Below are 106,869 nucleotides of genomic sequence, written 5' to 3'. Positions count from 1 at the left end.
CAGGCTGGGGCCCTGTCGGGAAGGCCTAGGGATGAGAGGCCACTGCAGCGCAGGCCCGGGGATTTGTCACATTTTTCCCCGGGTTCATTACCACCGCAGGGAATCCCAGCTGCGCCCGTCTGGGCACAACAAGCCTCTTTGCTGTTGCCGGGTGGGGAATCTCAGTCTTTCTCAGGTGACAGCTGCTGGCCCAGGACAGAACTGTCCTTATTCTGGGGGCGCCACCTCCCCAGAGGACCCCAGCTGTCCAGTCGTGGGCGGAGCCTCACTGGTGGGGGCCGGGGATTGGACAGTCAGGGTGTGAGGGGCCCATGGGTAGGGCGTGGGCCACGCTGAGGCCGCAGGGGTCCAGGCCAGACAGGCGTCCTCCTGGGCCAGCCCACCCCACTCAGCCCCACACGCTGCACTTGCCCTTTGCATCTACAAGGGGCAGATAGGTGACCTTTCCATTTTTGCACCGGCTTAAATAGTCTCGGTGTGTCGATCACAGCCCTGGACACTCAGCAGGCACCCGACACCCGCTGTGGATGGCAAGTCCACCAGCGCATCTGTCTCCTGGGGGAGTCGTGTTCCCAGCTCGCTGGCAACCCCCGGCCCCCCTCCCCCCGCACAGTGAGGACACGTCACATGTGCTGTCGGTGAAAACTCAAGCATCCAGATGGATGCATTTTTCACTTGTAAAGATAAGCTAGAACAGAATGAAGATTATTCCTGATGAAATGTATCACATACTCACTCCCTTGAGCTCTGAGGTGCTACCCTGAGCGGGAGAGAAGAGGGAGGTATACGTGGGGGACCCTTGACTGTCCCTTCCCTGGTAAAGGCCTCCGATTTCAGTCTGGGGGCTGACCTTGGGCTGACCTTTCTTGTCAAGGGGCAGATGTGAGACCTGGCTAGTCCAGGGGACTGAGTCCCTCCCTGGACTTTGAGTACCGAGTTGTGGTCCAAGGATGAGAGGAAACCCGTCTGCTGCCGGTTTACCCCTGTGGGTGCCACTGGGGTGCTGTAGCTTTTGTCCTCTCCACACCTTGCCTTTCAGCCATTTCTGAGGTTATATGGATTTCCCACTTCTTTCCAACAAACCCCCTTCTCCCTTTGGTTAGCAATCGGCTTCTGTTGCTTACAACCAAACACCCTGACTGCCCAAGTCACAGCCAGTGATTGGGGACATGCGTCACTCGTCATCTGGGCTCCCTTGGGAAGCAGCTCAGTGAATTTGTCTGGTGTTGAAGAATCCTTAATCCAACCTCAGTTTTATAGACGCAGAGCTGAGGTTCCAAGAAGTCCAAGGTCACACAGTCAGACTCACAGGCTCTCAGAGTTAAAAGGGAACTTAAAGTCATTCATCCAACTTTTCATCAGACTCCTAAACTCCCCCCGAATTAGCCTCAGCAAGTGACTGTCGAAAGATGTGCGAACACCTCAGTGACAGCAAAACCGTCTCTCCAGGCAGCTCCTTCCATCTCCAGATGCCCTCGTTAGACACCTGCTGTGATGCTCCCCTGAGAGTTTTCTCTGTTGTGTCCACCCTTGGGGTCCTGCACTACAAATTCCATTCCTCTCCCCACAACAGCCCTCAGATGGCTGCAGACAGACACCTGCCCCAAGATCTCTCTGTTCCAGGACGGTGTCCCATTTCCTACAGCTCTTCCTCGTGCGGCAGGGTTTCGAGGCCTTCCCCACCTGGCCACCGTGCCCTCCATGTATTCCTGTCCTCACGGCAAGTCTGTAAAGTGGAACAGAACACCCAGCCGTGGGCCTGTGGTGCAGCATGGACCCCGTCACCACCTCCCTCGGTCTGGACCAAATGACCTCTTGGGTCCTAACTCCTGCCGAATCAGCCTGTCTGTCCCGATTCGCTGTGTTATCCACCAGCGTAGCCTCAGTTTCTTACTCAGGTCTCTGAGCCTGTATTTGTATAAGTGCGAAGCTTAGGTTCAGCCTTCATTTCAGTGGCACAAGGTCACGTGGATGCTGGCTCCATCCTCCAAAATAGCCCTTGTCCTGCATTCACCTCTCCCGCCCACCTCTGCCCTTGCACACAGCTTTGCGGTCTGCTGGGCATATGCTCTCCCTCCAAGTTCTATAGCCAAATGTGTTCCCCCCACTAAAACTCTCCCTTAGAATTATGTTTACCGGGACGCTGAAAAGCCCCCTTTTAGTCAGAAAGTCCCTACAAGAATCTGAAAAAGGTTTTGATCGTCTCTATTCCTCTCCTGGCAGGTGCACCTCCATATTTTCATGCAAGGTTATGTGACAGCAGGGGGCAGGGGTGCGGGTCACCTGGAAGTCTCGTGCCCTGATGGAGTGGAAATCGGCACATCCGGTTTGGCAAGCTGGTAGTAGTTACGGGAGATAAATGTGTGAGGACTCCGTGGCCCAGCAATTCCCCTCCCAGGGGTGTGCCCAGGAGAGATAAGAGCACAGGTCCTCCAAAGACACTGCAGTCACCGTAGCTCTGCTCCCAGCAGCCTCAAACTGGAAACAACCCCGATGTCCACCTGCAGCAGAATGGGCAATTGTGGTATAGTCATACGATGGAATGCTATTTGGCAATGCAAATGCGTGAACTACTGCTCCGTGCAACAACATAGGTAATTCTCCCAAACAGACGATGGGCGCAAACAGCCAGACATAGATGAAGAGTAGATCCGCTATGGTTTCATTACAGGGTGTTCAAAAGCGGGCAGGAACAGGTGGTGTTGACAGAGCTCAGAACACTGGGTTCCTTGGGAGGGAGGGGATGCCTGCTGACCGGGACGGGGACGCAGCTTTCTAGGGACCTGGAGATGGTTTATACCTGTAGTTACACAAGTATACACCTGCATCAACTAAGATTTGTACACTTTAGGGACTTCCCTGGCAGTCCAGTGGTTAAGACTCCATGCTTCCACTGCAGGGGGCCGAGGGTTCCATCCTTGGTCGGGGAACTAAGATCCTGCATGCCACACAGCGCAGCCTAAATAAATAAACCATTAAAAAAAAAAAGATGTGTACACTTTATTGTAGGTGAATTACAACTCATGTGAAAGTTTAAAAAATAAAAAACTACATATTTATCCAAGTAAAAAAATGTTCTCCCATCCACATGCACGCAGAAGCATCTCATTTCACACACACGCACCACACTTGGTGAAATAACAATCTAGTTTAGTGCTCTTGCCTTATGTTTGGGGAAAGTGAAATTCAGACGGGAGACACACCCTGCTCAAGGTCACACAGAGACCTGAGTTTTACAAACGTAAAAATGCCCCGAGCTAGACACTTGGGGTTTATACACTTTATTATAGATTTGTTATACCTCCATAAAAAAAAAGTTAAAGAAAAAACAGTATGTGGCAGAACTGGGTTTCTTCTCTCCCTTTTGGCTGCTGGTGGAAAGAGGGTCCTTAGTATGTCCGAGTCATTATGCAGACAATAACCTAAAAGTTATCATTCTTCTGACAACACAAATTGTACTTTACAAGTCATGTTATTATCGTACAGATGTCTAAACAGCCAAGTAAGCCCCTGGTATGCTGGTGGTAAGTAAGAAATCAATCACGCCTCGGGAGTAGACCTCTGTTGGACTATTTCACAAGATTTCCTTGCAGCAGCTCCATTAGGGGTCACAGCAACTAGCACCCCAAGGCGAAGCTCAAAAACATAAAGTTAGCTGACTTGAATCCAGTCAGGAAAAATGCTGAGTATTAGATGGACACAGAGAAACTGGTGAAGCTCAGACATGTGATTTGGGGGAGACTGGCCAAGAGAAACCTGCTATGACCACTGAACCCACCCTGGGCTGCCATCCTAGCCAATCGAGGCCCCCCCCGCCCGCCACCGCGAAGTGAAAAGAATTCCCTTTGGCAGAAATTACAGACATAAAATGCTGTCTGAAGGCTTGCTCTCTCTTTCTGTGTCCGCCCTGAGCATTACACACTTGGCCCCGGGCAGCAGGCCTACCCCTTCCTCCATCTCTAAGGTACAAATTTAACTTTATGAGAGAGGCCTGTTGAGTATTCTGAGAATTGTTGGGAGGCCTCAGCTCAACTAGGACTTTCCTGAATATTACCCTGGTAGTAATGAATATATATATATTTTCTCTCAAAAAAGTGATAAAATGTGACCCATGCTCATTAAAGAAAAAATTCTAAACAAGAAAATTTACTTTTGAAGTAAAATAAGTTGTTCACTGTTCTTCCCTTACCCACCCCTATGAAAAACAAGCAAACAATGAACAGAAACATTTGTATGAATGCTATTTCTTTTTCTATCTTAGATCTACCTACCTACCTATCATCTATCTATCATCTACCATCCATCCATCCAACCATCATTTAGATAGGAGAACAGACATCTGCCATTTTGATTGCTCTGCATCCTATTGGTCCTGATAGGAGTTAATCACAGGGTCTCACCCTCCCCAGGGAGGTTGGCACACAAACCAGGCTGGCCAATCAGAGTTATTCACCATGCTGGCCACAGTGATTGGCTGATGGATCGACTTGTGACCCAAGCAAAGCCAGTTAGGGTCTTCCCTGAGATTTGCCACATCTATGCTCTGATAGATCACTTTTTCTTTGGTGTCCACAAGCCATGATGCTGTAGGCCTGAGGTTATTAGCAACATCTTTCCAACTGTGTGAAATGATCCAGGTCACAGAGGAAAGCATAACCAGAGATGGACAAAGGGACAGAGCCCTGAGGATACCAGTTGATCTACTGGATCCAACCATGCCTGAAGCCTGTTCTACATGTAAACTTCCCAGGTATGTGAGCTAATACAGTCCTCTTGTTTTAGGTTGAACCATATGAAATTGTCATTTTTGTATGCCAAAACCAGTCGAATATTGGCAACTTTATATGGTGTAGTTTAATAATTTAAATATATTTGAGTTAGATTTCTAGTACAGTTACCATCTTGACTAATTCAAGTAGGCTTTTAAAAAATTAAGCTTTCTATTTTGAGATAAATATAGATTCCTGTGTCCCGTGTCATTATAAGAAATAATACACAAAGATCACCTACACTCATTACCCAGTTTCCCGCATTGCTAGCATCTTACAAAACAGTAGTACAATATCGCAAGCAAGATGTTGACCGTGATACTGTCAAGACACGGGACATTCTCATCACTGCAAGGACCTCTCATATGGCCTTTTACAGGCATGCCCGCCAACACACCCTCCTTAATCCCTGGAAATCGCCAAGCCATTCTCTATTTCTATAATTCTGCCATTTCAAGAATGTTATGTAAATATAAATGTTATATAAATGGAACCGTACAGTGTGAAAGCCTTTGGGAGTGGCTTGTTAAATGCAAGATAATCTTTGGAGCTCCATCCAGGCTGCGGCATGTCTCCAGAGTTCTTTCCGGTTTATTGCTGAGTAGTCTTCCGTGCTATGGAGGTACTGCCGTTTGCTTAACCATTCACGCACTGATGGACATCTGGGTTGTTTCCAGCTTTTGACTATTTCTACAGGTGCCAAGCCTGAGAGTGCCTTTCCTAGCCCTAGAGTCTAATAGTTTTCTCTTATGACATTTTTTTCCTAAAAATATTATAGTTTTGTGCACCTCGGACTAACACAGCATTGTAGACCAACTGTACTTCAATAAAAAAGGGGAAAATTATAGGTTTAGGTTTTACATTTGTCTGTGATACATTTTGAGTTAATTTTCTTTTATAAGATGTGAGACTTCAGCCCAGGTTCTTCGTTTCGCCTCTGGATGTCCAATTGCTCCAGCACTGTTTGTTGAAAAGTCTATCTTTCCCCCCATTGAATTGCTTTTGTACTTTTGTCAAAAATGGGTCATGCACATTTGTGTGAGTATATTCCTGGCTCTTCTATTCTGTTCCACTCATCTATGTGTCTATCCCTCTACCAATAACACACAGTCTAGATTGCTGTGTTTTTTAAAAAGGTTCCTGGTGTGTAGCAGATGTCAAGAAATGGTAATTATTATTCATTCATTCATCAAATATATATAAACATCACTGCTAATATAACTGCTAATATTCTTTCTATTTAATTTGCAGGAAAATGCAACGTATCTAGAGGCCAAAATTTTAGGAATCCGAGGTTCTCTGAGTCCTAGAAATGACTACCAAAAAGTCTCTACATTTAAAGAACCAAAAAGTGTGCATGTAGAATTTAATTTACAGAAAAATGGATTCCGTATAGTAGAATCCGACCTGCTAATACTCAGGAAAAGTATCCGGGAGTTACTGGAGCAGCGTTTCCCAAAGTATATCCCTCGGTACATGAGTCTTTCAAGATGCTTCTCAAAAAAAGAGTTTATTGTCAAAATGATGGAGAAATATTATACACAATTGTATTGTTTTAAGGGATTCACAATGTGTATTACCACACTGAAGCATCTAAAAAGTCCTGCAGTAAAATACATCTATGTAATTTGCTTTAAGCTAAGGCTTCCCAAACTAATTTATTCGTAGAAACCACATTTCTCCCCAACACAGTAGCAACCCATGAATTATTCCCAGAAGCGTATTTTGAAAAACACTATCATAGAGTATTGTCAGCAAGTCCACAGAATGTTAGGAGACAGGGTTTTGTAAACCAGCGGTGGTCAAAGTGTGGCCTGAGGACCCAGTGGATTTGTAAGGCTCTTTCGGGGAGATCAAGAGATCAGACTATTTTCCTAGCAATTGTAAGATGTGATTTGCCTTTTTCACTCTCATTCCACTGCAAGCATACAGTGGCATTTCCCAGAGGGTAGGTGACATGTGATACCACAAGGGGCTGAGTGGAGAAGCAGATGTGAGAACCCAGCTGTCTCTTATTAAACTAGATGTTAAGGAGATTTACCAAAAAATGTAAAACAATGTCACTCTTCTCATTCAATGTTTTCTTTTGGAAAATGTAGTTTTTTGTTTTTTTTTTCCATCAAAAGATGTGTATGTCTGCCATGGGTTTATTATTGTTATTTTAAAACAAGTAAATGAATGTGAAATTTGTTTTAATTTTCATGCTGTAAATATCGATAGACATGAGGACATAAACAAAGCTCTTTGGGGGTCCTCAATAATTTCTAAGAGTGTAAAGGGGTTGTGAAAATGGGGAAAACACTCTTGTTTCCCTTACTGTTACTCAGAAGTGTGCAGCAACACTTCTGACACCAGATGTGAGGGTTTTCCACAAACCAAGCAATTCTTCGATGCCCGCTGGCTGTCTGACACTAACTGCAATTAGCGCAGACTCATGGGTTCAGGACTCTTTCCCATAAGGCTGACCCCTCCCCCCCACTTCAGGTCCCGTGACAAGTCCCGCTTGTCACCTGTGCTTCTGACTGATGGGTGTAGATCAGGGTCCCTGCACCCTGTCCTTGGGCTCAGTGATGTGCTAGTATTGCTCACAGAGCTCAGGGAACTGCTTTCCTTACTAGATCACCAGCTCATTATGCAGAGAAACAACTCGGGAACAGCCGTGGAAGAGACAGTAGGACAGTCCCCGGGGGAGGCGCCGGGGACTCCAAGCCCCTCCAGGTGCGTCGTGCTCACAGCACCTCCACGTGTCAGGAACTCAGAAGCTCTCTGGAGCCCGTGCTTCGGGGGTTTTTACGGAGGCTTCATCACGTAGGCACGATCGATTATTAACTCTCCGGAGAACAGACGGTGGGGCTGAAAGTTCCAAGCTTCTAACCATGGCTTGGTCTTCCTAGGGAGCAGCCCGCATCCAGGAGGCCACCAGGAGCTGCCTCGTTAGAACAAAAGATGCTCCCATCACCCTGGAAATTCCACGGGTTTGGGAGCTCGATGTCAGACCATCCGATCATTCAGGAAATTAAAGATTTTAGGAGACCTGTGTCAGGAACTGGGGCAGAGACCTATATATATATACAAAATTTTTTTTTCTTATTATTTCATAGGATATGAGATCCAAAAGTTTTAAAACTGCTATTCTAAATAAATCCCTTCCGGGAAAAATGAAGCCCCAAGGGGCTGGTGCTTGGACGGGAGTGCATCGTTCAAACTGAACCCAGATCTTATGATTTCTGGTCCAGAGTCTTACTATAACCCCACCCTGCCTAACACACCACTGCGAGTGGAACAACCAACGAGCCAAACCCAAGATACTTGATGTGGAGAAGAAAATGGAAACCCAAGAGAGAACTGTTATCCTACACTCCATGCTTGAGCCCAGAAAGCATCACAGGGGTGCGGGCTGAGCCCAGACAGGGCAACAGAGGGAGGGGGGCGCAGGGCAAGGCCGTGCACATGACGAGCCTGGAGAATAATCGCAGGTAGAACGTCCGGCAGCAAGTGGGTCCACAGTTTACATTTACATATGTGTGAGCGTGTGTGCATTATTACACATGTACATGTGTGTATGTATATATATTAGACTGGACAGAATCAATGTCCCATATTAAACTTTAGATAGAATAACACTTTGATTCAAACTTTTGCTCAATTATCAATAAATATAGTTATTCTTTGATCAAGCATTGCCTTAGTTAGTGTTGGGAGAGCTGCCCATCTGTGAGGAGGTGAGTTTGGAGGGCCGGGTCCAGGCCAGCGCCCAGCTGGGGGCGTGTGTTTGTCAGCAGGGCCCCCTCTGCCCCTCTTGCCCTGATGGTGGGGAGTCCGGCTGTGGGCAGAGGGGGGACATCCTCAGGGAACCTCACGCCCTCGCAGGGCCTCCAGGGACCCCGACCTGCCGTCTGCGAGGGGTGGGTCAGGGCTCCTCTGTGATCCAGAACGCACACAGTGCCTGAATTCTACCCTTGAGCTTTGTTCCCTGTTCCGGTCGTCGGATGACCCCTTGGGGCGCTGTCCCCTGGGAAGGCTGAGCCGTGGCTGCTAATGGAACAATCAGGAACTTAGTCATCTCATAGGAGCTTGAGGCCACGAGACACGGGACAGACAGGCCTTGCGGGGTGCTAGAGGGAGACCAGGGCCGTGCCATGGATGCCAGGAGGGTGGGCACAGTCTGGGGATGATGACGGCGGCCCAGTCTCTGTCCAGGAGTGCCCAGGATGGGTACAGAGAGTGGGGAGGAAACTAGACCCTCAGCTCTGGCTCCGACGCCTTTAAGGCCAAACTGACACAGAGCTGTTCGGGTAAAAGCAGGTACGGGAGAGGGAAACCAGGGCCTGCGTTTTGCCCTGAGCCCTAGGGCTCCAAACTCGGGGCAGGACGAAGACTAACAGTCCCACAAGGAAGCAGCAGGATTGGCCTCCTCTGCTGCACAGAACCTGTTCCTGAGGTTGCCTCGTCTCAATCCAGTCCCAGAACCCGAGCTGCAGCCTCGCTCATCCCCCAGCTCCCCCAGGCTCTGCTGGCACGAAGGTCCGGCCCCAGCTCATCTCTCTGCCCTCCCTTCCCATCACATGCCCTGGGCTTGAGCCACATGGAAGCCCACGCTCCTCCGCTACGTGCCTTCTCCCAGCCCGTCTCTGCTCCTCCTACCCCCTCTCCACTCGGGACGCCATCCCCTCACCACCCTGCTCCTGTGTTCTGTGCCAAACCTGGCCCACCCCTCCTGGTTGGATTAGTTTTCTAAATTTGTTAATTACCGTGAATTTAGTGGCTTAAAACAGCACGTACTTGGGACTTCCCTGGCGGTCCGGTGGTTAAGACTCTGCACTTCCACCACAGGGGGCACAGGTTCAATCCCTCGTCGGGGAACTAAGATCCTGCATGCCGCGTGGCACGGCTAAAAAAACCCCGGAAAACACGCTTATGATGTCCCATTTCTGTAGGTCAGAAGTCTGACCCAGGTGTCACTGAGCTCAAGTCAAGGTGTCAGCAGGGCTGGTTCCTTCTGCAGCCTCCAGAGGAAACTCTGCTTCCTGGCCTTTTCCAGCTTCTAGAGGACACCACATTCCTTGACTTGTGGCCCCTTCCTCCACCTTCAATGTCTCTGACCCCGCTGCTGTCCTCACATCTTTCTCTGACCACAACCAGAAAAGCTTCTCCTCTTTTAAAGACTCACCTGATTAGACTGGGCGCACCTAGATAATCCAGGGTCCTCTCGCCATCCCGAGGGCTTTCACCTAATCATATCTGCAAAGTGCTTTTTGCCACGTAAGGTGACATATTCACAGGATCCAGAATTAGGATATGAACATCTGGGGGGGGGGGCATCATTCTGCCCCACACTGGCCCAGCTCCGGTAGCCCCCGTGACCTTCAAAGAATCCTCTCCACCTTCCGGACTGACTTGGCCCATGGGCCTCTGTAGGTCTTCCTCTCCACAGCTTCCAGCACCCTGGATTGTAACGGCTTGTTGATTTGTCATTTTCCTGCAATAAATGTCAAGTACCATGACAGCAGGGACAGGGTCTCTCTTGTCCACCGATACATCCTAGCAACTAGCACAGTGCCGGGCGCGTAGTGTTCCAAAAACATTTTAGTGCAGAAACTCTTCTATAGAATTTAACTATATTAAATTACATTCTGGCTACATGCCTTCTCTACAAGACACGTCTTGAAAGCAGGGTTCACATGTGGCTTGTCTCTTGTGTCCCCTGCGGCATCTGGACAGTATTCGGCACACGCTTGTGGAATTGGATTGAATAAAGAGGTTCAGACTCCTCTCAATGGCCTGGCTCTTAAACGCAGGGCCCACGGTGGATGTGTGGGAACGAGGTGCACTGGGTCAGGTAGGGCTACCTGGGAAAAGTTTCTGGAGGAGAAGCGCTTGGGGCAGAGGTCTGAAAGAGATGCAGGCTGAGGGGGCGATGTCATCCTGCCAAGAGGACTGGTATGAGCAAAGCCAAATGTGGGAGACAGCTGGCGGTGGGTAACCAGAGCTGAGATGGGAGGGCCAGGGCTCGGACACCAGGTGGAGGGGTCTCGAGTTGATGCGATAGGGTGCTCGCAGGGATTACAGAGCAGTGAGCGAGGTGCTGAAAACAGGATTGGATGGAAGACAGGATGGAAGCAGGAGGACAGAGTGCAGTATGCCAGTGGGGCAATGATGGCTGTCCCTTAGGGTCGCTGGCATAGACTCGAGGTACAGACAGGAGAGAACAGAGTCAAAGATCATTTGATACACACATCCTTGCATTCCTGAGAAGTGCAGGATGCTGGTGCACAGAGGAAGCTGGGAGGCCTCGCTTCCATTTTGTGGTGAACATGGTGAGACCAGCACTGGGTACCTTTAGTGTCGGGTGTCAGAGGACCATGCGCTGGAGGTGACCGAGACTCGGCCCTCTGCTTTTGTCCCCAAGAAGGTCTCCACCGCCACATAGGAGGTGTATGGGGGGGAGGGAGGGTGTTTTTCCAGTGCCTGAACTGTCCCTTCTGCCCCCACGTGACAGGTATCCTCTCTCTGTCCCAGCCTGCTCCCCAAAGCAGCCACTCTGACCTCCAGAATGAGCTACGGTCTCCATTGACAGAGCCCCCACTGTTCCAGATGCTTTGCACATATAGACTCGTTATATCCTGAAAGTAGGTCATATTATCCCCATTTTATGGATGTGGAAACCGAGGCTCTCTAAAGGATAAGCCAACCACCCCAGTTCTCACAACTAGTAGGAGAGGAACCAGGATTGGTGCCCTGGTTGGCCTAGGGCCAAAGCCCACGAGCTCTGTGTACCACTGTGGTGCCTCCTGCCGGTCCTCCGGCTGGCGGATTTTAAATCTACCCAATTCAGCAAACAGGGACCCTGCAGGTGGAGGGGATACAGGGAGGGACACATATCAGTAGGAGGGACCAACACAAACCCAGAGATGCCCACAGGAAGTGCCCACCACAATCCACAGTACCTGCATGGGGGGGGCGGGCCACATCAAGCCCCCCCGCCCCGGAATCCCAAAATATCGACTGAAAGGGTCTTTGCATCCAACCAACTCCTTTCAGGCAAGGAAGCAGAGGCGGGAGAGGGGAGGTGTCTTCCAGGCAACACCACTGCTTAGTGGCAGAGCGGGACCAAAGCCCAGGTGTCTTCACCAGGGTCGGTGCCCTAGACTCGGACGACTCCTCTCTCTTTCCTTTGCAGCTGGACCGAGTTCACCCCTGCCCCTCAGCGGCCCGGACCTCCCCCGCCCCCCGCACATCCTGCCCCCATCTGCCGGGTCCAGAACCAGCACCAGGGGACCAGGCTGGCAGCTGCGGGGCGCACCCTTCATGGGCCCAGCCCGCCCCTCGCCGCCCCAGTTCTTCCTCCTGACGGGGAGGGGGAGGAGAGGTGGGGCCGCCCTCTGCAGCAAAGATGCGACTCAGATAACATCTCCAAATTGTGGATGAGGACAGAGCCCTTGAACCTGCTTTTATCGTTATTGTTGTTACCAGCTTATTGTTTATCAAGTGCTTTCTCTATAAAACGGCAAGACTGAACAGCTTAGGCCCCCTCCGAAACCCTGGGTTTTGAACACGGGGAGGAGCGAGCTCGGCGGTGGAATTCTGCGGCTGCAAGGAGGCCACACCTTCCCAGCTTCTCGTTCGCTTGCAGACGCTCCCTTTTCCTGTTTGGTCGGGTTGAGAAATGCCTCCCTCTCCCTTGCGCGGAGCCTCGGCGCCCAGGCGGAGGCGGGCCTTGTTGCCTCGGCGACATCCCCCGCAGCCAATAGAAGCTGGAGGGGCGGGGCCGGGCGCGTCCCGTGTTGCCGAGGCGGGGTTCGCAGGTTAGCAGACGTGCGTTGGGGGAGGGTGCGGGGGTCGCGGGGGTCGCGAGGGCCCTGGGGTCCGGATTCCGCGGCGGCCGTGGGGTTGGGGCTCCCAGACTCCGCGCCCCAGGTTCTTCTCGGCCCAAGCGGGAGGAGCTGCGGGCGGTGATGAGGGAGGGCGGAGGAACGCGAGATGGGGGTCGCTGGCCGGCCTTATCCGGCGGACCCGAGGCCCGTGGCCCCGCCCAGGAGGCCCCGCGGCCCGGCGCGCCAGTTTGGCTGTGGAAGTCGAGGCCTGGGGGAGAGGGAAGCGCCTTCGCGGACCAGGCTTGGAAGACCCAGGACCCCGGGCCCAGCTCCCACCCACTTCCCGTGCCCGAGCAGGGCGGTTCGCTCCGGGGCCGAGGGTGCTGCGTGGCCGCGCGCCCCTTCTCCGCCTCAGTATTTCTCTTCCAGGTGGGCGGTCTTGCCGGCCCCGAAAGTCTGAGAAGCATGAAGCTCCTGTGTTTGGTGGCCGTGGTCGGAAGTCTGCTGGTGCCCCCAGCCCAAGCCAACAAGGTGCAGCTCCCGTGCACGACCACCCTGCCTGCGCCCCGGCATCCCGGGGGGGGGGGCTTCTGCTCCAGCCCGGCCCCTCACTCCCCTTCGGGCCGTGCCGGGGCATGTTCTCTCGGCCCTAGGCTGCAGGCCTCCAGGAGAGGGGGGGGGGGGGTCTGCGGGGCACGCGTCTGGATCTGGCATGCCGGAGGTGGAATTCCAGTCAGGGTTCTGTGTTTGGGGAAGTTGTCTAAGTTCTCAGTACCTTCTTCCTTTGCTCCTGGGTGCCTTCTGCCCTAGTCGGAGCTTCCAGTAGCCTAAGGAGTGGGCGTAATGTGAGGAGTGTGAAGTCTGCACAGATGCAGGTTGCTGGGTGGAGGGGACCCACCCCCGAGCTGGAACTCGAGCTGGGACTCGAGGTGACTTCCATTCCTTAGGGGTAATGGCCTGGAGCTGGGTTTGGGAATTCGAGATTATGAAGATCACTGAGGCTTTGAATCAGACTGAGTCTCAGGGTTTGTTTCCACTTCCTCCCAGGAATGCTAATTCGAATGAAAATTTTGTGTTGTCTCTGACCCATTCCAGGGAGGGAGAACTTGCAGAGGGGTTGCTTGAGTGTTTCCATGGAAACGTCCACTTTTTCTGGTTCACCCCAGCCTTTTCCTTCCCTGATCCTAACCTAGGAAGTTGGAGGTGGGGTTGGGGGAAGAGGCCAGCCGCCAAGACTGCTGGACCCGGGTACACACACAGGTGTGAGGCCCAGAGCAGAGGACTGCCACCTTGCTTGCCCCTCCCCCAAGCCCCTTACCTGGGAGTGGCAGCCCTGGGCAGCCTTCCGTGGGTATCATTCGCGCCCCCAGACAGTTTCTTGAGGACCTTGTGATGTAGCATCCTTCCTGCAGAAGTCGTTCCTTCTGAACTTGGGCCTGGGGGAAGGTCGAGAGCATTCATATGGTCACCTTATGGAACAAGGAACTGAAAGTTAAGAGTCTTGCTAGAATTTGAACCCAGGGGCCCTGCCCACCTGATTTGTGCTTTCTCTTGCAGAGTTCTGAAGATATCCGGTGCAAATGCATCTGTCCACCATATAGAAACATCAGTGGACACATTTACAACCAGAATGTGTCACAGAAGGACTGGTAAGGCATTGCCCAGGCTGGCCCTTGAGGTTGTGGGTGTTGACTGGGGTTCATGGACCCCTGGAGGGTAAGCTTGCTCTCCCATTTCTATGGAGAACCTTACAAAGGAATATTTTGTCCCTGGTCACACAACCGATTAGAAATAGGGTCCACATGTCTTTAATTCCAGCTGAGGGGTTCCTGGTCAGAGGAGTGGATTTTGTTATTTTGATTTGGGTGTTTGTTCATACCTGCAAAATGGTAACAGAGAAGCTGGGAGAGATAAGTATTAGAGCCACATACCGTGGGATCTTTCGCCTACTAGCGTGCTCTTGGCGAAGCTCTGTTACACGCGTCATTTGATGCCAGTGTCTAACCACCTTGGAAGGCAGTGGGATGGGTTGTGTTCCCATTTTATAGTTGCAGAGATTGAGGCCCAGAGAGAATTTACATTATACTCCTGGAGTCTTGAATTCATTTCTGGATGCCTCACTTCAAAAAAGAGAGAAATAATCAAAAAATCATTCAGAGAAAGGACATCAGCTTGTTGAAGGCAAGTTTCAGCATGCTGTCCTGGAAAGAGCGGTTTAAGGAATTATAGTCTGAGAAGGAGAGGACTTGGGGACACACGCAGCTGAGAGGGCAGGAGAGGGGCTGGCGTGCTCTGAGGTGCACCGTGTGGCTTGGGTGTAGGGCTGGGGCCCGCGAGGAGAGCTCCAGGGAGCCAGGTTGAAGTGTGAGTTGAGGCGTTTCTTGTGCAGGCCGTTTCAGGAGCAGGGGCTCCTCGTCCCGGAGAGCTCTTGAGCGCAGGTGCGGTGATGCCTGCATCAGGTCCCCGTGGAGCGGTTACGCCACACGGGGGAGCCCAGGTCAGCGTGGCCTCTACTTGGTCAGGTATCAGGATCACCAGGTGGGCTTTGAGAAGATACAGAGTCCCAGCACCCCCTCCGCCATGACTTTTGGGTTTTTTGTTTTTTTTTTTTTAAAAAGAAATTCACGTTCTTTTATTTATTTATTTATTTATTTATGACTGTGTTGAGTCTTCGTTTCTGTGTGAGGGCTTTCTCTAGTTGTGGCAAGTGGGGACCACTCTTCATCGCGGTGCGCGGGCCTCTCACCATCGCGGCCTCTCTTGTTGCGGAGCACAGGCTCCAGACGCGCAGGCTCAGTAATTGTGGCTCACGGGCTCACTTGCTCCGCGGCATGTGGGATCCTCCCAGACCAGGGCTCGAACCCGTGTCCCCTGCATTGGCAGGCAGACGCTCAACCACTGCGCCACCAGGGAAGCCCTTTGGGTTCTTTTTTGTTGTTGTTTTTCTCAGCTTTATTGAGATGAATCAGACATGTGACGTTGTATAAGGTTTCGTGATTTGATACATGTATCTATTGTGGAATAAGATTAGACAACACCTCCATCGCCTCACAGGGTAACTGTGCAGGTGTGGGTGTGGTGGAACATTTAAGATCTACTCTCTTAGCAACTTCAAGTGTATATAATACAGTGTTGTTAATGATAGTTACCACGCTGTACGTTAGATACCACCCCCCCACCCCCAAGATTTTGATTCAGTGAATATGGGGGGTGGGGCACGGCAGAAACTTTTTCTTAAATAAGTGATCGTGATGCGGTTGGTCCAGAGCAGCATTTGGGGATTTTGAACCTGTGCAGCTCTGAGTGTATGATTTTCTGAGAACCAGTCTGGTTAGATGCAGACTCTGGATCGACCCTGCCTGCCTTCCAATCTAGCTTTGCTCCTTGTTCATTGTGAAACAAGTTGCTTAATCCCCAGTGTATTCAGTTTCCTCATCTGTAAAGTGGTGGCAGTATTTTGAGTATTAAATAAGAGTGTGTGTGTGTGCGCGTGCGTGCACGTGTGCAACACATGTACAAGTAAGTATAGCACTTAGAACAATTCCCAGCACATGGTAAGGCCGTATAAATGTCGGCTGGTAGTATTAGTAATGTATATTGTTATGCCTTCCTAGAGGCCACGAAGGTGACCGTCATCCGACTTACGCCACAGCCCAAGAGGGAAGCCCAAGTTTCCTTCTGTCTTTGCCCGTCCTGATGGAGTTACACAGCCCCAGGACCTGGAGTCCTGGGGAAGCCCCTGTGACCTCTTTGTATCTCGTGATTACAGTTCAAATAGCGTCAGGAATAAACGGCTAGACTGTCTCAGGCCGACACCAGGCAATAAGGCTACATCCCTCAGGCACCACCACATTGTACCAGCACTGTCTCTGCGCTGGGGCCAGCGTAAGGCCCCAGGCCAAGCGTGGATGCCACGGAGGACGGAGTCCTACCTGGACCTCTCAGGCTGTGGTTTATCTCCTTCCCCTGGGCAGTCAGCATTAGGGGGCTGCCTGAGGAACAGTTCCACCAAGGGTGGTGGGTGGAACCTGAGGCTGGGATGCAAGACCCCAGGGTTCTGGGACCCAGCGACCCTGGCCTGTCAGGGAGGGGAGGCATCGCAGGCCGCCTGGAGCCCCTTAGGGGAGGGGTGGGGCCTGACGCTGTGATCCTAGACCTCAGGCCAGGGCCAGAGGAGACCAGGTGTGTCCTCCGGCCCCTTCCGCATGGTCCCTCCACTGCGAGGAGGACACCTGGGCCTCCCCCTGGTTGAGGCGGCTGAAGCCAGGCTGGCTGAGCCGCACAGGCCGCGTTCCCGTGTGGCAGGCGCTCTGCCATCTCGTGCTGGGGGTCCTCGTGCCTGTGAGGGGCAGAAACCCCGACACCTTCGCCCTGATGGTGGAGCTCCCCGAGGAGTATACTATAGAGACAGTCCCAGAGCTGGCTAGTGCAGTGTCTCTCACACTGCTAAAAATACAGGCTTCAAACAAATCTGTTTTGGAAACACATTGTGTAAAACAAAGTCAGGACTGCCCCGGCTGAGCGGCCCCTCCCTCCCACCCTCCGGCACAGAGGGTCCTGGCGTGCCCCAGGGAGCACATTTTGAAGGACGCTGATCAAGTTCAGCCTCTTGTGTCCATGAGGACACCGAGGCCCAGAGAAGTGACACACGTCACCTGCAGACGGCAGAGACTTAAACCAGCTTGCCCTTCCGTAACCCTTGCCTGAGGCGCTATCACTGATCCCCAAAAAGGGACGTGTCACGGTTTCACTGATTCTCTGGGGAGAGAACACATCCCTGTGGGGAACCCACACGTCCCACTGGTGCACAGAGTGACCTTCCAGACCCAGGGAGAAATCTGGGCCGCGGAGGCTGGTAGAGGCCCCGGGAGAGGGGAGGTCCCAGGAGGGATGACCCAGTGCTGGGTGTGGACCTGGCCCTGTCCGGCGGCCCCTCCCCGGGCAGGGGCTGAGCTAGAGCAGGGAGCCACGTGCCCAGCGCTGGAAGTGGGGTCATCAGAGGTTCAGGTGAAATCACACCCTCCACATACGGACTTCTAGGGGGAACGGAGGCTTGTGGAGGACATGCCAGCCACACTGCTGGCGCCTCTGCCAGAATCCCCGCCTGAGCCTGAGGGCCCCTGGGACAGCCCGGGCCAGAGCTGGAAGGGCCTGGAGGGTCCTCCGGCGCCACCCCTGCAGCTCCCAGAGGCGCAGCTCCCAGAGGAGGCTCAGGCCCAGGGCGCCAGGCTCCTGGGGGCAGGGCCCGGCTGAGACACAGCAGTGGGAGGGGATAGGGAAGTGGGGTTCAGAGATGTTGAAGAAGGCAGAGTCACTGGCTTGTGGTGGATTCGTGGGTCAGAGGAGGGCTGGCGGAGGCGCTGCCTGCCACGGGGACAGACCCTGGACCCGAGGGGGTGGGGTGGAGTCTGTGCCGCTGGGACACCCACCCGGTGAGGCACGGAGGGCAAGGGCCTCGTGAGGCTGTGGGCTGGGAAAGGGATCCCGCCAGCCTGACCCTTCAGAGACCCTCCCCTCCCTGGGGAGCCCCCCCGGCTGCCCCCACAGCCCTCTGTCTGTTGCAGCAACTGCCTGCACGTGGTGGAGCCCATGCCGGTGCCCGGCCACGACGTGGAGGCCTACTGCCTGCTGTGCGAGTGCAAGTACGAGGAGCGGAGCACCACCACCATCAAGGTGCCCGGCGGCCCGCCCAGCCCCGCCCCCTGCGTGGCCCCGCCCCCTCTCCCTGGGGGCCCTGCGCGGGCCCGGCCCCGCCCCGCCCTCCGCCTCTGTCCTGTTTCCTTCTGCAGGGTTCCTCGGGGCTGTGGGGCTGGACCCAGGCTGGCCGGGTCACAGCACAGGGACCCCCTTCCCACCCCGCCTTGGAGCCGCTCTCCCCTCTGACGCCATCACACTCGCAGGGGGGACCTGGGACGGGGGCTGGAGACCCCTTCCCCGACGCTTCTTGTCTTCCCCTCCTTTCTCGCCTTCCATTTGTTCAGTAGACATTTCCGGGGCTCCCGCTGTGTCCCGGGCACCGTAAGGGATGCTGGAAAGGAGGTAGCCCGCCCTCCGGAGCCTCCAGTCTGGTTAAGCTTCCAGAGCGACACCAGAGCTGTGGGCCTGGCAGGATGGGCGTCAGATGCCCCCCTTGCGTCCCCTGAACCCCGTTCTCGTGGGCATCAGTGAATTCGGGGGAGGTGGTGGAATGGCCACCAACACACAGTGAGGACATGGAGAGGCCTGGTCCCTGGTCCCCTCCAGGCAGGCTTGATCCCCCAGCACCACCACACCCCAACCAGGGCGAGCCTGGCCATGCTTGCCGATTTCCAACATAAGCCCCTCCTGGTCCAGCTTTTAAGCTTATTTCTGCGTGTCTGGTGAAGGGTCTGGAAATAGCATCAGGAAAGAACCCGCAGGAATTTGGCAGCAGCCCTGAGCCTGCCATCGGGCTTCCCTTTTGAGGCTCTTTTGGAGGGGAGGTGGTCCTCCGCGCTGTCCTCCCTGCCTGGCCCGTGGTGCTCATCCTCTCCCCTCTGAGGTGGAAGCGGTTGCCTGTCCGCCCTCCCTACCATCGCCCCTTCCCCTCTGAGCTTATCCACTGGTCCCACGCTTGGGGGACCAGGTGCCCAAGACCTTAGATTGGAAGGGACCTCCTGACGTGGGGACCTCATCAGATACACTTCCTAATCGCCCAGTTTCCCTCTAGTCCTTGCTAAGAGACCAGAGAGACCCCCCTCCAGCTTCAGCTTGTTAGAGAGTCAGCCCTATCCCGCCCCCCGCTTCCTGGGGTACAGGCAAGAGTTCTGATCCTTTACCCTGTCTAAAGATGCCCCGGTCAGGGAGGGGCGTGGTCCAGCTGGACTTGGCTGTGGGCCAAGCTCGGCTCCCGTCACGGCGTGGACACGGGGCAGGGTCGGCAGCGACGCGTGGCGGTTAGGGAGAGAAAAGGCAAAGGAGTTGCGGTCAGCAATCTGGGTTCAAGGCACTTCCGCCACTTAGCATTCTGGGGACTGCGGGTGGTGGTGTGGCCTTGGGGGTCTGCATCAGGTGCGTGTCAGCCCCTGGGGGACATTTGGAGAGGGACTGTGGCCCAGTAGCTGCGGTGTGTTACTGACCGTGGAGGGCAGCGTCCTGCGGAGTCCTGCCTAAGGTGCCGGGAGTACCCACACTGGGAAACATCTCATTAGCTGCCTTGACTCTGTTTTTTCTGTAAAACAAAAATGACTGCAGCTTGGGAGGCTCTCCAGGCATGTAAGAGATTCTGGAAGTTGTCTTTCTGCCCCAGCCTCACCTCCTGCTGTGACTGACAGGGAGGGGGTGTGGCCGCCTGTCTGTCCCCTCTGTCCCCTGAGGGTGACTCGCCCTCTTGGGTCTGAAGCTCCCACCCCGTCACCCTGTGCTGCCCTCAGCAGGGCTGGGTACTTCCCGCTCTGACGGGCGCTCCCCCCGCCCCCATCTGGCCGGGCAGATTCCCCTCCCCGCTCTCCACTCCTGGGGCCGTCTCATCTGTCATCTTTGTGCTGCCAGAGAACTGGTGGTTCTCGTGGGGTCCCGACCACCGAGGGCACAGTCAGTAAAGGTGGAGTGGGTCGTTCTCCGCGCCCACGGTCTCCTGGCCCGTCTGCAGGCAGCACTTGAGGCCGCGCTGCCCGGTGGAGACAGACTGCAAGGGAGAGGAGCGGCAGGTGGCCGTCCACAGGGCGAGCTGGCTCTCTTCCGCTCGCAGGTCATCATCGTCATCTACCTGTCGGTGGTGGGTGCCCTCCTGCTCTACATGGCCTTCCTGATGCTGGTGGACCCTCTGATCCGAAAGCCGGATGCCTACACCGAGCGGCTGCACAACGAGGAGGAGAGCGAGGTACCGGGCTCTGAGCGCGGCCCCGCCGGTCCCTCCGCCGCACGCAGCGTCCCTGGGGCCTAGGTGGCGGCTGTCTTCCCCTCCCCCAGTGCTCCGGTCGCCTCTTCTCCCGTTCGGTGTCCTGCGCGTCACCCGGACTGCAGTGTTTCCTCAGCGGGGGCAGCCTCGAGTTTTCCCTGCTGTGGCATCAGGCAGCGTCAGTACGCGGGCCGGGGAGCCTCCTTGTCCCGCCGCATTCCTGGCAGGGGGGCAGCGAGCCCGCCAGGCAGCCACGTGTGGGTGCCCGGACCTTGGTGTCGGGCTGACAGTGGACCTGGAGAGCGTACCCGGAGCGTCAGGGGAGCCCCGGGTGGGACTCAGGAGGCGCACACAGCTCTGTGGGAGTGAGAGGTGGTGTGTGCCGCGCACAGCGCTGTGACGGTGTCGGGGGCTCCCGGCCTGTGCCCCTCGAGCTCGCCCCCTCGGGCCTGCACGGCTGCCATGTGTGCCCGAGACAGCAGTGAGGGAGGAGGGGTGCCCCAGAGGGTGGCATCTACAGGCAGGTGGGGCTCAGGACGCTTGCTTCCCTGGGGACCAGCTGCACACAGGTGCGGAGCGCTTGGCCTCACCCTGGTTTACGTAAAGCCGGGGTGGAGGGACCACAGCCGGGAGGCTAACACGTGTAAGAGGGACTCTTCCTGCAGAGACACAGGTGAGCGGGGTGAAGGGGTGAGTGGTCGCCGGAGCACCAGGCTTAGGCTGCACCGCCGGCGGGCCGTCACCCTTGAGAGCATCACACGCAGCGGGTGGAGCTGGGAAGGGCAGGGTCCCCCCAAGAAGAGGGGCTGGGGCTCAGACCTCAGCGCGAAGCTGCCTGGCCGCACGGGGCAGGCCTGCACACGCCAGGGAGGGAGGGGGCCTGGCCCGTCCCTGGACCCCACGGCCCCTCCGGGGTGGGCGCCCCCAGCCTCCTGCTGACACGCGCCCGGCTGGTGGAGCTGGGGCTGGGAGGCCGGGGGCCGGCAGTTGGGTGGTCTTTGTCCAGGAGGAAATCTCGCGCGCCTACCTGGTTATTAATGCGCGGTAATAGCAGCTCTGCTGGGGGCAGAGCGGCGCGGTGAGTACCCCGTGATTAGGGGATGCGTGCGGTAATGGCAGTCCTGGCTGGGGAGCGGCGGAGAGATGGGCCATGATTACACGGCTCCGCGGCGCCCCCGGCATGTGTGCCACCTGGCTGCGGAGCCCCAAGGGAGGGAAGCCGCACGGTTCTTTATGGACCCCGTCCTGGGCCCCCCAGCTCATCCCGTCCCTGTGTCTCTTGTTCCCGCTGTACTCAGGTCCTGCAGGTGCCCCGTGCAGACAGACGCACAGACCTCGGGCCCACCCTCAGGGTCCGAGCCCGGGGCAGAGCCCCCAGCCAGGGGTGCGGGATAGAAGGATGCCAGGAGAGGGGCGGGGGAGGCTGGGGGCTGACTTTTTCTCGGTGTTAGTGTGGGAAGGCTTCCTGGCAGCGGGGCTCTTCCGTGGTGGGGAGGGGCTGCCTAAGTGCTGGGGCCGCTGGAGCTGAGTGGAGCGGAGACCGCGGTGGCGCCCGGGCCTGGGGCCGGCAAGGGGAGGAGGCCCTGCGTGGGTGAGCTGGATCTCTGGAAGTGCTCTGAAGAGCTTAAGAAGGATGGGGTCCCCTCGGGGCGGGGGACTTAGCTTTCACCCCAAGAGGAAGAAAGTCAGGCTCTAGGCCTGTGCAGCTCAGTGACCTTGAGAAGGCTCCTCTCCACACCGCAGGAGTCGGGGGTTCGATCGCACCCCAGGATGGGGGCCCTTTGGCTTCGTCCCCCCATTCCTGTAGCCGGGAGCTCCTGCCCTGGGGCTCGAGGACAGAGAGGAAGGGGCCTGGCCCACAGCACTGAGGAGATGAAAGCCCCGCTCCCTCTGAAGGTGCCGGCCGGCCCGGTGGGCCCCCGGTGCGGGGCGCTGCCTTTCCTGATTCCAGCAGCATCAGGGCTAATCCCCCGGCTCAGACGCCCTTTGAAAGGAGGAAGCCAGCCTTTTTGCTGGGGCAGAAACGGCAAACAGAGCTGTGCTAGATGTGTAGGTTTGGCCCCCTTTGAAGAGAGAGAAGGAAGGGTTTCTGCAAGGCTGTGGGTGTCTCTGGGCCTCGCTGCGTGGGCCTCAGCTCTGCAGGGTCCCCCGAGACCACAGCCCACTGGGCGGGAGCGGGGGAGAGAGAGGGGTGTGCAGGAGTGATGGCAGCCAGGGACCCTGAGCTGCTGCACGGCCCCTCCCTTCCCAGGGCGGCGAGGATCCCAAGAGGGACAGGACCCTCGTCCCCCTGAGCCCAGAGCAGGAAGGGGGACAAGGAAGGGCAGGGCCGGCGGACGTCTCTAGAACGGCCGTCAGGACCTCGTGGCCCAGCCGTTAGGAGCGTGGCATTGGGATTGTGATCCTGGGCTGGAGTCCCAGCTCTGCACTCGCTGTCCTGGTGTGTAACCCTTTGGTTAGTTTTACGAGTCTGAGCTCCTGTCTCAGTGTGGTTGCTGTGATGCCGTGTGTGCGGCTTTACAAGTGTTTGTGCAGCCTTGAGAGCAAGACCTTTCACTGGGGCCCTGACCTGAAGCTGGCAGGAAGGCTGAGGGGTGGCAGGGCAGGGCCTGGCTGCAGGCAGTCACGGGGCAGAGCAAGGCCAGAGGCCGGGGGCAGGGAGGCCAGGCCAGGCGCGCACGGTTCAGCCAGCCCAGAGGGCTTGGATGTGGGGCTCAGGAGACACGGGTCCAAGTCCTTTGTGACCTTGGGCAGCAGAGCCGCAGATGAGAATCACACAGCCCATACGCCAGTCTTGTGAGCCTGGGAATAATCCAGGCGCAGCGCCAAGAGAGCGCCCGGCACCCAGGGACACTCACCCTCAGGCCCGTCCAGCCCCGTCGGCAGCAGGCGCCTTCCTCCTGGTCGGCGGGTTTCCCCCTCCTGCCCTCACTGCCCAGAGGCCCAGCTTGGGGGGTAAGAGGGTTGGGAGTGGTAGCACCTCTCCTATGGCAGAGCCGGTGAGGACCAGGCCCCGCTCTGAGCGTTTCTAGGACAGACGTGGCGTCTCTAATACCCATTAATCAGACTATTAGCGGTGGAAGTGCAGAGCCTCTCAGCTGCAGCTTTCCTCGCTTAGGACCTGTTTGTCAAGACTTTACATGAAGGAAACACTAGTGGCCCTGTGGTGCTGTGGTGGATTTCAGCTGTTCCTTAGTGCGCTGCTCTTGGCCCCCCCTGCTTTCCCGCCAGACGCTCCTGACGGGACAGGAGAGCAGCCGGGGCCACGAAGGGCGCAAGGAGGGGGCTCTCCCGACGGGACAGGAGAGCAGCCGGGGCCACGAAGGGCGCAAGGAGGGGGCTCTCCCGACGGGACAGGAGAGCAGCCGGGGCCAGGAAGGGTGCAAGGAGGGGGCTCTCCTGACGGGACAGGAGAGCAGCCGGGGCCACGAAGGGCGCAAGGAGGGGGCTCTCCCGACGGGACAGGAGAGCAGCCGGGGCCACGAAGGGCGCAAGGAGGGGGCTCTCCCGACGGGACAGGAGAGCAGCCGGGGCCAGGAAGGGCGCAAGGAGGGGGCTCTCCCGACGGGACAGGAGAGCAGCCGGGGCCAGGAAGGGTGCAAGGAGGGGGCTCTCCCGACGGGACAGGAGAGCAGCCGGGGCCACGAAGGGCGCAAGGAGGGGGCAGGCGGCGCTCTTCCGCCCCGCCGGGCCTGCCCCCAGGCTCCCAGGAGGACGAGAGTGTGGGCAGGCCGGCGGGGAGGGAAGTCCCAGTAGCCCCGGAGCCGGGGTAGCTCGGTCCTGGGGGGCCAACAGCCTCCCACGGGGGTCTCCAGTGCCCCTTCACCTAGACGGCCATGCAGAGGCTGGTCCTGAACCGGGAAGGGACGATCTGAAAAGTAGTGACAGCGGTGACCTTTCAAGGGCAGGTCCCCCCTCCTGCCTGGGGGCTCCGGGAGTGGGTCTCACACTGACAGTTGCTGTGAATTGAGCGCTTGTGATCTGCCAGTCACCGCTAAACGCTGTGCGCCCACTGTCCCTGCGAAGACGCTCCTGCAGGCTCCATCCGTGGGTGGGAAGAAGGTTCAGAGGACAGAGTGTCACCCAGGGTCATGCTCCAGGGTCAGAGCCCAGGTGCAAAGCCAGGTTTGATGCCACAGTCGTCTTCCCACCGTGAACTGCTGGGGAGGAAGGAAACTGAACACCGCGTGGGCTCCGACTCTGACAGCAGTGTGCTGAGAACTTTACACGTGCTACTGTATGTAACCTTGCCGTACCCCGCTCCTGGTCATAAACCGTGTGTGTCAGGGTGTGGGGCGTCACCCACGAGGTCCTGAGTCATGACCAGCACTGCAAACAGTGAGATGGAGCAGGGCAGAGGACGTCAGAGGGCGTCATGCTGAGTGTTGTGTGAAGCTGTGTGCGTGTGTTTCCGCACTGGGTCATCAAGTGAATGTAATTCCTGTTGACGGTATAGGCAGAGAAGCCTAAGAAGACCGGCTTTGCTAAGTTGAAGCTTGGGGAAATCAAGTGGCTTGTCAGGGACACACAGCTGCTAAGTGGCCGAGGCCGGGAGAAGGTGGCCCCCCAGGGCCCAGCTGTAGAACCCAGGGTCCTGGCTTCGACTCTGATGCTCCGGCACCTGCCCCTGTGGTGCTGCCGTGGTCCTCACCCAGCCTGGCAGAGCAGGCTTCCTCGGGGTCCCGGGCTGAGGGCTCCCGGGGGGCAGCGTCCGTCTCTAACTCACCCTGGGCAGAGCTCCGGGCGGCAGTGACGACCTGCCAGCCTCACCGCCCGCCGCCGGCGCGCTGCCTCCCCTCCCCTCGCCCCCACCCCCCGCCCCTACCTCCCCAGCCTGGCAGCTGCATGGCAACAGAAGCTGTGCCAGCTCGGGGCATTAGAAGCAGAGTTGCAGTTGCTGGGCGGCCCTGGGCTTAGAGAGGTGTGCTAATCCCTTAAGAGGTGTGTGGCAGCAGATGAGAGGCAGGGAGAGCTGGGGAGGAAATCCCCCGGGCTGTGTGCCTGGCCCTCGGCTCCAGTTCCCCCCAAAGATCAGGTTCGGGTCCTGCAGGAAATGCATGGGCTCTGGAGCTTCAGAGGCAGGGAAGTGGTAATTAGGGGAAGATGCTGCCTTTGACAACAGCGGCAGTTCTGAGGGCGCGGGGAGGGGATGGGGGCAGAGCGGGGAGGGCGGCCGGAGCAGCTCTGGAAGGGGCATGAAGGGTCAGCTCCCAGCTCCATCCTGCCAGACACTGTCCTTCGGGGCGTGAGCTGGGGTCCCAGCCCCTGGCAGAGCAGGTCCTGGGGGTCTCCCTGCTGTCCTGGCCGTGGCCGGCAGGGCCGAGGAGTTCTGCAGCCTGCTACCAGCCGTGGGGGCACGTGGTGCCTCTCCTCGGACGACAGGGTCATCGCGTCCTCTGTGCTGACCCTCCGCGCTCCTCTCGAGGGTCAGGAGCGAGTCTGGGGTGCAGCCGGGCCTGACCAGAGCCCCCGCTTCCCAGGCCCCCGCCCATCCCGCAGCCGTGGGCGCCCTGTGCTGGGTGGGCCCGCGGGGAGGCCTTTGGGGTCACTCTCCTGGCATTGTTTTCCATGTCAGGCGTTTGAGACCCCCCGGCTCTCGGTGCCAAGCCTCTTCTTCTTCCCGCAACAGGACGCTCGCTCCGTGGCGGCTGCCACCTTCTCCGGGCCCCGGGCGAACACGGTCCTGGAGCGCGTGGAGGGAGCGCAGCAGCGGTGGAAGCTGCAAGTGCAGGAGCAGCGGAAGACGGTCTTCGATCGGCACAAGATGCTCAGCTAGGCAGCAGTGCCGCCAGGTCACGGTCAAGGCAGCGCCGGAGGCCGCGCCTGCCAGCCTCCGGGGCTGGACGGAGCTGGCCACTCTCCCCACTCAGTGCCACCCTCCGGGTCTCCCCTTTAAAGCCCGGGGCGTTGTTCCTTCTCCCTCTCTTTTGACATGTGCTCAGCTGCATAATCCAGGAAGAGCGCTGGGTCCATGGTCTGTTGGCCTGCTCAGGCGGTCTTCAGTGGGGGAGGGCTGGGGGCCTCGGGACTGGAGCGACCCTGTCACCTTGCTCCCTCCTCACCACCCTCCCGGCTCCAGATCTTGGGAGCTCGGTCATCAGGAACTGAGTGTGGGAGAGGAAGGCACGGCCGGCTTCCTCCCGACCCGACTCCTCGGCCCTGGCATGGCCTCGCTCCAGCCCTCGGGACGGCTCTGCTGGGAAGGCTGATGCCACAGCCCGACCCTTGTCCTCAGGGCACACCTGGGCGCTGTTCCAGCTTCCCTTCCCCTTCCTCTTCTCCCATCAGTGCAGGCAGAGCCGAGGACCCCGCTTACTCTGCCTCCTGGCCCCCGCTCCCACTTCAGGAAGCCAGGCAATGCCCCTCCCTCCCGCCCCGGTCTGCAATTGCTGAGCCATTGGTGGGACCACAGGACCCCGAGGCCGAGCAGTGGCTCTGAGCGCCTGGGCTCCTGTCCTCAGATTGACACTTGTCCCTGAATTTCATTGTACCAGTGCATGGAGAGGAATGTCATCCTTCTGTTACTTGTAAATCAAGGAAGCATCGTGAAATTGTCTTATTTGTCTCACTTTGTGGGTCTCAAGAGACTTCAAGGACTAAGAGTGTTTCACAGGTGGACCCAGAGAGGGGACAGGAGCATTGTCCTTGAGGGGTCCAGGCACAGAGGCAGGGCGCGGACAGTCCAGGTGGCTGTGGCGGACGGAGCCCACGGGGGGCCTGGGCGGGGTCGCTGCTCCTTTCAGGCTCCATTCCCTGCAGGGGGCAGGGGGTGAACTGGCCCTTGGGAACTGTCCTGAGTGTATTTGTGTTTCACCTTTGTGGGAGAGTCCCCTGAAACTCTGAACAGTGTCTGATGGCGGTATCTTACAGATACAGTACGTGGCGCTCACTGAAAAGCCCGTACGTTTCCCCAGATGAAAACCACCGGGTACTCAGAGAGGGAGGGGGGCAGCCAGGAGAAGAGCGCTGCCAGGAGAAGCGTCCAGGGGCCGCCGGGGCTGAGTCACATCCATCCATCCGTCCCGGAAGTGTGGCGGGGGTGCGTCCGGGACCCAGGCAGAAACAAGGGCCTGGCGGCCCAGCTGGATCTGATTGAATGTCTTCCCGTGGGGTTTGTCCAGGTCAAAGTGTTGAGAAGCCTCCGTGTGGAGCCCTGAGCCAGGGTCTTGGTGGGGTGGGCATTTCAGTTTGCAAAGATGTGCCCAAGTTCAGAGCCATGTGCAGGTACAGAGGGGCACGGGCCGGGTGATGTGTAGACGGGGCTCCGGAGGAGCAGAGACTTGGGGTTGGCATTGGAAGTGAGCGAGGCACACAGTGGAGGGGCCGGGTTGACGGGTCCTGGGCCAGCGTGCCCGGCCAGCGTGAGGCTTGTGGTGGGTTAGCGGGAGGTACGTGGCCTGCAGGTGGCCGCGCAGAGGACCCAGTGCCGGCTGCGTCTCCGCCCTAGTTCGCCCAGCGAACACTTGGTGCCGGCCAGGCCACACGCTGCTTCAGAGGCCTCGGTGGGCCGCGAGTTCTTCCACGATGGGGACGCTTTCCAACAGTGGGTAGACGGGTGTGTCAGCTTATCAAGAACCATCAATCCAGAAATTGGTGTCTCACATTGCCAGATACTCCTGTGAACCACACTGCCCAGGGGAGGCCTCGAGTGCTGTTGTTTCTCTGCATCTTGGTTGAGTCCTGCAGGTGATCTGACCTGTCAGGTAGTCATATGGATTTGGTCTGTAGCAGGCAGCTGTTGTTAAGTATAAATAAGCCCAGTATATGAAAATAAATTAATATAAAAGGTTAGGAATGATTCTTCAGTGTCTTAAGGACTCAGCCGGTAACCAAGCCTCTCAATGTGCTTTGACTTCACACACACACTGGTTTCGGACAACTACTCCCAGGTGTGCCTCGGTGCCTTTCTGTGAGTGACCTTGGAGCAGGGTCCTTGCGGCCAGCTCAGCAGAGGCCAGAAGGAACTGTTCCCCTGCCTCATCTGAGAGATAAGTTCTAGTGTCGTGTTCAGAAGTCCTGTTTGTCTCCAATCAAAGCCACCAGCCACACTGTTCTGCAAAGGTTTGTTCCCACCTGGGGAGAACTTGTTGGGTTTGGCCCTGGGGACCGAGCCTTGGAATTGGTCAAGCGACACATGCGGGGAGCGAGGGGCCATCCCGCTCCTGGGCTCCCGCCTCCACCCCTAACCCGGACCAACTCCAACTCCATTCTCTGGCTTCCTTGCATCATTCTTAACCCTGCGAATCCTCAACCACGGGTCTCCAGCCCAGCCTGCCCCGTTACCAGCACCCGCCCGCTGCCCCCACCCCTGCAGCTCAGTTCTGCAACTCACAAGACTGAGCAGGGCCCCTGCAGGCTCACCGTCTCTGCCGCATCTCCCACCCCTCCAGGGGGCCATTCGCCCTTTGGCATTAACCCTAGGCAAGCTTCCTGTATTTCTGTCCCCTTCTCCCTAACGTGGGAAGTCTTGCCTCACTGCTTGGGGAAAATCAAGGCCGTTAGGTGTGATCTCACAATTTCCTTACCTGCACCTGCAATTTTCCTTCCTCTTTATCTCGACTGCTTTCATCTTGGAGATTGCTTCCTGTTCAAGGCCAACCCACCCGTCCCCTCTCCCTGGGACCGCCATCACCTCCAAGCTCGTCCTGTTGCCCGGTGCCGCCCAGCCTATCCACACACTCAAGTCTCCTGTCCTGAAAGGCCCATCTGTGGGCTCCACGCTCAACTCTGGCTATGGGGGTCCCTTCCCTGTCCCCACTCAGTCCCTCCCCCGAGCCCTCCACAGGTGGAGGTGCTGGTGAGTGTAACTGCTGGACCCAGAGCGCGTCCTCGGCTCGTGCCCTCCCAGCCCTTACCCTGCGCTGACACTGGATCCTTCGCCCCAGATATCGCGGCTTCCCGGCTTCCCGGGCCTCCCTGCTCAGGCCGCTCAGCTCAATCTACAATTTAACATGGACGTTTTCTCCGAGGCTTTTCTCTCTGGTGGTTTCCTGACGTTAATTCTAGAATCTCCAACTCTAGCCCAGACCTGACCCCCAGCTCCAGACCTTCTACCTGGCTCTCAGCCGGACCCTCCCCCCTGGGTCCCACAGAGCCTGTCAAAATCAGCACGTCCGAAAATAAACACGTCCTTGCCTGGAAATCGGCTGCTTTTAGTTCCTGTATCTGCGTCGGTGGCGCCACCGGTCGCCAAGGTGCTCAAGCCGGAAACCAGGGGGTCGTTGGAGACTTGAGTCTCCCTGGGCTGTAGGTGTCACTTCCGGTCACTCACGAAGTCCTGTAGGTGTCACTTCCGGTCACTCACGAAGTCCTGGCAGCTGGGGCATCTGTTTCCTCCCCTCTGCCCGACAACCACCGCCCAGTTCATCATTTCTCTTGGGGTTCTCGTGGGGAGCGCCGGGGAGCTCGCTTTACTCTGATCACATCACTCCTTCAAGACTCTCCAGGGCTCCCCATGTCCTATGGCCTGAGGTTTCTTTTGTTCGTTTTTGGCCACGCCTCGCGGCTTGTGGGATCTCAGTTCGCCAGCCAGGGATTGAACCCGGGCCACGGCAGCGAAAGCCCAGAATCCTAACCACTAGGCCACCAGGGAACGCCCTTAGGGCCTGAGTGCTTTACTGAGGCCATTGTCCACCCGCCCCTCTGATCGTTAACCCCAGACAAATTGGCGGGAGTTACTGGTGGGGACTCTGAGGCCCTTGGAGGGGCGTTGACGGCCCCCCAGACACATGCTCACCCGGGGTGGAGGGGGTGGCAGCCGTAGGTGCCCAGGAGGCTCTGCGTCCCTCGGCTCCGAAGGGTCACTGCCCTGCCCTGGGCGTGCTGAAGCGGGGGCAGAGCTTGAAGAGGTGACTGAGGGCCGGAAGAGGGATGCCCGGGCCTGGCTTCTCTGTCCATCCCTGAGCACCTGCGTGCCGTGCCGCGCAACTCCCGCGGGCCAGAGAGCAGGCCCGGGAGCGGGAGGGACCTGGCTTCCTGACCCCGCTCGGCCCTTCCGCCCCCTCCTGTCCGAGGCAGTCTCCTCTTCCGTAATGATACCGGGGCCCGGGGCCTGGCCTGTGGTAAGTGCTCGTCAGACCAGGGGCAGGGGCCAAAACCCCGGAAGGCTGGGCCTCCATCTAGTACGGCGGGTGGGGCGTTAAGAGCGTGAGCTCTGGGCCAGCAGCCGGGTGCAGACCCCAGCTCTGCCTCTCACTGCAGGGGCGCGGGCACCTCATGGCGGGTGTAAGGACTACACTGTTACTGTGTCTAAAACGCTTAGAACAACCCTGCTGGGTGCTGGGTCTTCTGACTCACATCATCACTGTGACAGCATAACCCCCAGCCAGCCAGGCAGGGTCTGTAGATGCCAGAGGGACTTCCTGCACCGTGACATCAGGGGCCCTAGGACTCCAGAAACCCTGACCCCTCAGCCAAATCCCACCTTGTGGAAGTTCTGCCCCGAACTTCCTGGGGGGCGATGAGTCCTGTGGCCCCCTGTCCCCGGGTGTGGGGCAAGCAGCCGGAGGCAGGCTGACCCGAGGCCCCTGGCCTCCTCGGCCTCCTGCATCAGGGCGGACACAGAGGGTAAGGCTCCACCGGGCGTCCGGAGCCTGGCCCTGCCCCGGCCCTGCTGTCCCTTGCTGTGCGACCGGGTGCAGACGATCCGTCCGAGCCTCGGCTTCTCCAGATGGAGAGTGAGGACCTGAAACCAGCCCGTGGTTCCCCAAGGGCGGCCCACATGTGCAAGGCGACTCCAGGTGGTGCCCGGCAGAGCGCTTTTTCTTCTAGTAGTTATGTGATTATCTTACTGTGCATTAGATCAAAGTGTAACTAGCACATGAGCTGCATGATTTTGTGAATGATAAGGTGAAGGGCAAGTAAAAGGAGGGAAGTGGGTTCACGTAAGGAAGAATATCAGGAAGACACTGAGTACAAACGGTACTCAGACATGGCAGAAATGGCAGAATTCGGGAAGAAATTTTGGAAGGAGCCGCGTGCCAATGATGCTGGTTTGGTGAGGCCAGTTGGTTTCTGGGCCACCGTCAGCTCTGACACCTGTGGACAACTTAAGATTCCAGTGCCCCCCGTTGGCCTAATAGCATGACAGAGTACTGAGAGGGGGTCTTGACAAGGCTCTGCTGGCCCGATGGTGCAGGGCGGCTCAGACCAGGCTCCAAACAGACCCCGGGCTGGAAACCCGGGACCTTACCGGAAAGGATTCATCGTGTACCAGCCAAGCAAGGCGACACTGGCCAGACTGCCCGAGTCCAGGCCCAGCGCTGACCCTTCCAGCTGTGTGGCCTTGGGCAAGTTAATCTGTCTTTGTTTCCTCAGCTGAAAAGCGGGAATAGCAACTCATCTCACGGGGTGAGTGTGTAAGTGCCTGGTGGGTATAGCCTGTGTCTACGAGGCAGGGGTGTCTCCCCACCGCTGCTCAAGGGGTGCTGTGGGCCCCTCAGCCCTCTCCCGACGCTCCTTCTGCCCACGAGGAAGCAGCGCGGACCTCCACACGGGACAGGGTGACAAGGCAGGGGCCAGAACACAGGTCCCCCCTTCCTGCTGACTCCCCCAGCTCAGCAGGCTTTGCCAGACAGAGCTGGGCTGTCGCTCCACAGGCCACACTAGCCGGCTGTGTGTCCTGGGCCACCCCTGCCCGCGCTGGGCGCCAGCTTCGTCCGCTGACCACCGAGGAGGGTGGCCTGGGTGACCTCCAAGGGCCCCTGTGGCTCAGCTGCCCGGGAGTCCTGGAGCCGTGTCCCTGCAGAGGCTGGCGTCCTAGCTCCCGGTTCAGCCCCAGGGGCGCACAGTGATCACCCCGCACCCAAACTGGTGTCACCAAAGCCTGGAGACGGGGCAGGCTCCCCCCAGCCGTTAGGACTTCCTCACTGTGGACCCCGTGCACTGCCCGGGCGCCCATTCAAGCCCTCCTGCTGCACAGACGCCTGTCTTAGAGGCTCTCGAGCTTCCCGCCCCCGGGCCAGGTGTGCCGGCCAGCCCTCCCTTGGCCCTGGGCCGGGCAGCCCTGGAGGACAGCATCTCCACCCGCCCTGGGCTCGGCCGGAGCTTCGTGCGTCTTGCTGGGGGACTCAGGAGCCAATCAGCGGAGGCCAGGGTGGCCCTGTCTCCTCCTCGGAGCGGATCCCAGATCACAGGTGCCCCCACCCCGCCCTTCCCCCTCCCCTTCTGGGTGTGTCACTGTTTGAAGCTTAATCAGGTAAAGTGTACCTGGTTCCTGTGCCGCGGCGGGAAGCCGGCCAGAGGCGGCCGAGGACACCGCGGGCGACGGCGGGACCTTGGCTGGTCCTCCGGGAGGCCCCGGTCACCGGAGTGAAGCCTCGGCGCGGGAGGAGCAGCCCCAGAGGTAACGGGCATCGTGACACCTCCGCCAGCCTGGAGCACAGCTAGGCAGGGCTCGGCCACCTGCCCTGGGAAGGAAAGCAGCCGGCCACCTGCCGGTAGGGGACAGCACCCACCTCTGCGGGGAGCAGGGGACGTTAGCCGAGCTGCCGAGGGCATCGCCACCAGTGGGCCGTCTTTCTGGGTTGGGCTGGATGCCTGCTGCCTGCCAGTATCCAGAGACTAAAGTGTGCATTTTCTGGTTGGGGATCTGCTGGGGGAGGCGTCCCGGAAAAGGAGCTGAATGTGAGGGGTGAGGGCAGGGGAGGGCCTGTCCCGTGTCTGACGTGGGAGCGGGCCTGGGTGCGCAGGGCAGCGGTTGGGGGCACTGCCTCTGGAGCAGGCTGCCAGGGTCAAATCCCAGCCCCGTCCCTTAGCAGCTGTGTGACCACAGGCCGCCGGCTTGTCTGGTCTCTCCCATCACCTGTTACCTGGTACCTGCCTCGTCACACCATTGTGAGGGTCACATGAGCCAAGAGGTCACGCTAGTGCCCAGCACAGAGCAAGGGCTGGAGAAATATTTTTGTTGTTTTTTCAGTCCTGCCATTTATAGAAACATGAGCTCACTTAAACTCTCCAAGCCTTGGTTTCCCCATCTGCAAAATGGGAGATGAAAAGTCACCTCGAGGGGATTAAATAGCTGGCAGGTGCCCTGTGAAGGGTGCTCTCCCTCCTTGTCAAGTCAGCCGAGGTCTGTTCCTGTTAAGACCCCATGTTTCCTCCATTTAGGGCCTGTGCTTTTTACCCCACTCCCAAAGGAAGCATCTGTATAGAAAAGTTACACATTTTCAGGCCCAGAACCTCTGCAGAGCCGCTCCGCGCAGACATTAGACACCAGATGTGGCCCGGGAGAGCACCTGCTTCACGGTGACGCTCTCCGATCAGCTTGGGAGACTCGCAGGTGACCACACGCGTGGGCACCCCCTGGGTGCCGGGAGCAGGGCTCACCCTGCCACAGGCTGGGATGCAGGAGGCACGGGCCTGCCCTTCTTCTGAGGGAGCACGAGACACGCAGGTGCGGGGGGAACAGCAGGCCGGGGGCCCCCGGGAGAGCGTCACCAAACGCACAGCCCTGAGCGTTCGGGGGAGAAAGAGAAAGAACAGAAGAGGAGAGGGCAGGGGGCACTGTGGACAAGAAGAGACCCAGACTGTTCTGGAAGGAGGCGTAGGACGTGGATGGGCAGTGGGAAGCGGGGCTGGCGCCCCAGGAGGGGAGCAGCCCCAGGCGGGGAGGGGAGACGCGAGAGGAAAGGCGGGGGGAGCTGAGGACTGGGCCGGGGGCGCGGAGAGAGGGCAGGAGGCGGCAGAGAGCTGAGGCCCCTCAGCGCCCAGCGAGGGCGAGCAGGTCCAGGGAGCGATGGATTATCCCTGGGAGCAACGCGGTCAGAGCCATGCTTCGGGTGACGCGCGTGGTGATGGGCACGTCCGGCGCGGGCGTGCGGTCAGGGCTGCAGCCGGGAGTCAGGCAGGTGGCGGCGAGGATGCTTTCCGGTGGGGTCTCCCCCGGGCCGGTGCTGCTCGTCCCCGCCCCGCTGAGGAGGGATGGCCTGCCCGCGGTCCTGGCTGGGAAGTGGCCCCAGAGCCCCCGTCGTAAGCCACGTTTTCGACAAGACGCAGAGGGCTCCGATTCTCTCTAAAACGTGGTAACTGCATGAATGAGACAGCCGGGAGGGTCCTGGGCATCCCGCACGCACAGGAGGGACCTGGGGGCCCACCTGGCGCCTGCCCCGGCCCTGCCAGCCCCTTCCTCCCTGTGGCACGGGGCTGAAGACCCCTTCCTTGTAGGACACGCTGACGACCCAGTGAGACCTGTGTGTGAGCAGCGAGAGTCAGCTTGCCCACTCCTGCAGACCGAGGTGTCGCTGCGTCCCGGGAGCTCCGGAGCCAGGGTCGCTTCCCACCTACAAATCGATGGTCGGGAGGGGCCTCAGGAAACCTCAAACGTTTATTCTGTGGCCCCGGGGGGTTTTTTTCTCCCCCGCGAGTCACCTAGAAGGGAGGCTCCCTTTTGTGGCGAAGGGAGCCCCTTTCCTCCATCCCTGAGTCAGCGATGACCTGGGCCCCAGGCACGGTTCTCTGTCTGATGTCGGTGCTACAGCTGGCAGCAGGCCTGGGGGTGGTGGGGAGACGGCCACGCTGATGGCCCAGCGGGGCCGGGGCAGGGGGCGGAGGCTTCCGCGCTGCCCCCTCTGCCCGTGAACCCCGCCCCAGGGGACCGGTCATCACCAAGGGAGGCTCAGGCACAGCCCCATTTCCCGGTCAGAGCCGCCGTCCTCCGCAGAATCACCCGCTCGAGGCTGCTGGTGCCTTCACAGCGCCCATGGGATGATTTCCCCTCCTCTTTTTTCCCTTGAAGTTAGCAGTGACTAATCCCAAGGGCTCGGAACCGCCCTGGAGGGCATGCGTGTGCAGGCAGCGACCGGAAGGGCCTCACCAGAAGTGCACTCGACAGCAGTGTGCATCCTTCTGGCCAGGAGGCAGGCTGGACGCTGGGCTCCCGTCGACATTTTGGTCAGGGTCCCGCCTTTGCCTTCCCTTCCCCAGCCCCTGTCCTGCACCCCCAGCACCACTCCCACGAGGCTTTGGACCCCTTTGAGCTCTTCCTACACACACCCTCTCTGAAGTCTGGTGAGAGGCCGTTTTTCTTGGTAAGGCTTGTCCACCGAGTCACATTAGCACTTACTGGTGGCTTTGGGCCAGGAGTTCAGATGTCCTGGCACCTAAGCTGTAGCCCCTTCCTCCCCCTTGAGGTGTAACTGACAGCAGGGGGCAAGGATGGGCATGGGGCTGTAGGAACGACATCTGGAGCAGACTTTCTTCCGAGTCTCAGGTTTACTCATTCTCTTGGGCTGTTAAGAAAGACTCATTCCTGGACAGGATGAGGATGACTGGCCAGTCCCAAGGTGTACACCAATTTGTGTCGAATGCCAAGTTCAAAATTCATCAGCTGTGTGACCCTGGGAAAGTTCCTTTACCTCTCTGTGCTTCAGCTTTCCTACCTGTAAAACAAGGGTGATGATAGTCCCTACCTTGTAGTGAGGACTCAGTGACTGTGCATGCATGTGTGAGCGTGTGCACGCACAGGTGTCACTGAGAAGAGTGCCTGACACGGAGAATATCACGCTGGTGTCTTCACTTTCTCCTCACCTCCTTTGGCTCTTACCTCTCACTTACTCAGGAGCCCCAGTGCCTGGGTATGAATCCCAGCTCTGCCCTGTACCAGCTGTGTGACCTTGGGCAGGTTGCTTAACCTCTCTGTGTCCCCATCTCCTCGTCTGGAACATGGGGACGATGACCTCCCAGGGCTGTAGTGAATGCACTCAGAGTGGAAGTGTGAGGTGCAGTCCTGCCTTATCCACCCACCTGGGCACAGCAGTCTGGGTGGTCCTCTGCTGAACCCCTCCCTCCATGGGGTTCCGGAAGGGGATCAGGAGAGGTTTCGCGGGTGAATCCGTAGGCAGGCGGTAGGATGCACACTGAATACATTCACCCTATTTAGAGAATTGTGTTACCCTAGTCCTTCAAAGACTTGAGGAAAGGATCAGGCCCTCATGTACAGAGTTTTCCCTCTGGACATCTACTAGGACAGACGTGGCTCTGCGGAGCCGCTGGACGCGGGCGCTGGTGCTGTGTCCAGTTGCAGTGTCGGGGGTGGCGTCTGCTGACTCAGGCCTGTCAGAGCCACATCCCAGGATCTTAGAGCTTCAGGGGCTCTTTCCAGGGCCGCCCCAGCCGTGCTGGCAATACCAGCTGCCAGTGATTCCGTTCCTATTAGGTGCCAGGTGACCCACGTAGGTTCCTCTTATCTTTACAATAATCTCTGAAGTGTCACTGCACCCATTCTGCAGGTGAGGAAACTGAGGTCTGTAGAATCAGCGCCTCTGCCAGTGAAAGCAGAGCCAGGATTCAGTCTAGGAGAGTCTGGCCTAAAGCGTGCTTTCTGCTTGTGGGGCTGCCTCTCACACGGGGCTCCTGGGCCCGTGAGGTGCTCCGGGGAGCCTGATATTCTTCCTGGGGACTGGAGGCAGCCCTCTCCAAAAACACCTTCCTGTGACTCCCCAGTGTCGTAAATGCTGGGTACAGTCAAGGGAATTAGGAAGAGGACGAGCCCCTCCCCCAACTCTGGCCCCCAAGAAATCCTATAAAGTCAGGACTCCTGCCAAAAAGTTGGGCACGCCTACCTGGCTAAGAAGGTCCTCGTGTATCACCTTGAACAGACCCTGGTGAGCTGCACCCCAGCTGTGTGACCCTGAGCAGCTGTCCCAGCCTCTCTGAGCCTCCAGTTCCTCTTCTGTAAATAGGCTGAGGGTTACAGGAGACAGGAGAGCAGGGCACCCAGCAAGGCCAGGCATCGGAAGCCACCTAATCCATGGCAGCCTTCCTTCCCCACGCCTTTCCCCTCCTTCCGGAGTCCCAGCCGAGCGTCCCCGTGTTTGGGCACCTGGCTTCATCACTGCCTCAGAGCTCAGCATGGCTCCTCTCGGGAAGTGGCTGCAGGCAGCGGCCTGGGGCAAACCCCGTGGCCGGGAACACAGCGCGGAGGGCATGAGGCGGGGCTGAGGTCCGCGCGTGAATAGCACTGCCTCGTTCATCACGGGACCAGAGGGGCACAGAGGCCGAGACCAGCCGGCCAAGCCCTGCAGCTGCCCAGAAGAGGAGGCGTTGGTTTCTAGCCCTCAAGGGCACTCTGTGGGGTCATGGTCGCCGGGCCTGGCTGCCCTTCTCCTTGGTCAGATCCAGCGTGGTATCGAGGAGATTCTGAAATGATCGTTTGGTTGGGTGTGTTGAATATATAAGGAGGGAGTGGTGAGGTTATCCTCCTAGAAGTAATTACAGGCTATAAGATAGACTCCAAAGGGAGATTGTGACATTTCTTATTTTAAAAAGAAAAAAACATTTGCTTATCCTGGAGATTTTAAGGTAGAATTCCCTGAAATGTATTATACTTGATGTTAGGAGGCTTGAGAAAAAGAAAACAACAAACCGTTCTGAGGTCCACTTGCGGATTTCTGGGTTAAATGCAAACAGCTTTCTTTACTGCAGGGCTTTCTCTGGGATGCACCCTGGGGATCTCCAGGGATTGAATAAAGGGGCTGCATTTCTCAACGTGTATTTGGCCGTGGAGCCCTTTGGGGAAAGGTTTCAGCAGCTACCTTGCCTGGAGGCAGGGGATGGGTGAAGCCCACGCGTGCTGTCATTCCGAGTCCTTGGTTTCCTTACAAATTCTCCCAGTTTGGGATGGCAGGGGTAGGAGAGGCTCTGGAAGATGTCTTCACGAAGGTGCCGATAAGCTCCACCACACACGATCCGCTGTAGGAACCCCTGAGTGGAAGGAGAAGCAGAGGGCAGTGAGCTCACCTCTCCCAAAGCCACTTCCCGAGCCCTGTTCCGAGTTTGGAGTGACATAGTCAACCAATTTCTGGTCTCAGTCCCCCACCTCTGGCTCCGGTCCCGGTGAAGACAGTGAGAAAACCTGGAAAGGGAGAATTATGTTACCTGCTCTGTAGATGGTCCAGCCCACTCAGAGGTCACAGCCCCCTTTGCTCCATCAAGATGGTTCAGCCCTCCCCAGGGATACCCAGTGTCAATCAACAAACATTTATGCAACAGGGACTGTGTGTTTCAAAGATGAAGCATGAGACAGGAGCTCTTGCACTTAGAGTTTACACCTTGGGCCGGGAGACAGGGTCAGGAAGGGCTCCGGGGAGAGTGCTCTCTGGCTGCCTGCTGGCCATGAAGGGTGTAGGGCTGGGGAAGGGGGGAGATGGGGTCGGGAGACGCTGGACTCCTAGGAGAGGGACGGCCTGGGGTGGGCAGGCCACGCTCATGAAACCATCAGCAAGAAGTTGTAATGATGTACCATGAGGGGTGGTAGGGAGAGCCTCTGGCAGGATGTGACCACAAGGAGCTAGTAGCTGTTGGGGGGCAAATGCCACCTGATGCAGACTTAGGAGCAGCAAGGACGGGGGAAGGAGACCCAGGAGACCCCACTGGTGGCTTCCTGACTATGCTGCAAGTTGGGCTGGGTGTCACCACGTTCCTTGTACAATATATGACTGTGCCGGGCATGACTGTGAACACGTCCTGGTCATAAAAGGGCAGCTGGGACAGCTCCGTCGGGCAGTGAGCTTCGTGGACGATCGGGTTCCTCCCGCCGAGCACATCTCGTCCCAGTCCCGGGAAAGTACACCTGAGGTGCCAAGGGCAAGGAGCCCCGCCCGGGAGGAACTAGGGCCCTAGAAAAGTGGAGAGTATTGCTTCAACCCCTCCCTCCAGTAGCCTCCTCCGTGCTCACGTGGGCAGGGCCAGCCCCCCACGCACTATTTCAGAAGCAGGCTTTTAGCTAGTGAGTTGCTTCATACTGATACAAATAACAAATTACAGAAAACAAAATATGTTTAATGATGCGTCTTTTATGTATTTGTATATAATGAACGTTTAAGTGATGTGAACTGATCCACCCACTCAGGGAGGAAAGTAGTCGATGTTAACGGGAGACCCCATGGCTCTTCTTGGGAGTCCTCCAGTACCCCGAATTTTCCAAAAGACCTGGGGATTCAGTCTCCAGGGGGAGTAATTATGACGGAGTCGGGACGTGGAATTTCAGCAACCTGCTACTGCCATTGCTCCTCACGGCCACACGGTGTCGCTGTCGACAACTGGTTCCGCCCAGTCCGGGAGCTGAGCCCGTGGGCTGGTTTTCGGTTGCTGGTCAGATCCTGTCCAGGTACTGCAGGTTAAGGAGGATCCCAGTATTCGTGTTTTTAAGCTCAGGCGAGGGGGTTCCTCACCAGGTTCCCAGGGGTACGGCTCCCAGTACTTGACTCTAGTTAAACTCGGTCCTCCCCTCCCAACGACAGAAGTCCGTGGCCATCCTCCTAAGAGCATCTGCAAGGGGCCATTACCTTCCCAAGGACCACCCAGGTGACCTGTGGTACCACTCTTACCAGGGCAGGAGCTCAAACAGCGTGATCATCAGAATCTGCAGTGGAACATCCCCTTCAACAGGAGTCATAGTTTAGTAAGGTACTCGTGTTAGGTCAGCACAAGCCCCTCTGAACTTCAGGTTCAAATGTGAAGCTCTAGGAGAAATAGTGAGGGAATCGGGGGGAGGGGGAGAAGGGTAGGGGTGACTAGCATTTACTAGTTCATGAGATCACTAACTGTGGAACCTTGGGCAAGTAACTTAACCTTTACAAGCCTCCATTTTCTCACCTGTACAACCGGATGAGATTAGCACCTACCTCACAAGAATTGTGTAGGAATTAAGTGCGATGTTTCACGTAAAGCACTTGGCACGATGCCTTGCACAGCAAGAGTAATAAACGATCACTATTATTATCATTATTATTTTATTATTACTATTATTATTATTTCACCACGGGTTTTGTTCACCGCTCCATCCCAGAGCCTAGGGCAGTCCCATGCACAGATGCTCTCGGTAAGTACGTGCTCTCAGGCCGCTTGAGGATAACCTACTACCCGGTGTCCTTCCGCTCCTCGCCAGGGTAGAGCATTCTGCGGAGGAAAATGCAGATCACAATTCACCTGCAACTGTGCCCTCACCTGAGCTCGCTGCCAGGTCGTCGGTCCTTTTCTAACAGTAAAAAGAGAACTAGTTCAAGAAATACATGGTCAAGCTGTGAGGTTTCTTGCTTGAGTGACTTTTCTGAATAGTCATAAAAAATGTAAATAGCATGTAAGGAAAATGAATAGGTATTGAATATTGAATCGACGCAAATAGATATTAAGTTGTATTTATTAAAATTGTCATTAGATGTAAATAAGCTTCTGACCTCAATCAAATTATATTTAAATAATTAAGTCAAATATGAATAGACAGGGATCATGCAGGAGAGGAGAGTCTGGATCCCATATTTTTACAAAACAAAAGCACTGATAGCAAATAATTTTGAGCACTCGTTACATGCCCAGCACTGGGCAAGGGACTGAGGGGCACCACTAAGAATGGGAGAAAGGCCTGCCTTCTGGTGGTTTACTATCTGGTTGAAGACTCAGAATGCACAGCCTGGAAAGTCTATGTTGGGGGATGGAGAACTCAGGCAATCAACCTGGGGCAGGACTGGGGGGGAGCAGAGAGGCCCCCAGGACCCGCAGGGTCCATGTCAGCCAAGGGTGAGGTCAGGCATGAGCAGAGCGTCCGGAGCCGAGGGGTGTTTGGAAGAGATTTTCTAGAACCGTCCCTTGAAGGACACTTCCCTTCAAAGGGGAGCCCTCGAAGGCCGTGGAGCGGGAGAGGGGTATGTGACTTTGTCCTGCAGCCTCACACAGTCTCTCGAGGGCAGTACTTTGAACGCTGTTCATTCTTCCCGGTTTCCATTCAGCGTGGAGGGCAGAGCTAGCTGGGAACAGACTGGGACCCGGATAAAGGACAAAGACGAGAAGGTGCAGGAGACTCTCGGGAACCTGAGTGTGTCAGCGACCTTCCCCTGTCAGGGACAGAGCCGGCCCTTCTGTCAGGTAGAAGGCTTGGCCTGGCATCTGAGGCCCCGCTGCCCCATCCCCATCCACGTGGGCTGCAGCACCCACTCACTTGCTCATTCAGGGAACCCTGAGATCTCCCGTGGGGAGGGCAGTGTGACAAGTGCAAGATGGCATCGACAGGACACTGGACACACGGGGAGGGGGCGGGTCAGAGAGAATGCCTAGAGGAAATGACAACGAAGTGGAATCTGATAACCGTGGGTGAGAGGAGTTGGTGGCACTTAAATGCAACCCAGGCCAATTATTTCTGAAATAAGAGCATCCTGGTGTCTGGGAAAGGGGGCTGTGTGTGACTTAGTCCTACCCCCTCCCAGCCCAGCTTCCTGTCTCATCCTCCCTCCCAGTTATTCAACAAGCATTTGTGCAGACTCTCTAGCCTGCCAGGCCCTGCCCACACGGAGCTGAAATCACAGGCACTTGTGTTGAGTGGCAGAAAGGACAAGCCCAGGAGGGCTGCGGGGGTACATCCCAGCCCCCCCTCCCCGGGGACTGGGGCACAGAGAGCTTTGGTGGTGCCACTCCACACGGGAGGGCTTTGAAAGTCCTGACCGCATGCGGGTTCCTCTGAACCGAAGATGCATTGCCTTCAATAAAGAGTCCGACCCTTAGTTGCCTTATGGCTACCGCCGGGGTTTCTACTGCCGACTCAGTAAGCAGGCTCGGAGCCTCCGGATGTGAGGCCCTGGCGGGTGCGAGTGACCAGACTTGTTCCTCAAAGGAAATGACATCGCTGGGCACCTTTTGTAAGGCAGGCCCTGGAGGAGGCGTCTTTGGGTATATTTTTTTCTCATTTGCTCCTCATTCAGTATTCGTCTCCTGGGAGGGATGTTTTAATTATCTCCATACTGGAAACTGTGGCTCAGAGAGGGCACCCAAGCATTAAGGTGTGAACCGGGATTTGAACCCTGCTCTGCGTGTATGTCTCCTGCAGCCCACTGCCTCCCCCCATGACGCTTACAATCGCGTTGGAGGGTGGGGTGACACAAAGGAGCCCACGACGCAAGGCCCTTCCTAATTGATATGTTCACCCTCTTCTTTAGAGACGGTAGCCGGGACCCTCTCCTGCGCGGCGCACAGCCCGGGGACCCCGAGGGCCGCGAGGACCAAGACCCTGGCGCGGGGCCCGCTGGAGACGCAGGGCTGCGCCCTGGGAAGGCCCGCGCCCACCCCGCATCCCCGCCGGCTGCTCTGAGACGTGCCCGCACAGTCCGCCGCGATGGCTCGCCTTAGGGGGACCTCGGAGCCTGCTCCCAGAGCGAAAAGAAGCCCTGACCAGTCCGGCCGCCCGGAGCCGCGGCTGGCGATGTGACTCGCTCCGCGGGCAGGGCGCGCAGACCCCGAGTCGGGGCGATTCGGGGCACGCTCCGGGTCCGGCTCCGCGCGGCACCATGAACGACGACTTCTGCCGGGCGCTGGCAGCCCGCCGGCCCGCGGCGTCCCCCGGCTGCCTGCCGCTGGGCATCGGGCCCCCTCCCCGGCCGGTGACCCCAGTCCGCGCCGAGCCTCTGGGCGCCGTGCCCTTCCTGCTGTACCCGGGCGCCGCCCGGCCGCCCTACTGCGACGCCTACGCGGCCGCGTTCCCCGGCGCGCCCTTCCCGGGCGACTACCCCTTCGAGCCCGCCTTCATCCAGAAGCGCAACGAGCGCGAGCGCCAGCGCGTCCGCTGCGTCAACGAGGGCTACGCGCGCCTCCGCGGCCACCTGCCGGGCGCCCTGGCCGAGAAGCGGCTCAGCAAGGTGGAGACCCTGCGCGCCGCCATCCGCTATATCAAGCACCTGCAGGAACTGCTAAGCACCGCCCCCGACGGCCCCGGGCCCCGCGAGCCCCGGGGGGCCCCCTCCGTGGCGCCCGACTCGTCCTGCTGCTCTTCCTCGCCCCTCTTCGAGTCGGAGGACTGCAGCCACTGAGCGGGCTGGGGCCGCCCGGGCTCGGGGTGCTCAGGCGTCCGCGGCACCCTCCCTCCGCCAGCGCCACCCCGGCCCCGTCCCTTCCAGCGGGGGGGCGGGGGCGGGGTGGGGGGGACGAGGGGCACGAAAGAGGCCAGAGCGGCAGTCGGGGGGCGGTGAGGGCACGCGCCCCGTCCATGCCGGCCACCCCGGGGTCGGGCTCCGGCTCGGCCTCAGCCCCGCGCCGGGGAAGGTCGGAGGTACCCCGGTCGTGGTGGTCCTGCTCCGTCCTCCGTGGCCACGGGCGCAGCCCAGGAGGCGAGTCTGCTCCGGTCCGCACGCCACACCCCTGCTCTCCACGAGATGGCCTCAGACACCAGCGTCCGCTTCGGGGGCTTGCTTGTCACCTCCCCCCGCCCCCAAGAGGAGCCCAGAGGCAGAGGCGCAGGCCAGATTCAGCCTGCGCTCAGCCCAGGAGGCGGCCGAGTGTGTGCGCTGGTGGCGCCCTCTGGCTTCCTTAATGGAGGGCCTTGCCCACCCCACGCCCCAGTGTGACCCTTTCCTTCCCCCCCGCCCGCTCCCGGGGTGGGTGAGGACTGCGTGTCCCCCCCTCAGACTGTACTCTGTGGGCGTGGGGACCGCATGGGTGTACCGGCGCTGTGTTTGCACGAAGGGGCTAAATAAAGACGTTGGGTTTTGTGATTCCCGGGTCGTTGTCCTCCTTCCCTTCTCTGGCGCCCTGTCTCCTTCCCACTCAAGCACTTGCCACCAGGGTGTGTGGGGTGTTCTGTTAGCTCATGCATTCAACTAACATTTACAGAGAGCTTAGTACATGCCAGGGGCAGTGTGGGGAGGGCACAGAGTCCCAGAGATAGACACCGCCCCTTGCACAGCTAGGGGCAGGCTGGGGGGGAGAGAAAGGTGGGCACACCCAGGAGCCCTCCCCACGGGGCGTAGGCGTGGGGTGAGGGTGCAGGATCTTGGCCTGACGGCTGCAGGCAGAGATGTGAGGGAGGGCTGTGGACTCCTACTGAGTTGGACCACCCAGCACCCTTTCTGGACAGTGTCATGGGCCTGCGGGGAGGGGTGGGTTGAACCTTGACACCAAGGAGCTAGTCTGAAGCTTGAAGCTCCATTGCACTTCGTGAGCTCTCCGTCGCCCCAGCCTTGAACCTTGCATCCTGTCTCCCTCTGCCCCAGCCCAGACCCATGTGTGAGCCCCCAGCCCCACCCCCAGCCTCCTTGGGGACATACCGGGCTGTCACTGGCTGGGCTGGGGAGGAATGACAGCTGCCTGGCCGCGGGAGCTCGGCTGGGCAGCAGAGAGCCCGCGGAGGCTCATTTTACTCGCTGGGAGCAGGGAGAGTGATCCCCGGCCCGGCCCGGCTGCCTCAGCAGGGCAGGCTCGCCCAGGGGCTCAGCCGCCCGCTCCCCAAGGCAGGGGCACTGGGGACTCGGGGAAGAGAGGGCAGCGGGTGGGGAGCAGGAGAGGCTGAGGCTACGGGAGCCATGGAACCGTCCTTGCACCAGGATGAGGGCCTGAGGAAGAAACAGCCCAAGAAGCCAGTTCCCGAGGTCCTGCCCAGGCCGCCCCGGGCCTTGTTCTGCTTGACTCTCCAGAACCCTGTGAGGAAGGCCTGCATCAGCATCGTGGAATGGAGGTATCCTTCAGGGCCAAGGGGCTTCACGGAGAGAGTGTGTGTGTGGCATGGGAGGGGAGGAGCGGGGCTCACAGATCACAGGCTTTGGGGGCCGGAGACCGGGGCCTGGGGATGGAGCTGGGAGCCTTTGGGAAGGAAGCCCTCAACCGAGGAGCAGGGGGAACGAGTGCGGCTTCCAGGGCCCGGGGCTGAGGCCCAGGTCCTGGAGGCAGCCTGGGTGCCTCTGTGGTGTCTCTGGAAGGTGCTGGAAGGTGTGCCCAAATCCCCAGTCCCCAGCGTCGAGGGCTCCTCTCAGCCTCCCTGGGATATGGGACAGGGCTGGGGTGGGGGGAGGCGACAGCGGGCCGGGTGGGGAGGAGAGATGGGCCTGCACCGGGCTCTGCTGTGAACAGCAGGCCTGGGTGGGAGGCGCCACGTGGGCACAGGGACGTGAGCCCCCTTCTATGTGGGCATTAGCTCTGCGAGGAAGAATGATGACAATTTCCAGCTTATTTGGGGAAGAGAGGAAGGAGCTGCAGAGGGGGGAGGCCATTGTCAAGTGGGTGCTGAGTGAGCTGGTCGGGAATATTTGAAATACTTCTGAGGGGTTTTGGAAGACCAGGCTCCCACCAGCTGTTGCCTAGAAGAAAGGAGAGTAAGGGAGCGGGAGGGACAAGGAAAACCCAGGCGGAGCCGGGAGGCCTGGGTAGGAGTCAGCCCTGCCCGCTCGCGGCACTTCTCGGCACCCAGGGGCCTCGTGCCCTCCTCTGTCGGGGGGGCGGGGGCAGACTTCCCCACCCGTCTCTCTCGCCTGCATCCTGTCCCCTCTCCAGTCCTCTGCCCCGAGGCTGCCTCTCTTCAAACCCCAGGGGAAGGTGGCTGGGAAGGGCATGGGGTCTCCCTCTAGCCATCTGTACAGGGCGTCCCCCAACCACGCACGAAGAGCTCGGCCCTCCCCCCTTCTCCCCCTCAGTGCCCTCCACACCCGCCTTCTAATGGTCAGCCTCCCCGGAGGCTGTGCCGCTCACCAGCAAATCCAGGGAGCCTGGTGGGAGTGCCCTCCGGAAAACGGCTGGCAGGGCCTGTGTGGGTGGGCGCACGGCCCTGGGGCCACGGATGCCGTCGGTTACCGGCCCCTCCTCAGGCTGCAGAGTCCAGGCTTCATCCCTCCCGGCCCGCTTCCCAGGGGTGCTTAGCCCAGGCCGCAGCAGCCCCAGCCTCCCTTGCTGATTCTGCGAGGGCGCCGCGGCGTGTCTGGCCGTGGCTCTGCGGAGTGGGGAGAGCGGTGGTCGGTAGAGCAGGGGGTGGGGGGTAGGTACTGAGACGGGGGCTTAAGTCTCCCCGGGCCTTGAGGCTGAGTAGCCCCCAGCCAGGAGCCAGAGCCTCGTGGTCCCAAAGCGCCTCAGTGGACGCTCCCTGTTGGAGGAGAGGGAGGCGGGTGCCCCACAGGAGCCCGGCCCCGTCTGTGCCCTGCAGGAGGGCAACGTGGGCCCATCAGCCTGGCCTTGTAGTCAGTCCAGACAGACCCCCAGCACGCTCTTCCCCTTAAGCCCACAAAACCCACGCCTCACTCGAGGGCTCTCCTTAACCCTACACCAGACCCTTCGAGACCATCATCTTACTCACCATCTTTGCCAACTGTGTGGCCCTGGCCGTGTACCTGCCCATGCCGGAGGATGACAGCAACACTCTGAACCTCGGCCTGGTAAGATGGGTCTTCCCTTCCTCCTGCCGGCCTGCTGCCCAGGCTGCGGGCTGGTGGATGATGCTGGAGCTACAGCCCCCAAGGATACAGACCCCAGGTCCCCACCACCTGCAGGACTGGCTGAGTGGTTCAGAGCTTTGCAGAGCTTTGGATTCCATCATATCAGCACTGGGCAAGTACCCGCTGTGCCAGGGGCGCTGTGCTGAGCTCCTTACGAGAGTAAGCCATGTCCTCCTCACCACAGCCCCTAAACTAGTCCCATTTGACAGATGTGGAAACTGAGGCTTTGTAAGGCCAACGATGGGGGCTGAATGCTGAGTTCCCTTCCGTGGTTGTAACCCGGAAGGATCGTGCTTCTGTGGAGCTTGCCTTTCCGGGATGGTTTGACAGAGAGAGAGCACATGTGTTAGAGCCACGCTCTCCTCACTCCGTCACCAGTAGCAAGTCCACAGGCCAGAAAATGCCACGGCTGGAAGGGGTTTTCCAGAATCAGGCTGTCCTGGCTCCTCCCCACCTCACTGTGTTTATGGGTGAGAAAACTGAGGCTTAAGGGGCGTAAAAGACGGACTTACCCAAGAGCTAGATCATAATAAAATGCTTGACATTTATTAAGTGCTTATTAGATGCCAGGTTCTGTGCTAAATAGTTTACATTATTGTCTTTTTCACTTCCTGTAACTGCCCCCGTGAAGTCAGTAACGTTATGAGACCCGTTACAAGACAAGGAAACCGAGGCTCAGGGGGTCACCCACATGCACGTGTCTTCTCATAGGGTCTCAGACGCGGGGCTCTGACTTTCAGACCTGGCCTGTATAGCTGTGCCACCAACGTGGTGACAGTACGAGGGCCCCTGGGGAAGCCCCTGGAGATGTTGTTCTCGGGCATTTACCAGGCTCCTGAGGGGACAGGCCGATGGACCCGCCCTTTCAGCACGCTTTTCCTGCACTAACTCTGCGGGGTGGGCGGAAGGAGAGCTGTCAGCATGCGTCCAGGGCCTGAAAGGATGGCATTTATTTCTGCCTCTGCTTTGCGCTGGTTTCCATGGGAATCTATCTTGAGCTGAGGAGAAGCTGGGATTCTAAGTGTGTGCTTGGCTATAAGTGGAAAAGCTCAGAGAGTGGGATCCAAAGCAGGCAGGGCCTGCGGTGAGGCAGGCGGGGAAGGTGCTTCTCGGAGCCTGGGCCCCATGAGCCCGGTCCCTTGTCTATGCTCTGGAATCCAGGAGGGCCCTGCATCCACTCCACCCTTTAGGAGTTCATATCAGGGGGCCTCGGTTCCATTTCAACTCCTTAAGAAGTTGACTATTTTGGAAAGAAACTCCACCCTCCTTGAAGGTGCAGAATCAGACTTTAGTGGGTATGTCGCCTGCCATCTTGAAACAAAACGGCTGCCCTAAAAAGTTCACACGGTGCTGTGTGCTTGCCTTTGGCCTGTGGGCTGAGTGACGGAGTCTTGGGTAAGTTCTAGGGCTCGTAGAGACAGGGTGATGAGTTCCCTGGCAGAACTGGACCGGAAACCTTCCCAAAGTAACGACCATCACGTCAAAGGTCAGAGCTGGGTGGGTCATTGCTCATCAGTGAGGGACCCTTTGTTGTGAAGCCCAGAGAGGGCAGGTGATACTCAAGGTCACACAGCCAGCTCCTAGCTGAGGCCTCCCTGCTTCTACTTGTAGTTATATGCTGATCTCCACAAAAGCCAGCAAGAGGGAAGGGAGGGCAGTTAGAGCAGGAGGGAGGGAGATGGGGGCTTTCTCTCTTCCTCGCCCTATTGGCCACTTTGTAGGAATCTGAGGAAGGTCTGGGACCCCCCCAGTCATCCAACAGAACCATGGTTGGGAGAAGGGAGGCCCAAGGACCCACTCTGCACTAACTTTCTTACTTATTTAACAGATATTTGTCGTGTGCCTGTTACATCCCTGGCACATACAGGGGACCTACTTGTGAACCAAACAGACATAATTCCCATCTTGACAGAGATTAATTCATCCAATCAATGAAACAAGCAGTTAAAATGAAATGGGAAACATGCAAGGTCTGGGTGCACTTGGATGTTGCCCTGGAGGAGAACCTGAGTGAGACGGGGGGGTCAGGGTGGCCCCAGCGGATGGCATGTCTGACCTGAGCCTGGAGGGCAGGGCTGGCTTCACGGGGTGTGACCTGCACTCGGGAAGGCCCTGTGCTCAGGGGGTGATGCTCTGGGGTCGTGGCATCGAAACATCTGATAATTTCATCTTTGAGTCCATGTTTTGTAAGTGAAGTTCGACGGGGACAGGGCACGGGGCCGTGGGGCTCACTCGTGGTCCTGCCTTCTGTCACTTCCTACCCCTCCCCTGTCTCTGAGGACAGACTCTCAGCTCAGTCTCCTGGGAGGCCACCTGGCAGAACCTGGGCGTGGTCCTGGGAGCGTCAGGGTTGGCACACGTGCCCTTTGGTGTGTCAGGACAACCACAGAGGTGGCTGTCCCCAGCCTGGGCTGACAGCACCACGGCCCATTCAGAGAGGGCCCTGCAGGGTCCAGCTTCCGGCTCACCCCCCTCCCGGTGCTCAGTGTCTCCTTGGGGGAGGCCTGTCCGCCTTGGGTGGAGGCACTGGGCCCGTGTGAAGGGCCAGGGCGTGGATGGGGGCGGCATGTGCGCTGGGTCACGGAGGGGAGGTGCCTGGGAGGGTCTGCACCCTCCACAAAACACTAAGTAGGCCATAAACCCCACCATGATAGGCTGACAAAGGGAGCATGGAAGGAAGGCATTTGAGCACTTCAATGGCACAGGTTGTGAACAAGCGCCCTGCACTTGCATCTTGCACTGGGCAGGCCGGTCCTGGAGCAGGTCCCGGATGAGGGTGGGGCATGGAGGAGAGGCTGTCGCAGCTCCGCAGGAGGAGAGCTCTGGGTGAGGGGCCACGTGGGCAAAGGGCTGGGGGCACGAGGTAGAGAGATGGGCTGGGATTTGGAGCATCTCTCAGGCCATCAAGTAGAGTGAGGGGGGGTTGGGGGGGGCGGAAGCAGGGAAAGTGGTGTCCAGTGGAACTGAGGCCCAGGTGACGGTGAAGACGGAGAAGTGGGAGATTTAGGAGGGGGGATCTGTGGCCTCGGTGCCTGATGGGCGTGTGGACAGAGCGTGGGGGAGGGGAGGAAGACGGCGAGGGTGACACTCGGGTTTCAGAGGGGGTGACGGAGCAGACGGTGGTATCACTTTCCGAGACAGGCGTTCCTGGGGGAGGAGCAGGCTGGACTGGGGGAGGGGGACGGCGAGGTCCACCCCAGACGGTGCAGGTGCAGAGGCTGCGTCCACCCAGCACGTAGATTTGCAGGTCTGAGCACTGGGTGACAGAAGCTCCCTCACTTTGGGTGACTGCAGACTAGCTGGGGTGAAGGGGGAAAGGTCAGGGGGCAAGAAAGCCGTCCCACAGGGGCCTGATGTGCAGACTCGAGGCAGCTGGCACCCTCGCTCGTGGGAGGGAAGCCTCGACACCTGTCCTGGGAACAATCTCCCCTGGGAGGCAGGGGGCCCCTCCGGGAGCTTTTTCCTCCCCCTCCTCCTCCTCCCCCCAGCTCTTACTGAGGCTGAAAGCTGCATCAGCCTGGCTGGAGAAGCCGATGGTGGTTCAGACAGTGGGCTCTGGAGCTACAGCTGTGTGATCTTGGGCAAGTTACTTAACTTCTCTGTGCCCTCAGTTCCCTCACTTGTAAAATGGGGATAACACCATAAAGTTCAGAGAAGGTTCTGGATGAGTCAAGCCCTTATAAATTATGCCACGTTGTCTATTGACACAAGGAATCTTTATCATGCGGGGGTCACAGTGCCTCGGCGTGGGCTCCCCAGCCACAAAGCCCCTGGTCACAGAGACCCCGGGTTGTTCCAGAGTCAAAGTGTATAATCCCTGGCAACTATGACCAAAGGATTATTTCAGACAAAAAATTCTCCTTCACCCCACCCACCATCTGTCCCCAATCTCTTTAACCTTTCTCCTCTCCTTCCAACATCCAACTCATCTGAACGGCTTTCCTGACCCCGCCCCCGGCCCCACCCTCCAGCCAATCATCATCATCGTCGTCACCATCATCGTCTTCATCCTCAGCTGCCGGGCACCTGCCCCATGCCAGGCGCTGCCCTGATGCTCTCAGTGCATTATCCCCCTGAACGCCCACCACGACCGCCCAAGGCAGCACTATTATATTTCTCACTTTTACAGATGAATAAACTGCGGCACGGCGCATGCCCAGTGGACTCCGCGGGCAGACCTGTACCCTCGGTGGGGCATTGGGTGCGGCTCCCTGGACATCAGAAGGGGACACAGGAGGAGCGTGGTCTCTGCTTCCCTGGGGAGTGGCCTGGGGGCGCCGGGTCCCAGGACAGCAGGTCCCGGGCCCTCCCTGCGTGCGACCCCACTTTCTCCTGACTGTGGAGGTGCCGCCCGTCCAGGCCAGGACAGATGCTGAGATCCAGCCCCACCCCTACGTGCCCCAGACAGCAGGCTGCTTTAGGCCTGCAGGACCAGCGGCTATCACAGCTGTCCCGGGGTTCTTCCAGCCGAGTGGAGGCTGGGGACACCGGTCACAAAGGGGCACCGTGTGTCAGGGAAGCAGGAGGATGGAATAGACCCTGAGCTGCCCCGGGGCCAGCGAAGGGCAGGGAGGTGAAGGCTGAGGCCAGCACCCAGGGCGCTGGCCCCCAGCCCAGACCAGGACCCTGCAGGTCCAGCTCTGCCCCTCGAAGGGCTACCTGCTCCCTGAGGCCTGCAGGAGCCCTGCTCCTGGGGGACCCCCTGACTGAATTAATTAAAAGAAACCTTTGGGAGGGTCTCCATTCCAGCCTGGGCCAGACTGAGGGGACCCACGTGGAAAACCAACAGCAGTGACCAGAGTTACCAGTTCTTGGGACAGGCTAGAAATGGTCTATCTATCACTTTGCCCACAAACTAAAAGTAAAAACTGATTAAAATATAGAAGGAACGCATGTCAGAGGTTAGTTCAACGCGTAAGAGAACAAGGAGGAGGGTAGAGTTGGCTCAAAGAGAATTTGAGAAACAGGAATCTATGCTATTGGAGAAAAGGTGATAGGCTAGGATTGCCGGGTGGGACGCTGAGCTGGTTACAGGGCAATGAAAGTGTGTCCGTGGGATGGTGGTTTCTATCAGGCAGAAACCATTTGTGTTTCTACTGGGCAGAATCCTGAGACTCAAACAAAGGTACAGCCCCCAGGTCAGTGGTTTTCAGGGCGGGGCAGGGGAGGGGCGTTTGGCGGAGCCTGGAACTTGGGGAGGGGCCTGTGTCCTGAGCGCCGCTAGCATATAGAGGTCAGAGGTTAGGGTGCTGCTACACCTCCCCCCCACCGCCCCCACAACTCACAGGACAGCCCCGCTCCTGCCAACAAAGAGCTGCCCACCCCAAATACGGGGAGTGCTGAGGCTGAGAAACCCGCCCTAGGCAACGAAAGACTCCTTGGCCAGACCTGTTAGCAAAGGTTCCAACAAGGACACAGTGCCTGATTTCCGAGCTCTAAATGGTTTTTGGTAACACGGGTCAAGCTAGCCTTGGTGCTGCAGGCGCGGGGAGGCCGGCGGGACTGGATGGGCCTTTCTCCCCTCCGGGGCCTCCTTCCCTCCCTCCCAAGCCCGCCTGCCCTCAGACCGCGGCCCCTGCACATTCCTGGGGCTCCGGTTGCTGCCGGCTAAGCCTCTGGCATCCAGGGCGCTGTCTTTTTTTAGGGTCCGGAATGTGCCTGCTGAGGTCACAGCCCACTCCACCTCCCCTTGGAAGGACCCCAGTTCTGGCCTGGCCCGTCAGAGACCCTGGACTTGCAGGGCACAGGCGTCCGATCCGGGGCCACCGGACAAGCTTCTGGCAAAATGACAGGAAAGCTTGGCTTTCAGGCCCCACTCGGAGCCTGCCCTCTCCCACCCAGGGGACTCAGAGTCCCCCACCCTCACCCGCACCCCTCACCCCAGACACCGCATAGGCACTGAGACGGTGGACGAGCAAAGCCTTCAGAGACGCCCTGAGCGCTTGGCCCAAGCCGGTGGGTCTCGGGGGAGCCCTGGCAAAGCATGGGCCTTCAATCAGCCACAGCGCCTCTGGCTGAATTTGGTGGCAGCTTTCTCCAGGCCGTGAGCCCCAGAGCCCTCCTCCGTGCCTGGGCGAGCAGGGGACTGCCCTCCCAGGACCGTCATGGTGACGAGTGTCTGGCAGGCACACGGGGTGGCTGGGAAGGCGGCCGTGCTGTCCCCTCTCTGCCCTCACAGTGCTCCTAGCCCACAGCCAAGCCCCTCTGAGCCCAGGCCTGGGGGGCGAGGGACAGGATCCGATGAGCCCCTCCAGGGGTCCCTGGGTGCCCTTTCTCCCCCTCCCAGCACGGCATGGTTGAGGCCACGGACCCTGGATTCACATTATGGCCCTGCCACTCAGAAGCGATCCTGGAGAAATTACCTAACCTCTCTGTGGTTCAGTTTCCTCATCTGTTAAATGGGAGTAAGAGTGCCCCCCTTCAGGGTCCCTGTGAGGATGAACTGTGTGTGTGTGGCTAGAACAGGGCCTGGCACACAAGCTTAGTGACCCAGAGCTGTTGCCACCACGATTACCCAAGACAGTACCATCTCCCGCCCTCTCCCAGGTGGGCTCCCCGCTTTCCCTCCTCCGCCATCACCACCCCACCCCAGGCGAAGAGGCCCCTCCTCTGTGACCCTCAGCTCTGCTGGCTCCCTTGTCTGGACTGCCCCACACGCCTGACCCGCCCGGACCTGTGGGAGCTGGTTCCCCTTGCGGGAATAGAAGGGGAAGGCAGGGTGGTGGAGAAGCCCGCTCAGACCCCATCCATTTGGGTGAGAGCTCATCGGGATAAATATAGCCACTTCCCTCACTCCAACAGGTCATTTTCCAGACTTGGAGGCTGAGGTGGTCATGGAGACAGATGCCAGGGCCTGGGACACTTGTGGGTGGCGCAGTCACAGGATGCCAGGCCGGCTTCCCCGAGACGCTGTTGGCCGAGTCGGGGCAGGTGGACCGGAGCCCCACTCCCCTCCAAGCCCCACCTCCCTCAGCTGCACGTAGGAAAAGCAGCAGAGTAGGGGTGAAGCTCAACCCACCACTGGGGTGCCCAAGAAGTACCATCTTTATTCCTAGAAACCAACTTTGTTTGGGTCCTAAGCCCACATCCCTCTGGGATGGAGAGAACTTCAGTCAGGGCTGTTCTCTGGTCATCCTGCTGCCCCAGCCCCGGGTCTCAGGCAGCACCAAGAAGCAGGGGCTGTAGGGCCTTGTCCAGCCGGGCCGAGGCCATGTTGCTCTGGCCATATGGTTCCCCAGGCCACCGTCCGCTGTCTCCACGTTCAGGAAGTTCAGGAAGCAGGAGTCCTTGGCAAGCCTGGACCCTGCTTTCCCGGGGGTCCTCAGGGCCCTCTCCCAGACCCAGCCACATCTTCAGGGTGCTATGAGGAAGCAGGCCCAAGGTCGATCTACCCTTGAACCTCCAAACCCTGGGGTGGGTCTCTGTTTTGCTGGGGAGACGCCTCCACCATGCCTCCCACACCAGGGTCGGGCCTCAGGAAACCACCATCCGGGACCTGCCTCCAAACCTCTCCCGAGGCAGAGGGCCCAGCATCTGCTTAAGGGGCGAGACAGGGGATGACTCCAGGAGGGAAACAGTCGCTGACTTGTAAAAGCACCTCGTGGCAGCAGTGCACGCCAGCCTGCTCCGAGCGCTGGCTGTGAGGACCACCACGGGCCACCCCCCTGCAAGCACCGGCTCCCCGTCCCTCAGCCAAATCCACTTTGGCTCATTGAAGCAGACATGCCTTAAAGAGTTAACAAACAGAGTGGAATGCCACCCCCGTCCCCCCAGTAAGATTTGTGTCCTAACAGGTCCCAGTGCCTTGAGCCTAAGGAAGGATCCTCAGCCCTGGGATGGGTCGGCCGCCTTCCCAGGACCTGTGACTACAGCTGCCCGTGGCGACTCTGCAGCCCTGCCCCGACCAGCCTGTTAGGGTCTTTCTGTGGACCCTGCAGATCCCAGAGCCCTCCAAGGGGCTGCCGGGGGGCTGGGAGGCTGGGGCCCAGGCCAGCGGTCGGGCAAGCCCCAGTGCCTGGGGCAGGAGTGCGGCCCCTCTGCAGTCAGACAGGGAGACTGAGGCCGCGCAGGCCCCCTGCAGGGAGCCCAGCCCACTCCCACCCCCTCCCCACAGAGCCCGGGGCCTGCCAGGGCGGGTGAGCAGTCGGGCCAGGGTAGCTGACCCTCGGAGAGGGAGGACGCAGCCCGAAAATAGAGGCAGTGAGGCGGGGGGCATGCAGCCTGAGTCCCGCTGCTTTCAGCCCAGGACTTTGGGAGGGTCTGGCTCCAGCGCCCCCAGAAGCAGGTGCAAGGCCTGTGGGTCAGGGTCACGTACCAGGCCCACCTCCGGCCAAGCGTGGCCCCAGGGGCCCAGTGAGAGGCCTGTCTGTGGAGGGACGTTTGGTAATTAAGGTCCTTCCTTCTAGGGAGCTGGTATCGGAGCCCTCGCCTCAGAGACAGACAGGCTTATGGTCCTCCCTCGAGGTCCGGGGGCCAGGGGGGCTGGGGCAGGCGTGTCTTCCCTGCTCTGGAGCCGGAGCCTGGGGTCTAGCGTCCCTTCTCAGGAATAGAGATGGCGAGGCCACACCTGCTTTTTTTTTTTTTTTTAATTAATTAGTTAATTTATTTATTTATGACTGTGTTGGGTCTTCGTTTCTGTGCGAGGGCTTCCTCCAGTTGCGGCAAGTGGGGGCCACTCTTCATCGCGGTGCGCGGGCCTCTCACCGTCGCGGCCTCTCTTGTTGCGGAGCACAGGCTCCAGACGCGCAGGCTCAGTAGTTGTGGCTCACGGGCCTAGTTGCTCCGCGGCATGTGGGATCTTCCCAGACCAGGGCTCGAACCCGTGTCCCCTGCATTGGCAGGCAGATTCTCAACCACTGCGCCACCAGGGAAGCCCCCACACCTGCTTTTGAGGTATGTGGCGGCAGAGGTTAAATTTTCCGTTGTGTATTCGTTCAACAAACATTTCTGGAGCACCTACTGTGTACCAGGCAGTACTGTGTGCCCCAGAGCAGAGCTCCGCAGACAATCTGTGAGGCAAGACCGGTTTGTTGCTGTTAAATTGCTGTTAAGTTGCTGTGGGCTGACCCGCTGTCCTCCCACGCGGGACCACGTCACAGCCTGTGCCGTGTGGGACTCACAGCCCACGTTGGTCTGTGATCCACCCACGTGCTTGGAGGTTGTGGCACGTTGCTCTGGTTCCCAAGTGCTGCTTCTCAGAGCCTCTACGTCGCTCATCCCAGGGTGATGACAGTGGACCAGCGCCAGGGACACTGACACATCAGACACCCACGTGGCCGGCGTGGTTCTAGACGCAGGTGACACAGCAAAGGCTCTGGACTCTACATTCAGGTCGGGGGTGGGGGACAGTCAAAGGAAAGAGAGAAACAGAGCATGGCAAGCAGTGACAGCTGCTGACAAAGACCCCAGGCAGGGGAAGAAGACAGCTGGGAGAGGGGAGGAGGGGTCCGGAGGGCCTCAGTGGCAACTTTGGAGTTGGGGTCCTAAAGAAAGAAGACAGCAGCCGTGGGGCTATCTGGGAAGGACCTTCCAGGCAGAGGGAACAGCAAGGACGAAAGCCCTGAGCCCCAGAGATCTTTGGGGGTGGGAGGGGAGCCGTGCCCAGGGTGAACATCAGAATTGCCTGGTGGGCTGGGGGAGTCCCGCCGCAAGCCTCCCCTTAGCCACCACCAACAGAGACTCAGGGAAGCTGCCCGTGGGTGCCCCTGGCCCCCGCACAACTCTCATTGCCGATGGGGGAACGTCACCTCTTCTGTCCTGTGGCAGAGAAACCAGGGGGACCCCCGCTCCTGGGGCCCCCGCGCGTGGTCTTGGGGGGCTGCAGTTTGGCGGAGGGTGGTGGAGAGCCGCACAATGGTATGGGGACTGCAGGACACACAGGAGGAGCTCTTCCTGGGGGCTCAGGGGTCTGGGCAGATGAGAGGTCTGCTGGGTGACGGACCTGGGGACACAGGCAGAGGGGCCGCTGTGAGCAGGGGCGCCGGGACCGGGGCAGCGGGCGAGCTGGGGCCTGGACGTCACACGGGGGCTGTCAAGGGGTCATACAGGCCGGGGAGGCATGGGGACACAGACTGTGCGAGTTTGGGGGACAGGCTGGCCGGTGCAGAGTGCAGGCGGATCCAGCAAATGTTAGGGAGCAGAAAGGCCTGGGCTGGGTGGGTGGAGGTACCCAGGGCAGAGCAACGGGAGGGGTCCAGAAAGACCCCGGGTGTCCCCACTGGGCAACTCAGTGCCATTGGCCAAGACAGGGACCCCTCGGAAGAGCGGGCTCTGGGGCAGGTAGTGTTTGGTCGGCTTAGAGGTGGGCTGGATGGAGCCCAGACAAGACCTCGGACCATATGTCCGCGAGAACCAGCGCACTTGGTGCGGAAAGGCTGTCACCCCCCGAGCGTCGGGAGGGGCCCAGCGAGGCGGACACTCCCACACGACGGTCTCCTGTCCTCCGCTGGTTCCGGCAGGGAGCAATCGCCATCTCTGTTTTACAGACGAGGAAACTGAGGTTCGCGGAGGCTTAGGAACTCACCCGAAGAAACAGAGCTGCTGAGAGAACCCCTATGCCAGAGACCCCCTGCTTCTCTCTGCCCGCTGGAGGGGGGCGCCTCAGGAAGCGGGGATGGGAGGGTGGGGGGTTGGGAAGGCTAATGACGTGGATCTTGGACAGACAGGCAGCGCCGCCCACGGCATCCAGGGAAAGAGCCCAGGCCGGAGGGGCTCGGGGGCCACCCAGTGTGACATCGGTGGCACAGTTTCTGTGACACAGGAAGGAACACGCCCCGCTGCCTCTCCTAGGGCGGGGGGATGGGGTGTGCGCACGCAGGGCTCCCACGCAGAGTGCTGTAATTCCAGGCGCTCCAGGGTCGGGCCGTGGAGCCTGAGGGACCCCATGGCCCTCGACAAGCTCCCTGGGAGCCAGGCGGCAGCAGGACAGGCAGGGGCAGGTGCGGGCAGCCCTCCCGGGTGCATGGCCGGCCGCCCGGCCTGTGAGCACGGCAACTATTTTGGGCCCTGTTTCCCCTCCCCTCAAGCCCATTTCTGCCTTGCCCCTGGGGTGGCAGCCACGTGGGCATTTAAACACTGACTCAGCTTCACTCTGCTCCTCCTGCCTCTCTCCTAATGCTGTGTCTGCCTCCCGGGCAGCCTGCCTGCGGGGGAATGGACCCCCGCCCCCCCCCAGCCCTGCCGTGGCCATGCTGCACCCACCCCCTCGCAGGGGCCGCCCGGACGCCCTCGGCAGGGCCTCTCTGCGGAGCGATTGCCCCAATTCCCACCGGCGGCCCTACACAAGCCCTTGAATGGAACGGTGCTGCTTTGCATTCTAACCCTACCTTACCGTTTTCTGGAGGAAGGAGAAAGCTTTGGAATTACAAGTTGGGGGAAGGAATTAGGGTCCAGGTTAAGGAAAGCAGGCTTAGCCCATATGCCTCAGTTTCCCCCTCCACATACAAAGGGAGATCTTACTTTCAGGAAAATGCTCTGAATACCAAGTTGGGAGGGTTCTGGGACCAGATCCATAGCAATGAGCCGTTGGCCACCTCTTCCCTTGCTTTCCACATCTACCCACTCGGAAGTTAAAGTAAATTCTCTCCCAGGTCACTAGGGGGGTGGCCCCAATACAGCGATGGCTCCGTAGTGTGCTGGCCCGGTGGTGGCGGGCTTTCTGGGGTGGGTGTGGGTGACTGACGGTGACACGGGCTTGGGTTGTGAGGTCCAGAGGACGGTGGTCCAGTTCTCTCTATGCGCTCCTGTGGTCCCGCAGGGCTGCAGCCCGGTCCGGGGCGGGGCGGTCTTGGGGAGGGGGGTTGCTGGTGAGGGCGCGTGTGCAGAGCTCTCAGAAGCCGCCAGCCTGGCTGGGATGGCTGCAAGGACAGCGGTGTCAGCCTGGAGCTCTGACAGAGTGACCTGCTTCTTCAGAAATAGCTCTCTCCTGGGCCCAGAGGACAGGGAAGGGTGACCGGGCCAGGAAGGGGGGCTGAGAGAGCCGGCCTACAGGGGAGGGCCTGGAGGAGTCGGCAAGGCCTTCTGCAGGGGGCACTAAGCCGAAACCCTTGGCCTCTGACCTGTGGGGCCTCGTCCAGGCACAGTGACCCCCGACACCCACCCGGCGTGATGGTGCTCGTGCCCTTTAAGTGGCTGCCTGCAGAGGCCGCAGCGGGTGTGGGCAGCTGGGGTGGGCCGGGGGGTTACAGAAAAGTGCGTGAGAGGTAAGACCCTGACCAGCCAGGCAGGCCCAGCTGGAGTCCCGAGGAACGCCCCCCGCCTCCTACTGTGTGTGAGTCCTCAGGATGAGGGAGGAGAAAGCCGCCCAAACAGGAGCCAGCTGGGGGCCTTCACTCTGGGGGCTGCCCTGACCATTCATTTATTCATCCAGTTCTAGGCCTGAGAGGTGAAGTCATTAAAAAAAAAAATAGCACAAATCCCCACACCTCATGAAGTTTATACTGTAGTGAGTAAGATAGGAAATGAACCAGATGGAAATATATGTGGCATTTTCAGCTAGGGATCAGCTAAGAAGACAAAGTGGGAGGAGGGACACAAAATGGCAGAGGCAGCGGGCATTGCCTTGTGTGGCCCCCTGGGGAGGGACCACCCGCGGGAGGGAGGGAGCTGGCGGCGGGGGACGCGTGTGGATCAGGCCGCAGAGCGGCAGGGGCAGAGTGCGGAGGTAGGGGAGCCGTGGTGTGACTGCCTCGCCCCGCAGGAGAAGCTGGAGTACTTCTTCCTCATCATCTTCTCCATCGAGGCCGCCATGAAGATCATCGCCTACGGCTTCCTGTTCCACCAGGACGCCTACCTGCGCAGCGGCTGGAACGTGCTGGACTTCGTCATCGTCTTCCTGGGGTGAGTGAGGCCTGGGCGGGGTGGGGTTGAGCGCAGCGGGCTGCCCGAGGGCCCGGAGGCAGGTGCAGCAGTGCAGGGGTGTGGGCCGGGGGCAGCGGGGGCGCCCACGGGTCACACGCTCCCCAGCCAGGCACCGCCAGTCTCCTCATTCTCTCTCTTTTTTTTATTTAATAAATTTATTTATTTATTTATTTTTGGCTGCGTTGGGTCTTCGTTGCTGCGCGCAGGCTTTTCTCTAGTTGCGGTGAGCGGGGGCTACTCTTCGTTGCAGTGCGCGGGCTTCTCATGGCGGTGGCTTCTCTTGTTGCGGAGCATGGGCTCTAGGCGTGCGGGCTTCAGTAGTTGTGGCACACGGGCTCAGTAGTTGTGGCTCGTGGGCTCTAGAGCGCAGGCTCAGTAGTTGTGGCACATGGGCTTAGGTGCTCCATGGCATGTGGGATCTTCCCGGACCAGGGCTCGAACCCGTGTCCCCTGCATTGGCAGGTGGATTCTTAACCACTGCGCCACCAGGGAATTCCTTCCTTATTCTCTTCACACAAAATTGGAAACGTGTGAGTGGTACCAGTGCCCAGCAGTTTCTGGACATTCATAAATTTCTCACGCTTTATTATCATCTATTCGTTTATTCCATGGACCTGTGTTGAGCACCTGTTATTTGGGTCCATGAGAACAGACGTTTAATAACCTGTATGAGCCTGCTTGGGCTGCCATAACAAGATGCCACAGACTGGGGGGCTGAGACCACAAAAATGTATTTTCTGACTGTTCTGGAGGCTGGAAGTCCAAGATCAAGGTGTGGCCAGGTCTGGATTCTCCTAAGGCCTCCCTCCTTGGCTTGCTGACGGCCACCTGCTCGCTGTGCCCCCACGTGGTCTTTCCTCCATCCACACGCACCCTTGGTGTGTACCCAAGTTCTCTCTTCTTCCAAGGACACCAGTCCGATTGAATTAGGGCCCGCCTGAACAGCCTCATTTTCACTGAATCACCGCTTTAAAGGTCCTATTTCCAAATACTGCCACATTCTGAGGCCCCACAAGTTAGGGCTTCAACATATGAACTTGGAGTGGGGGGAACATGGTTGAGCCCATAACATAAGATTTGGTAGCCATGCCCTAATTATAACAGCAGCGTTTATCATACACTTACTATGTGCCTTACATGTACCATCTCATTTGATTCTCCCAACAATCCTCTTATTTTCTCCATTTAAGGAAAGTAAGGCACAGAGAAGTCAAGCAACTCACCCAAAGTCACACAGCCAGCCAGTGGCAGTGCCAGGATTTAAACCAAGGCAATCTTGCTCCATAGGCTGCTCTCTTAACAACTAGGCTACCCTTCCACTCAATAAAAATTATGTTGCTTATCTACTAATTGCCCAGTGCTGCTTTAGGCACAACAGGGAAAAGAGAACTCTGTGAATCAGCCTCTGCCCTTGATGGACTGCCTGGCTGGAGGCCACGAGCCTGTGCAGAACAAGGCCACACAGCGCACCGTTGTTTCACACGCGGTGCAGCCCAGGGGGGTCCAGATGTCAACAGAAGGATTCATAAAGAAGGACCTGGAAAAAAAAAAAAAAAAAAGAAGAAGGACCTGAGATAGACCTCAAAGGATAATGGCAATCTGAGTAAATTGAGAGCAGGAAGGACCATAAAGGGGCTTTGGCAGAAATGCAGGGAAGGAGAGCCCGAGGGAGAACCAGCTCCGGGCTCTCTCCTCCGCGTTCCCCCTTCCTCCGACCGCGAGTGTGGGGCTGCTGGAACCCTCCACCCACCACGGGGTATGCTCGGCCCCCGGGCCCGACCGTAGCTGCCCGTGGCACCAGCATCTCAGCCCCCTTCAGGACCCAGAGGGGCCGTCACAAATGGACCCAACACTCTTCTTACTGAGCCTGAACATGGTCTCAGGATTTTTTCTAAAATCCCCCAGACGGGCGTCACCAGACCTGAGCTAGCGGCTGATGAACTGTACCTTCCTGCCTCCCCCTAGTCTTTCCACCGGTACCTTGAGCATGGATGGGACACAGGGCCCCTGCCCCCTGGGGCAGAGGCTTAGCTGACCGCAGGGCCGTCTTCTCTCCCTCTTGTCCTCCTCAGGGTCTTCACCGTGATTCTGGAGCAGGTCAACATCATCCAGAGCAACACGGCCCCCATGAGCAGCAAAGGCGCGGGCTTGGACGTCAAGGCTCTGAGGGCCTTCCGCGTGCTCAGACCGCTCCGGCTGGTGTCCGGGGTGCCCAGTGGGTGGCACAGCCCCTCCCCCTCGCCCCAGCTCTGGGCCCCCTCCTGCCTTGGTGTCCCAGAGGCTCCGAGGGAGGGCCAGGAGACCAAGAGGGGGGCTAAGTCCTCCCTCTCCCCCTGCCCTCGCGCTCCACAGGCCTGCAGGTGGTCCTCAACTCCATCTTCAAGGCCATGTTGCCCCTGTTCCACATCGCCCTGCTTGTGCTCTTCATGGTCACCATCTACGCCATCATCGGGCTGGAGCTGTTCAAGGGCAAGATGCACAAGACCTGCTACTTCATCGGGACGGGTGAGCCTCCCGGGCCGGGCTGTCGGGAAGGTCTGGGGACATCTCGAGAGGGGGATTCACCCAGCCGTGGAGAAGCCCCAGGACTAGGTCGTTGCTTCCGCCACCCGCTGACCTTGAGGATGGGTTTCTCCTGGACAAGGGAGATTGGAGGGGAAAACAGCTCTGCTGGGGCCAGGGGGCAAGGGGAGTGAGCGGTCAGGTTCTTGCTCTGAAGCACCCCTGCCCCAGATAAGGCTGGTGTCCTTGGGCTTTCTGGCCACTTGTGGATTGAGATGTAGGCTCAAGATCAGCCCGAATTTCTGTCTGTACTTGCCTTGTAGCTGGAGTCTTAGCTTTAGTCCAGGGCCCACAGGGTGGGGTCTGAATGGGACTCAGAAAACACCCGAAGGCCGAATGGCCCGTGGTCAGAGATAAGCTACCTTGGGGCCTGGATGAACTTGAGCTATACCTTCTAAGCCAGCATCTCTCAAACTGCTTGCTCTCAGGACCCCTTTGGGGGATTTCCCTGGTGGTCCAGTGGTTAAGACCCCACGTTTTTACTGCCGAGGGCGTGGGTTCAATCCCTGGTCAGGGAACTTAGATCCTGAGTGCCGTGTGGCCAAAAAAAAAAATTTTAATTAAAAAAGAAAAAAAGGACCCCTTTGCACTCTTCAAAATTATTGAGGGTCCCAAAGAGTTTTTCTTTATATAGATTTTGTCTGTTGATGTGTACGGTGTTAGGAATGAAAACCGAGAAAAATGTCATAGTATTCATTTATTAATTCGTTTTAAAAAGAACAGTAATAGACCACTTACATACTAACGTAAATAATATACTTTTTTCAAAGTTGAAAAACATTATTGAAAAATAACTTTATTTTCCCAAACCAAACCAAAAATTTTGGCGAGAAGAGTGGTACCGTTTTACATGTTCTCTGGACCTCTTTACTGACCTGGCTTAGTGGATGTCGGCCGAGTTCTCCCATTGCTGCATTCAGTCTGTTGCGACATCACATGTCCGTGGGATCTGGAAAACTCCGCCCCTATATCTGTTCAAAGAATGTGAAACGAGGGGGCACATAGAGTCTGGGCATTTTTATGAAAGGATGGACCACACTCCTGGGTCCCTGCTCTCAGGTGGTAGCGGTTTGCTGGTCCTCAGCCTCCCCGGGCCGAGTGCCGCTGACACTGGGGATGCGGGGACAGGACCCGGCACAAGACAGTGGTGACCTCTGTTAGGACGAGCCTCTAACTTGGCAGCGGAGACCTGCAGAGTCTCGGGGGACCCTTTCCACTTCCCTGCGCTCCCCCAAGGGGACAGGCAACCCAGCTCCAACGACAGCTCTCACGGCGTTTTCGCTGGTCCTGTTCCTAATCGGCCCCGTCTCAGCCTCCTCCTGCCCCCATAACAATCTCTGTCCTCTCATAGGCATTACCAGGACAGAGAGGAGGGGGCTTTCTAGCACAATGTTCAAACGAAATTCGAGGGTCTTGCCTGGTGTTCACACGAGTTCTTGACCAGTGCTGACCAGTAGCGCTACCAAGCCCCTCTGGGATGGGCTTCGTGGGGCTGGGGACCACACGCCAAGCTCAGGACCATCTGTGCCCCCCTGTCCCATCTCCTGAGGATTGAGCCCCCTGGTAACATGGTTAAGGAAGGCCACTCCATCTCTCACGATCTGACCTCTCTGAACACAAAAGGAGACCAAACCTACTCAGGGGAAAAGGGGACCCAGATGTCAGACAAATTGCAGGCTTTAGAGACAATAAGAGCACCATTCAGGGGCTCCCTGGATGCTAAGGCCTGCTGGGGACGCCCCCTAAGAGCAGACCCACCCCCAGTCTGGATGTCTGTCCAGCGCATCCCAGCATCGGGGCGCGTCCCCACTTCTGTATCCCAGACAGAGCTCTCAAGCGGGAGCGGGAGGCCGGGCCCACACCTCCGCCCCTGCCGGGCTGCTGCCTCCTTTTACAAAGCTCTGTGGGTACAAACGATACGTCACATCTGCTTCATCGGGTGTAGTCCATAGAAGCCGCACCTCCGTTGAGGCCCTGGGCCTGAGCTCCTGCCTGCAGACGCCTGTATCCCTGTCCGTATCCGGGTATCCGTATCCGTGCCCTCAGCCCAGCTCCCCATGGTCTGCACCACACTCTCCCAGCAAGGCCGCCTCCCCGACTTTAACCTGATGTTGAGACCCGCACCCTGCTGCCCCCTTGCTGCCCCTCCGCCGGTGCTTACCACCCTCGCCCGCCCACAGACATCGTGGCCACGGTGGAGAACGAGAAGCCGTCGCCCTGTGCCCGGACGGGTTCAGGGCGCCCCTGCACCATCAACGGCAGCGAGTGCCGGGGCGGCTGGCCAGGCCCCAACCACGGCATCACCCACTTCGACAACTTCGGCTTCTCCATGCTCACCGTGTACCAGTGCATCACCATGGAGGGCTGGACCGACGTCCTCTACTGGGTGGGTCTGGGCCCGAGCCCGCCGGCTGTCTCCCCAACACAGGCTCGCCGGGAGTGGGTGGGGCCTGCCAGTCCCAGGCTGAGGGTCTGCTGCTTCTCCTCGCCCCTCCCCGGGGAGCCCTTCTGGGCCTCAGGTGTGTGTCCTAGCATCCTTGGAGGAGGCCGAGGTACCACCTGTGTCCGCAGCCCCAAGAGCAGGTGAGGGATGGAAACCAGGAGCTCGGCGGGTTCTGGTCTCATCTCCTAACTTGTCCCTAAGCCTGGCTGTGAATGACTTGCTCCTGATGGCCTGGAATGTCAGATTTCCTGAGGAAGGAAGGGCCCTTTGAGTCTCTCTTCTTGCTGCTGGGCAAGATTGCTTTCCCATAAAAATGTGATTGGATATCAGGTTCCTCGTCTATAAAATGAAAATGCTAGCTCCATCATAGGGTAGTTATGATGGTTAGTGGGGCATTAACTGAATTACCACAGTGCGGGCACATAGTGCTGTAGAAGTTCTCTTGTTGGAGAAGGTTACTTGTTTGGTGTTACGAGAGTTAGGTTGCATTTCTTTTTTGATCCTCCAACAATGGGAGGCATTGATCCCATTTTCCGGATAAGGAAACCGAGGCTCAGAGACGTTCGGTAACTTGGCCGCTGTTGGACTAGTGAGCGACACAGCCAAGAATTGACCTCTAACCATCCGGCTCCAACCCTGGAGCTCAGCCGCGGGGTGACACTGCCTATGGGGGACGATTGTAAACCCATCAAATGCTTTGCAAATGTAAAGGATTAGTGTGAGTAGCTCTCGTAAACTCGGATTATGGGAGCCGATTATTAAACGTTTCAAAGGACGGTCACGCGTGTTGTTTCGCCCGTGAGCAGCCTGTGAGGAGGGAGCTCACACATCAGCTCAGGGGGCAGATGGAACGATGCTCAGAGATGCTGACGCTTCATCCCGGGTCACAGACGTGCTTCCTGAAGGAGCCGGCCAAGCGCGGGCCAAGGCTTTTTAGTGCTTCTTCCACTGTGAGAAATCTCGGTTGTAAAGAGGCCGACTGGAGGTGGCCGGCATGACAGGGTCAGGCAGGGAGCCCGGGGGCTGGAGGGAGGCAGGGGTCAGTCCCACCAGCCAGGCAACCATCAGCAAGGCCCAGTCCCAGGTCCTCAGGCTAGAAGAGGCTACCTCTCTGGACCCAGATGGCCTCTCTCCTTGCCCCCGGGGTCGGGTGCGGTGCGTGGGCCAGCTTGACAAGGGGGCCTAAGCCCTCACGTCGGGGATGGGGCTCACACCTGCGTCTGGACCAGGTCAACGATGCCATTGGGAACGAGTGGCCCTGGATCTACTTTGTCACCCTGATCCTGCTGGGCTCCTTCTTCATCCTCAACTTGGTGCTGGGCGTCCTGAGCGGGTAAGGGGCTCAAAGACAGCTGGGAGAGAGGGGAGGAAGAAGGGGTGGGGGGGCGGGGAAAGGAGGGGGAAGGGGAGGAGGGGAGGAAGTGGGCAGGGAGATGTGACTTAGAACCCCCGCTCATCCCTGGGTCCCCTTTAGCCAGGAGCATGCTCCCTGTTAGCCAGGAAGAGAACAGATGCAGGCAGGAGCCCCTCCAGTCTTCACCTTTCTCCCTTCTCCTCAAGCCTTCTCTTATCCTCACTTCCTTCTGTCCACGTGAAGCCCCTGAGACCCCAGCCTCCTCTCCCTGGAGGTGCTTGGGCTGAATACTCGGCACTGAGCATGGCCTTCGGGCTAAGCACACAGACTCTGGAGCAAGAGGCCCAAGTTTAAACCCTTGCACTACTGCTTGGTGGCTGTGTGACCTTTGACTAATTACCTAACCTCTCTGTGCCTCATGAGCCACATCTGTCACATACGAATAATTTCAGTGCCTGTTTCACAGGGCTGTTGGGAGGATTAAATGAGTTAATACCTATAAAGTACTTAGAATGGAGGCCAGCACATCAGAAGTGCTAAGTACTCACGGTCATTATTTCTCTGTGACGGCTCCACCCAGCTACGGTGGGCAGCCTGGAAGTGGCCATCAGCCCCGTTGTGCCTTGCCATCACCCGCCGCAGGAGCTTCCCTCCAGGCACTCCGGACGTAGAATTCAGGGGGTCCATGGACTAAAATAGGAAGAACTTGCCTTTATTTTTTCGAGTCTAACTGAAATGCAGCGCTTCCTTTCATGAAGTGGTACCAGCTCTGCCCACGACTTGTCCCAGCAGGAATCCCTTGTCATATCACAGGTGTTGCAAATATTACTACTTCAAAATTATGACAGTTATTAGACTGCGGCTGATCTTGCTAGTTAACGAACAACAGCTATGTTTTAACTCATCGGTTCCTTTGTCAAGCTATGGTTTCATTTGGAGCATTTTACAGCGTTGTTCTGAGGAGCGACCCATAGGTTCACGGGACCCCCAAAGGGGCCAGGGCACAAAACGGTCAAGAGCCCCTCCTGGACCCTGCCCTGGGCAGAGCTGAGGGTGCAGGCGGTGTGAGCCGACCCTGCTGCCCCCAGGCCACCCCTCAGAGCCCAGTGAGGACGGGGCTGGATTCCCCTCCTCACCCTGCTTGGGGCCGAGCGCTCCCTCTGCTGCTCTGAGCCCTCGCTGACCCTCGGGTCCTTTCCTTCCAGTGCTGCCCAGGAGCAGGTCCCCCAGGGCCTTAAGTCTGTAAGCAGAGCTAAATTCCTCAGACAGCCTAAAGGGTCAGGGCAGCACGGAAAATCGGAGGGTCCATGGCAGTTCTGTCAGGGCAATGGACAGTCATGTCATTAACCCGTATGTCCAAGGTCACCCAAGACAAGGCGGGAGAAATGAGACGGGAGGAGAAGAAGGAACGAGGTGGGGGCCCTGGAGGGCGGGGCTGGTGATGGCAGAGAGGGCCGCCCCTCAGCCTCCCTAAAGGGCCCCGGACCCCAGGTAACACTGGGCCGGGGGGGCACGTCCAGCGCAGAAGGGGCTCCGTCGCCCCAGGAAGCTCCATCCTTCCCACCGTGTTCTTCCTCCCCTGCCCCTGCTCCACTGCAGGGAATTCACCAAGGAGCGGGAGAAGGCCAAGTCCAGGGGAACCTTCCAGAAGCTGCGGGAGAAGCAGCAGCTGGACGAGGACCTCCGGGGCTACCTGAGCTGGATCACGCAGGGCGAGGTCATGGATGTGGACGACTTGAGAGAAGGTTGGAGCCATGGGCCGAGGTCGGCAACCCCCCAGAGCTGCCCTCGCGGTCAGCTCCCACAGGGGCACCTCCACACCCTACCCCCGCTGCAGCCCCAGGGGGCCCATCGGGCAGGAACGGCATCACCACTTTGCAGATAAGAAAACCCGGCCCCTAGACGGCTAGCCTGACACCTTGCGATGGAGGCGGCCTGGTGTGCCCTGGGCCCTCCCGGAGCACAAAGTACCAAAGTGCTGCACTGCCCCTTGGTGACCCGCCCCCCCCCCCCCCCCCGCCGATGCGGGCTCTCTAGGGCTCAGGAAAGCGCAGAGGAAGGGGTCCAGGCCCACCCAGGGTCGCTGTCACAGGTGTCCCCAGTCAGCGGGCCCTTTCCAGGTGTGTCCAGCCCAGAGGGGCCCGGAAGCCTGGCCAACTGTACCTGTCTGTCCCCAGGGAAGCTGGCTTTGGATGAAGGTGGCTCGGACACAGAGAGCCTGTACGAAATCGCAGGCTTGAACAAAGTCATCCAGTTTATGTGAGTATCTGCCCAGCTGCGGGTCCTCCCAGCCCGCAGCTCCCTGAGACATGTAGTTAGACCCCGGTCACTGCCCTAGGTGGCCTTTGGGTCACTTTCCCTTAGCGCAGTTGGAGGGCACTGGGCAGATGACCTATTTACTCACCACGTAAGGAAGAAACTGGGAGCCGGTGGGGTAATTAGTCCTGGAAACCTCTGCTCCAGAACGGGGAGTTAGCCTGTGAGCCCCATGAGCATTGCGGGCAGGGGGCTGGAGACAGGAAGCTGGAGAGGACCGTGTGTTTTGTCTGACTGGCTGCTTCCTTTTCCAAATTCATACATGACTGTGATTTTGAAAGATCCAACAATAGAGAAATACATCAAAGAAAAGATGAAGGCCTTCTCTGCCCTTCAAAGGGGTAACCATGGTAACAGTTAGATTTGTATCCCTCTGAAGCCTCTTGTACGCTTTCATTTCTCTTACACGCACACGCGCACGCACACACACCCCCCAGTTTTTTTTGGTTTTGTTTTCACTTTTTACACGATCAGGTTTCTCATATTAACCACCGTCACCTCAGAACCAAACACAGTGCCCAGCACACAGGAGGGCTCGTTGGATAAATGAATACGATCCACACATAAACTAGCAACTGACGTTTTAAATTTAGAATTTTCTATTGAGGGCAACTTTATACAGACACAAACCTTTTTTTTTTTTTTTTTCTAAGACTTTCTTTTTTCAGAGCAGTTTCAGATTCATGGCAAAATTGAGCCAAAGGTGCAGAGATTGCCCACCTGCCCCTCCCCCCGCCACGCCCAGCGCCCCCCCACCATCAACATCCCCAGCAGATGGTCCATTTGTTACAACTGATGAACCTGTATCTTCACCCCACGTGCATAGTTTACGTTGGGGCGCACTCTTGGTGTTGGACGTTCTGTGGGTTTGGGCAAACGTATAATTATGCGTACCCACCATTATAGTATCATATAGAGTATTTTCGCTGCCCTAAAAATCCTCTGTTTCTGCCTGTTCACACCCCACCTCCCACCCCTGGCAACCAACCACTGATCTTCCTGTCTCCACAGTCTTGCCTTTCCCAGAATGTCGTTTAATTGGACTCACACAGTGTGTGGTCTTCTCAGATCGGCTTTTTTTACTTAGTGACATGCATTTAAGGTCCCTCCACATCTTTGCAAGGTGTGATAGCTCACACATCGTCTTTTGATGTATCTTTGAATGTAAAATATTCCACAGTGTGCATATGTTGTAGTCTGTTTACGTAATCTGTCCAGTTTGGGGCAATACACACAGTGCCACAGGGAACCGTTGTGCATAAGGGTGAACATTTCTGCCGGGCAGATCCCTAGAAACAGGCTTGCTGGGTTAAAGGGCGTGCAGGTTCTAACCTTGGCAAATGCTGCACAAAGGTCGATCTGACAGTGGAGGTGCCTTTCTGCGCACCCTCCCCTACACCAGATATGACCAATTTGTTAAAGAATTGCCTTTATGACGGGCAAAACGGGGCATGCCAGTGTTGCTTTAATTAAGGTGGAGACGCATGGAGCCCTTCTCTGCGCCGGGCATTGTCTCTAATTCCCTCCGAGGTCGGCATCATCACTATTCTCCTTTGAAAGGTGAAGACATTTGCTGTAAGAGGCAAGATTTGCAATCTGTCTCTGCAGCTCACGTCCTTGGCCCTCTCACATGGCTGGAGGAGGGAGTGGGTGGTGAGACTAAGTGTGGCTGGAGCGGCCTGAAGGCGGCCTTGGGGAGGGGCTGGAGTAGCCCAGCCTCAGCCCCGCCCCCCACCTTCTCAGCCGACACTGGAGGCGGTGGAACCGCGTCTTCCGCTGGAAGTGCCACGATGCGGTGAAGTCCAGGGTCTTCTACTGGCTGGTCATCCTGATCGTCGCCCTCAACACCCTGTCGATTGCCTCGGAGCACCACCACCAACCTCTCTGGTTGACCCACCTGCAAGGTGAGACACGCGGCTGATGGCCAGTGCTGGCCAACGGCACCTCAGGTTTTGCAGAAGAAGTCAGTTAGATGTTGACATTGTTTTCTAGAAATTCTAGGCAGTGGTACCCTTTTTCCTCGTGGCATTACCAGGGACAATAACAGCAACAAGTTGGGGACGTTCCAGGTGCTCGCCAGATGTCTGGGAAAATTATCACAAACACAGACACTGGACGTACAGATGACCAGTAATTGAGCACTTCATGCATCCAAGTTCAAGTTCTACTCCAGAAACGGCAATCTTTCACCAACTATGTATTACAAACATACTCTGTGTAAGGCCCAGAAAAGAACGCAGGGCACACGGAGAAGGAATGTACCTCTCTTGCCGCCAAGGAGCTTCCTGAGCCAGAAGAAAAGACAGATATTGATAAGTGATGTCAGGTCAATATAGGGAGGGCAACAGTGGAGGTAAATATAAGGTAACAAGAGGAGGATTACAGAGGAGAGGAGGTTGGATAGTAGGAAGACACTATGTTTAAAATGATGCAAGAGGGAATTCCCTGGCGGTCCAGCAGTTAGGACTCAGCGCTTTCACTGCTGTGGCCCGGGTTCAGTCCCTGGTCAGGGAACTAAGATCCCGCAAGCCACGCAGTGTGGCCTAAAATAAAATAAAATAAAATAATGAAAGAGATAAAAGAAGGAAGATAGAAAAGAAGATTGTCTTCTTCTATGGAAAGGAGATAGGAAACAATGCTACAGATCAGATGCATTCATGCATCCATCCATCCACCCATTCGTCCATCCATCTGTTCATCCATCCATCCATCCAGGCATGCCTCTCTCCATCCATGCATCCATTCCTTCATTCATGCATGCATCCATCCACCCATTCATCTATCTATCCATCCATTCATCCATCCATGCATCCATTCCTGCATCCATCTATCCATCCATCCATTTATTCCTTGCAACCAATCTTCCTGAGAGCCCCTTGAATGTGCCAAGCATTGTCAATGCACTGTCAATGACCAAATGTGGACAAGATGTGAACAGTGCCCAAAAAGAGGAGTCAGGGATGAATTTGAGGTTCCTGGCCTATGCAGATAGATGGATGGTAGTGCCACTTGCTGAGATGGGGAAGACAGTCAGTGATCACGTATTTTGGGGGTATGGGGGAGGACGCGCAGTACCTATCAGCTTAGACTTGAGCATGTTGAGTTTGAGGTGCCTCTGAGACATCCCAGTGAGATGTTGAGGAGACAGATGGAAAGTAGGTCTGAGACTCAGTGGAGAAGTCTGGGTTGAAGAGTCAAAATCCGGAGTCATTGGCAGGCATGGCAATCGAAGCTGTGGTCTTAGAAGACATCACCAGATCCCCAGAGGATGGTGTGTGCTCGTGTGCACAGCTCAAGTCCAACACTCAGGGGTGAGGTAGGGGTGCATCTGCAGGGAAGGTGCAGGAGAAACAGGAGGAGCAGGAGAAATGCAGAAGGATGCGGCGTCCTGGAAGCCAAGGAAAGAGAACATTTGAAAAAAGCAAGAGGGGACTTCCCTGGCGGTCCACCGGTTAGGACTCTGCACTTCCACTGCAGGGGGCACGGGTTCGATCCCTGGTCAGGGAACTCAGATCCCGCCTGTTTAAAAAAAAAAAAAAAAAAAAAGCAAGAGGCTGATCAACAGTGTCAGTGCTTCTGGGAGATCAGGGAAATGGAGTTAAAATGCTCATGGGTTGATCGGTGGAGTGAGGAGGGTGGACCTGCTGAACACAGGGTCGTTTAGTTTTTTAGAAATCTAGGTTGTGTTCCTTCAATGGTGAAAATTCACCAGGTTTTCCTGGATCTGGAGGGCAGGGAAAGGAAGATGCCCTGAAAATGCAGGTAGGGTGTCCAGGGTGGAGGGCTTGGCCAAGGCAGGCAGGGCAGGGAGGAGAGTGACCCTGAGCTGCGTGGCCCACCCTGCAGACGTCGCCAACCGGGTGCTGCTGGCCCTGTTCACCGTGGAGATGCTGATGAAGATGTACGGGCTGGGCCTGCGCCAGTACTTCATGTCCATCTTCAACCGCTTCGACTGCTTCGTGGTGTGCAGCGGCCTCCTGGAGATCCTGCTGGTGGAGTCGGGGGCCATGACGCCCCTCGGCATCTCCGTGCTGCGTTGCATCCGCCTCCTCAGGATCTTCAAGATCACCAAGTGAGCGCCCGCCTGCCCGCACTGCCCCAGCCTGCGCCTCTGCAGGAGAAAGCGCCTTCCCCCTTCCACCTCGGGCCTCTCCTGTCTTCTTACCTCTCACCGTTGTCTGTGGTGCGGAAAAGAGGGAAGAAAGGGGAAAAGAAGAGCCTGGGAGCGGGCGGGAGGAAAGGAAGACGGAAGGGGAGGAGGAGAAGGGGGGTGAGGAAGGAGAGCAGAGAAGGGGGCAGTGGTGGGACGGCCGCCTGGGCCGGGGCTGCACGGGAAGGAGTGGTCCTCACCCCCATGGGGTTCAGAGTCTAGTGGTGGCACCAGCAGCTAAACGGCCGTCCTACTAACAGAATGAAATGACAGACCAAGATCTGTGCTCTGGCGGAGGGAGGCTGGGTGTGCAGCCCGGATCCAGGCAGCCCTGCCGGCCCCCCGCATCCCACCAGCCCCCAGCCTCCCCCAAGCCGCCCCGACTGCAGGGACGCCGGTGGGGGCTGCCCGTCTCCTCCAGGTACTGGACGTCTCTGAGCAACCTGGTGGCCTCGCTGCTCAACTCCATCCGCTCCATCGCCTCCCTGCTGCTGCTGCTCTTCCTCTTCATCATCATCTTCGCCCTCCTGGGCATGCAGCTCTTCGGGGGCAGGTACGACTTTGAGGACACGGAGGTACGGCGCAGCAACTTCGACAACTTCCCGCAGGCCCTCATCAGCGTCTTCCAGGTAGGCTAAAGCCCGCTGCCTGCCACCGGAGATCGGGCATCACCTCCTCCAGGAAGCCTTCCCTGATCTGACGTCGCCCTCCGGGCCCCCGCATCCCCTCCAAGCTATAGTTGCCTGTCTCCTCCACACTCTGGAGGCTGGGCGCTGTGCCCCGTGTGTCCTGTGTGTCTTCGTCCCTTCGCCCAGCAGAGCCCTGGCCCACAGTAGGGCAGCAGTTAATGAGTGAAGGAGTTGGGTGGGCAGGGAGCTCTCTCTCCCACGTGCTACTAGAATCTCTGAGCGCAAGGTCAGACAAGGTGGGCTGTCCCTTCCCAAGGCTGCAAAAGCCCCAGAGGATCACAAACTACTTCCCACTGCAGGGACATGGCTTGGCCACCGCTCACTAAAGCCACGGCTGGCCTCTGGAACGAGCTGCCTGAGCGCAGAGCGGACACCCGTTCCTCTCTGTCGGGCCAGTACTCAGGGACGCCACCTCGGTATTGCCAGTGGGAAGGGCAGTTGTGGCAACTGGCCGGCCCTACACATGGTGTCACCCTTGTTCTTCCATTCACCCCACTGGCTGGTCAGGCATCCTGCCTTTCAAGGCACCTGACATTTCGCACTCTTTCTGGGGGCTGGAAAGGCAGGGGGTCCAGTGTGGGCAACACAGCTAAGCCTGGGCCTTAGGAACAGAGCTCGTGGAAGCCTTGATGCCACAATCAAGCTCCTTGGCCCCGAAGAGCCAACGATAAGGTTTTCGACCCCCGGAAGAGGTTCAGGAGAGCAGGGACTTTCACCCTGGGCCATGGATGAAGAGAGAGGACAGGTCTGGGGGCAGAGTTGGAAGGGGACTTTTGGACAATGCAGTCTCCAGAGAAGACCCTCAAGTCCCTCTGTGTCGCCCACCCTCCCTCCCCTTCCAGGTGCTGACAGGTGAGGACTGGAATTCCGTGATGTACAACGGGATCTTGGCCTACGGCGGCCCGACCTATCCAGGGGTGCTCGTCTGCATCTATTTCATCATCCTGTTCGTCTGCGGCAACTGTATCCCCCCAGATGCAGGGCACAGAAAAGAGCCTGGGGAGGGGGCTTGGGCATAAAGTGGGGTCAAGGTGCCCAGGCCTTCTGCTGGGGTGGAGAGGTGGGACACAGCAGGTAGCAGTGCGGGTATAGCTGTAGGACACTTCCTTCCGGCGGGAGGTTAGAGGAACACAGGGTGACTGGTGACAGGTGGGAGGAATCAGTCCCAGAAAGATGGGGAGCCTGGAGCACGGGAGGAGGCAGGTCCTGCCAAGCCCACCCCCAGAGGCGTCCCTCCCCACCACCCGAGCTCCTTAGCGGGCCGCCCCAGACATCCTGCTCAACGTCTTCCTGGCCATCGCGGTAGACAACCTGGCGGAGGCGGAGAGCCTGACTTCGGCCCAGAAAGCCAAGGCTGAGGAGCGGAGACGCAGGAAGATGTCCAAGTGAGTGGGGCGCACCAGCAGGAGGGACCCGCAGGGCTCCGCCCGCTCTGGGCAAGGGGCTCCCTGAGGAGCAGAGGCCAAACCACTGTGACGCCTGCCCCAGCGGCTGATGGCTGAGTCTCTGAGGTCCCCGGGGCAGGGCTGGAGGCAAGTCGGCAGGCAGGCTGGGCCTCCGCCCTGTCACCAGGCTTCCTGGAGGGAGTCCCTTCCCTCTGCTGAGCCTCCGGCACCTGAGAGTTTGCTGTTTAACCCTCTGCGGCCTCGGCCCCTGGGCCTGGCTGGCGCTGAGCTTGCGAGGCCGCGGGCGGGCGGCGGACCGCCTGTCCTGCTCCCTCGTTGCGGGGGGAGGATGCGATGCGCCCGGCCCGTGGGCGGGGTCAGCCTGCAGTGTCCTCAGGCTGGGCGCGTCCCCCAGAACCTTCCAGTTGGGCCTCCACTTTGGGCTTTCTTGGTGTTCCCACCCAGGGGGCTCCCAGACAAGTCAGAGGAGGAGAAGTCGATGGTGGCCAAGAAGCTGGAGCAGAAACCCAAGGGGGAGGGCATCCCCACCACGGCCAAGGTGAGCCCGTCATGGGGGCGCTCTCAGGGGCCGCACAGGGAGGGGCCTCTGAGAGCCCCCTGTTCACCTGGTGCCTTAGGGTGCTGGGGGGCAGGGGGAGGCAGGAGAGGGGCGGTCTGCCTGGGTATCAGCCAGCTGAGGGCAGCTCCGTCTCAGGGAACCCTTTGTACTGAGGACACAGACGCCCCGATCCAGGAACCAGACTTCCTTTGAGTCCCAGCTTTCCACCCCAGTCAGGGTGTCCCCCTCCCCACAGAGCTGCCCAGACCAGCCTCCCCCCGTTTCTAGCCCTGCCCCGCCTGTCAGCCTGGCCCTGCTCAGCCTTCCTGGAGCCAAGGAAGCAGAGCTCAGAGGGGCAGGAACTGGCCCCCAGAGCAGGGGTCCTGGCCTGGGGAAATCCACTCTCTTCTCGAGAACTAAGCAGGGGTGAGAGGCTCAGGCTCAGACGGGCTGGGGTCCTGGTAGCTTGGGCGGCCTGGCTTCTCCTTTGTAAGACGGGAATGAAGTAATAGCACCCACTGCCTCACCCCGCCCCGAGCCACAGGGAGGCTTAGGTGAGCTGACACCCGCACGGCCCTCCAGTCGATGCGCATTAGGTGGGGACCACAGCTTGGGTTTTCACCTTCATCGTGTTCCTTCCTCCAGCTGAAGATCGATGAGTTTGAATCTAATGTCAATGAGGTGAAGGACCCCTACCCGTCAGCCGACTTCCCAGGTAAGAGTCCTGGGACCCGGGGTGGGTGTGCTGGGGTGACTTCTCCCCAGGGCCGAGATCTCGCCTGTGTGTCCCCTACCTGGACCCATCTACGAGGAGATCAGGACTCAGACATCCCTTGCGTACCTCGTATTGCAAATGAGCCGTCTGCCAGCCTGCCTCTCCCTACAATACACACAGTGGGAAAATGTACACATTTTATTTTCAGTTAATTCAGCCAGTATTTACTGAGCACTGGCTGTGCGCTTCAGGGCTAAGGACCTGGTTTTCAAGGAGCCCAGAGCCTCGTGGGCACCCACGTCTTCTGTTCCAGCCCCTCCAGCCACACAGAATAGCTCACAGAGGGGGGGTGTATCCGCCTGTGTGGTGCAGGAGATGGGCAGGCTGCTCACACCGTCCATGTCCCGCAGGGGATGACCAGGAAGAAGGTCCACGTGAAGGAGACCAGGGTGGAGGGGAGGGGGATGGATAGTGCACAGCCATGAATGCACTACACACGCCTCGTAGGTGCAAACAGCCTCTGGCTGCAGCAGGAATCCTCTTCGTCGGTGCCAAGGAGGGAACACCTGTAGGGAGCACCCAAGCCGGTGAAGGTTAAGCAGCCACCTGGGAGAGGCTGGTGCCCAAGAGCTGTCGATCGCTCTTAGCTCACTCCTGGGTCCTTCCAGCCCTGGGTCACTGGTGCGATTTCATGTCTATTTGTGCAATCAGCTGATTAGCATCTGTTTGCGCTAGTGAGTCTAAGCTCCAGGGGGACCCTTTGTGCTCCAAATAGCAGTGTTTGGTACCAGATAGGCAATCAATAAATAGAATGAAGGTTTATCACAGGACACTGAATATAGTTCCCTGTGCTATACAGTAGAACCTTGTTGTTTATCTATTCTATACCTAAAAGCTTACATCTGCTAACCTCAAACTCCCACTCCATCCCTCCCCCAACCCCCTCCCCCTTGGCAACCACCAGTCTGTTTTCTATGTCTGTGAGTCTGTTTCTGTTTCATAGATAGGTTCATTTGTGTCCTATTTTAGATTCCACATATAAGTGATATCATATGGTATTTGTCTTTCTCTTTCCGACTTACTTCACTTAGTATGATAATCTCTAGTTGTATCCATGTTGTTGCAAATGGCATTACTGTGTTCTTTTTTATGGCTGAGTAGTATTCCATTGTGTGTGTGTGTGTGTGTGTGTGTGTGTGTGTGTGTGTAGCACATCTTCTTTATCCATTCATCAATATCCTATGATAAACCATAATGGAAGAATATAAAAAAGAATGTATATATATGTATAACTGAGTCACTTTGCTGTACAGCAGAAATTAACACAACATTGTAAATCAACTACACTGCAGTAAAAAAAATATTAAAACTGGGAAAAAAAGCCTTATAGAAATCCAAAAAAAAAAAAAAAAAGAAGAAGAAGAAAGGAAAAAATGCAAGGATTTTGCAAAGTAAAATGTAAAGATTTTGCAAAGTAAAATGTGGGGAGGATGGAGCTGGTATAGATAAGATTACTGATAATTCTTCAAATACCTGCCAGAAGGGACATTTGGGTTTTAGAATAATTCAACTTGACCTGTTTCATCTAATAACCATCTCCCAGTAGATGGGAGCGGCCGCTGTGCAGGTGGGAGATGCTGAGCCAGGAGACCTGAGGTGGGGGAGGGGCAGGGGCTGGGGAGAAGGGGGAGGGTGGGGGAGGGGCTGTGGGGTGGGCTGCGGAGGAGCGTTCTTACCAAGGGGGCTGAATGTGTTTATTTTGCTTCTTTCCAAAAATAATCTGAAATGGCTGACAACGAAAGATATGCACAACGAAGTTAACACAGTGGGCGCGGACAGAGAAACTCAGAATTAAGGCGGAAAAAGAAAGCAAATACGCGAGTTCTAAGAATTAACAGTCTCTGCGATTAAGCATAAAATGTGTCTCTGGGGCCCTTGGTCCCAGGCGAGGCAGGAAATGTCCCATTAGGATGCGCTTTGGGAGGAAGAAGTGGGGTCTCAGGAGGAGACCCTGCACGGGCCGCCGTGGTGGAGAGAGCAGGAGAACCCTGCCAGGGGCTGGCAGGAGACAACTGTGGGTGAGGGGACAAAGGAAAGGGCACCCCAACTTCCCACAGTGCCCCCAGTCTGGAGCTGAGGACCTGAGGGGACAGCTCCCTCTCACAAGGCCCTGAGACTCAGCAAATGAGCCCGAGGGGCCCTCTCCCCCTCCCACCCCGCCCACCCCACACCTGCCCCGGAAGAAAAGAATATTGATTTCTTTTCGTGCTGGCAGTCCCTCCCTGAATGATGGTGTTTGGAACCCGACCCCAGGAGAGCAGCTCCGAGTGCATTTATCTCAACAGGCCTCCTGCCCCTCGTCGATGTCACGAGCTGAGGGACTGACGCTCAGGAGGGGCAGAGCCCTGCCTGGCGTGAGAGTCAGGGGCGGAGCCGGGCCCAGCACTCCGGCCTCGTGCAAAGCAGGGCCCCCCGGCACCCCCAGCTTGTGAGCATTCGAGGCGGTGCGTCCAGCCCCGAGACAGGAGACGCGACAGCAAGGCTCCCAGACCTTGCTCCTGGCCCGACGTCGGGGAGGTTCTGAGGCTGACAGTTGTCTGGACAGTTCAGCCCCGTGTGCCACAGGGAAGGGAGGCGCCTGGCTGGACTCTGCTGGCGCCCTCGTGCCCCGCGTTGCTCGCTGGCTGCTGGGGGTTCACGGTTGGGCTCAGAGCACAGGAGCCAGGGGAGCCGTGAAACGTGGAAAGACACCTCGACCTCTCTCTCCCCTCCCCCACAGGAGATGATGAGGAAGAGGAGCCCGAGATCCCGATAAGCCCACGACCCCGCCCGCTGGCCGAGTTGCAGCTGAAGGAGAAGGCGGTGCCCATTCCAGAAGCCAGCGCCTTCTTCATCTTCAGCCCCACCAATAAGTGGGTGGCCCCTCGGTGGCGGGGCAGGTGGTTGGTGGGGCTCTCAGAGAGGGCTGCTTCCTGCTCTGAGAAAGCCCCCTTCTCCTGACTCCCTGGGCCTACAATTACACCGTGAGAAAGTCACTCCTTTAGCTTAAGACCTTGTGCCCAGTTGAAAGTGCTAGAATCTCTGGGAGAAGTAATGCTTTAAGCCTTATCAGTTACTTCCTCCTAAGAGCGATCACATCTCTTGGCTCCTTTCCAAGAGCAGGACAAGGGGATAAGCCATAGTTCTCACTGGCTTCACAATTTTACACCTTTAAAGTACAGACTGTAGTCCTCATGGAGTTTCAGCTGTCGGCCTCAGGGATGGAGATCGGCCTGTCCCGTTGTTTTGGTGGGGATGCCGTGGGATGGCGTGGAGTGTTGGGGGAGGGCTTGTGCGGGCTGGGGCTGGGGCTGCAGGAACAGAAGGTGGGACAGGGCCCGGCAAGGCCAGCCAGAGACCACCCGGATGCCGGCTGTCCTCCTCCACTGACCGGGAGGGAGGGAGCCAGCGACAGAGGCTGCTGGGGCCTGAACGCCCAGTTCACAGCGTGCTGACCTTCCCCCCACCCCCCGCAGGATCCGCGTCCTGTGTCATCGCATCGTCAACGCCACCTGGTTCACCAACTTCATCCTGCTCTTCATCCTGCTCAGCAGTGCCGCGCTGGCTGCTGAGGACCCCATCCGGACTGAGTCCGTGAGGAACCAGGTGACAGCAGCCAGCTCAGCACCCACCCCCGTCCAGCCTCAGTCACCCGCACACCTCACCCTGATGCCCAGAGTTCGCTGTATCCTCTGTGTGGCTGCAGGCATCAGAGCTGCTTAGAGTTTAAATCCCTGGAGGGCCAAGACTGCCCAACCCACTCCTTCTGAAGAGTGTTGTCACAGCATTGGGCCTACACAGGCTCTTGTTGATGGATATTAGCCGTGATGATGGTGGTGATGGTGGTGGGGATGGTGAAGATGGTGATGGTGGTGGGGATGGTGACGGTGGTGGGGATGGTGGTGGGGATGGTGGTGGGGATGGTGGGGATGGTGATGGTGGTGGGGATGGTGATGGTGGTGGGGATGGTGACGGTGGTGGGGATGGCGGTGGGGATGGTGACGGTGGTGGGGATGGTGGTGAGGATGGTGGGGATGGTGATGGTGGTGGGGATGGTGACGGTGGTGGGGATGGCGGTGGGGATGGTGACGGTGGTGGGGATGGTGGTGGGGATGGTGGGGATGGTGATGGTGGTGGGGATGGTGATGGTGGTGGTGGGGACGGTGGTGGGGATGGTGGTGATGGTGGTGGGGATGGTGATGGTGGTGGTGGGGACGGTGGTGACGGTGGTGGGGATGGTGGTGATGGTGGTGGGGATGGTGGTGATGGTGGTGGGGATGGTGGTGACAGTGGTGGGGATGGTGGTGGGGATGGTGGGGATGGTGATGGTGGCAGGGATGGTGGTGACGGTGGTGGGGATGGTGGGGATGGTGGTGGGGATGGTGGTGACGGTGGTGGGGATGGTGGGGATGGTGGTGGGGATGGTGGTGACGGTGGTGGGGATGGTGGGGATGGTGGTGGGGATGGTGGTGACGGTGGTGGGGATGGTGGCGGGGATGGTGGTGACGGTGGTGGGGATGGTGGTGGGGATGGTGGGGATGGTGATGGTGGTAAGGATGGTGGTGACGGTGGTGGGGATAGTGGTGGGGATGGTGGGGATGGGATGGGGATGGGGATGGTGATGGTGGTGGGGACGGTGGTGTTGATGGTGATGGTGATGGTGGTGGTGATGATAGTGATGGTAGTGGCAATGGTGATGGTGGTGATGCGGATGAAGATAATGATGCTGTCACTGCTCTGCCCCTCCTCTCACCGACCTCTGCCCTGTCACCAGATCCTTGGGTACTTTGACATCGTGTTCACCTCTGTCTTCACTGTGGAGATTGTCCTCAAGGTGAGTGAAGGCTGCGAGGCAGACAGCCTGGGCGAAGGGCATCTCCAGGCCAGGGACCAGACCCGCCATGGCTCCTGCTTACACAGGCTGTGCTCACCAGGGGCTGGGTTGCAGGGAGGAGGGAAAAGCAAGGAGGTGGTGGAGAGCAGCAGGGAAAGAGTCACAGGACCCAGGAGACCGGATGGTCTCAGCTCATGAGCTGGTATGAGTGGGTAAGCAGGTAGGGGTGTGGAGGCATGAGGTACAGTCAACCCGCGGCCTGTGGGGCTCTCAGCAGAGCACCCTGCGTGTCTCTGAAGCCTTGGGCACGTTCTTCCACAGTCAAGGCACAACTAGCCTAAGCTGTGATCTGTTCCCGGACCTTTGTTACCAGCGACTGAAAGGCCTCCCCCAGGATCCCAGAGAAGTGGCTGTCACCCTGGGTGGGGTTTCTGGCAGCTCTGCCCTCTCACGGCCCTCCCACCCCTTGTCCATAGCACACCGCTGCCCTCCCGTTCTCAAGGTGGACACACCGGGTTCACACCATCATTGGTGGGGGACGGGGTCTGGGGGCAGAGACCTCCCATCTGTGACTGGGACCCGTAACCCCAGCCTTCACCTCCATGAACCAGGAGGGGAGAGGGGAGCCGTGAAGGGAGAGCAGGCCCAGAGCCGGCTGCAGTATGAAGTGAGGACAGTCCTTTCTTTCAGGGCCCCGATTATTAAAGGAATGGATCAGAGGGAGATGGTGGCTACCCTGAGGTCCAGGAGGACTTCCTGGAGCTGGTGACTTTAGAGTTAGGCCTTGAAATTGGACAGGACTTCATTAGAGAGAGAGCAGGAGCAGTCAAGGAGGACAAAACAATGCAAACGCATTGCACAGCGATGTTTGGGATGTGCTCAGAGAGGAGAAAGTGGCCCTTCTGGGCTGAGATATAGCACGCGTGCAGGGGTGGGTGCCTGGGCAAGGTCTTCAGTCCTTGACGGGCTGTTCAGCCTGACCCAACCACACCTAAAATGCTTTCCAGGGAGGAGGAGGAGGGAGAGGAGGAGGAGGAGGAAGAATTGTATTATTCTGCAGAACAGAGGGCAGGGCATCCCCCTGTGGCTGGGTAAGGAAGGAGACCCAGGGCTCCCTTGGCCTCGCTGCCCGTGAGAGGTGTCAGTGCTCCCAGAAGCAGGTGCAGAGAACAGGGCAATGCCCTGAGGACCCAGCAAGGAGTGTCCCCAGGGTCCTCCCCACCCAGGATGCCACCTCTCTCCCCAGATGACCGCCTACGGGGCCTTCCTGCACAAGGGCTCCTTCTGCCGCAACTACTTCAACATCCTGGACCTGGTGGTGGTGGCCGTGTCCCTCATCTCCATAGGACTCGAGTGAGCGGGGCAACCCGGGGCCCCAGAGCAGCAGCTCAGCCGCTGTTGGTTGGTGGGCACTGAGCCACAAGGGGACGGTCTCTCGGGACCACTGGCCAGGGTGGGGGGGGGGTCCCTTGGGTTGTCACCAGCTGGACTGAGTGACAAGGCTAGGTGGGCAGAGCGTGTGCTGGAGACCAGGGGGGATGCAGACAGGAGCAGGGAGTCCCCTCCACAGCCCCACGGAGAGCACAGCCCCGGTGCCCAGGGCGCTCCAGTCTGATGGGAGAGACAGGGTCTGTGGGCAGCCCTGGAGGAAACCAGCCCAGGGGCCGGGAGGCGCCTCTATCCTGGGGCGGAGCTTAAGGGGAGCTGGGGGAGGCAGGCGTGGGTGCGGAGAGCTGGGGGCAGGCGGAGGGCTGAGCACGCTGCCCCCCAGGTCTAGCACCATCTCCGTGGTGAAAATCCTGAGGGTGCTGAGGGTACTCCGACCGCTCCGGGCCATCAACAGAGCCAAAGGGCTGAAGGTGAGAGGGGCCGGCGGGACCCCGGGGGAGAACGGGGCTGCCAGGGCTCACTCAGACAGCCAGCCCGGCCATTGCTGGGCCCATCCCACCCCCTCTGCCCAATGGGGATGGGGTGTGGCTGGGCAGCCGTGCCCCCATGAGCCCCGCTCTGCCCCCAACAAGCCGGGAGGCGACTAAGCTTGCGCCCTGGGGGCCCCTCGGCTGGCACGGGCCGGCGAGGGGATGGGGAGAGGTGCCGACCGGGCCTCCCTCCGCAGCACGTGGTGCAGTGCGTGTTCGTGGCCATCCGCACCATCGGGAACATCGTCCTGGTCACCACCCTCCTGCAGTTCATGTTCGCCTGCATCGGCGTCCAGCTCTTCAAGGTGAGCCCCTCCTGCCCTCACTCCCCCAGCTCCGGTGCCAGCTCTTGGGCCGAGGCAAGAGCCGGTCTGTTTCCCTCTAAACGAGGGGAGCCCCAGACCGCGAAGGCAGATGTCCTGAACGCATAGGGGTAAGGCTATGCCGTCGAGAGCCTGAGTTGGGTTCCTAGGTGATGCCCCACCTGGCCCCCGGGGCTCTGCGGGCCACCTGCTGTCTTGCTGGCTCTCCAGGATGAAGGCCCCCGCCTGCCGGGCCTGCCAGCACCCACCCCACTGTCATGCTCTCCACCCCCTCCAGGACACGCCCGCCCCAACCTCTGCACCCCCTGCGCCAGCAGGTGTGTCTCCCACAAGCTTCCGCGGGTGGGGGTCCGTCGTTTCACATCTGGCAGCCACCCCGCTTCTGTTCTCACTTTCCTGGGAGAACTCCGCTATTCGTGCCCGCGTGGCAATCAGCCCGACAGGCCGTCTTCTCCGGTGCAGCCGACCTCTGGATGCCTCTGGCTCTTAGATCACCTGCAGGACACAGACACGGACACCTGAGGGCACCGCCCACATTCATGACCCTCTTCCTTCCGTGACCCTCTGCTCCCACCCGCACAGCACCGTCACGATCGTGTAACCTCGGTCATTCTTACACGTACAATGGCATGATCTTACAATCACTCATTCATTCAACAAACACTTACGGAGCACTTCCTCTGGGCCGGGGCCTCTGCTAGGGCTTGAAGCGGCCATGGAGCAAACCCCACAAGGCCCTCTCCATGGGCAGGGGCAGGCTTTGGGGAGGACCATCAGGGTGGGGCTCCCAGAGGACCTATAGGGGACCGGGTCCTGTTGGTCTCTGTCCTGGAGGGGCGGGAGGGGCGTCTGGACTGAGACAGCTTAGCCGCCAAACCTAGTGCTTAGAGTGGCCTGCACTCGGCCCTATCCCACAGCTCCAGCCAGGGCCGCCCCCCGCCCCATCCCCAGCCTCTGCCTCTGCAGCCTGGGGGTCCTGGGACCTGCTTAGGGCAGAGTCTCTGCAGGACTCATCCTCACCCTGGCACCCATCTGGGCCCCCAAGACGCGCTCCCCGAAAGAATGAGCGAGCAGCTGCTCCCCCACCCCCAACCCCCTGTGTGTGTTAGTCTCTCATCGACAGACCCCCAGTGCCCACCCAGATGGTAGGCAAATGCCAGGTACAGGTGGCATTTACATCACATTGGTAATGCACTGGCCACGTGTATCCGTACTATATCTGCTTTCCGTACTAGATTGGGTGTTTGGTTTCAAGTGCCCAAAACCCTGCCCAGTGGCAGCGGCGTCCCCTGCCTCACCTTCACCCTCTGCTCCGTGACATTAGGGGGAGGTGGTAGGGACGGCAAGAGCCTGCAGTGACAGGGTGGCCGTGCCTTCAGCTGCTCCTGTGTCCCTGGCCAAGGCATTTACCTCTCCCGACCTTTGAGGGACCCAGACCAGCATCTATGGATACAAACTTAATTTAGCCACAGTCAGACCTAGGAATCAACTCCTTTTGTTGAAACAAAATCTTCCGTGGGCGCCCAATATGTGATGTAAATCAAAGGAGAAACTGCTTGGGCTGCAGTCAGCAGAGGGGATCACAGATCTCCCCTACTCAGCCTTGGGGGAGCGGGCGTGCCGGGACCCCTGCTCAATTTTGAGATAAGATGTGTCATCCGGGCCCAGCTGGGCTCCTTCCCTGCACCGCCCCAGGGCCTGAGCAGGAAGGTGGGGAGGTGGGGCAGCCCCTCTTCTTGCTCCATGATGGGGAGCCCTAGCAGTGCGGGCAGGGGCAGGGGCTCCTGAGCAGGAAGCAGAGGCCAAGCCGGCTCCGTACCTCCCTTCTTCAGGCCCAGCCTGGGGCACTCAGCAAAGCTCACCGTCTGAGGGGCTGGCTCCCAGCCTCGCAGCTGTCTGCCTGGCGGGGAGCCCACGGGTGGCTGAGGGAGCAGTGTGACCTGATGGAGACTATCCTGGGGCCCTGCCCCCACGGTTAGGCTGCCCTCAGGCCCTGCCTTCCCTCCTCCCTTCCACCCCATCTTTCCATCCTGCCTCCATGACAACCTGTCTCCCTCCCTCCCTCCTGGATGCAGGGGAAGTTCTTCAGCTGCAATGACTTGTCCAAGATGACAGAGGAGGAGTGCAGGTGTGCGGGGGGGCTGGGGGGGCAGGGTGGCCCTTCCACGGGGGGGGACTGGGAAACTGAGCCCCTCAGGCTCACAGAAGCCCCTTCCTCGAGTGACCTCGGGAGGGGTCCCCGGTCCAGACCTGCCCTCCTCCCCCACACTCACCGCCCGGGGCCCAGCGGACGTGGAGGGGGACCCGCGAGCACAGTGCGGTGACCGCGCCTCCCCGCCTCAGGGGCTACTACTATGTGTACAAGGACGGGGACCCCACGCAAATGGAGCTGCGCCCCCGCCAGTGGACACACAGCAACTTCCACTTCGACAACGTGCTCTCGGCCATGATGTCACTCTTCACGGTGTCCACCTTCGAGGGCTGGCCTGAGTGAGTGAGGGCGGGGCCCGGCGACGCGGCCAGAGGCCGGGGAGGGCCTGGGAGCCACCGTGCCCCTGCAGCAAGCCACCCCGGCTCCCGCGGTGTGTGCACGGGACTCAGGGGCTGACCGCTCGCTCCAGAGACAGCCCGACCAGCGGGGGCACAGTGTGGGCCTCTCCGCCCGAGTGATTGCGGGGAGCCAGGGCATCCCGTGGAGGATGGAGGGCAGGCCCCTTCCACCTGCTCGGCCTTTCTGGGCAGGGCCCTACCTTCCACCCCCTCGCGTGACCGTCCAGAGGCCCCCCTGGCTCCCCACGGCCGGGAGGACCAAGCCCGCCCTTCCCGGCCTGGCTCTGCCTCACCGCCCCGCCCTGCACACCTCTGTCCTCTGCCCACCCCAGGCTGCTGTACAGGGCCATTGACTCTCACGAGGAGGACAAGGGCCCCGTGTACAACAACCGCGTGGAGATGGCCATCTTCTTCATCATCTACATCATCCTCATCGCCTTCTTCATGATGAACATCTTCGTGGGCTTCGTCATCGTCACCTTCCAGGAGCAGGGGGAGACCGAGTACAAGAACTGCGAGCTGAACAAGAATCAGGTGCCGGGCCCCCCGCTCCAGGCCCCCCGCCCACCGGGCCCCCCGCCCACCGGGCCGGGGCTCAGGCCGGGGAAAGGGCCCGTGGGCAGGGGCTGATCCCAGACCCACCTCCGACCCATCTCCCACCTGAAGCAGCGCACGGTGGTCGGGTGGGGTCTACTGTGGACCCGTCGTGATGCCCAGAGCCCCTGGGCTGGGTGAGAGCCGTGCTAGAAATGGGCTGTGATGGTTCCAGGGGAACCCCGGCCCAGTGGAACTCTTCCCCTCAACAGCCCAGCAGAGGCCCTTGGCCACAGCTGCCCTTGGCCTGCTGAATGCAGGGCCCTTCCAGCCTGTGGGCGTGGACGTGGCGGGGGGGGGGCAGCCCTGGGTACTGACCTGCCCATCGTGTCCTGTCTCAGCGCCAGTGCGTGCAGTACGCCCTGAAGGCCCGCCCCCTGAGGTGCTACATCCCCAAAAACCCGTACCAGTACCAGGTGTGGTACATCGTCACCTCTTCCTACTTCGAGTACCTAATGTTTGCCCTCATCATGCTCAACACCATCTGCCTGGGCATGCAGGTAAGGCCCCCGGGGACCAGGCCCCCCGAGACCAGCGCCCACCGGGCCGGGGCCTGGGCAGGGCAGCGGGAGCGGGGGCTCCAGGCTGACTGCCCCCGGTAGACTCTTCCTGGCACCTGCTCTGTGCCAGGCACTGTGCTGAGGTGCCACGTGGGGCAGGGGCGTGAACTGGACGCAGGCCCGGGTGCCAGGCACTCAGCGGTTCACGAGGGCCGTAATTCCAGCGCACACACGGCTATGGCTGCTCTGGAACCAGGAGACGGCTGCGCAGGAGGGTGGGGCTGCGTGGGAAGCACGAAGCGCCTTCTCTGTTCTCCTCCTGCTGTTGCACATCCAGATGCTGGAGATGGCTGCAATGTCAGCTCCAGTCCCAAGAAGAGGGGATGTAATATTCAGGGAACAGGTGTCTCTGAGGAGACGCGCACACTTCACAGACAAGTCATAATCAGCAGCGGCGTTATCAAGCCTAAATCAAGCAGCTGATCCCTAACGCCCCGCATAAACGGGATCACACAGCGAGGCTCCCTGGCCCCGGAGCCCCAGCCACTGGCAACGACACGACCACGCATTGCCGGTGGGGAGGGTCTGGGAAGGGAGTCACGGAGCCAGCGGGCCCAGAGCGGACAGGGGCTCACGAGCCACAGCTCACGTGGGGCCTGAGCTGGGCAGCAGAATCAGGCAGCCCTGCCAAGACGGGGTGGGGCAGGGGAGAGGCCAGATCCTTCTACTACCTGGGAAGGTTTTGTGGAGGAAGTGGGGTCGTGTCAACTTTATTTTTAAAAGGGTGAGAGATTCCTGGGAAATGTTACAAGGACATTGATTTCAGGAGGGTCACAGGGGAGGCTCGAGGCGGCCGAGGGCGCTGCTTGGGGCTGCCTCGGTGTCCCGGGGTAGCTTGCAGGCACGGGAGCCTGGTGATCTCAGGTGCCACCTGCAGGGGGTGGCGGTGCCACCTAGAACAGGGGTCTGCCCTCCTGGTCCTGTACCCAAACGGCTCGGGGAGCTGCTCACAGAGCCCTGCTGGGGGGCCTCCCTCCTGGCCTCCAGGAACAGACGTGTGTTGTTCTCAAGACCAGGGTCAGCCCCCTCCTCCTCCCCTCACGGTCCTTCGAGGGGAGAGGGCGTGGCCGTAGGCCTGGTAGGATTCTGCACATTGCCAGAGCGGGCTCCGGTTTTCTGAGGTTAAAGGAAGGTGGGCAGGGGCCCCGCAGAAGAAAGCAGGGCTCTGGGGGTGTCTCCGCAAGGGGCAGAGCCGGCCCCCAGCTCCTCCCTGGGCCTCCGCAGCACTACAGCCAGTCAGAGCAGATGAACCACATCTCAGATGTCGTCAACGTGGCCTTCACCACCATCTTCACGCTGGAGATGATCCTCAAGCTCATGGCGTTCAAGGCCAGGGTGAGTCCTGCGGCAGGATGAGGCCTTCCCGTGGAGCCCTCATGGCCTCGTCCTGCAGGACGCCCTCCCTCGGCATTTCTGCTCCCGCCCTGCTCAGCCCGGGGCGGGCAGGCCGCTACTGGCCGGCAGGACTAGGTGTGGCCGCCCCTCCCCCGCCCCTTCTTTGAGCCTGTCTCGTGGCCCCCTTTCCCTTAAGCCTCTGAAGAGCGGCCCCCGGGCAAGGGAGCATCCTGCTGTGTCCTGGGTTCCACGTCCACTGTCCACCCCCGGCCCCCGTGTCAGGTCTGCCTGCAAGGCCCAGGCCAGACTGGGCTTCAAGCGGGAGATGAAGGACTTCCCTGTGCGGACCAGGACCCCAAGTCCTGAGTTCCCAGGCACACTGCCCTCCCCTTGGACCACTTTATGCTCTGGAGGGAGGGGAGCGGGAGTGGGTGGGGCCCTGGAACACCCGTGGGAAGTGGCATCTTGGCCCAGCCCTGCCTGGCCCTGCAGTTCTGCATACCCCGGACAGGGACCACTGCACTCTGCTGGCCTCTGAGCCCCTCCCCTCCACAGCTCACCCTGGGCCTCTCCCCGACGGCTACTTTGGGGACCCCAGCCCCTCCCCTCCACAGCTCACCCCGGGCCCCTCCCCCCAGGGCTATTTTGGGGACCCCTGGAATGTGTTTGACTTCCTGATTGTCATCGGCAGCATCATCGACGTCATCCTCAGTGAGATTGACGTGAGTACCGGGCGGGCACAGCCATTGCTGGGGTGGGGCTGAGGCCACAGACCCTTGCGGGGTACCCGCTGCGTGTGCTGCCCGTCACCCCGGGTTACAAATCCTGTAGAGCAGACAGACACCTCAGATTCCAGGCACAATCAGTGTGCCAGGCGGCCCACGGCAAGCGCCACGGTGGAAGGGGGAGGTCGTCCCTTGGTGGCGTGGTCAGGGAAGGCTTCATGGAGGTGGCGCCCTCTGAAGGGGTTCCTGAAGGAAAGGGAGGTGGGAGCAAGCAGCACAGGCAGGGCTGCTGCCGGAAGGGCGCAGGAGGGAGACGAACGAACAGAAGGTTTGGGGTGCGCGGAGAGGTCGGTTAGTAGAAGCACACGAGCGTGCAGACCTTGTGCAGCCGGCAGTGTGGGCGCCGCTGGAGGTCTCTGAACAGGGCCGTGGAAGGATGAAAGCTACACTTCTAAAACGTTACCCTGGAGGCCAAGGGCAGGAGGTGAGAGCGACTACAAGCAGGGGGCACAGTTCGGGAGGCGGTCCTTCACCTACTCCTCCAATACTGAGCGCCTCCCACAGGCTAGAGGTACAGCAAGGAACAAGAGCACGGGGCGGGGGTGGTCGGGGGAGCGAACGGACAGTGAAAATGAATCTGTCGCGTGCCGGTGTGGCCAGCGCGTGTGATGAAGAAAAATCCAGCAGGTGGCGCCTTCGAGTGAAGGGAATGGGAGGTGATGGCAGGTGGTACCGAGCACAGCCCTGCAGGAAGCACAGGGTGGGCCGCGCGGGGTGGGGGGTGAGGTGGGGAGTGCGCAGGCCTGGGCAGGGAGCTAGGAGCACGTGGGCGTGTCTGAGGACCGGCGGGAGGCCTGGCGGCTGGGGTGAGGAGTGAGCGGTGAGGTGAGCTCAGAGAGGGGGCGGGGCCCGGATCACGTGGGCCCTGCAGAGCCACGCTTGTGGTCCTGGGCTCTGTTCTGGGGGGGGAGATGAGAGCCCCGGAGGCGTTTACACCCGGTCTGACCTCCGTTCTCAGAGGATCCCTTGGGCTGCTGTGCTGAAAGCAAGCTGTAGGGGACACTAAGGGCCACCCGGGGGGCGGTCAGGAGGGGAGAAGTAGCCAGCCACTGGATCCGCTTGGAGCACTGAGCGGATAGTATTTGCTGATGAACTTGATTCAGGGTGAGAGGAAAACTAGTCCGCGGGGACTACAAGGACTTTGCCCGAGAAACTGAACTTCCAGCTGCTGGGATGTGCCAACTCCCAGAGGGGCAGGTGTGGGCGGAAAGCAGGAGTCCGCTGGGGGGGCAGCTCGGGGCGCTCGCAGGGCATCCGGATGGAGACACGGCAGCAGGCGTGCATTTACGAGCCTGGCGCGCAGAGGCTGGTCAGGCTGGAGATCTAAATCGGAGACCACCGGAGGAACTGGCATTCAGAGTCGTGGGAGGGGGTGAGACCAGCCACGGAGAGAAGAGGGTATTTAGAGAGCGAAGGTCCAGAGGCCGCGCCCGGTGGTGTCCCTCCCGGGAGCCTGGCCCGACAGTCTCATGGGACTCTCGGGAAAGAACGCCCGGCTGGAGTGGGCTGAGGAGAGGCAGGGCAGGCTGTGAGCCTGGACAGTTCTCTCTTTTTGCTACCAAGAGAAATGGCTTGGAAGGTGGAGGAGAGCGTGGAGCCTAGGAGAGTTTTCTTGAAAATGGGAGAAATTAGAGCACATCCTGGGCTCATGGGAGAATCAGGCAGTACAGGGGCGACTGTAGGAGCTAAGCCCTTGGGTGAGAGGGCAGGAGACCCTGTGTCCCGGGGAGGGCTGGCTCTGGGAACGGCAGTTCATCCCCTGAGCAGGAGGGGTTCTGGGAGAGTTGGGGTGGACATGAGGACGAGCAGGAGAGCTCACGGCTCTGGGAGGTGCAGCGGGACGAGTTGAGTGCCGCCCAGGGCCCCAGGAAGGAAGGCATCGAGGAGACCCAGTATATCGAGGAGAAGAAGGATGGGGGGCCACCTCCACGATTCTGCTCTGGTGCTGGGGGTTGGGTGCTGGTGTGCGCGTGCAGACGAGCAGCGCGTCATCGGAAACGCAGGCCAGGAACCGAGGGTCACTGACTCCAGAATGTAGCAGCCGCCCCAGCAAGGAAGGGAGGGGGTGGCCGAAGGCTGGGGGGTTGAGGTTCCGCAGCCTTCCAGCTGGCAAGGCCACGGGGCTTGGGACCAGAGAGCCATCCGTGAGCTGCGGGGTGACAGACAGCAGACTGGGGGACTGGAGCCAGTTACAAGGATGGAGCAGGGGCTGCAGGGCCAGGAAATCAAGGCTGCCAGTTCAGGAAACAGCTTCACCGGAGTCTGTGGGGAGGCGGTTACTAGAGGGCAGCAGACCCCCTTCATTTTTTTTCTTTTTTAACATCTTTATTGGAGTATAATTGCTTTACAATGGTGTGTTAGCTTCTGCTTTATAACAAAGTAAATCAGTTATACGTAAACATATATCCCCGTATCTCCTCCCTCTTGCGTCTCCCTCCCACCCTCCCTATCCCACCCCTCTAGGTGGTCACAAAGCACCGAGCTGATCTCCCTGTGCTATGCGGCTGCTTCCCACTAGCTATCTATTTTACATTTGGTAGTGTATATATGTCCATGCCACTCTCTCACTTCGTCCCAGCTTACCCTTCCCCCTCACCGTGTCCTCAAGTCCATTCTCTACGTCTGCGTCTTTATTCCTGTCCTGCCCCTAGGTTCCTCAGAACCTTTTTTTTTTTTTTAAGATTCCATATATATGTGTTAGCATACAGTATTTGTTTTTCTCTTTCTGACTTACTTCACTCTGTATGACAGACTCTAGGTCCATCCACCTCACTACAGATAACTCAATTTCGTTCCTTTTTATGGCTGAGTAATATTCCATTGTATATATGTGCCACATCTTCTTTATCCATTCATCTGTCGATGGACACTTAGGTTGCTTCCATGTCCTGGCTATTGTAAATAGAGCTGCAATGAACATTGGGGTACATGACTCTTTTTGAATTATGTTTTTCTCAGAATATATGCCCAGTAGTGGGATTGCTGGGTCGAATGGTAGTTCTATTTTTAGTTTTTTAAGGAACCTCCATACTGTTCTCCATAGCGACGGTATCAATTTACATTCCCACCAACAGTGCAAGAGGGTTCCCTTTTCTCCACACCCTCTGCAGCATTTACTGTTTGTAGATTTTTTGATGATGGCCATTGTGACCGGTGTCAGGTGATACCTCATTGTAGTTTTTTTTTTTTTTTTTTTTTTTGGCTGTGTTGGGTCTTCGTTGCTGCACGCAGGCTTTCTCTAGTTGTGGCAAGCGGGGGCTACTCTTCATTGCGGTGCGTGGGTTTCTCATTGTCGTGGCTTCTCTTGTTGCAGAGCACAGGCTCTAGGCGCGCAGGCTTCAGTAGTTGTGGCACGTGGGCTCAGTAGTTGTGGCTCATGGGCTCTAGAGCGCAGGCTCAGTAGTTGTGGTGCACGGGCTTAGTTGCTCCGCGGCATGTGGGATCTTCCCGGGCCAGGGCTCGAACCCGTGCCCCTTGCATTGGCAGGCGGATTCTTAACCACTGCGCCACCAGGGAAGCCCCCTCACTGTAGTTTTGATTTGCATTTCTCTAATGATTAGTGATGTAGGGCATCCTTTCATGTGTTTGTTGGCCATCTGTATATCTTCTTTGGAGAAATATCTATTTAGATCTTCTGCCCATTTTTGGATTGGGTTGTTTTTTTGCTATTGAGCTGCATGAGCTGCCTGTATATTTTGGAGATTAATCCTTTGTCAGTTGCTTCGTTTGCAAATATTTTCTCCCATTCATTTTGAGGAAACGGAGGCTGTGGGTGGAGCCAGCAAGGAGGAGGGAAGAGACCGCTGAGGAAACTGTTAGGGTCTCACAGGAGGTAGAAAAGGATGCGATTCAGAGCCCTGGGAAAAGATGAGTGTAAGACAGAAGCCGTGAGAAATGCAAAGTGTGAAAGGGGGCAGGGTGTGGGGGAGGAGGGCAGGGGGCGTCCATGCTGGGTGCCGCGAGGTCATCTGAGGAGCAGGCAGAGTCCTCGGGGAGGGCGGGCGGTGGGTGTGACAGTGTGCCTTGCCTCTGAGGGACAGCTGCTGTCATGAACCCACCGCAGGAAGCTGATGGGGCTGCCACACGGCCAGGAGGCAGGGGTCTGAGTCTGGGCGGGGGGACGGGGTTGGTGGCGACTGCCCAGTTGCTCCCTGGAGTCATGCTTGGCAGCCCTGAGGCCTGGAACAAGGGGTCAGATACCAGGATCGTTGTGGCCTTGAGGGCCGGCTCGTTGGGTCTCAGTACAAGTAGCCAGTATGTGAGCCCAGGAGCTGGCCCAGGAGAGGCGGAGGGGATGAGGCCTGGGGGTGGGATGAAAACCAGCAGGGCGTGGGCGGGGGGTTCTGCCAGAGGTCAGGATCCCAGAGGCGGAGCCCTCCAGGGTGGTCTCGCTGAGGATCTGAAGCTGAGGTGGCTGCCGGGTGAAGGAGGGGAGCAGGGGACAGGGAGGGGCAGATCCCGGAGCCAGAGGTTGAAGTCACAAGGCATTCCCCTCCCCGCCCCACCCAGAGTGCCTGCCAGGGGCAGCTGGGAGGAAGGGCGTGGGGAAGAGCATCCTGTATCCAAGCAGGTCCAGAGGGGGCGGGGCCGAGGGGGGCAGGCTGCGTTCTGGGCAAACTAGGGCACCTGCTGGGAAATAGCCCCCCAAAGGCCCCAGGGTCTGAGAGCAGCACTTCTCACCAGCGCAGTCTCAGCTCAAATTACAACTTACTTCTTGGAGTTTTGAGGTCTGTGCCGGGGAATCTGGGGTAAATCAGAGCAGTTTCTTTGGTGCAGGAGGGCCGAGGGCGTCGTTGGTCACCTTTTGGTTTTTATGGACAGCAGATGCCCCTAACCAGGACTGTTTGCTTGAAGTCATGTTAAGACTTTGAATTAAAGTACTGATTTATATTCCTGCCGTATACACCGGGGAGCAGACCAGGGCGGCAGCATCCGTCAGCACCCTCCGCAATCCCGGCTCTGCTCTGTCCACTGCAGTAGCCACGAGCCGCACGTGTCTACTGGTCACTTGAAACGTGGCCAGTGCAACTGAGGAGATGAATTTCTAAGTCTATGTAATTTTCACTGTAACCCAAAGAGCCACGTGTGGCTGGTGGTACCATGTTGGCCGCACAGGTCTGGAACGTGGCTTGTCACCCCTGTCTGCGTGTGAAATCACCTGGGGTGCATTTACACCCGGAAGTCAGGCCCAGGCCCCAGGAGCTGACTCAGTCGGCCGGGGTGGGGACCGAGCATTCTGATGCCCAGCCTGGGCTGAGAACCAGTGTTCCAGGTGAAAGCTGCCCTGGAGAATGCTGCTTGGTGGGGAAATAGCATACTGGGAACCAGTCCCCCCACAAGGAGATAAAGCAATGATTCCCCATCCCAGGACTCCAGAAACAGGGCTTCTCCTGAAATGTGGCCCAAGGGAGGAGCTCAGAGTAAACAGGAATAAAGGCTGCTCCCCGCACCCCGTGCCCACCCTTTAAGACCCTGGCCCTGAGATGGAAGCCTAGGTCCTGCTCCCAGGCGGGGGGCTGGTGGGTGTGGGCAGAGATGCATCTGCTGGGGGGTCTCAGACTCCCCCAGAGGGCCTTTGCCACAGAGGATGGGACCCTGGTGAGGGCCTCAGCAGCACAAGGGAGCTGGCCAGCACCCCTGGACTCAGGAGACAGGGGTGTGACTCCCCTTGTGACCATGAGCAGGTACTTTCCCGCGTGCCGCCCCCCATACAGCCCCAGCATCACAGACCCCAGACACACAGGTTGCATCTTGGAGGCGAGAAGGGACCTGCCCGTCTTCGGTCTTCCCTCCTCTCCTTGCTCCCTTGCCCCCAGCCTGTGGCCTCACTGTCCCCACAGCTTCGTCCTCAACACCCACCCGCCCGACCCTGACCGGCAGCCACTAGGGGTCTCTAACCCCCCCCCCCCCCGCCTCTCCGCCTTGTTCTCTCTTTAACTCTTATGTGGTCTGTCCTCTCTGACGCCTCTCCTCACCTCCCTCCCACCGTGTCCCTCCTCTCTCTCCTCCCCCCCACCCCCTCCTCTCTCTCTCCACAGACTTTCCTGGCCTCCAGCGGGGGACTGTATTGCCTGGGTGGCAGCTGCGGGAACATTGTAATTCCAGGCTGCATGAGCCTGCAGGGCTCGCCCGCCAGCTCTGCCCTGCAGCGTGCATGCTCGGGCCTGGCCGCTGGGCTGCATGGGGCAGACGCACTCAGGGCCCCCTGCCCCAAGCAGGCCCCAGAAGGTCTGGGTGGGGACGGGTGGGAGCTCTGTGCTACTAGAATGTGCATGGATGCAGTGGCTTTCTCGGAGCCCTGGGAAACAGGGCCTCTGTGCTGATGGGAACATCCAGAGAGAACGGGATGACACAGAACCTTAGTGACAGGTCACCAGCACCAAGCCTGTGGGGACACGGGACGCCGGGCAGGGGGCTCTCCCCGGCCGGAGTCATCCAGTGTCTAAGGCTGGCACGTGGGCAGAGGCCTCCCGGCTTGGGACAGCCCTGTGCGGGGCAGGGTGTGGCCACTGAATTGATGGCCGCAGAGCAGCTGAGCTTCTGGGAGACTTGGCACTGGGTGGACACTAGGGGAGGGGCGGGAGAGCTGCCAGGGTCCTCGGCTGAGTGGCAGCTCGGGGCCTGGCCACCGCCTCCCCCCTCCCCCGGGGGCAGAATCGCTGTCCGCTCAGCGCACTGCTTGGCGCCCAGCCCGCGTCACCACCAGCGGAGCAGGCCTGGGGCCCTGAGCCCCCGGAGGGCCAGCACGAGTGCTCAGCAGGGGCCGCGGGGCGGGCTGGGAGTCCCCCCACCACGAGTCGTACCGCACACTCTGCCCCGCCCCGCCTGCCTGCCCTCACCCCCTGCCCCCGCCCCGGACTGATCCTGGGGCTGCGCCCCGCAGGACCCCGACGAGAGCGCCCGCATCTCCAGCGCCTTCTTCCGCCTGTTCCGCGTCATGAGGCTGATCAAGCTGCTGAGCCGCGCGGAGGGCGTGCGCACGCTGCTCTGGACCTTCATCAAGTCCTTCCAGGTGTGCGGCCCCGCCCACCCACGGGGTTTGCTCCGCAGGGGCCGCGGGGACGTCCGTGCCGCCCAGGCCGCAGGGCCCCGGTGAACGTGAAGGAAGGGAGGGCAGGGCTGCGGGGCAGGCGGCGGAGCTCCGCGCGCTAAGCCTCCGTCCTCGCCCGCAGGCCCTGCCCTACGTGGCTCTGCTCATCGTCATGCTCTTCTTTATCTACGCCGTCATCGGCATGCAGGTGAGGGGCGGGAGGAGAGCCTCCGGAGGCCGGGCCGGCGTGCGTGCAGGCTGGACCCTTCCCCCGCCCGGCCTCCTGGCAGCCCTGGGCTCAGCTGCAGGACCAGAGAAGGAGGTGGTCCCCAGACAGCGCAGCGTTAGTCAGGCAGAAGCAGCGCGGGGCGTGGAGGCGGGGAGGCTTTGTGGGCGGACGGACAAGGGCCAGATTGCTCTCCAAGGCCCCATCGGAGGTTCAGGTGGTCTCAGCAGGGCGCTCCCTACATTGACTGACTAGCTTTTGGTTAGGAAAACTGGCCCACCCCCCCAGATTTCTTTGGCTCGAGGGGAAGACCGTCACCCAACCTTGATAATACAGGTGACCCTTGAACAACACAGGTTTCAACTGCGCGTGTCCACGTATACGCGAATTTTTTGGGTAAATACGTACTACGGTACCACACGATTTGCGGTTATTTGAATCCGTGGATGCGGAACCCCGGATACGGAGGGCCCAAGGGCTGTCTGTAAAGTTATACCCCTGCGATGCTCAAGGGCCAACTGCAGCCCAGTTCGTCCGGCTTCAGGTCTGACGGGGCCTGAAGTGGAGGGGATTTGGAGGAAGTAGGGGGCAGCGGGAGGTGGGCTGGGGGAGACCTATGCGGGTGCCACCCTCCCGTGTGCAGATGCTCGGGAAGATTGCCCTGGTGGACGGGACCCAGATCAACCGGAACAACAACTTCCAGACCTTCCCCCAGGCCGTGCTGCTGCTCTTCAGGCAAGAGGCCCCTGCTGTCCCCACCCCTCCTCTGGTCTGGGGGGCAGGCTGGCTTCATGTGTGTGGGCCCTGCGCGCCGAAGCGCCAAGGCTCTGCTGTCCTTTTCGGATGCTCACCCCCCTACAGCCAGAGCCACTGTTTAAATCGTTTTTGCGCAAGTGGCCCTCGTCTTCACTGTGCCCTGGGGCTTGAAAAGGAGGCAGCCGGTCCTGAGTGGGGTCCTGCAGATCCCCCCACCCTCATTGCACTGAGGCGGGAGGCGGAGCTCGAATGTCCCTTGGAGGGAGGGTGAGGCCTCGCCGACCCCGGGTCAGCTCTCTTGCTCTCTTGCTGCCCCAGCGGTGACTTGAGTCTTGGACTGATTTTGCCCCTCTGTCCAAGAAGCCCCCTTTCTTTGTTCAGTTCCTGCCTGTGGCGCCCCACGAGGGGAGAACGCACGCAGCACAGGGGGGCAGTGGGGCCTGGCTCACACTGGGCGGCACTTGAACCCGGGGTCCTGAGGGGCGCCCGGCCTGCACCCCCCGATGCCCTGCTCTCCGCCGCTGCCCCGAGTGAGAGGCCCACGGCGCCCTGCCTTCCAGGTGTGCCACGGGTGAGGCGTGGCAGGAGATCCTGCTGGCCTGCAGCTACGGCCAGCTGTGCGACCCCGAGTCGGACTACGCCCCGGGGGAGGAGCGCACCTGTGGCACTGACTTCGCCTACTACTACTTCATCAGCTTCTACATGCTCTGTGCCTTCCTGGTGAGGCCCGAGGGCGGGGCGGCCGGGCTGCGGGGAGATGCGCTGAGGCAGGGTGACGCCCCCCCCACCCCCCCGCCTCCCGTCGCCTCTGTCTCTCCAGGGACCTAGCTCAGGGACCCAGGAGACGGGACTCTGGCTAGGGTGTCCCTGTTCTGGTCATCCTGGGTGTGGCTTCGTGTTCTGAGTGCGTCTGCGTGCTCCAGAGGAGTCGCTAGAAGCTTGGCCCTTTTTTGCTGTTGTTGTTAGAGATTAGTAATCAAAAGAATTTAGTGAGGTTCTACCCTAAAACAGAGTAAAGTCTATTCCAGTGAAGCCAGTAAATTCCAGTAAAGCCGTTCGCCCCTCTCTCTTCCTTGGAAGAGGCGGTTGCCCCCCAGTGAGGAGGCCGAGACTCCGGAAACAAGGTCCCGAAGGAGGTGGCAGTGGGCTCGGAAACAGAGCACAGGTGGCTTTGAGGCTCCAGGGCTGCTGTCTGCACCCGTGGGAGACACAGAGCCTCCCAGCCCCAGGCCCTCGCTCTTCGCTCTTTTTCTTTCCTATGTTCACTAAGATGCTTGCTTGAGCGTCTAACGTTCCCTGGGCTCAGTGCAGGGGACAGAAAGGTGAACAGGACACAGCCCTAGCCCTGAAGGCGCTCACTGAGTGCCACCTTGCATTTCAAAGGGACACCCAACAATACAGAACAGGCAAGAGCAGCACAGGGGCGGTGGTGGCCGGGGGAGACCAGCGTCCCTCTGGGGGGCAGACGAGAGGCTGAGGTTGGGATTTTTAAGGATGAGCTCCAGGAGCCCCGGCAGAGGACACCGCGTGGGCCGGAGCAGAGTGACATAGGCCGCTCGTGTGCGGGATGTAGTCGCCAGAAGGGCTCGGAGGCAGGGCCCAGGCAAGGAGAAGCTACAGACCCCAGGCCCCGTGGACACCCCCATTCCCCCCGCCCCCCCGCCCCGTGCCACCTGCCTTTCCGAGCAGGGAGCCCACAGTTCTCCTCCTGCAGATCATCAACCTCTTTGTGGCTGTCATCATGGACAACTTTGACTACCTCACACGGGACTGGTCCATCCTGGGCCCTCATCACCTGGACGAGTTCAAGGCCATCTGGGCAGAGTATGACCCAGAGGCTAAGTGAGTCCCGCCTGCAGGCTCTGTGCTGGGCCCTCCCTCAACCGTCCACTCCTCTGGTCTAGACCCCGTCCTGGAGTCCGACAGCGAGTCCCTCTCCAGCCTAACGAGAAGGAGAGGGCTGTCCCTCCCTTTATTATCCGAGGGCCCGGATCAGAGACTCCGAGTTCCTCAGGGTTGGGAGGGATCCTACAGCCTCCCAGGGCAGAAGCCCCCTTGCCTTTACTAGGAGCTGGTCATCCAGCTTCGCTTGGATGCTTCTAGGAGCAGGGAACTCACTACCTCCCCAGGCAGTTTAGGCCCCGGCTACTCAGAGTGTGGTCCACTGACCAAGAAGCTGAGCTCTACAAAGATGCAGAGCCCCCCCCCAAATCCCCGGCCTCACCCCAGAATGACGGAATCAGAATCTGCATTGCCGTTAACCTGGCCCTCGGGGCATTCGGGTGCACTTTAACGCTGGGAAGCACAGCTGCCTTACCTTCTTTCCAAGAAGGTAAGAAGCTCACGTTTGATGACTGTTTCCGAGGTGTCAGGTGCCGTGCCAAGTACGACATGCATCGTCTCACTTACCCTCCCAACCTATGACACGGCCTCCAGCTCCCTACTGGTCCCTGGAAGTGAGCGTCCGCCTCCCTTGATCCATACCCTCTACTTCTATTAATACATCCCAGGAGCCCCCAGGCAGCGTGACTAAAACCCAGCGAAGCCTCCACCATGGGAGAAATGAGGTCCGGATTCCAGCCCAGAGATCCCGTATCTGAGGGGATTCTGGCCTCTTACCACCCCCCAAAAAAGACAGCCCATTACTGGTGGTGGGCAACAGTGAATTCAAACATCGTTTCTTCTTTAAAACGGACACTTAGCTTCCACTCCCTAAGCATGGTTGGAAATCAGGAAGCGTCCCCCTGTCTCCTGACTCCCCTGCCCTTCCTCGGCCATTCTCTGAGCAGGAAGGGAGGCCTGGGTGGGGCTGCCAGGTGCACAGGTCTGGTGTCCTCCTGCAGGGGCAGAATCAAGCACCTGGATGTGGTGACCTTGCTGAGAAGGATCCAGCCCCCTCTGGGCTTTGGGAAGTTCTGCCCACACCGGGTAGCGTGTAAGGTAACCAGAGCTGCCAGCGAGGGGTGCCCCCCACCTGGCCCGCACCCCCGGAAGAGGCACAGGGGCCCTGGGGCAGGGGCACTGGCGAGGGCCCGACTGGGTGAGTCATTTTAGAGCAGTCGTCTCCTGGGTCCCCACGTCCCTGGGACCTAAACCCTCAACAGTGTCTCCAATTCATCCCCCCCTCCCTCACGGAGGGCATCCTGCTTATCCCCCCCCCCCAGCGCCCGGTCCCCTCCCCTGCCGGCCCCCAGACCGGGTGAGGATGACCCCCCGGCTCAGTGGTCCCGGCCTGGCAGTGAGCCCCCTCTCTGCACAGCGGCTGGTGGGCATGAACATGCCCCTGAACAGCGACGGCACGGTCACCTTCAACGCCACGCTCTTCGCCCTGGTCCGCACAGCACTCAAGATCAAGACGGAAGGTGCGGGCAGTCCCCTCCTCTCAGGGGATGAGTTTTCTAGCGGATTCTACCAGAATCTGAGCTAAAGGTCGGAATCAAGAGTCACGGGGAGAAACAGAGGGAGGACCCAGGCCATGGCCACAACGTTCTCATGCCCCTCAGGGCACAGCGGGAGCCCCAAAATTCTGCAGGGCAAAGGTCACCAAGGCTCTGTTCCCACACAGCCGGGTCTGATGCGGGTGGGCCAGGGAGTGGCGGGGTGACCACGGGGGTGGGACCCCCCGGGATCTGCTGGACCGCTGCTGGGTTCGCACGGGGCCCCACTGAACCTGCAGGCCCCCCTGCTGGGAGGACAGATGGGATGGGAGGGGGGAGGAGATGGGGGTCTCCCTCACGCAGGGACCCGGTGGCATCAGAGCTACCGCCCAGGTGAGCAGGACCGTCGCAGGCATGAAGCAGAGGAGCAGGACGGCTGCCTGGAGGAGGCGGGACAGACCACGGGCTGTGGGGGATGGAAGGCTGCTGGGCGGGTGTAGGGGAGGATGGGAGGCGACAGCCTCTCCGATCAGCCACCCAGGTGCTGGAACCGAGGCCTGCGGGGAGTGCGTATGTGACCCGAGGGTCGGGCTGCCCCAGGGGAACGGTGATGCCCTCCCCGCAAAGCAGCCGCCACAAGGGAAAACCCAGCCAACGTTTGCTGAGCGAGAGGTTCGGGGAGTGCTAGGTGGCTTTGTCAAGTGCGGTTGGCTTGGCCTGTCCCTTGCCCCCAGGCAACTTCGAACAGGCCAATGAGGAGCTGCGGGCCATCATCAAGAAAATCTGGAAAAGGACCAGTATGAAGCTCCTGGACCAGGTCATCCCTCCCATAGGAGGTGGGTGCCGCTTTGGGAGACCAGAGGCCAGAGGCGGCCGAGGACAGGGGAAAAGGTGGCTTCCAGGGAGCCCCAAGGGAGTCTGAGAGCAGCCTGGCCCTCCGTGAATGCCTTGGGTAGACCCCATGGTAGCCATCGGGGTCACATCGGCAAGCAGAGGAGGGGGGTGCGAGGGGCACCTGGACCTGGCTACATTTGGCCCGCACGCTGACCCCAGCCTCAGATGCCCACCGGCCCCTGTTGCCCCCCCTGCAGATGACGAGGTGACGGTGGGGAAGTTCTACGCCACGTTTCTCATCCAGGAGCACTTCCGGAAGTTCATGAGGCGCCAGGAGGAATATTATGGGTACCGGCCCAAGAAGGACACGGTGCAGATCCAGGTAAGCCCATCCTGAGCACCAGGGAGCTCCACTGCTGAGATGGTCTCCAGACTCCAGCCCCCTCTCTGTGTCCTTGGGGGCAGTGGTGGAGGCAGAGAGGGCAGGACAGAGCCAGGATGAGTAGGGGGAGAGATGACAGCTCTGGATGGAAGATGCTTCGACCTCAAGGGAAGAACCAGGAGCCCTTCCATCCCTGGATGATATGACGCAAAACCATGGTTCTATCCCCTGAACACAAGGGAGAGATTTGGGTTAGATGAGAGCAGTGGTCTCCAAAGAGGACAGGTTTCCCGGGGGAGGGGAGGTGCTTGAAATGACCCATTGGGTACGCAAAGAAACGTAGAACTTTGGGTTATCTTGCCTGTTTTTAATTTCAATTTTTTATGTTAAGTATAACGCACATAAAGGATACATTCAAAAAATATTCACGTATTTGGGCTGTGTGTTCAAAAATGTATCTCAATTTTTACTTTGAAACAATCTCACAATTTCAAAAGTTGCATGTATGATACAAAAAAAATTTCTTTCTGAACCGTTTGAGAGTCATTCCCATCAACCCAGAACAGGTGAGTGTGTGTTTCCCGCCAGCGAGGGCGTCCTCCTCCGTAACCCTCCTCCACAGCCATGATGCAGCCGCCAAAATCAGGAAGCTGATGCATCAGTCCCGTGGAGTCCTCAGGCCCCATGCAACTTGTGCCGGTGGTCCCTATAATGTCCTTTATGGCAAAAGGATGGGACCCAGAATCACACAGTGCGTTTAGTTGTCATATCTGTTTAGTCTGTAGTCCCTCAGTCTTTCCTTGAAATGACCTTGACACTTTGAAGATTCCCAGCCAGCGCGTCCCTTGGTCTGGGTTTGTGCAGTGTTGCCTCGTGACAGATTGAGGGCTTGCATCTTGGACAGGAATGTCCCAGAAGTGATGCTGTGTTGTCATTGCAAACTATCAGGTGACACCAGTCTTGCTTTGTCCCGTTGCTGCTGATATGAACTTTGATCAGCTCAAAAAATGGTATAAATGGCACGTGCAATCGGAAGAGATCATTTGTCTAAAAGACTGTACTGATGAGAGGATTTCCCAGCCTGCAGGCCTGGGCGGGGGATGAAACCCCCTGTGAGGCCTAGAGAAGATGTCTTGGGAGCCATCAGGGTTTGGACTATCCCAGCGGCCAGAGTAGGAGCCCAGGGGGATCGAATGAGCAGGAGGGGGTGGGGTGAAGCTGGGCCTTCAGGGAAGCCCTGGTTGCCGGGATTAGAAACGGGGGAGGCCGCGAGAAGCAATGCGTCCTCCCCTCCTGGCCTGGAGGGGTCACTGAGTCCCTCTCGGTCCCCAGGCCGGACTGCGGACCCTTGAGGAAGAGGCAGCTCCTGAGATCCACCGCACCATCTCGGGAGACCTGACGGCCGAGGAGGAGCTGGAGAGAGCCATGGTGGAGGCTGCGATGGAGGAAGGGATATTCCGGGTGAGTGAGGCCCTGGCCACGCCAGTGTGTGCGCGTTCCAGGCCAGGGAGCGGAAAGGAGGCCAGGAGCCCCGCCGTGCAGAACGGGGGAGCTGAGGATACCCGCCGCCCACACCTCCCAGGACTCTGAACCAATGACCCACCTGCTTGAGGTGTCACATCCTTCCCACCTTCCTCTGCCCAGCCTCCGCGGCCTCCCCTCCCCACAAGCCTGAGGCAACGTCCACCCATCAGAAACCCCCGTCATCAGATGCCCCAGCTGCTTCCTGTCTCACTGTCCTCCCTCCTAGAGCTGGAGGGTCCCTCACGACCACCCAGCTGAACCTTCTGGGTTATTCATGAGGAAATGGTGGCCCAGAGAGACTGTCTGAGTCCAGTACCGCTCAGCAAGTTACTTTCGGAGGCGGGACTAGAGCCCGTCCTCCAGACTGCCTGGTTCTGGGCTCCCCGACTCCCTGCGTTTCCCGTCCCGGTGTCTGGTCCCCGTACAGTTCTTAGGGGTGTCCTGTCTACCCCATCAAACTGAGAACGCCCTGAGGGCGATGGTCTCTTCTCCTGCCTCACAGCCCGGTCTTTTCTCCTCTGGCCTTGTTCCCAGCACCGTCTGTCGTCCAGGGTGGCAGCCCCTGCACATGCATCCCTGGTCCCCGCTCTCAGTCCCTCCCCTGTCCTCCTCACCCACAGAGGACCGGAGGCCTGTTTGGCCAGGTGGACAACTTCCTGGAAAGGACCAGCTCCCTGCCTCCACACATGGCCAACCAGAGACCCCTCCAGTTTACTGAAATAGAGATGGAGGAGCTGGAGTCGCCCGTCTTCTTGGAGGACTTCCCTCAACATCCAAGTGCCAACCCTCTTGCTCGTGCCAACACCAACAATGCCAACGCCAACGTTGCCGGTGGCAAGAGCAACCATGGCAACAGCCCGGCATTCTCCAGGTAGTGGTGGCAACCGTCAGCCTGGCATGTAGGGGCTGGGGTGAGACTGGGCAGACGTGGTTAGTGGGCTCTGGGCCTTTGGGGTCACCCCGAAATGTGGAGGGTGTGCTTTGCTTGCCTTGCGCCCTTTGGGGTCCAGCCCACGCCTTGCTGCGCAGGAGGCCGGCCTGGACGGCAGAGACGTGTGTAGCCAGCAGGGGGCAGCCTCGGGTCGGTGTCGGTCAGTGCCCAGCGGTGCTTTCCTTCCGTGGTCTTGGCGGGTCCCGGAAAGGCACACGTTAGGTTAGAAGGAGAGGGTGCATCCTATGAAACCTGAAGAATTAAGATTCAACCCTTGGATTTGGGTTCCAGGTGGTTCCCATGTCGCCAACCCAGGGCTGAATATAATCTGTGATTACATGAGTGTCAGGAAAAACAGCAGGATGAGCAGAGAGGGTCTTGGCCATCGTGGCCTATGGGCTGGGCTCCAAGCAGAGCTTCCATTCTAGACAGGGGGCCCGGGGACTGGGGGTCTCCTAGGCCCGGAGAGTCTGGGTTCCCCCACCTCAGGAATGGGCGGGACAGGGCAGAGGCCAGGGGAACCACTACTCCCCAGGCTGGGGCTGCCTGCACCCCCTTCTGGCCTGAGACCCCTCAAATTCAGCCCACAAGTCTTGGAGGGCGCCTGCACGTGGGGTCACCGCGGTGCTGGGTGCTGTGGACGTGCAGACCCGGCCCAGCCCCCAGAGGATCGCAGTCTTGTCGGGAGAACGAGCCATGTGATCCGACTATGACCAAATGACGTCAAGGAGTAGGTCCTGAGCAGGCAGAGGGCCCAGGACCTAACTGCTTAGGGACATGGAGGAAGCTTCCAGAACTGTGGGCTCTGGGCGGGACACCCCGCGACCAGATGTGAGGGCTCCCGGGTGATCACGTGCAACCGAGGTTGAGACGCAGTGTCCTCAGGGGCGTGAGGCCCGAGCTGGGCAGGTGTGGGAGGGGCCAGAGAGCAAAGGGGTGCAGATCGGAGGAGAGGAGGCTGGCCACTCCACAGCGATGGGCCTAGGACCTGCGGGAAAGGGTGTGGGGACCACAGAGGGCAGGGATGGGGGAGCCCGTAGCCCCATCAGCTGTGCTTCCATTTCAGCGTCCACTCTGAAGGGGAGCTCCCAGGGGAGACAGAGACGCCTGCCACCAGAGGAGGAGCCTCCAGCCAGCCCCAGGGGGCCCTGGGTCAGTCTCTCCTGTGCTCCCGAGGGGCTGACCTTCTCCCAGGAGGGCCTGGGGAGCCGCTCTTCCGTCCACTTGGGGAACCTGCGGCCGGGAGGGCTGGGAGCCTGTGGCGATGGGAACCAGCTGCTCACCCAGGCAGAGGAAGGGGGCCACCCAGGTGACTGAGGGAGCCGGGGGGGGTACACTGTGAAAGGGCCCTCCCTGGTACACCAGGAAGCTCGTACCCCTCCACCCCGGCTGAAGACAGCCCTGGACACACTGTCACCTCAGCTCTGCCTTTCAGCAGATGACCTGGCAGCCTCTCAGTGGGTCCTGGACCGCCGTGTGTGACAGAAGGGGCCTGAGGAGGCTGGAGTTCACAGGAGACGAGGGTGCTTGTTCCGCAACACAGACACACACACACACACACACACACACACACACACGTGCACAGTCACACGCACACAAACACAAGATCAGCTTGGCCAAAGCTGGTCAGGCTCTGGCCCTGATCCCCTCCCAAACCCAAAAGGACAGGGACCAGGGCACGTAGAGTTGGGGGGATGGGCAGTGGGGAGTCCTGCCCGGCCTGGGGTGGGCTGGGCCTCGGCATGTGTCACCCTCTAGGACCCCGAGGATCTCAGGGTGGGGCTGACTGGCCAAGGGGAGCTCTGTCGACCCAGGGCTCCCAGCAGGAGTCAGCAGCCCCTCTGGCCCTCGGCCCACAGGACCCCACAGCAAGTCCCATGGGGAGAGGCTGCAGGGACAGCTGCCCTGGAGGGCGATACCCGGAGCTCAGGCACCTGCCGCCCCCTGCCAGGTAATGGGCTAGAGGCCGGCGAGCTTGCAGTGGTAATTCAACAGCAGAAGGGACGGGACCCCTGGTCCTCCCCTTCCCGGGGGTCTTGGCTGGAGCTCCCTCTGAAGAGCCGGGGCTTCCTGACCCCAGCGGGCTCCGGCCTTCCTGAGGGGTCTTTGCTTCTGCGCACCTGGAACAGCTTGTGGTGCCCGAGGAGAGGAGCCCCACCCCAGGGTCCCTGCCCGAGGAAGCGCCCCCCGAGGACGGTACCCCCGGGTGCCCGGCCCCAGCCACGACCCTGCTGATCCGAGAGGTGAGGGGGGCTAGGAAGGCACTGGACTGCATCCCGGGGTGGCCCTGCAATGGCCTGGGGTGGACAGGGGCTGAGGCTCCGCGGGAAGACCCACTCGGCCGCCTCTCCCGTCTGCAGGCTCTGGTTCGAGGGGGCCTGGACACTTTGGCAGCTGATGCTAACTTCGTCATGGCAACGGGCCACACCCTGGCGGAAGCCTGCCAGATGGAACTGCAGGAAGTGGAGGTGGCAGCCGCCGAGCTTCTGAAGGGACGAGAGACCCTGGAGGATGTGGCCAGCGCCCGGGGGTGTTGGAGCCTCGGGTCCTCCCTGGGAAGCCTCGACCAGCATCAGGGCTCCCGGGAGACCCTCATTCCCCACAGGCTGTGAAGGCCACGGGCGTCAGCCTGGGCTTAGAGCCGGCGTGGCCAAGGGTGGGGGGGCTGGCGCGGGAGGGTTGGCCCAGCACGGCAGCCCCCCGTCTCAGCAGCTAGACGGACAGACAGGAACCACCCGCAAGGTCAGGAGGTGGATGGACAGGCCCTTCTCCTCACCAGCAAGAGGCGTGATGGGATGGAGCTTCTGGGGTCATTCAAAGAGGCCTGGTCAGTGCCAGCAGGACATTAAAGTCTCCAGGCCTGCGACAGGGCACCTGTCTCTGCTTGTCTCCTTTGGGGGCCCTTCTACACCCTCCACACCCGCCCCCCGCCGCTCCACGGAGCCCCCTCTGCATCGTCCTCCTGCAGGAGCGGAGGGGCCACCGTGGAGGAGGCGGTGCTCCTGGACATCCCCAGGCAGCCCCCCGGGCAGGTCCCCTGCAGCCACCCTTCCCCACCGTCCTGGCCAGAGTCCACGGCCCAGAGCCTCGGGGGGGCCCCGCTCTCCGCCTGGGGGAGCAGGGCCCGCAGTGCCCACCTCCTCTCCCCCCCACCGAGCAGCAGTGAGTAACAGGATGAGGCACGGGCTGTGGCCCCCACTCCCTCCCGCGTGCCGGCTGCACAC

General features: G+C 59.0%; 3 protein-coding genes across 8 annotated transcripts; all 3 read left to right on the top strand.

Annotated features, from left to right (window-relative positions):
- The first annotated feature begins 12,529 nt into the window (after window positions 1-12,529).
- Window positions 12,530-26,995, top strand: TMEM9 (transmembrane protein 9). Of its 4 annotated transcripts, none has more exons than XM_007167247.2 (6): window positions 12,530-12,574; window positions 13,013-13,114; window positions 14,141-14,232; window positions 18,148-18,256; window positions 20,292-20,423; window positions 26,071-26,995. In XM_007167247.2, exons 2-6 carry the CDS (start codon window positions 13,049-13,051, stop codon window positions 26,215-26,217), a joined length of 546 nt encoding a protein of 181 aa, XP_007167309.1. In that variant the 5' UTR covers window positions 12,530-12,574; window positions 13,013-13,048; the 3' UTR covers window positions 26,218-26,995. The 4 variants fall into 4 exon arrangements, with proteins under 4 accessions (XP_007167309.1, XP_007167310.1, XP_007167308.1 ...); XM_007167248.2 differs by lacking the exon at window positions 12,530-12,574 and adding an exon at window positions 12,591-12,686; XM_007167246.3 differs by lacking the exon at window positions 12,530-12,574 and having other exon boundaries at window positions 12,693-13,114.
- Window positions 26,996-42,712: 15,717 nt separating this feature from the next.
- Window positions 42,713-43,231, top strand: ASCL5 (achaete-scute family bHLH transcription factor 5). The gene has a single exon (XM_057533531.1). The coding sequence runs from the start codon at window positions 42,713-42,715 to the stop codon at window positions 43,229-43,231; it is 519 nt and encodes a 172-aa protein (XP_057389514.1).
- A 1,023-nt stretch (window positions 43,232-44,254) lies between these two features.
- Window positions 44,255-106,516, top strand: CACNA1S (calcium voltage-gated channel subunit alpha1 S). Of its 3 annotated transcripts, none has more exons than XM_028162637.2 (44): window positions 44,255-44,871; window positions 46,450-46,555; window positions 59,313-59,452; window positions 61,546-61,688; window positions 61,826-61,978; window positions 64,216-64,421; window positions 65,708-65,811; window positions 67,432-67,577; window positions 68,010-68,091; window positions 69,892-70,052; window positions 71,995-72,220; window positions 72,720-72,927; window positions 73,830-73,950; window positions 74,258-74,372; window positions 74,838-74,931; window positions 75,577-75,646; window positions 78,426-78,558; window positions 79,162-79,291; window positions 80,460-80,519; window positions 81,766-81,872; window positions 82,291-82,378; window positions 82,636-82,743; window positions 84,837-84,889; window positions 85,105-85,251; window positions 85,644-85,845; window positions 86,247-86,405; window positions 87,690-87,800; window positions 88,439-88,522; window positions 94,624-94,680; window positions 95,469-95,597; window positions 95,758-95,823; window positions 96,485-96,576; window positions 97,158-97,317; window positions 98,312-98,439; window positions 99,441-99,537; window positions 99,857-99,959; window positions 100,709-100,810; window positions 101,066-101,190; window positions 102,523-102,651; window positions 103,335-103,588; window positions 104,712-104,797; window positions 105,505-105,596; window positions 105,775-105,888; window positions 106,006-106,516. In XM_028162637.2, exons 1-44 carry the CDS (start codon window positions 44,720-44,722, stop codon window positions 106,255-106,257), a joined length of 5,595 nt encoding a protein of 1,864 aa, XP_028018438.2. In that variant the 5' UTR covers window positions 44,255-44,719; the 3' UTR covers window positions 106,258-106,516. The 3 variants fall into 3 exon arrangements, with proteins under 3 accessions (XP_028018438.2, XP_057400511.1, XP_007167311.2); XM_007167249.2 differs by having other exon boundaries at window positions 44,259-44,871; window positions 103,335-103,585; XM_057544528.1 differs by lacking the exon at window positions 94,624-94,680.
- The last annotated feature ends 353 nt before the right edge of the window (window positions 106,517-106,869 follow it).

This window comes from Balaenoptera acutorostrata, chromosome 1 (assembly GCF_949987535.1).
Source record: "Balaenoptera acutorostrata chromosome 1, mBalAcu1.1, whole genome shotgun sequence".
NCBI lineage: Eukaryota > Metazoa > Chordata > Mammalia > Artiodactyla > Balaenopteridae > Balaenoptera > Balaenoptera acutorostrata.
This window is presented reverse-complemented; position numbering and strand designations above follow the sequence as displayed.

Excerpts from the sequence above, each read along its gene's own strand:
- ASCL5 (XM_057533531.1), top strand. The coding sequence starts at position 42,713 with ATGAACGACGACTTCTGCCGGGCGCTGGCAGCCCGCCGGCCCGCGGCG.
- CACNA1S (XM_028162637.2), top strand. The coding sequence starts at position 44,720 with ATGGAACCGTCCTTGCACCAGGATGAGGGCCTGAGGAAGAAACAGCCC. Across the intron at positions 87,801-88,438 it reads TCATGGCGTTCAAGGCCAGG|GGCTATTTTGGGGACCCCTG; the intron begins GTGAGTCCTGCG and ends CCCTCCCCCCAG. Across the intron at positions 101,191-102,522 it reads AGGACACGGTGCAGATCCAG|GCCGGACTGCGGACCCTTGA; the intron begins GTAAGCCCATCC and ends CTCGGTCCCCAG.
- TMEM9 (XM_007167246.3), top strand. The coding sequence starts at position 12,725 with ATGAGGGAGGGCGGAGGAACGCGAGATGGGGGTCGCTGGCCGGCCTTA. Across the intron at positions 14,233-18,147 it reads AATGTGTCACAGAAGGACTG|CAACTGCCTGCACGTGGTGG; the intron begins GTAAGGCATTGC and ends TGTCTGTTGCAG. Across the intron at positions 18,257-20,291 it reads GGAGCACCACCACCATCAAG|GTCATCATCGTCATCTACCT; the intron begins GTGCCCGGCGGC and ends TTCCGCTCGCAG.